The sequence below is a fragment of the Pristiophorus japonicus genome, chromosome 3 (genome assembly GCF_044704955.1).
Source record: "Pristiophorus japonicus isolate sPriJap1 chromosome 3, sPriJap1.hap1, whole genome shotgun sequence".
Classification (NCBI taxonomy): Eukaryota; Metazoa; Chordata; class Chondrichthyes; family Pristiophoridae; genus Pristiophorus; species Pristiophorus japonicus.
In genome coordinates, this window is record NC_091979.1 from 328,875,176 (window position 1) to 328,991,831 (window position 116,656).

The window sequence follows — 116,656 nt, forward strand, 5'->3', positions numbered from 1 at the left end:
GGACTCCCAGGCCGCCTGCAATTTCTGCGGTCTGGAGGAGTCCGTGTTCCATGTTTTTATCGAGTGCACGAGGTTGCAGCCCCTGTTCCATTATTTGAAGGGGCTGCTCCTGAAATTCTGGCTGCACTTCAGTCCCACTCTCCTGATCTTTGGGCACCCTGTGCGGAGGGGAGCGGGTAGGTCCGAAGGCCTCCTCGTAGGACTGCTCCTAGGCACGGCCAAGGGTGCCATCAGCCGGTCCAGGCAGCGGGCGGTCGAGGGGGTCGTTCAACCTGACTGCCTGCCTCTCTTCCGCTCTTACATCCGGTCCAGGGTGTCCTTGGAGATGGAGCACGCGGTGTCCACCGGTACGCTCGCGGCCTTCCGCGAGAGGTGCATCATCACGCCCGGCAACCAAATTTTAATTTGATTTTACGTTTTAAAGTTTAATTTGTTTTAATTGCCGGTGCTTTTAGTGTCCCCTTCCCTTTTATAGGGGGCACTGGAAAAATGTGATTTTAGCGCCCCAAAAAAAACCCCCAAAAAATGAAAAACACAAAAAAAAAGGAAAAAAGGGCCTTGTAAATGTCTGGTGTGTCACCCAGGTCGGGTGGCACGGTTTAATGTTTTATGTTTTTGCAGGTGAACTCCAAAAAGAGTTTCATGCACAAGGACCCCCAGGTCCCTCTGCACCGCAGCATGTTGCAATTTCTCCCCATTCAAATAATATTCCCTTTTACTGTTTTTTTTTCCAAGGTGGATTACCTCACACTTTCCGACATTGTATTCCATCTGCCAAACCTTAGCCCATTCGCTTAACCTATCTAAATCTCTTTGCAGCCTCTCTGTGTCCTCTGCACAACACGCTTTCCCACTAATCTTTGTGTCATCTGCAAATTTTGTTACACTACACTCTGTCCCCTCTTCCAGGTCATCTAGGTATATTGTAAACAGTTGTGATCCCAGCACCGATCCCTGTGGCACAGCACTAACCACCGATTTCCAACCCGAAAAGGACCCATTTATCCCGACTCTCTGCTTTCTGTTAGCCAGCCACTTCTCTATCCATGCTAATACATTTCCTCTGACTCCGCGTGCCTTTATCTTCTGCAGTAACCTTTTGTATGGCACCTTATCGAATGCCTTTTGGAAATCTAAATACACCACATCCATCGGTACACCTCTATCTACCATGATCGTTATATCCTCAAAGAATTCCAGTAAATTAGTTAAACATGATTTCCCCTTCATGAATCCATGTTGCGTCTGCTTGATTGCACTATTCCTATCTAGATGTCCCTCTATTTCTTCCTTAATGATAGCTTCAAGCATTTTCCCCACCACAGATGTTAAACTAACTGGCCTATAGTTACCTGTCTTTTGTCTGCCCCCTTTTTTAAACAGAGGCGTTACATTAGCTGCTTTCCAATCCGCTGGTACCTCCCCAGAGTCCAGAGAATTTTGGTAGATTATAACGAATGCATCTGCTATAACTTCCGCCATCTCTTTTAATACCCTGGGATGCATTTCATCAGGACCAGGGGACTTGTCTACCTTGAGTCCCATTAGCCTGTCCAGCACTACCCCACTAGTGATAGTGATTGTCTCAAGGTCCTCCCTTCCCACATTCCTGTGACCCAGCAATTTTTGGCATGGTTTTTGAGTCTTCCACTGTGAAGACCGAAGCAAAATAATTGTTTAAGGTCTCAGCCATTTCCACATTTCCCATTATTAAATCCCCCTTCTCATCTTCTGAGGGACCAACATTTACTTTAGTCACTCTTTTCCGTTTTATATATCTGTAAAAGCTTTTACTATCTGTTTTTAGTTTTGCGCAAGTTTACTTTCGTAATCTATCTTTCCTTTCTTTATTGCTTTCTTAGTCATTCTTTGCTGTCGTTTAAAATTTTCCCAATCTTCTAGTTTCCCACTAACCTTGGCCACCTTATACGCATTGTTTTTAATTTGATAATCTCCTTTATTTCCTTGGTTATCCACGGCTGGTTATCCCTTTTCTTACCGCCCTTCTTTTTCACTGGAATATATTTTTGTTGAGCACTATAAAAGAGCTCCTTAAAAGTCCTCCACTGTTCCTCAATTGTGCCACCATTCAGTCTGTGTTTCCAGTCTACTTTAGCCAACTCTGCCCTCATCCCACTGTAGTCCCCTTTGTTTAAGCATAGTACGCTCGTTTGAGACACTACTACCTCACCCTCAATCTGTATTACAAATTCAACCATACTGTGATCACTCATTCCAAGAGGATCTTTTACTAGGAGATCGTTTATTATTCCTGTCTCATTACACAGGACCAGATCTAAGATGGCTTGCTCCCTTGTAGGTTCTGTAACATACTGTTCTAAGAAACAATCCCGTATGCATTCTATGAATTCCTCCTCAAGGCTACCCCGTGCGATTTGATTTGACCAATCGATATGTAGGTTAAAATCCCCCATGATTACTGCCGTTCCTTTTTCACATGCCTCCATTATTCCCTTGATTATTGCCCGCTCCACCGTGAAGTTATTATTTGGGGGCCTATAAACTACGCCCACCAGTGACTTTTTCCTCTTACTATCTCTAATCTCCACCCACAATGATTCAACATTTTGTTCATTAGAGCCAATATCGTCTCTCACAACTGCCCTGATATCTTCCTTTATTAACAGAGCTACTCCACCTCCTTTCCCTTCTTGTCTATCTTTCCGAATTGTCAGATACCCCTGTATGTTTAATTCTCAGTCTTGGCCACCCTGCAACCACGTTTCTGTAATGGCCACCAAATCATACCCATTTGTAATGATTTGTGTCGTCAACTCATTTACTTTATTTCGAATGCTGCATGCGTTTAGGTAGAGTGTTTTAATACTCGTTTTTAAGCCATGATTTTTAGTTTTGACCCCTCCTGCAGCCCCTTTATATTCATACATATTGTCCCTTCCTATCACCTTGTGGTTTACACTTACCCCAGTGCTACTCTGCTCTGTTGTCTCCTGCCTTTTGCATTCTTTCTTGGGATCCTGTTCATCTGAGCTCTCACCCATTCTAACGAGCTCAGAGCCCTCTCCTATGTTCCGAATACTCCTTGCATTGAGGCACCGAGCTTTCATGCTTGCCTTTTTATTACACTTTGACCCTTTAGAATTTTGCTGTACAGTGGCCCTTTTTGTTTTTTGCCTTGGGTTTCTCTGCCCTCCACTTTTACTCATCTCCTTTCTGTCTTTTGCTTTTGTCTCCTTTTTGTTTCCCTCTGTCTCCCTGCATTGGTTCCCATCACCCTGCCATATTAGTTTAATCCTCCCCAACAGCACTAGAAAACACTCCCCCTAGGACATTGGTTCTGGTCCTGCCCAGGTGCAGACCGTCCGGTTTGTACTGGTCCCACCTCCCCCAGAACCGGTTCCAATGCCCCAGGAATTTGAATCCCTCCCTGCTGCACCACTGCTCAAGCCACGTATTCATCTGAGCTATCCTACGATTCGTACTCTGACTAGCACGTGGCACTGGTAGCAATCCCAAGATTACTACTTTTGAGGTCCTAAGTTTTAATTTAGCTCCTAGCTCTTTAAATTCGTCTCGTAGGACCTCATCCCTTTTTTTACCGATATCGTTGGTACCAATGTGCACCACGACAACTGGCTGTTCACCCTCCCTTTTTAGAATGTCCTGCACCCGCTCCGAGACATCCTTGACCCTTGCACCAGGGAGGCAACATACCATCCTGGAGTCTCGGTTGCGGCCGCAGAAACGCCTATCTATTCCCCTTACAATCGAATCCCCTATCACTATCGCTCTCCCACTCTTTTGACAAGGTCCCACATGAGATCAGTATGCAAAATTAAAGCACATGGTATTGGGGGTAATGTATTGACATGGATAGAGAACTGGTTGGCAGATAGGAAGCAAAGAGTAGGAATAAACGGGTCCTTTTCAAAATGGCAGGCAGTGACTAGTGGGGTACCGCAAGGTTCAGTGCTAGGCCCCCAGCTATTTACAATATACATTAATGATTTGAACGATGGAATTGAATGTAATATCTCCAAGTTTGCAGATGACACTAAGCTGGGTGGCAGTGTGAGCTGTGAGGAGGATGCTAAGAGGCTGCAGAGTGACTTGGACAGGTTAGGTGAGTGGGCAAATGCATGGCAGATGCAGTATAATGTGGATAAATGTGAGGTTATCCACTTTGGTGGCAAAAAGAGGGAGGCGGAATGTTATCCGAATGGTGACAGATTAAGAAAAGGGGAGGTGCAACAAGACCTGGGTGTCATGGTATAGTTATTGAAAGTTGTCATGCAGGTACAGCAGGTGGTAAGGCAGCAAATGGCATGTTGGCCTTCATAGCAAGAGGATTTGAGCGTAGGAGCAGGGAGGTCTTACTGCAGTTGTACAGGACCTTGGTGAGGCCACACCTTGAATATTGTGTTCGGTTTTGGTCTTCTAATCTGAGGAAGGACATTCTTCCTATTGAGGGAGTGCAGCGAAGGTTCACCAGACTGATTCCCGGGATGGCAGGACTGACATATGAAGAAAGACTAGGCTTATATTCACTGGAATTTAGAAGAATGAGAGGGGATCTCATAGAAACATATAAAATTCTGATGGGATTGGACAGGTTAGAAGAATGTTCCCAATGTTGGGCAAGTCCAGAACCTGGGGTCACAGTCTAGGGATAAGGGGTAAACCATTTAGGATCGAGATGAGGAGAAACCTCTTCACTCAGAGAATTGTGGGCATGTGGAATTCTCTACCACAGAAAGTTGTTGAGGCCAGTTCATTGGATATATTCAAAGGGGAGTTAGATGTGGCCCTTAAGGCTAAAGGGATCAAGGGGTATGGAGAGAAAGCAGGAATGGGGTACTGAAGTTACCTGATCAGCCATGATCATATTGAATGGTGGTGCAGGCTCGAAGGGCCGAATGGCCTATTCCTGCACCTATTTTCTATGTTTCTATGTACATTGCATACACAAGTTCTTTATGTGTTTCTTGGGTTAGATCATTTAGTCGCACACTTATCTTATTGATAGTTTGGGCATGAGGCTCTCGGATTTCCTCGATTTGCAGCATTTGTCTGGTGACCTCGTCCCCGATTTCTGACAACTGCAAAGTCCGATTGTTTCCCTTTAATAAAAGGGTTCTCAAACGTTGGGCTAAGTCTTGAACTTCATGGTCTATACTGGCTATGTGAAATGTGTTAACAGTTGCCACCCTCGTCGCATACCGATAGTGTCTGTCGGTTGTTGTTACACAATAGGTAACATAAAAACCACACACAGTCTCGTGGTTCATTGTCGGACGATCTCGATCATATGTACCGTAAGTATCACCTCAGCGTCTAGCCGTTGTGACCCTCTGTTCCCCATTTCGCTTAATGCCCATTGTACTTGGTCCTCAATTGTCCCAATTAACTATCCAAATTCATTATATCTTCCCTTTGGCAGTTACACTTTTAACTCCTTTCTCAGTGATACTTATTGCCTACACAAATAATTACTTAATGAACCCCGCGCCCCAAGTCTCACAGTTTGGGCTGGGGCAATACAAAAGGTTCCTGTCGCAATGGGACAAGTCAGGTTGGTACCGTACTGGTATTCCCAGTGTATGGTGCTGACACAATATTCACCCTTCCCTCTTTATACAGATCGTACAGGAAAATGCTGTCCCGCAATTAGCTTCATGGTGCAATTCCATGTTATCCCATCCATCCGGGTTAATTTCCCTAATATATTGTATCCTACTAAATTTTCTCCGGCATGCTTGTATAATACCCTACTATCTGTAACAGGGTGATGTCATTCTGTTCCTGTAAATTACACTCGTGCCACCGGGTACACTTGTACCAACCTTCTGACTTGGCACAGAGTCTTAGTCCGTTGATAAGTGGGTATTGCCCTAGATCTCGATCAGTTACCCAGAAAGAGAGCTTTCCCTCTGCAATATGCTGCAGGTTTCCTTGGGCTTGTTCCACTAACCAAGATCCATACATTACTTCGAGCCGTTTCATTAAAGGTGATTTGTTCCCCCTCTATAATCTGGTTTACCCACTTTTTAGCATTAAACCAGCTGCAACACATTAATCAGGCCTCACCGCCTTCTGTTATGAATCTCCCCAATAGTCTCGGCACCATTCTTATCAAGGTACGATCAAGCCCCTCACTCTCCCTGAACTCAGTGCAGGTTGTACTGGTCCTCTGCCAAACTCCCTTGCTCAGTCCCCCATGTAGCCGTGCTGTTTTAGGCTTGCAACACCCAGGTAGTCCCAGTTTGGTCAAATTCACTATTACAGGTAGCACTTTGTGATGCACATCATGGTACAATATACCCGAGTTGAGATTACCATTAGCCCATTTGTTTCCCTGGGATGTGTTTATGACAAACAATTCGCTTTTCCCACAAATCTGTTTATTCGTTGGAGAAGGAGCCTTTGGATGAGTCATTTAAAAAAAAACTACTCCTTGTACAACCGCGCTCCCGTCCTTGCACCCCTTGATATAATGGGCGGTTACAGTGGTATGATTACCATGCCACTGTAAATGTACCCCTATCCTATATCCTCGGTCGTCCCTACTTCTACCATTCACGATATGTCTCTTACTACTCTGAGATTGGCGAGGTTTGCGAGGTATGTCTGTGGACAGGAGGTAGTTCCAAATCTGGGACCTGAGGAGATTCTTCCAGCTCCAGTGTCCTGTCCACTTCCCTTTGGATCATACTGCACCTGATTAGGTGGGGTATACCATTAGGCACCCCTTCTTCCTCATTCCCCTGGAGAGGACGAATCCCACTTCTGAGATTTACTCTGGTGTGCCCTCCTGACCCCTCAGGCACAATCCACTAACCCCTTTAAACAACAATCGCTTCTTCCCAATGGTCACCTACTTAAAACAAAAGAAACAGAATCTCTGGTGATTCTCTTCAAATTAAGAAGATTTCCAATATTCTAAAGGTATAACCCGCTGAGTTAAAACAGAGTTCACAGCTGCCCGTGAAAGAGTTAACTTCCTTTGTTTCGAAAGCTGACAAACACAGACACCATCAATCCATGTCGACTTCAGCCTGCAGCCTTTTTCAGTTTAAACTCTCCAGTTAAAACTTTTACTTTTGTAAAGTGCCCGTGTTTTTATTCTCAAAATAAACATTCAGGAAAACAACTTTGCACATAATAGTATTTCATCATTTTCTCCCCAGTTACACATTGGTCAGAATTTAAAAAACTATACCAATTATTAATGTGAAATGCCTTATGTCCAGAACTAAAGACTCTCGACACAATTTACATCAGGGCCATAATAAAAGTCTGGTTTTTAATAGGTTAATTAACCTCAGTAACTCCAATATTAAACTTCCCAATGTCACTTGGAAAAGGGGGAGGAGCCACAGCCAAACAAAGGAAGAGTAGCACATGTTTTCCTAAAACTTTACTGAAACATCAAGGAAAAACACGAGAACAGTAAGAAAGAAACATGATCTTCCCTTTTCTCCTTTTGATTCAGTATAACTATTTATCCATTATTCCTTAAATCAATTTTCATTTTCTGATCCCTATCATATTTCCTCTAAACCTCCTTCAATTACTTTAAACCCATAGAAACATAGAAACATAGAAAATAGGTGCAGGAGCAGGCCATTCAGCCCTTCTAGCCTGCACCGCCATTCAATGTGTTCATGGCTGAACATGAAACTTCAGTACCCCCTTCCTGCTTTCTCGCCATACCCCTTGATCCCCCGAGTAGTAAGGACTTCATCTAACTCCCTTTTGAATATATTTAGTGAATTGGCCTCAACTACTTTCTGTGATAGAGAATTCCACAGGTTCACCACTCTCTGGGTGAAGAAGTTTCTCCTTATCTCGGTCCTAAATGGCTTACCCCTTATCCTTAGACTGTGACCCCTGGTTCTGGACTTCCCCAACATTGGGAACATTCTTCCTGCATCCAACCTGTCCAAACCCGTCAGAATTTTAAACGTTTCTATGAGGTCCCCTCTCACTCTTCTGAACTCCAGTGAATACAAGCCCAGTTGATCCAGTCTTTCTTGATAGGTCAGTTCCACCATCCCGGGAATCAGTCTGGTGAATCTTCGCTGCACTCCCTCAATAGCAAGAATGTCCTTCCTCAAGTTAGGAGACCAAAACTGTACACAATACTCCAGGTGTGGCCTCACCAAGGCCCTGTACAACTGTAGCAACACCTCCCTGCCCCTGTACTCAAATCCCCTCGCTATGAAGGCCAACATGCCATTTGCTTTCTTAACCGCCTGCTGTACCTGCATGCCAACCTTCAATGACTGATGTACCATGACACCCAGGTCTCGTTGCACCTTCCCTTTTCCTAATCTGTCACCATTCAGATAATAGTCTGTCTCTCTGTTTTTACCACCAAAGTGGATAACCTCACATTTATCCACATTATACTTCATCTGCCACGCATTTGCCCACTCACCTAACCTATCCAAGTCACTCTGCAGCCTCATAGCATCCTCCTCGCAGCTCACACTGCCACCCAACTTAGTGTCATCCGCAAATTTGGAGATACTACATTTAATCCCCTCGTCTAAATCATTAAGATACAATGTAAACAGCAGGGTCCCCAGCACAGAACCCTGCGGTACCCCACTAGTCACTGCCTGCCATTCCGAAAAGTACCCATTTACTCCTACTCTTTGCTTCCTGTCTGACAACCAGTTCTCAATCCACATCAGCACACTACCCCCAATCCCATGTGCTTTAACTTTGCACATTAATCTCCTGTGTGGGACCTTGTCGAAAGCCTTCTGAAAGTCCAAATATACCACATCAACTGGTACTCCTTTGTCCACTTTATTGGAAACATCCTCAAAAAATTCCAGAAGATTTGTCAAGCATGATCTCCCTTTCACAAATCCATGCTGACTTGGACCTATCATGTCACCATTTTCCAAATGCGCTGCTATGACATCCTTAATAATTGATTCCATCATTTTACCCACTACTGAGGTCAGGCTGACCGGTCTATAAATTCCTGCTTTCTCTCTCCCTCCTTTTTTTAAAAGTGGGGTTACATTGGCTACCCTCCACTCGATAGGAACTGATCCAGAGTCAATGGAATGTTGGAAAATGACTGTCAATGCATCTGCTATTTCCAAGGCCACCTCCTTAAGTACTCTGGGATGCAGTCCATCAGGCCCTGGGGATTTATCGGCCTTCAATCCCATCAATTTCCCCAACACAATTTCCCGACTAATAAAGATTTCCCTCAGTTCCTCCTCCTTACTAGACCCTCTGACCACTTTTATATCCGGAAGGTTGTTTGTGTCCTCCTTAGTGAATACTGAACCAAAGTACTTGTTCAATTGGTCTGCCATTTCTTTGTTCCCCGTTATGACTTCCCCTGATTCTGACTGCAGGGGACCTACATTTGTCTTTACTAACCTTTTTCTCTTTACATACCTATAGAAACTTTTGCAATCCGCCTTAATGTTCCCTGCAAGCTTCTTCTCGTACTCCATTTTCCCTGCCCTAATCAAACCCTTTGTCCTCCTCTTCTGAGTTCTAAATTTCTCCCAGTCCCCAGGTTCGCTGCTATTTCTGGCCAATTTGTATGCCATTTCCTTGGCTTTAATACTATCCCTGATTTCCCTAGATAGCCACGGTTGAGCCACCTTCCCTTTTTTATTTTTACGCCAGACAGGAATGTACAATTGTTGTAATTCATCCATGCGGTCTCTAAATGTCTGCCATTGCCCATCCACAGTCAACCCCTTAAGTATCATTAGCCAATCTATCTTAGCCAATTCATGCCTCATACCTTCAAAGTTACCCTTCTTTAAGTTCTGGACCATGGTCTCTGAATTAACTGTTTCATTCTCCATCTTAATGCAGAATTCCACCATATTATGGTCACTCTTCCCCAAGGGGCCTCGCACAATGAGATTGCTAATTAATCCTCTCTCATTACACAACACCCAGTCTCAGATGGCCTCCGCCCTAGTTGGTTCCTCGACATATTGGTCTAGAAAACCATTCCTTCTGCACTCCAGGAAATCCTCCTCCACCGTATTGCTTCCAGTTTGGCTAGCCCAATCTATGTGCATATTAAAGTCACCCATTATAACTGCTGTACCTTTATTGCATGCACTCCTAATTTCCTGTTTGATGCCCTCCCCAACATCACTACTACTGTTTGGAGGTCTGTACACAACTCCCACTAACGATTTTTGCCCTTTAGTGTTCTGCAGCTCTACCCATATAGATTCCACATCATTCAAGCTAATGTCTTTCCTAACTATTGCATTAATCTCCTCTTTAACCAGCAATGCTACACCACCTCCTTTTCCTTTTATTCTATCCTTCCTGAATGTTGAATACCCCTGGATGTTGAGTTCCCAGCCCTGATCATCCTGGAGCCACGTCTCCGTAATCCCAATCACATCATATTTGTTAACATCTATTTGCACAGTTAATTCATCCACCTTATTGCGGATACTCCTTGCATTAAGACACAAAGCCTTCAGGCTTGCTTTTTTAACACCCTTTGTCCTTCTAGAATTTTTCTGTACAGTGGCCCTTTTTGTTCTTTGCCTTGGGTTTCTCTGCCCTCCACTTTTCCTCATCTCCTTTCTGTCTTTTGCTTTTGCCTCATTTTTGTCTCCCTCTGTCTCCCTGCATAGGTTCCCATCCCCCTGCCATATTAGTTTAACTCCTCCCCAACAGCACTAGCAAACACTCCCCCTAGGACATTGGTTCCGGTCCTGCCCAGGTGCAGACCGTCCGGTTTGTACTGCTCCCACCTCCCCCAGAACCGGTTCCAATGCCCCAAGAATTTGAATCCCTCCCTGCTGCACCACTGCTCAAGCCATGTATTCATCTGCGCTATCCTGCGATTCCTACTCTGACTAGCACGTGGCACTGGTAGCAATCCCGAGATTACTACTTTTGAGGTCCTACTTTTTAATTTAGCTCCTAGCTCCTTAAATTCTTTTCGTAGGACCTCATCCCTTTTTTTTACCTATGTCGTTGGTACCAATGTGCACCACGACAACTGGCTGTTCTCCCTCCCATTTCAGAATGTCCTGCACCCGCTCCGAGACATCCTTGACTCTTGCACCAGGGAGGCAACATACCATCCTGGAGTCTCGGTTGCGTCCGCAGAAATGCCTATCTATTCCCCTCACCATCGAATCCCCTATCACTATCGCGCTCCCAATCTTTTTCCTGCCCTCCTTTGCAGCAGAGCCACCTACGGTGCCATGAACTTGGCTGCTGCTGCCCTCCCCTGATGAGTCATCCTCCCCAACAGTACTCAAGCAGTGTATCTGTTTTGCAGGGGGATGACCGCAGGGGACCCCTGCACTATCTTTCTTGCACTGCTCTTCCTGCTGGTCTTCCATTCCCTATCTGGCTGTGGACCCTTCTCCTGCGGTAAGACCAACTCACTACACGTGATACTCACGTCATTCTCAGCATCGTGGATGCTCCAGAGTGAATCCACCCTCAGCTCCAATTCCGCAACGCGGACCGTCAAGAGCTCGAGGCGGATACACTTCCCACACACGTAGCGCCCAGGGACACCGGAAGTGTCCCCGAGTTCCCACATGGTACAGGAGGAGCATATCACGTGACCGAGCTCTCCTGCCATGTCTTAACCTTAGATACCCTTAAATTGGTAATAACAATGTTACAGTTCACTTACTGATATAAAAAATAAAAGAAAAGCTACTCACCAATCACCAGCCAATCACTTACCCCATTGGCTGTGACGTCACTTTTTGATTACTTTCTACTTCTATTTTGCTTTCTCTCCCGCTGTAGCTGCACCGGTACGCTGGCTCTCGATCTCCCGCTGGGCCTTTTATAGGTCGCTCCGACACTGCTCCCACCTCTCACCGACTGCCGCTGGCTCTCGATCTCCCGCTGGGCCTTTTATAGGTCGCTCCCCTCTCACCCACTGCCGCTGGCTCTCGATCTCCCGCTGGGCTTTTGACTCGCTGGTTGTTGACCTCTCCGCCAAGGGACACAGGACCTTCCTATCGCTCTATTCAGGCCCCACCTAATTTTATACACCTCAATAAAGTCTCCCCTCAGGCCTCCTCTATTCCAAAGAAAAGAGACCCAGCATCTCTAATCTTTCCACACAGCCAAAATTCTCCAGTCCAGGCAACATTCTTGTAAATCTCCTCTGCACTCTTTCCAGTGCAATCCCATCTTTCCTGTAATGTGGTGACCCAACTCGAGTTTTCTACAGTTCAAGCATGATGTCTCTGCTCCTGTATTCCATGCTGTGACTAATAAAGGCAAGTATTCCATACACCTTCTTAACCACCTTATCTACCTAGCCTGCTAGCTTCAGGGGTCGGGGGTCTACACTCCAAGGTCCCTTTGTTCCTCTACACTTTTCAGTGTCGTACCATTTAATGTTTGTTTTATAATCTGCAACGTAATCTGTTGCCCTGTAGATTTTAGCACTTTTTGCTGCTAAATGCCTACAATTCATGGTTTGGATTCCCACTGAACATCTTTTAGAATTGCTTCCTGCTTTTTTTATTTAAAAACAGTCGCCGTAGCAACTAACTTTGACCCCTCATTTCTTGCATTACAAAGAGCCTCTCTCTCTACATTTCCACCACATTTGTCAGTCTGTTGCAGTTAGAACAGACTCCGAGTGTCCTTCCCCCGTCCCACTCTCTCTCACTGATGGGGGCTGCTGGCAGTTGTTCCTTTTTGTGTGTCCTGATGGATGCTGTGATCATCACATCTACTGTCAGTTTATTTCCTCACTTTCTCCGTCAATAGTTCAGTCCATTTACTTCATTCATAATACGGCGAGTGACTAAAACCAGGGCTTTCTCCTCCTTTTGTTTCTTTTCCGACTCCCACCATTTTCTTTGTTCAGCGGGTGGGTCGTCTGGTTTCCAATTTTGTTTAATCATTTCAATTAGTTTTCGATTTTTGTCTGCTAGGTACCGTGTCAGGGACCCCTGGTCCCCACTCGAGTTTCTCACTTCCCAAGGCTATAGGTTGTCAGTGGTACATCCCTTACTGACTCACCCTGAGTGAGACCAATACTTGCAATCTATAGGTTGTCAGTGGTACATCCCTTACTGACTCACCTTGAGTGAGACCAATACTTGCAACCTATTGGTTGTCAGCGGTATGTCCCTCAGCTTATATTCACTGGAATTTAGAAGAATGAGAGGGGATCTCATAGAAACATATAAAATTCTGAGATGATTGGACAGGTTAGATACAGTAAGAATGTTCCCGATGTTGGGGAAGTCCAGAACCAGGGATCACAGTCTAAGGATAAGGGGTAAGCCATTTAGGACTGAGATGAGGAGAAACTTCTTCACTCAGAGAATTGTGAACCTGTGGAATTCTCTACCGCAGAAAGTTGTTGAGGCTAGTTCGTTAGATATATTCAAAAGGGAGTTAGATGTGGCCCTTACGGCTAAAGGGATCAAGGGGTATGGAGAGAAAGCAGGAAAGTACTGAGGTGAATGATCAGCCATGATCATATTGAATGGTGGTGCAGGCTCGAAGGGCCGAATGGCATACTTCTGCACCTATTTTCTATGTTTCTATATTACTTACCTACTCCTCACGAGTGAGACCGTTACTTGCAACCTTATCAATTATCAATCGCAACGTTACACAGACACACTTCTGTATAACCGATCGCAATTGTTTCACCTGAGATCTTCCGCTGACTACTTGAAGTCTCGGCCAGACCTGCAGATTCAGATCTTTCAGGCAGCTGACACCAGACAGATATCTGCCCTTTTCCTAACTGTGCGTGGTAATTAAAGCATACTCACACCTTTGACATGGTTTCCATCAGCCAGTGTCCGCCGTCCATTTGAGATCCTGTTCGCAGCGCCAATTGTAGTGCAGTATTTAAAATTAACACTCAACACCAGGTCTGGAGTCTAAGATTCAAGTCGTCTTTCATTTCTTTCAAGGGAGAGTCTGCAGTCAATCTGTTGCTGAGTTGTTGTCGAGGAAATTTCTAAGTTAAATTAACTCAAGCGGAGATTTCAGAGTCTTGCTTCAAGAGATTCTTTATTTTACACGCGAGATATCTCGGAGAGCTGCTTGGTCGTTACCAAGGCAATACTCTGAATTCTACAGAAAACTCATTCTATCTTTATACAGAAACAAAGGAATTTTATCTCATACAATTGATAACCTCATTATTCATAAACATTACTAATTCTAAACAGGGCACAAAGGTCAGTTCGAAAAGCATGACTTTATCTATTCGGGGACATTAATCATTTCTTCTGAGGGTCAGCAAGCTGATCATGAAAAGCCCCTCTTATCAGTTCCTGCAGAGTTGAGAAATCTGTCTGCCTCCAGGCCATGGGGGTATCTTATCATATACAAATACCAGATGTACAGCCTTCATGTTATCTGTTCTTTTCTGTAATTTAAGGAACATTAAGTATTTTCTGGCTTTGCTGGATTCTGCTGTCTCAGCAAAGAAGCAAACTCAATTTACAGAAAGGAATTTAACCCCTTCTTATACTGTGAAAGCGGCTGGTTACTTTCTTCCACAACTCCCTCCTTGTTGATCTTTTTTAATTGATCAACATATTTTCTTTCTCAACTAAAAAGGGAGGCTCATATCCCTCGGGGTAAGGTCTCATCTCTAAGCATTCTTTTTCATTATAGTCATCTAACTGTCCTTCTATTCGGTTTAACCTTCCCTTCCCGATCATATTTTTCTGTTCCATTCTATCTACTAGGTTCATTACTTGACCTAATAGAGATTTTACTTTCAGCCCCATTCCACAAACGACTAGTAGTAGAAGTAGCATGATCACACCTAATACTACTATAGGATGTATTGCAAGCTTTAATACGGCTGTTGCCTTGGGGGACCAGCCTAGGAATATATCCCACCAGTGATGTGCTGTTATTGAGGTGACTGTGTTTGCTATTCGTACTAACTGTCCCTTTTTGAAACTCATTTCTATCTCAAACTGGTGGATGTCTCGGCCCCGTTTTGACAATGCCTCTTCAATTTGTTTGTCATTTTGTATTAAATAATGCAGTCGTGTCAAATTAATTGTAGGGGGTAATGGTTCAATTCTGTGCACGGTTAAATAATTCTCTACATTTTTCCACTGTCCAAAAGTATAAGTTCTTTTTTCTTCTGAGTCATATAGAGTGTAGACTTCTGTCACACAAGTCTTAATAGGAGGCATATATAAAATTCCGTCCAAATAGACGGGTTTATTTCCTGTAAAGCAAACTTCGTTTTGTCCTATTTCTGAGACCTCTGTGTCATTGGCTTGTTTTAGTTCCCACTTGCATATTCCTGTTGGGTGTTGTAGGGAGCATGGTTCGTGTATGGCGGTTCGGTAAGGACATACCATCCCGAATGGCCATTTAACACATCCCCTATCGTGATGTGTTCGATTCCTTTCATCGACCCAGTCCCCTTTAAATTTTGGGTACCAGAAGTTCTGTCCAAACAGTTGGGGTATTACTTGGTACTGACACCAAATTTCCTTCTTAGTCATACTTATTATTTCCATAGTAATATTACATCCTTCTACATCACATCTGGTATATTTTTCTTGAGGTTTAAGGGCGAGATCAGGAAATTTATTTCTCTGTTTGATTCCCAGTAATCTTTCCCAGGTCTCAGCGTGGAAAGATAGTATTTTCCTTTCTAACTCGGCTCTCAATAACTGTCTGATTGTCTCTTTAAACATGCAATTGGTGTACCAATTCACCCCCTTTTGTTCCTTCATTAGGTTCTCTATTTCCTTTTCTATTTCTTTACTTTGTTTCCAAGTCATTTTATCTGTTATGTAGCCGGATACCTGCTAGTTGCTGTAGTCCTTCATCCCAAACATTTCTTAATTCTATACTTTCCCCTACTAGTCCTCCGACGACCTGGATTTTATTTTGTAAGGTCTCTATATCCATTGAGTTTAACGCTCCCATCCCTGCTCCTACTCCACCCAATACAGTTCCCAACACATCCCGCTTCCTTCTCGGGGATCGGTCCAGTGTGACTCCAACACTTGTTGTGTTGCAGCCATCCTTTTCCCTTGGTGGATACATGATTTGTATTGTTAAATTTACTATACCTGGGGATCTTACTACCGAGATGCAGGTGGTCAACACCCGTTTTAAATGGCCCGGATCCCGGGGGGAATGCTTATTTTTATTGTGCGTCCACTGTTTGATATAGGTTCCTCCATTTAGTATTCGTTAAAATAATAGCTTACTAGCACAATAGTAACAGTGATCCAAAAAAAAAATAAAGGCCCAAATTGGTATACAGGCAAGTTCTGACATTTAGCTCTGTACTTCTGGGTGTCGCACTCTTAGTTCAGTCTGGTTTTATAAAAAGGGGAGATGAGTACAGTTCTTTTGCGGGGTATACTGCCGTCTCTGGCGTGGGTCACCGCTGCCCGTCCTAGCTCTGTATTTCTTCTTCTTTCTGCGTTTCATCTGGAAAGTAGTATTTACATCGGGTGGCGTGTACCCAGTTTGGATGTTTTTCCAGTTTCAGGGCGGTTCTTGTCGTGAGGATTATTTGATATGGTCCTTTCCACCTAGGAGAAAAAGATTCTTTGTTTAGAGTTTTTACTCATACTTGCTCTCCTGGCTTAAAAGGGTGCATATTTCCTTCTGACGGGGGCACTTGGGTCTGCTTTATTCGTTCATGCAGGCTTCTTGCTATTTCACACATGGCCCGAGCATATTTTAGCGACTTCTCATCATTCCAAATTAATGCTACCTTTTCCGCTCCCAGTGGTGGTTTTACACCCGTAGGCATTGGCCTTCCTAATAAGGCTTCATGGGGTGTCAAACCAGTATTTCGGTTTTTCTGGTTTCTTATAGTATATAGTACCAATGGAAGGGCATCTGGCCATTTTACTCCTGTTTCTTGACATACTTTGGTAAGGGTGGATTTTATTACTCCATTTACTCTTTCCACCATTCCTGAGGACTGAGGTTGATACGGTATGTGCAATTTCCACTGGAAACCTAACGCTTCGGCTAGATTCTGTACTATTTTCCCTGTAAAGTGTGTTCCTCTATCACTGTTAATTCCCACAGGTATCCCATATCTTGGCACTATTTCTTTAAATAGAATCTTCACTCCCGTTCGGGCGTCATCCTTCCTCGTTGCATATGCCTCTACCCATCTTGTAAACATATCTACTATGACTAATAGATACTTGAAACCTAATACTGGAGGCATGTGGACAAAATCAATTTGCAAATTTTCAAAAGGCACGTTTGGTTGGGGTAGATGGTCATATTCTGCAGGTGTTTTACCTCTATTGTTTTGTTGGCAAATTTGGCAGGTTCTAGCAATTTTTTCAATTACTACTGTTATTCCTGGTGCATACCACTGCGCATTGATAGCATGTATCATCCCTCCTTTGCCCATGTGAGCCTGACCGTGCGCTAGGCGAGACAGGGGCAAAAATAAGGATCTAGGGCATACAGTTCACCCATCAGGATGAGACCATATATCATTTTTTAAAAAACAACCTTGATTCTCCCATGTTTTTCTTTCCTGCACGGTAACTTGTTGTTGTGCTGTTTTAAGTTGTTGGGTGCTTAGTGTTTGTGGAGGGGAGACTGAAACTGCTTGAAGGCAGTATGCCTGTGCTAAAGCGGCCTGTCTGGCTGCTTCATCAGCCCTCCTATTTCCTATTGACACTTCATCCTCACCGGTTGTGTGAGCTGCACATTTAACAACAGCCACCTTGCTTGGCAACTGAATGGCATCTAACAGGTTTAGTACCAACTGTGAATGCTTGATGTGTTTTCCACCAGAGGTGATGAAGCCTCTGTTTTTCCACAGTTGTCCAAAATCATGAACCACACCGAATGCATATCTAGAATCGGTATAAATATTAGCGGTTTGATTTCTGGCCAATATACAAGCTCTAGTGAGGGCAAACAATTCAGCAGCCTGTGCCGAGGTTCCGGGAGGCAGGGCAAATGCTTCAATGGTTTCATGCTGGTTTACAATAGCATAGCCGGACAATAGCAAATTGTCTGACGGTCTATGTGATGACCCATCTGTATAGAGAATAAGATCGGGATTGTCCATTGGCTCTGTAAGCAAATCTGGTCTGGGAAAGGTGACTATTTCCACGGTTAGCAGACAGTCGTGTTGATCTGGGTCCTCTATTTCTCTGGTGAGACTGGTGGGAACAAAAACCGCAGGGTTCACTACCGGTGCACATCGAAAGGTGTAGTTAGGATGCGACAACAGCAGCACTTCATATCCTGTTCTCCGGGATGTTGTGAAGTGCTGAGTGGCTGCGGAGTTTAACAACAAAAGCACCGCGTGCGCTGTTATAACAGTGCACGGATAGTCCAAAACAATCGGTCCTGATTTTTCCACCATAACCGCAGTAGCGGCTATAGCACGCAAGCAGGCGGGCATTCCCCTTACTACTGGAGGGAGCATTACTGAGTAATAAGCAACTGGTCTATTTCCCCCACCATGTTCCTGGGTTAGTACCGCTGTTGCAAATCCTTCTTTCTCGTTTACATACATCTGAAATGGTTTCGAATAGTTCGGTAGTCCCAGTGCCGGGGCGTTAGTGATAGCTGTCTTTAACTGTTTGAACGCTTCTTCCCTTTCAGGGGTCCATTCTACTTTGGGTGGGGCCTCTTTTAGGGCAGCTGATCGTAAGACTGCATCCCATTCTCGATAGTCGGGGATCCATTGTCTACAGTACCCCACCATTCCTAGAAAGGATAAGATATCCTTCTTTGTCTTCGGTATAGGGGTGCTTTGAATAGTCTGAATTCTTTCAGGTCCCAATTGCCTCTGGCCATGGGATATGCGAAAACCTAAGTACTGCACTTGGACCTGGCAAAATTGTAGCTTTTGTAAGGATACCCGATGCCCTCTTTCACATAGGTGCTGTAATAGTTTCAGAGAGTCTTGCATGCATCCGTACCCGTGGCTGGACGCCACAAGCAGATCGTCCGCGTATTGCAATAGTACAGATTGGTCCGATAGCGAGCAGTCTTCGAGGTCTCTTTTTACGGCTGCTGCATATACTGCGGGACTTTCAGTGTACCCCTGGGGCAGCCTAGTCCATGTGTACTGTTGTTTCTTGTACGAAAATGCGAACAAATACTGACTTTCTCGTTTTAATGGAATGGAGAAAAAGGCGGAACATAGATCTACTACAGTAAAGACAGTAGCTGTGGGTGGGATAGCAGATAGTATGATGTTGGTGTCCGGTACCACAGGGGTGATAGGGACTACTATCTTATTTATAGCTCTTAGATCTTGTACAAATCTCCACTCATTTGGCCTATTAATCTTTGGTATAGGCAGTATCGGCGTGTTACACGGGCTTTGTGTCTTCTCCAGCACGCCTTGTTCTAATAGTGCTAAAATGACTGGCTCTATCCCTTCTTCCGCCTCTGGTGGCAGTCTGTACTGCCTTATGCTTGGTAGCACAGCATTTTTTAATAATTGTACCCGATGGGGTACTGCAGAATATACTTGTCCAACATGGTTTTTATGTTTTGCCCAGAGTTCAGGGGATACCTGATTCAATGCCATTGGTATGTTAGGGCTTGTTTGTCCGGGGGGTTGCTGTTTTTTAAACGTGGAGTCATGTCTTTTTATCTTCCATTGAAGAATTCCCCGGGCACGGGTGATAAATTCTACCCGAATATTCTGCAGTTCTATAATTGCCCAAGGTTGATAGCCTGGTTGCTGTTTTTTCTCTTCTATCTTTAAGATCATCTCGCCCATATCTCTGGGTTTTGCTGGTGGTTTTACAGCCAAGATCAGATGGGGTGTCGAGTTCTCTTCTTTAAACCGTTTTTGTTGTAACGGTGTTAGCTCCACGGCCACCCCCAACCCTTCAAGTCCGAAATAAATGTGGGGAGTAGCTTCTATTACTTTGTTTTTATTTAAGAACGGTTGCACAAAGCGCTGATAGTCTTCAGCCCTGTGTCGAGTATACCAGGCTGTACAGTGAAGCTGAACTGCCTCAAAGCTTGTTAAGATGATATACAATAACTCTTTAATATTAGGGTCAATTTTAATCTTTAAGTTTTCCACTGCCTCTTTTATCAGGGGGGAGTAGAAGTTGCCACTCAGTTGCCAACTATAAAGGGCAGCACTTTCTTCATTCTTTTCCTCTTTCTCTCTTTCTATCCCATTAAAGAACTGATGAATGTTATTTGGAGGGATCTCCATAAACATCCCTTCCTTTGTGCAATATATTGTGGCTCCTAGTTTGCACAAAGTCTGTCTTCCTAATAGAGGGAGAGGCGTTGTCTTAGAGACTATCAGGGTCTCGTCATTAACTTGTTGTCCTTCAATTGTCAATTTAGTAGGTTCGGATAAAAAATCTTTCAAGGGGACGCCGGCCACACCCATGCTTAAAACAGTGGTGTTGCTTACGGGTAATCCCACAGAGGGCGGTACAGAAGACATAGTAGCGCCGGTATCCACCAGAAACTTCACATAAGTGTTTCCTACTTTTAGTATTGCCAAGGGATTTTCTTCTATGTCTGTTGATAAGCGGAGAGTTGCTGCCTGTACCATTACGCCTCTGGGGCATCCCTATGCTGACTGATACGGATTGGGATTAGAAAAGGAAAATTGAGGGGCCAGTGGAGGTGGAGGTTCGGAAAAATTCCCTTGTGACCCTCCAGACTGTTTGGGCGGACATCTGCAATCTCGAGCCCAATGCCCCTTCCTTCCGCAATTTCTACACTCGTCTTGAGAGCGGTCTCGCTGGGACCACTGTCCTCTCCCTCTTCCTCTACCCCCAAACCCTCCTCGATTCTGCGTCTGTCCTCTGCCTCTCTGCTGATAGTATTGTCTTGTTACTTTGGTTTTACTTACGTAGGTGAATAATCCCTCCCTATCCATGTTAGCCAAGACAGTGACTGTCTCTTTCCAGGTTTTTCCTTGCCAATCCAAAACTTTAATCTTGTAGGTTTTGGCATGCTGTGGTAACATACAATTCAGCAGAATTTGTACTGCTAAAGGTTCATTTGTATCCAAGGGTATTCCTGCATGCTCCTCCCAGCTATTTTTCCACCTGGCTGCGAAATCTATCATTGATTCTTCCGCTTTCTGCAGACAGCGGGTGACTTCCCCAATATCCCCATGTTTTTTAGCCCCTTGCAGAATTGCGTTCCGTCCTCTATTTTGTAGCCAGTGCGTTAAAGATTCATTTCCCTCATTTAACAAGTCATTATCTGCTCTCCAATTCCCTCCCTCCCCGGGCGGGATAGAGAACATGTCTTTTACTCCCTGCCAGGAGGATCCATAGGCTGCTTGTAATAATAATTTAATATCCCCGGGTAGCGGATTGAAAATCATACATGTCTGCTCAAGCCAGTTGTGAAATGCAATCGGTTTCTTTACCGGATTAGGGGCGGCAGAGATCATATCTCTGGCCTCTCCCGGAGACCAGGGTTTTAAAACCGCTGTGGTTCCTATCATTACTCGGAGATTTTGGAGGAGGAGGGTAGAGTCGGCTTCTGCCTGAGCTGGGGTTGTTTGTGACCTTAGGACCATCCCAGATCTCTGATTGACTTCCCCTCCCTCTGCTGCTTCAGCCCCTGCTCCTAATACCTCCGGGTTTCCTCCATCAGCTCCTCCATTAGGTGGTGGGGCCGGGAGGACAGCTAGTTCTCTCCGGGCTTGATCTCTATGGGCAATAACCATTTCTATCATTTCCTGCCAGCTATTTCGCTTTGGGGGTTCTATGCGAGGATAGAGTCCCACGGTGGGTGCTGAGGGGATAGGGAGGTTTGGAGGGCTATAAGAGGGAGGTTTTTCAGTTTCCCCCTTTTCTTTCTCTCCTGATTTATTCTCTGATATTTTTACTTTCGGAGGCTGATGTCTTTTTGCAACCTCTAGCCATTTAATAAAACATTTATCCATATAATCTTTGTCCCAAGTAGGGTCTCCTCCCCCTTCCTTAGTTATTTTCCTCCATTCTTCGATTAAAGACAATTTAAAACTTCCTCCATATGGCCAGTCCCCATCAGACCAACCGTATAAATCGCTACTAAACGTTACCGCGTATCGGTCATCTCCTGTTTCTTTAATTATTGTGTCCGCCGGTGAGCCGGGCGGCACAATGGGATCTCCTACCTTCTCTCGTTGCTTGACTACCTGACGGATCCTTTTCTCAGTTTCACGCTGTATACTCATTCCTTTGTTTGGAAGGTCGTTTTTCTTTCCTTTTCTAGGAGCTGGATGCAAGCATCCTGCTCGACTAGAGCTGTTTCCCATTCTTTCCGGGTTCAGTGTCTCGCGGTGTTTTCCTGAAATTAGAATTTAAGACACACCTACAAAAATATATATACACAGTACTTTACAAAGCGCTCACCGGTGCTCTCTTTTCGGCTCGGCTCGGATCTCCTTTAGCTTTCTTGTTATTCTAGCTTCTTATGGTAGCTACCCTAATGCCTCACCCTTCAGGGATCTTGGCGGCTTGTCCCCTTTTTCTAGGACAGCCTAGGCATTTTTCCCCCTTTAGCTAGGAAAGTCCTTTTTTAAAATTCCTCTTTTTCTTTTAAGCCAATCTTACTTTTGTTCGTTTTGGATCTCGTTATCAGAGATCCTGCCGACTACGCCAGAAACTGTCGAGGAAATTTCTAAGTTAAATTAACTCAAGCGGAGATTTCAGAGTCTTGCTTCAAGAGATTCTTTATTTTACACGCGAGATATCTCGGAGAGCTGCTTGGTCGTTACCAAGGCAATACTCTGAATTCTACAGAAAACTCATTCTATCTTTATACAGAAACAAAGGAATTTTATCTCATACAATTGATAACCTCATTATTCATAAACATTACTAATTCTAAACAGGGCACAAAGGTCAGTTCGAAAAGCATGACTTTATCTATTCGGGGACATTAATCATTTCTTCTGAGGGTCAGCAAGCTGATCATGAAAAGCCCCTCTTATCAGTTCCTGCAGAGTTGAGAAATCTGTCTGCCTCCAGGCCATGGGGGTATCTTATCATATACAAATACCAGATGTACAGCCTTCATGTTATCTGTTCTTTTCTGTAATTTAAGGAACATTAAGTATTTTCTGGCTTTGCTGGATTCTGCTGTCTCAGCAAAGAAGCAAACTCAATTTACAGAAAGGAATTTAACCCCTTCTTATACTGTGAAAGCGGCTGGTTACTTTCTTCCACAGTTGTCCTCACATGCTCTCTCTGAATAAAGAAAACACGGTTTTTATACAATTCCTCAGCCTATAATGGCCGGACATTCAATACATGAGACATACATTGATTTGGTCAAAACCCTTGTCACTCAAAGTAAAGGTACAATCCTGACCACGCCTATCTCCAGTACTTTTCCATAAACCTCACTGTGTCCCAAAAGTTCATTGGTACATTGGAATGTTATCTTATCTCTCTTGCCTTGACCAGATGGAGTTTTTCCATTGTGTCACTTTTGACCCCTTGCCCTGTTTATCTGCCCCTCTGGGTTTCCTGTGGTTCAACAGTTGGGCTTCCTGTAATTGTCCTCAGGCTACACAGCTTGTAACAATTAATCATTCTGATATGTAAAGTTGACCACTACAAAAGCCTATGTCAGCTCGTTTTAATTCCGAGATCCATTCTTAACCCTTCAATTATAACAGAGCTTGATAGCCCCACTTCAGGGCAGTCTAGCAAGGCAAGGCAATACGCATCAAATGGTACGACACTGAAAAGTGTACAGGAACAAAGGGCCCTTGGAGTGCAAGTCCACAGATCCCTGAAGGTAGAAGGCCAGATGGATAAGATTGTTAAGCGACATATGGAATATTTGCCTTTATTAGTCGAGGCATGGAATACAGGAGCAAGGAGGTTATGCTTGAACTGTATAAAACACTGGCCAGGCCACAGCTGGAGTATTGTGTGCAGTTCTGGCCACCACATTACAGGAAAGATGTGATTGCACTGGAATGGGTGCAGAGAAGATTTACAAGAATGTTACCTGGACTGGAGAATTTTTGGCTATGAGGAAAGATTGGAGATGCTGGGTCTGTTTTCTTTGGAACAGAGGAGGCTGAGGGGAGACCTGATTGAGGTGTATAAAATGATGAAGGGCCTGGATAGAGTGGATAGGAAGGACCTGTTTCCCTTGGCAGAGGGGCTCAACAATCAGGGGACACAGATTTAAAGTAATTGGTAGAAGGTTTAGAGGAGTTATGAGGGCAAATTTCTTCACCCAGAGAGGTAGGGGTCTGGAACTCACTGCCTGAAAGGGTGGTAGAGGCAGAAAACATCATCACATTTAAAAAATACTTGGATGTGCACTTGAAGTGCCGTAACCTGCAGGGCTACGGACCAAGAGCTGGAAAGTGGGATTATGCTGGAGAGCTCTTGGTCAGCCAGCGCAGACACGATGGGCAGAATAAAGCTCCCTCTGCACTGTCCCATCAAACACTCCCAGGGCTGGTACAGGGGGTTAGATACAGAGTAAAGCTCCCTCTACACTGTCCCATCAAACACTCCCAGGGCAGGTACAGGGAGTTAGATACAGAGTAAAGCTCCCTCTACACTGTCCCATCAAACACTCCCAGGGCAGGTACAGGGGGTTAGATACAGAGTAAAGCTCCCTCTACACTGTCCCATCAAACACTCCCAGGGCAGGTACAGGGAGTTAGATACAGAGTAAAGCTCCCTCCACAGTGTCCCATCAAACACTCCCAGGGCAGGTACAGGGGGTTAGATACAGAGTAAAGCTCCCTCTACACTGTCCCATCAAACACTCCCAGGGCAGGTGCAGCACTGATGCTGAGTGAAGCTCCCCTGAAGCCCCGCCCCTCGGGGCCCCGGATTGGTTGGAGGACCTGCCGTGCTCTCTGTCCTCCAGGCACCGCCCACTCACTGTGGTGCTGTGCGGATCACGTGGCTGCGGTCAAACGGAATCAGCTCGCGGCCAGGATAGTCCGCCCGGGACTCTCGGGGGCCAATTTTCAGGCTCGGCCTCGATCGCATTCGGATGTTGAGCAAACGTCACTCCCCCCGCCCCCCGGAGAGCTTCCGGCCGCCCGCCACGGAGTATCGGGTAAAGGCCGCCAGCGCACAGGTGAGAGCGAGCTGGATGGATGGGGGAGTGGTCTTGCGCTGAGCATGCGCGATGTGGTCGTGTGCTGAGCATGTGCGGTGTGGTCGTGTGATGAGCATGTGCGGTGTGATCGTATGCTGAGCATGCGCGATGTGGTCGTGTGCTGAGCATGTGCGGTGTGATCGTGTGCTGAGCATGCGCGGGCTGGTCGTGTGCTGAGCATGTGCGGTGTGATCGTATGCTGAGCATGTGCGGTGTGGTCGTGTGATGAGCATGTGCGGTGTGATCGTATGCTGAGCATGCGCGATGTGGTCGTGTGCTGAGCATGTGCGGTGTGATCGTGTGCTGAGCATGCGCGGGCTGGTCGTGTGCTGAGCATGTGCGGTGTGGTCGTGTGCTGAGCATGCGCGGTGTGGTCGTGTGCTGAGCATGTGCGGTGTGGTCGTGTGATGAGCATGTGCGGTGTGGTCGTGTGCTGAGCATGTGCAGTGTGGTCGTGTGATGAGCATGTGCGGTGTGGTCGTGTGCTGACCATGTGCGGTGTGGTCGTGTGCTGACCATGTGCGGTGTGGTCGTGTGCTGAGCATGTGCGGTGTGGTCGTGCCAATGACATCTTGTCATCTTGTATTTATATAATATATTGCTTTTCTCAAAAAATGTGACACTGACCACATATGGTGAAATTAGGGCAGGTGACCAAAAGCTTGGTCAAAGTAGTAGGTTTTAAGGAGCATCTTAAAGGAGGAAAGAGAGGTAGAGAGGCACAGCGGTTTAGGTAGTGAGTTCCAGAGCTTGGGGTCTCAGCAACAGAAGACAAGGCCACCAATGGTTGCGTGATTATAATCAGGGATGCTCAAGAGGGCAGAATTAGAGGAGTGCAGACATGGTGGGGTTGGGGGGGGGGTGGTGTTGTGGGGCTGGAGGACATAAGAGATAGGGAGGGACGAGGCTATGGAGGGATTTGTAAACAGGGATGAGAATCTTGAAATTGAGGTGTTGCTTAACTGGGATCCAATGTAGGTCAGTGAGCACAGGGGTGATGGGTGAGCGGGACTTGGTGCGAGTTAGGACACGGGCTGCCGAGTTTTGAATGAGCTCAAGATTATGTCGGGTAGAATGAGGGAGGGCAGCCAGGTGTGTGTTGGAATAGTCAAGTCTAGAGGTAACAAAGTCATGGATGAGGGTTTCAGTAGAGGGTGAGCTGAGGCAGGGGCGGAGACGGCCGACGTTGGAGGTGGAAATAGTGGGGTCTTGGTTTTCTGGCTATATGTGGTCTCAGCATAGAATGAAACAGCGCAGAAAGAGGCCATTCAGCCCATCATGTCTGCGCTGGCTCTATGGTAGAGCTATCCAGTTAGTCCCACTCCCCTGCTCTTTCCCCGTAGCTCTGCAAATATTGTCCCTTTAGTATTTATCCAATTCACTTTTGAAAGTTACTACTAAATCTGCTTCCATCACCCTATCAGGCAGTGCATTCCAGATTGCAACAACTCGCTGCTTATAAAATGTCTCCTCATGTCTCCTCTGCTTCTTTTGCCAATCACCTGAACTCTGTGTCCTCTGGTTACCGACCCTTCTGCCACTGGAAAGTGTTTCTCCTTATTTAGTCTATTAAAACCATTCATGAATTTGAACACTAACAAATCTCCTCTTAACGTTTTCTGCTCCAAAGAGAATAACTGCAGCTTCTCCAGTATCCCCACATAACTGAAGTCCCTCATCCTTCGTACCATTCTAGTAAATCTCTTCTCCACCCTCTCTGAGGTGTAGACATCCTTCTGAAAGTGTGGTGCCCAGAATTGAACACAATGTGTCAGCTGAGGCCTAACCAGTGTTTTATAAAGGTTTAACATAACTAAACATCAAATGCCGATATTTGTGTGATGGGGTTTAGACGGGCGAGGTTTATCCAGTCAGTTGGATGTGAGCTGAAACATGTTCACTTGGAGCGGGGAGCCAGAGACACGCTGTGTAACCGGGCACAGACACTCTGCACAGCCCACACATCACTTGTTTCCCACTTGGCCCAAAAGGAATACATTAAATGCAACAATTCATTTGATTTGACTTTAAATAGTTTTGTTTATAAATCTAATCATCGCTTCTCTAATTTTATTTCTTAACTCAGATTCACGGCCTCATTTTATTTCTTCCTCTGAGCCCCTCAACTACATCTGGCAGCGTAATGTTGGCGAGTGGTGATTGATTGCCCTGGGAACCAACAGGAAGAGAGCTCAGAGGTCGGAGGGCCCAGGGAGCAGCGTGTTCTGCAACCAATCGCGGTGCTTGAGGGGTAGATCCTGAGTCGGCCAGTCAGGTGAGTCTGTGTGAACCCTTGTTAAACAATTCATCTTTTAAAAGTTAAATCGAGATTTCTTTTGTCAACCAAACAGTTTAATATTTGTCAGCATTTTGTTTCCCTGGAGTTGCTATTATGAGTTTCAGACACTTCAATGCCAAGTGGACCAGATGTTTAAAGGTCATTCATTTCCCTCATGTTGCTGTTAGTTAAAGGGACAGAGATTGATTTCCCCTCATTATGCATCCTTTGTAGTTAAACAAAAATCCTTCCTGTTAGCAGTGAGTCACATTCTGCACTGGGGGAGAGGGCTGGTGGCTTCAGCCTTTAAAATACTCCCCCTCTTGTTCAAATCCCTCCAAGGCCTCGCTCCTCCCTATCTCTGTAACCTCCTCCAGCCCACCAACCACCTTAATAAGGAGAAACAATTTTCAGTGTCAGAAGCTTCAGTAACCAGAGGACACCGATTTAAGGTGATTGGCAAATGAACCAGATGCTACACGAGGGGACAAATTAAGCCGCGAGATGTTATGGCCTGGAATGCACTGCCTGCAAGGATGGTGGAAGTAGATTCATTTGTAATTTTCAAAAGAGATAAATATGAGTTGAAAAAATTTGCAGCGTTATTGGCAAGTTGGACAGGAGTTCCCTGAGTGCATCTCGCTCGCTAACCGGTTTTCAGTTCTGGATACTGGTGAGGGCGATGGTTCCTCTGGGGAGTGCAGCCAGAGCCATGTCCACGGCACCATGGGTGGCTCAGCTGCACAGGGCGGGGAGGAAGCAGGCTGGAAGAGCAACAGTGGTAGTGGATTCGATAGTTAGGGGAACAGACAGGCACTTCTGCAGCCACAGACATGACCAATGACATCGAGACCAATGACATCGGTAGAAAGAGGGATGCGATCCTGCAGGCAGATTTTAGGGAGCCAGGAAAGAGATTAAAAAGCAGGACCTCAAAGGTAGTAATGTCCGGATTACTCCCGGTGCCACGTGCTGGTGAGTACAGAAATAAGAGGATAGAACAGATGAATGCGTGACTGGAGAGATGGTGCAGGAGGGTTGGCTTTAGATTCCTGAGGCATTGGGACCGTTTCTGGGGGAGGTGAGACCTGTACAAGCCGGACAGGTTGCACAGGACCGGGACCAATAACCTCATTGGGATTTTTGCTAGTGTTTGAAAGGCAGAGGAAACAAAGGCTAGAAAATAGACAACAAGGGAGTTTGGCAGTGCTAAATGCCAGTGACAGTGTGTTTCAATGCTTTCACCTCTCATTCGTTTAAACTCCAGAGAGTATAGGCCCATTCTACACAAACTGTCATCACAAGTTAGTCCTCTCATCACAGGAATCAATCTAGAAATACTTCAATGCCAGTGCAAGGAGTCTAGGGAATAAGGCAGATGAGCTGAGAGCACAGACAGACACATGGGGGTATGATATTGTAGCTATTAGTGACTCATGGATAAAAGGGCAAGAATGGCAGCTCAACATTCCTGGTTACAGGGTTTTAAGACGAGATAGAGGCGGGGATAAAATAGGAGAGGGCGTCGCAGTATTGATTAAAGTAACAATTACAGCTGTGAGGAGGGATGATATGTTCGAAGGATCATCAAATGAGGCCTTAATGGGATGAACTGAAGAACAAAAAATGAACAGTCACACTGCTGGGAGTGTACTCTAGACCCCCAAATAGTCAGAGGGAGATAGAAGAGCAAATATGTCGGCACATTTCTGATATGTGCAAAAATAATAGGGCAGTCATAGTGGGGGATTTCAACGATCCTAATATTAACTGGGATAGAATTAGTGTGAAAGGTATAGAGGGAGCAGAATTCTTAAAATGCATTCAGGCGAACTTTTTTAGCCAGTACGTAGCAAGCCCAACAAGTGAGGGGGCGGTTCTGGACTTAGTTTTACGGAATGAAGCTTGGGCAGGTGGAAGGGGTATCAGTGGGAGAGCGTTTTGGTGCTGGTGATCATAATTCAGTTAGATTTAGGGTAGTTATGGCAAAGGACAAAGATAGACCAGGAATATAAGTTCTCAACTGGGGGAAAACAAATTTTACTAAGCGGAGATGTGATTTAGCCAAAGTGGACTAGAAACAGCTACTTGAAGGTAAATCAGTGTCAGAATAGCGAGAGACATTCAAGGAGGGAGTTAGTGAGGGTACAGAGTAAGTATATTCCCTTAAGGTAAAGGGTGGGACTATTAAATCTAGAGCCCTTTGGATGTCAATATTAGAATATAAGAAATAGGAGCAGGAGTCGGTCATACGGCCCCTCGAGCCTGCTCTGCCATTCAATAAGATCATCGACCTCAACTCCATTTTCCCACCTGATTTTCATATCCCTTGATTCCCCTAGAGTCCAAAAATCTATCTCTCTGAGCCTTGAATATATTCAGAGACTCAGCATCCACAGCGCTCTGGGGCAGAGAATTCCAAAGATTCACAACCCTCTGAGTGAAGAAATTCCTCATCTCTGTCTTAAATGACCTACCCCTTATCTTGAGCCCCGGGTTCAAGACACTCCATCCAGGGGAATCAACCGCTCAGCATCTACCCTGTCAATCCCCTTCAGTACCTGGTATGTTTCAATGAGATCACCTCTCATTCTTCTAAACTCCAGAGAGTATCGGCTCATTCTACACAATCTCTCATCATAAGACAGCCCTCTCATCCCAGGAATCAATCTCGTGAACCTCCGTTGCACCGTCTCCAAGGTAAGTGTTTCCTTTCTTCGATAAGGAGACCAAAACTGTGCACAGTACTCCAGGTGTGGTCTCGCCAAGGCCCTGTACAATTGTAGCAAGACTTCCTTACTCTTATACTCCACCCCCTTATTACTTGCTGTACCTGCATGCTCGCTTTCTGTGTTTCTTGCACGAGGTCACCCAAATCTCTCTGAACACCAACATTTAAAAGTTTCTCACCATTTAAAAGATAGTCTTTTTCTATTCCTACCAAAGTGAATAACCTCACATTTCCCTGCGTTATACTCCATCTGCCACCTTACTGCCCACTCACATCGTCTATCTATATCTCTTTGCAATCTTGTGTTCTGCTCACTGTCTCACCGAGCTTTGTATCATCAGCAAATATTGCACTCGGTCCCTTCATCTAGGTCATTATTATAGATTGTAAATAGCTGAGGCCCCAGCACTAATCCTTACGGCACCCCACTGGTACAACCTGCCGGAAGCCCCGCCCCTCACACACTCCGATTGGTTGGAGGACCAACCACTCACTCAGTCCTCCAGCCCCTCCCCACTCTTCCTATTGGTTGGGAGCTGCCATCAATCACCCGGGCAGTGTGAGCTGAGCATGTGCAGGCGGCGGTGGCAGACGCTGACGCAGGAGGTGAGCGAGCTCCAGGGAGCGGGTTAAAGAAACACTGGGGACAACAACACCGAGTGCAGCCCCGGGCCCAGATATAAACCGGGGAACATTCTCCCCACACCGGGGGGGATATAAACCGGGGAACATTCTCCCCACACCGGGGGAGGGGGGGATATAAACCGGGGAACATTCTCCCCACACCGGGGGGGATATAAACCAGGGAACATTCTCCCCACACCGGGGGGGATATAAACCGGGAACATTCTCCCCACACCGGGGGGGATATAAACCGGGAACATTCTCCCCACACCGGGGGGGGATATAAACCGGGAACATTCTCCCCACACCGGGGGAGGGATATAAACCGGGAACATTCTCCCCACACCGGGGGGGATATAAACCGGGAACATTCTCCCCACACCGGGGGGGATATAAACCAGGGAACATTCTCCCCACACCGGGGGATGGGGGGGATATAAACCGGGGAACATCCTCCCCACACCGGGGGGGATATAAACCGGGGAACATTCTCCCCACACCGGGGGAGGGGGGGATATAAACCGGGGAACATTCTCCCCACACCGGGGGGGATATAAACCGGGGAACATTCTCCCCACACCGGGGGAGGGGGGGATATAAACCGGGGAACATTCTCCCCACACCGGGGGAGGGGGGGATATAAACCAGGGAACATTCTCCCCACACCGGGGGAGGGGGGGATATAAACCAGGGAACATTCTCCCCACACCAGGGGGGGGATATAAACCGGGGAACATTCTCCCCACACCGGGGGGGTATATAAACCGGGGAACATTCTCCCCACACCAGGGGGGGGATATAAACCAGGGAACATTCTCCCCACACCAGGGGGGGGATATAAACCGGGGAACATTCTCCCCACACCGGGGGAGGGGGGGATATAAACCGGGGAACATTCTCCCCACACCGGGGGAGGGGGGGATATAAACCGGGGAACATTCTCCCCACACCAGGGGGGGGATATAAACCGGGGAACATTCTCCCCACACCAGGGGGGGGATATAAACCGGGGAACATTCTCCCCACACCGGGGGAGGGGGCCGGATATGTCATAATGCAGGAAACGCAGCAGCCAATTTGCAATGTGATCATGACCAGATAATCTGTTTTACTGATGTTAAGGGAAAATATTGGCCAGGACATCGGGGATAACTCCCCTGTTCTGCTTGAAATAGTGCAATGGGATCTTTTACGAGGGAGCAGACGGTTCCTCGGTTTAACATCTCATCCAAAAGACAGCACCTCCGACAGTGCAGCAGTCCCTCAGCACTGCACTGGAGCATCAGCCGAGATTTCTGTGCTCATGTCTCTGGAGTGGGACTTCAACCCACAACCTTGTGACTCAGAGGCAAGGGTGTTAGCGACTGAGCCACGGCTGACACAAATACTAGACGTAGTTAGAGCAGGTTAGCTCAGTTGGACATATTAGATGATGTATTTATCAATGCTTAGATATTTTTTCTATTCCTCAAAATCAGTAACATTTTGGAACGTTCAGGTCAAGGTTCACAGATTAATAATAAGAAATAGGAGCAGGAGTAGGCCATTTGGCCCCTCGAACCTGCTCCACCATTCAATAAGATCCTGGCTGATCTGATCTTGATCTCAACTTCACTTTCCTGCCTGCTCCCCATAACCCTTGACTCCCCCTTAGTTCAAAAATCTGTCTATCTCCCCTTTAAATATATTCAATGACCCAGCCTCCACAGCTATCTGGGGTAGAGAATTCCAAAGATTCACGACCCTCTGAGAGAAGAAATTCCTCCGCATCTCAGTTTTAAATGGGCGAACCCTTATTCTGAAACTGTGCCCCCTAGTTCTAGATTCCTGCATGAGAGGAACCATCCTCTCTGCATCTACCCTGTCAAGCCCCCTCAGAATCTTATACGTTTCAATAAGATCACCTCTCATTCTTCTAAACTCCAATGAGTATAGGCCCAACCTGCTCAAGCTTTCTTCATAAGACAACCCCTTCATCTCAGGAATCAATCTAGTGAACCTTCTCTGAACTGCCTCCATTGCAAGTATAATAAGGAGGCCAAAACTGTACGCAGTATTCCAGGTGTGGTCTCACCAATACCCTGTGCAGTTTTAGCAAGACTTATCTACTTTTATACTCTCTCCCCCTTGCAATAAAGGCCAATATTCCATTGGCTTTCCTGATTACTTGCTGTACCTGCATACTAACTTTTTGAGTTTCATGCACAAGGACCCCCAGGTCTCTCTATACCGCAGCATTTTGTAGTTTTCATTTAAATAATAATTTGCTTTTTTATTCTTCCTACCAAAGTGGATAATCTCACATTTTCCCACATTATACTCCATCTGGAAAATTTTTGCCAACTCACTTAACCTGGGCCCAAGTTTCGACTAAAGTTGCTCCTATTTTTTTTGAGCAACTAGTCTTTTTTGGAGTATCCTAAAAATCGCAATTCTCGACATTTAGTTTGCTCCAGTTTCAGTGAGTTAGTTCCGTTTCTTTTTAGTTCAGTTTTCTTTTTCAAAAGGGGGCGTTACCAGCCACTTACGCCTGTTTTGGCCATTTATGCAAGTGTAGACTCCTAAAAGTTACTCCAAACTAACTTAGGGCAGCGTATGTGTCCACTTTTGTACGCTCAGAAAATCCTTGTGTAGACTTAAGAAATCAGTGCAGGTAGCCGGAGATAGTGGGGTGGGGGGGGGGAGGAAGGGAAGAGAGAGGATTTTGCAAAGCACTAAATACCTTCACAACAACATTAAAGAAGCATAAGTACATTTAAGCACTAAGCACTAAACAAAACAGTGCATGTAAAGCACTAAGTACCAAATAAACCACAAAAATAAGCATTCAATAACAAATAAAAAATACAAGCAAGCTGAGAGGACCTGCACCAAGACTTACAAAGCACTAAACAAAGTACAAAAAGTAATAAGCAATTAATTAACAAATAAAAGATAGAAGGAACCCTGCACCTAAAGCACCAAGACCAAAGTAATAAGCAATCAATCAATCAATCAATAACAAATAAAAAATTAGAAGTCTTACCTTTATGTGAAGGGAAGGCAGCAGGCCGCTGATCAGGGAGCCCATTCGGCCAGGGCTAGGGGCAGTAAGACACACACCGCGAGACGAGGCTCAACGCGGCATCAGTGAGGGGAGGAGGGAGGAGGGGGAGAGGAGGGAGAGGGAGGAGGGAGGAGGGGGACCTCTCAGAGGTGCGCCGTTCTAATGGTCAGTCGAAACTTGTGCCCTATATCCCTTTGCAGATTCTTTGTGTCCTCCTCACAACTTGCTTTTCCACCTATCTTTGTATCAGCAGCATATTTGGCTGCAGTGCACTCCGTCCCTTCATCCAAGTCATTAATATAGATTGTGAATAGTTGAGGCCCCAGCACTGATCCCTGTGGTAGCCCATTAGTTACAGTTTGCCAACCTGAAAATGACCCATTTATCCCGACTCTCTGTTTTCTGTTAGTTAGCCAATCCTACATCTATACTAATATATTGCCCCCAACCCTGTGAGCTCTTATATTGTGCAGTAACCTTTTATCTGGCACCTTATCGAATGTGTTCTGGAAATCCAAATACACAACATCTACTGGTTCCTCTTCATCCACCCTGCTCGTTACATCCTCAAAGAGCTCTAGCAAATTTGTCAATCGTGATTTCCCTTTCCTAAAACCATGCTGTCTCTGCTCGATTGTATTATGATTTTCTAAATGTCCTGCTACTATTTCCCTAATAATGGACTCCAGCATTTTCCCAATGATAGATGTTAGGTTAACTGGTCTATAGTTTCCTGCTTTCTGTCTCCCTCCCTTGTTGAATAGGGACGTTACATTTGAGGTTTTCCAATCCACTGGGACCTTGCCAGAATCCAGGGAATTTTGGTAGATTACAACCAATCCATCCACTTTCTCTGCAGCCACTTCTTTTAGGACCCTAGGATTCATGCCTCAGGTCCAGGGGACTTGTCCACCTTTAGTCCCAATAGTTTGTCCAGTACTTTTTCTCTAGTGATAGTGATTATTTTACATTCCTCGCTCCCTGTGACCCCTTGATTATCTATTATTATTGGGATGCTTTTAGTGTCCTCCAACATGAAGACCGATTAAAAAAATATTTGTTCAAAATCTCTGCCATTTCCCTGTTTCCTATTATTAATTCTCCCGTCTCATCCTCTAAGGGACCAACGTTTACTTTAGCTATCTCTTCCTTTTTACATACGTGTCGAAGCTCTGACTAGTTTATATCTCTTGCTAGTTTACTCTCAATCTACCTTCTCCCTCTTTATTATTTTTATTAAGTCAATACTTAAAACCACACAGCAGCAGGAAAGAATGTTCCATAGAAACTAGATGTGTCTGTTCTGAATTTCTGTCCTGTACTTAATGATGACTTTTGTAAACTCCTTTTACAGGGTGTTAGAAGGGGAGGATTTGCAGGAGGGAAACTCAAACCAAACATCACATCAAGATCTGATAGAGTCACTCGATTCATCCGGACCTGAATATCATCGGCCTTTGAATGTGGAAGAAGAAATGTTTGTCTGTTCTGTCTGTGGGAAAAGATTTCAAACATCAGTGTGACTGGAAAAGCACCGAGACACACACACACCCGAGTGAGAGTGTTCCAGTGCACTGCCTGTGGAAAGAGCTTTAACCAGTTACACAGCCTGAAAAAACATCGCACCATTCACAGTGGGGAGAAACTGTAAACGTGTTCTGTGTGTGGATCAGGCTTCAACTGATCGTCCAACCTGGAGAGAGACAAGGACACCCGCACCACGGAGAAACTGTGGGAATGTGGGGACTGTGGGAAGGGATTCAGCTACCCGTCCCAGCTGGAAGTTCATCGGCGCAACCACACTGGGGAGAGACCGTTTACCTGCTCTCAGTGTGGGAAGGGATTCACTGAGTCATCCAACCTGCTGCCACACCAGCGAGTTCACACTGGGGAGAGGCCGTTCACCTGCTCTGAGTGTGGGAAGCGATTCACTGGGTCATCCGACCTGCTGCCACACCAGCGAGTTCACACTGGGGAGAGGCCATTCACCTGCTCCGTATGTGGGAAGGGATTCACTACGTCATCCTACTTAATGACACACCAGCGAGTTCACACTGGGGAGAGGCCGTTCACCTGCTCAGAGTGTGGGAAGGGATTCACTCGGTCATCCACCCTGCTGAAACACCAGTGTGTGAGGCCGTTCAGCTGCTCTGAGTGTGGGAAGGGATTCAATCGGTCACCCCACACTGCTGAGACACCAGTGAGTTCCCAAGTGACTGCAGGGGTTGGATTCTGCTATCATTGCTGCTGTTAATCACATCCCGACTGAATCGTGTCCATTCTGACAGTTGAAGTTTGTTTCTGATGATAATAACCCCTCTAACTCGGCTGGAATATAATATTTTGATGTTTCAATAACAGTGTGTCGATATTTAATGTTCCAAGATAAGAGGAGACTAATTGATTTCCTGTTACTGACTGCACCATATTGGGGCCTTTTCTCCTTTCTAGCTCTGGATTATTTCAGTTCTTATACCTTTGATTACTGTCGTGGACAAGTGCCAGTCCTCCCTACCTTCCAGCGTGCCTCTCCTAGCCTTGATATCGAGGGAAGGTATCAGTAACACGCCCGAGATCACTGAACACAAAACCCAGTCTGTTAATCACTTTCAGATACTGGACTTAGTGTGTGCCCCACAACATCCCTCTCACATTTGATGTGTGAATGGAGCATCATGCCTGCAAACCTGGGTTTAATTTAAATTTGAACCCACTCAATAAATGTATTTAAGAAAATACAGATCACATCAAATAATTGGCAACGATTTAAGAGTCAACAAAATAAACAAGTAAACACATCCCGGCCCAATAATCCAGCTCGACATTCACAGGAGAAAGTCTGTTATCAAACTCCTCGAGTAGACAGAATAGAGAACGATGCTAACTCTAAGAATATCTAGAATCTGTTGTAAATATCTTTCAAATCCCGACCGATGCAATCTGGTGTTTTCCTTTCAATTGAAGTGAATGGAAGGTGAGAGGGGTGTTGGCATAGGGAACTCAGTTAATTCAGCTTCTGAAAGGTGTTCATGTTTAGTTCATTCCATAGCGGGAAAAATGTGGTGGGTATCATTAGAGAGAGATTTCACTGAGCAACAGCTGGTGTTTGCAACCAACTGGCCGTGGATATTTTCATCATAGAATGTTTAGATTAGAAATATTATGTTAGAATAAGGAAAGTTCAGAGACTAGTGGTTTGTGCTTGCCACAGGAAGATCAGCGTTTTATGTGCTTCTAACATTGTTGATGTATGTTGAAGAAAATACAGACTTGTGTCTCTGGACTATGCCGTAGCCAAAGACTACCATATAAGGCAATGCCAGCTCCAGTTGGATAAGAGGTTGATGGCATAGCAAGAGATCCAGCAGTTAAAACAAAATTATCTCTAGTTATCTGCAGACATCGAATGTCGCAGCATGCTGACAAAGTTGGACTTAAGACTTTAAACAATTGAGTTAAATTATTGGGATTGATTGTTATAGAATTGAATTGTTATAGAATGGAAAAGTAGTGAAGTTATGCTAAACTTGTATCGAATCTTGGTTAGACTTTGTGTGTGCAATTCTGGTCCCCATATTATAAAAAGGATATCGAGGCACTGGAGAGGGTGCAGAGAAGATTTATAAGGATGATACCAGAAATGCGAGGGTATACCTATCGGGAAAGGATGGACAGGCTGGGGCTCTTTTCCCTTGATAAAAGGCTGAGGGGTGACATAATGTCTCTAAAATGATGAAAGATTTTGATAGAGTAGATACAGTGTTTCCACTTGTGGGGACGAGCATAACTAGAGGTCATCAACATAAGATAGTCACCAAGAAATCAAATCGGGAATTCAGAAGAAACCTCTTTACCCAGAGAGTGGTGAGAATGTGGAACTCGCTGCCACAAGGAGTGGTTGAAGCGAATAGTACAGATGAATTTAAGGTGAGGCTAGACAAGCGTATGAGGGAGAAGGGAATAGAGGGTTATGCTGATATATTTCGATGAGGAAAGAAGGGAGGAGGCTCGAGTGGAGCGTAAACACCGGTATGGACTGGTTGGGCCGAATGGCCTGTTTCTGTGTCGTATATCGATGTAATCCTATTCTCCAAGACACACTGCTCGAGGGGGAAGATAAATGAAGCATCCAAACGCAATTGTCGTCTTTGTAAAATGACAAAGTCTGGGCATAATTTGTTTGTGAAATTAAAACGGATTATATAAATTGATAAAAGTTTGTGTTCAAACACATGGGAAGGGAAATTTAGCTAAAAATTAAGGAGACAATTAAGTTTTATTTTGAAAAGGTGCAGTCTCTGTGGTTCTGTCCAAACTGTGTATTCAGAAATAAGTTTTTGTGGGAGACTGTTGTGCTAAAGGTAACTAACATCCTTCCTCTTGTAGACTGAATCGCTCTCTGGCATATTTTGGGGAATAAAAGGTCCAAGAAGAGGTTCAGTTAAATAAAATTAAACAAAGAAAATGGGTCAAAACTTGGACCAAGTGGGAATGTTTGATCGATGTTTAAAGACAGTATGATAATATTGTATTCGACAGTAAAATTCCTCCTGGGTTCATGAATGAAATGGTGAACACTGTATAAAATGTAATGAGAGGAAGTGAGTGAGAATATAAGAGGAAAACAGGAAAATTACACCTCCAAATAGAAATGTTTCTTCACTCATTGTTCCTGTGTGAATTGTCATAAATCACCTGGGTACAATCTGGTGTTAATGTAAATTCTTGTTAAAGTCAGGGAAGTGTAGGAAATTGGTAAGATTTCTCTCGGAGATGTTTGTGTCATTGCCTACACTGAACAATAAGAAAACGGAATTTGATCGCCTGGCCACTACCCGAGATATCGGGACCGTGCAGAGGGAGATGAGCAAAGATCTTCAGACACCCCACGATTTATTGGTAAGATCACCTCAAATGGCTTGGATCAGATGTCACATGTGGCATGATACTGGGATGTGTGTGTGTGTGTGTGTGTGTGTGTGTGCGTGTGTGCGTGTGCGCGTGTGAACGTGTGTGTGTGTGTGCGTGTGTGTGTGTGAACGTGTGTGTGTGCGTGTGAACGCGCATGTGTGTGTGTGTGTGCGTGTGAACGCGCATGTGTGCGTGTGTGTGTGTGAACGTGTGTGTGCGCGTGTGTGTGTGAACGTGTGTGTGTGCGTGTGTGTGTGAACGTGTGTGTGTATGTGTATGTGTGTGTATGTGTGTGTGTGTGTGCGTGTGTGTGTGAACGTGTGTGCGTGTGTGTGTGTGTGTGTGAACATGTGTGTGTGTATGTGTGTGCGTGTGAACGTGTGTGTGTATGTGTGTGTGAACGTGTGTGTGTGTGTGCGTGTGTGAACGAACGAGCCTCAGGCATGCTCAGTTATCGACAACAGCACAACATGAAATGGCTAATGTGGCTCAGGAAAGTGAGAACTTTTTAAACCATCAAGGCCATGACACATTCGCCATAGAGAAACCGACTTTGAAATAATCAGGATAGAGTTAAACACACTGCTACCTGTCAGAGGCATTAGAATTAAAAGTAAAGCGAATGCTGATGAAATTCGGATTTCCTTATAGCTAGAATGGTCGTCAGTTTCAAGGCCTCCACTAAGTACTGAACAAAGAAAGCTTGTCGGGAGGCTAATAACAAAAACATAGTCAGTCTGTCTCTGCCTGGACAAGGTGGCCATGGCTGTGCACAGATCAGCTACAAGCTGAAGGTGGGAGACAAGGAGGCCAGACCTTACAGGCTCCATAACAAAACATGGATCCAAGTGAGAGGCGACCTCCAGGAGGAAGCAGAGGACCTCAAAAGGATTAGGTTTGGAATCTGTGATAAACCGAGGTATAGTCTCTCAAAAGCATAATTTTGGTGGTAATAGAGAAAGAACCCGAAAGCGGGCTCCTTGGCAAGATTGGGAGTCCCATATGTGGGAGACCAGGGAGAATCCCCTGAACCAGGTGGGCTGGGACATACCCTGACCCCAAACACTAAATTAATAGGGTTCAGTTAAAGAGTATCACACTAGTACAATCAGTAATTCAAGAACATTGTAAAATACTTCAATACAGACTTAAAAGGTAATGATAGCAGGTTATTTTAAAGTAAGAAATGTCTTGTGTTGATAAGTAATGTTAACTATTGGTTTACCAAGTACAGACGCTGATAGTGATCATCATATTTGGTGATCACCACCTCACAAAAAGAACTCTGCCTGTCCGATCCAGCAAAAGGACCCAAATGTTAATGGACTAGAAGTCATTGAATCAGGAAATGTCTAACAATGTGTGTTTTGAAATTGTAGCGGTTGCATTTAAACATGAGCTTGAATCTGTCAACTAGATTATGTGAAGAGCGTTATTCACATTTAATAGACAAAATGGGAAGAGAATTAGTAAAGGATGTGTTAGTAAAGAATAGAAAACAGGAACCAAGGGATGAGGAAGATGGCGAACATAAGGAGAAGCAGTTTAAATCAGAAAGAAAGCGAGAGCTGACAGGATAGCTTGGAATAGGAGCCACGGCAAGGTTAGCAGGAGTAAACAGAATAGATATAGAAAGTATGTGGGAACATGATGTGGCTTATGGGAGGAATCGTGTGTAGTCTCTGTGACATTTGTGATAAATGTGAAATGTGGTAATGAAGGAACTGAACAACATCATCATCATCATAGGCAGTCCCTCGGAGTTCTCAGGTGACTGAAGATGCTGGACCTGCAGTCTCTGTCACAGGTGGGACAGACGGTGGCTGAAGGGACGGGTGGGTGGATGAGGAACCTGGGTTGCCGCACACTCCTTCCGCTGTCTATGCTTGGCTTCAGCTTGCTCTTGGCGATGATACACGAAGTGTTCAGCGCCTTCCCAGATGCTTCAGTTGAGCAGTCAGTCGAGGAGGTGGGAGCTCGGAGCAGCGCGAGTCCGGGGTCAGTGAGAGGCCTATAAAGGCCAGCGGGAGTCGAGCAGTTCGAGCAGTCAGTCGAGGAGGCGGGAGCTCGGAGCAGCGCGAGTCCGGGGTCGGCGAGAGGCGTACCGGTGCAGCTACAGGGAGAAGGCAAAGATACAAAGGTGACGTCACAGCCTAGGGGGTAAGTGATTGGCTGGTGATTAGTGAGTAGTTTTTCTTTTTCTTCTTATATTGGTCAGTAACTTTTAACATTGTTATTACCAGTTTAAGTGTATCTAAGGGTTAAGACATGGCAGGAGAGCTCGGTCGGGTGTTATGCTCCTCCTGTACCATGTGGGAACTCAGGGACACTTCCGGTGTCCCTGACGACTACGTGTGCGGGAAGTGTGTCCACCTCCGGCTCCTGACGGTCCGCGTTACGGAATTGGAGCTGAGGGTGGATTTACTCTGGAGCATCCACGATGCTGAGAATGACGTGAGTAGCACGTGTAGTGAGTTGGTCTTACCGCAGGGAAAGGGTCCACAGCCAGATAGGGAATGGAAGACCAGCAGGAAGAGCAGTGCAAGGAAGGTAGTGCAGGAGTCCCCTGTGGTCATCCCCCTGCAAAACAGATACACCGCTTTGGGTACTGTTGAGGGGGATGACTCATCAGGGGAGGGCAGCAGCAGCCAAGTTCATGGCACCGTGGCTGGCTCTGCTGCACAGGAGGGCAAGAAAAAGAGTGGGAGAGCGATAGTGATAGGGGATTCAATTGTGAGGGGAATAGATAGGCATTTCTGCGGCCGCAACCGAGACTCCAGGATGGTATGTTGCCTCCCTGGTGCAAGGGTCAAGGATGTCTCGGAGCGGGTGCAGGACATTCTGAAATGGGAGGGAGAACAGCCAGTTGTCGTGGTGCACATTGGTACCAACGACATAGGTAAAAAAAAGGGATGAGGTCCTACGAAACGAATTTAAGGAGCTAGGAGCTAAATTAAAAAGTAGGACCTCAAAAGTAGTAATCTCGGGATTGCTACCAGTGCCACGTGATAGTCAGAGTAGGAATCGCAGGATTGCGCAGATGAATACGTGGCTTGAGCAGTGGTGCAGCAGGGAGGGATTCAAATTCCTGGGTCATTGGGACCGGTTCTGGGGGAGGTGGGACCAGTACAAACCGGACGGTCTGCACCTGGGCAGGACCGGAACCAATGTCCGAGGGGGAGTGTTTGCTAGTGCTGTTGAGGAGGATTTAAACTAATATGGCAGGGGGATGGGAACCAATGCAGGGAGACAGAGGGAAACAAAAAGGAGACAAAAGCAAAAGACAGAAAGGAGATGAGGAAAAGTGGAGGGCAGAGAAACCCAAGGCAAAGAACAAAAAGGGCCACTGTACAGCAAAATTCTAAAAGGACAAAGGGTGTTAATAAAACAAGCCTAAAGGCTTTGTGTCTTAATGCAAGGAGTATCCGCAATAAGGTGGATGAATTAACTGTGCAAATAGATGTTAACAAATATGATGTGATTGGGATTACGGAGACGTGGCTCCAGGATGATCAGGGCTGGGAACTCAACATTCAGGGGTATTCAACATTCAGGAAGGATAGAATAAAAGGAAAAGGAGGTGGGGGAGCATTGCTGGTTAAAGAGGAGATTAAGGCAATAGTTAGGAAAGACATAAGCTTGGATGATGTGGAATCTATATGGGTAGAGCTGCAGAACACCAAAGGGCAAAAAACGTTAGTAGGAGTTGTGTACAGACCTCCAAACAGTAATAGGGATGTTGGGGAGGGCATCAAACAGGAAATTAGGGGTGCATGCAATAAAGGTGTAGCAGTTATAATGGGTGACTTTAATATGCACATAGATTGGGCTAGCCAAACTGGAAGCAATACGGTGGAGGAGGATTTCCTGGAGTGCATAAGGGATGGTTTTCTAGACCAATATGTTGAGGAACCAACTAGGGGGGAGGCCATCTTAGACTGGGTGTTGTGTAATGAGAGAGGATTAATTAGCAATCTCATTGTGCGAGGCCCCTTGGGGAAGAGTGACCATAATATGGTGGAATTCTGCATTAGGATGGAGAATGAAACAGTAATTTCAGAGACCATGGTCCAGAACTTAAAGAAGGGTAACTTTGAAGGTATGAGGCGTGAATTGGCTAGGATAGATTGGCGAATGATACTTAGGGGGTTGACTGTGGATGGGCAATGGCAGACATTTAGAGACCGCATGGATGAATTACAACAATTGTACATTCCTGTCTGGCGTAAAAATAAAAAAGGGAAGGTGGCTCAACCGTGGCTATCTAGGGAAATCAGGGATAGTATTAAAGCCAAGGAAGTGGCATACAAATTGGCCAGAAATAGCAGCGAACCTGGGGACTGGGAGAAATTTAGAACTCAGCAGAGGAGGACAAAGGGTTTGATTAGGGCAGGGAAAATGGAGTATGAGAAGAAGCTTGCAGGGAACATTAAGGCGGATTGCAAAAGTTTCTATAGGTATGTAAAGAGAAAAAGGTTGGTGAAGACAAACGTAGGTCCCCTGCAGTCAGAATCAGGGGAAGTCATAACGGGGAACAAAGAAATGGCAGACCAATTGAACAAGTACTTTGGTTCGGTATTCACTAAGGAGGATACAAACAACCTTCCGGATATAAAAGGGGTCAGAGGGTCTAGTAAGGAGGGGGAACTGAGGGAAATCTTTATTAGTCGGGAAATTGTGTTGGGGAAATTGATGGGATTGAAGGCCGATAAATCCCCAGGGCCTGATGGACTGCATCCTAGAGTACTTAAGGAGGTGGCCTTGGAAATAGCGGATGCATTGACAGTCATTTTCCAACATTCCATTGACTCTGGATCAGTTCCTATGGAGTGGAGGGTAGCCAATGTAACCCCACTTTTTAAAAAAGGAGGGGGAGAGAAAACAGGGAATTATAGACCGGTCAGCCTGACCTCAGTAGTGGGTAAAATGATGGAATCAATTATTAAGGATGTCATAGCAGTGCATCTGGAAAATGGTGACATGATAGGTCCAAGTCAGCATGGATTTGTGAAAGGGAAATCATGCTTGACAAATCTTCTGGAATTTTTTGAGGATGTTTCCAGTAAAGTGGACAAAGAAGAACCAGTTGATGTGGTATATTTGGACTTTCAGAAGGCTTTCGACAAGGTCCCACACAAGAGATTAATGTGCAAAGTTAAAGCACATGGGATTGGGGGTAGTGTGCTGACGTGGATTGAGAACTGGTTGTCAGACAGGAAGCAAAGAGTAGGAGTAAACGGGTACTTTTCAGAATGGCAGGCAGTGACTAGTGGAGTGCCGCAAGGTTCTGTGCTGGGGCCCCAGCTGTTTACATTGTACATTAATGATTTAGACGAGGGGATTAAATGCAGTATCTCCAAATTTGCGGATGATACTAAGTTGGGTGGCAATGTGAGCTGCGAGGAGGATGCTATTAGGCTGCAGAGTGACTTGGATAGGTTAGGTGAGTGGGCAAATGCATGGCAGATGAAGTATAATGTGGATAAATGTGAGGTTATCCACTTTGGTGGTAAAAACAGAGAGACAGACTATTATCTGAATGGTGACAGATTAGGAAAAGGGAAGGTGCAACGAGACCTGGGTGTCATGGTACATCAGTCATTGAAGGTTAGCATGCAGGTACAGCAGGCGGTTAAGAAAGCAAATGGCATGTTGGCCTTCATAGCGAGGGGATTTGAATACAGGGGCAGGGAGGTGTTGCTACAGTTGTACAGGGCCTTGGTGAGGCCACACCTGGAGTATTGTGTACAGTTTTGGTCTCCTAACTTGAGGAAGGACAATCTTGCTATTGAGGGAGTGCAGCGAAGGTTCACCAGACTGATTCCCGGGATGGCGGGACTGACCTATCAAGAAAGATTGGATCAACTGGGCTTGTATTCACTGGAGTTCAGAAGAATGAGAGGGGACCTCATAGAAACGTTTAAAATTCTGACGGGTTTAGACAGGTTAGATGCAGAAAGAATGTTCCCAATGTTGGGGAAGTCCAGAACCAGGGGTCACAGTCTGAGGATAAGGGGTAAGCCATTTAGGACCGAGATGAGGAGAAACTTCTTCACCCAGAGAGTGGTGAACCTGTGGAATTCTCTACCACAGAAAGTAGTTGAGGCCAATTCACTAAATATATTCAAAAGGGAGTTAGATGAAGTCCTTACTACTCGGGGGATCAAGGGTTATGGCGAGAAAGCAGGAAGGGGGTACTGAAGTTTCATGTTCAGCCATGAACTCATTGAATGGCGGTGCAGGCTAGAAGGGCTGAATGGCCTGCTCCTGCACCTATTTTCTATGTTTCTATGTTTCTATGTTTCTCCTCCACTTTGGGCTTGCTTGGGCCAGGGATTCCCAGGTGTCAGTGGGGATGTTGCATTTTTTCAAGGAGTCTTTGAGGGTGTCCTTGAAGCATTTCCTCTGCCCACCTAGGTTTCGCTTGCCATGTCGAAGCTCCGAGTAGAGCACTTGTTTGGAAGTCTTGTGTCAGACATGCGGACGATGTGGCCCGCCCCATGGAGCTGATCGAGCGTGGCCAATGTTTCGATGCTGGGAATGTTGGCCTGAGCGACAACACTGATGTGGCTGCAACTATCCTGCCAATGGATTTGCAGGATCTTGTGAGGCAGCGCTAGTGGTACTTCTCTAGCACCTTGAGGTGCCTGCTGTATATAGTCCATGTCTCTGAGCCATATAGGAGGGTGGGTATTACTACTGCTCTTTAGACCATGAGCTTGGTGCTGGCTTTGAGGTCCTGGTCTTCAAACACTTTCTTCCTCAGGCAACCAAAGGATGCACTGGCACACTGAAGGCAGTGTTGGACCTCATCGTCGATGTCTGCTCTTGTTGACAGTAGGCTCCCGAGGTATGGAAAACGTTTCACGTTGTCCAAGGCCTCATCGTGGATTTTGATAACTGGGGGGGGGTCAGTGCTGTGTGGTGGGGGCCGGATGGTAGAAGACCTTTGCCTTACTGATGTTTAGTGCAAGGCCTATGCCCTCGTACGCCTCAGTGAAGGTGTTGACGGTGGCTTGGAGTTCGGCCTCTGAGTGAAGGCAGACGCAAGCGGTACACAATGTGGTACAGAAGGGACTGGACAACATCGAGGGGAGTCAAATCCCTTTGTTTATTTATGAAGAGCAACTGTGAGAATGGTTTAAAGGAACCAAGACATAGATTATGATGTGATGCAGCCAATGGGATTGGGGATTTTGGCCCCCAGGAAGGGGAAAGAAGTGAAGATATCAGACCAGTGGGATTGGTCTTGCCTTTGTTAAGGAAAAAAGGAAATGAGACGAAATTTTGGAAGGTGTATCGGGTAGAATCGTTTGCAAGGGTGGAACACTCTGAGCTAGGTCCGATCCATAAATAGTATGAGGAATATCCAAGATATCTGATTAAGAAGGGAGGAACTTGGAGAGCACCAGATATGCAGTGTTGTACTCTGAAAGGGACAACATGGGTTTGTAGATGTTCCAGCTTGTGGGTTCACCCTCGATAAAATCTCCAGAATGCCAGATTGGAATAAGTAAATGGGGCGAAGACCATGTATAAAGGAAAAGGTACATCACCATAACTCCACTAGTCTGCAAATGAGACTGCCTCTAGAGGATGAAGCCATTTGAGCCATTCCACATATAGGACACTATATATCTCCCCTGTCTCTAGCTTTAAAGTCCTTACTACTAGGGGGATCAAGGGGTATGGCGAGAAAGCAGGAATGGGGTACTGAAGTTGCATGTTCAGCCATGAACTCATTGAATGGCGGTGCAGGCTAGAAGGGCCGAATGGCCTACTCCTGCACCTATTTTCTATGTTTCTAATTAGTCTCTTATCTTGGAGACATCAAATATCGACTCACTCTGTTATTTGAAATATCAACATATTAAACTCCAGCCCAGTTATAGGGGTTATTAACATCAGCAGGAACAAACATGATTCAGTCAGGATGCGATTAACAGCAGCAATGATAGTAGAATACAACCCCTGCAGCCACTTGTGAACAAGTTGGTGTCTCAGCAGGTCGGATGACCGCGTGAATCCCTTCCCACATACAGAGCAGCTGAACGGCCTCTCCCTGGTATGACTGTGACGATGCATTTCCAGCTTACATGGTTTGGTTCAGTTCTGAACCCGCTGTGCGCAGAGTGCGAATAAAATCAATGAGCTGCTGCTTTTCTCTGCTCAACACTGGTTCTATTGTGCTGACCCAATAGGGTGAGCCCGTGCTGGCCCAATATGGTGAGCCCGTGCTGGCCCAATGGAGTGATGTGGTGACCAGAACTGTACAAGTATTCTCGCTGTGTCCTAACTAATGTTTTACAAAATTCTAGCAGAACCTCCAGAGGGAGGTGGGAGTCTGGAACTTACTGCCTGAAAGAGTAGTAGAGGCAGAAACTCTCATCACATTTACAAAAGTACTTGAATATGCACTTAAAGTGCCGTAACCTACAAGGCTACGGACCAAGAGCTGGAAAGTGGGATAAGGCTGGATAGCTCTTTTTCAGCTGCACAGTCATGATAGGCCACATTGCCTCCTTCTGTGTTGTAAACTGCTATGATTCCATGACACCAATCCCCTCCTGTCTGATATAAACCCACCCCACAGTCACTGACAACAATCTCCTCCTGTCCGATATAAAACAACCCCACAGTCACTGACACCAATCTCCTCCTGTCTGATATAAACCCACCTCACAGTCACTGACACCAATCCCCTCCTGTCTGATATAAACCCACCACACAGTCACTGACACCAATCTCCTCCTGTCTGATATAAACCCACCCCACAGTCACTGACAACAATCTCCTCCTGTCCGATATAAAACAACCCCACAGTCACTGACACCAATCTCCTCCTGTCTGATATAAACTAAATATTATCATCATAGGCAGTCCCTCAGAGTCCAGAATGACTTGCTTCCACATTAAAAATGAGGTCTCAGATGGCTAAGTCCAATGCGGGAGCTACAGTCTCTGTCGCAGGTTGACAGATGGTAATTGAAAGTACGTTGGTTGTAGTGCTGGCTTGTTGAAGTGCTTGGGTTGTCGTGCGCTCCACCCGCTGTATGTGCTTGGTCTCCACTTGCTCCAAGCAAGGAGATTCATAGTGTTCGACGCCCTCACGGATTATTCTCTTCCATTTTCAGCAATCTTGCGCCAGGGATTCTCAGGTGTCGGTGAGGATATTGAACTTCTTCAAGGAGGCCTTGAGGGTGTCCTTGAAGCGTTTCCTCTGCACCCAGTGTCAAAGCTCCGAGCAGAGCGCTTGCTTCGGGAGTCTCATATCGGGCATATGGACGATGTGGCCCGTCCATGGTAGCTGATCGAGCGTGGTCAGTGCTTCAATGCTGAGGATGTTGGCCTGCGTGAGAACAGATGTTGGTGCACCTATCCTACCAATGGATTTGCAGGATCGTCCAGAGGCAGCGTTGATGGAACTTCTCCAGTGCTTTGATGTGCCTGCTGTACATAGTCCATGTCTGAGAAGCATGTCTGAGGGCAGGTATCACTACTGCTCTGTAGACCATGAACTTTGTGCCGGTTTTAAGGTTCTGGTCTTCAAACACTCTATTCCTTAGGCAACCAAAGGCTGTGCTAGCATACTGAAGACGATATTGGGCCTCATCATCAATATCTGCCCTTGTTGTCATTAGGCTCCTGAGGTATGAAAAATGGTCCATGTTATCCAAGGCCTCATCATAGATTTTGATCATTGGGAGGGCAGTACTGTGTGGCGAGAGAAGGTTAATAGAGCACCTTTATTTTATGGATGTTTAGTGTAAGGCCTATGCTCTCAGATGCTACGGTGAATGTGTTGACGATGGTTTGAAGTTCGTCCTCTGAGTGAGAGCAGACGCAATACCATCTGAATATTGTAATTCGCTGACAGAGGATGGCACCACCTTGGATCTGGTCTGAAGGCAATGGAGGTTGAACAGTTTCCCGTTTGTTCTGTAGATTATCTCCACTCCAGCGGGAAGCTCACTGACGGTGAGATGTAGCATTGCAGCAAGGAAGATCGAGAAGAGCTTCGGTGTAATGACACAGCCTTGCTTCTCCCCGGTCCGTACATGAACTGGGTCTGTGGTGGATCCAGTGGTCAGGATCACAGCTTGCATGTTATCACGAAGCAAGTGGAGGATGGTGACACATTTTTGAGGACAGCCGAATTTGAAGAGTACACTCCATAATCCCTCACGGTTGACGGTGTCAAAGGCCTTGGTCAGGGCAATGATGGTTAAGCCAACCCCACAGTCACTGACACCGATCTCCTCCCATGTGATATAAACCAACCCTTGTCTCTGACTCCAAGTGAACTGGGTAAATATGTTAAAGGGTAAGACTGTAGAAACGCAGTGGCAAACATTTAAGGAGATATTTCATAACTCTCAGCAAAGATTTATTCTAGTGAAAAATAAAGCTGCTAAGAGAAGGATGAACCATTCCTGGCTCACTCAGGAAGTAAAGGATGGTATCAAATTGAAAAAAAATGCATACAATGATGCGAAGGACAGTGGAAGGCCAGAAGATTGGGAAATTTTTAGAAACCAGCAAAGGATCACTAAAAAAATGATAAAGACAGAGAAGATAGCAGATGAGAGCAACCTAGCAAGAAATATAAAAGCACAGTAAGAGCTTCTACAGGGATATAAAAAGGAAACGAGCAGCTAAAGTAAACATTGGTCCCTTAGAGGTTGAGACTGGAGAATTAATAATGGGAAACACAGAAATATGGCAGAGATTTTGAACAAATATTTTGTATCGGTTTTCACGGTGGAGCATACTAAAAACGTCCCAATAGTTGATAATCAAGGAGCTATTGCAGGGTGGGGGGACTTAAAACAGTCACTATCACAACAGATAAAGTATTAAGCAAACTAATGGGACTAAAGGTGGACAGGTCCCCTGGACCTGATGGCATCCATCTTAGGGTCTTAAAAGAAGTGGTTGCAGAGATAGGGGATGCATTGGTTGTAATCTGCCAAAATTCCCTGAATTCAGGAGAGGTCCCAGCGGACTGGAAAACCACAAATGTTACACTCGTATTTAAGAAAGAAGGGAGACAGAGAGCAGGAAACTATAGACCAGTTAGCCTACCATCTGTCATTGGGAAAATACTGGAGTCCATCATTAAGGAAGTAGGAGCAGGAAATTTAGAAAATAATGTTGCAGTCAAGCAGAATCAGCATGGTTTTATGAAAGGGAAATCACGTTTGACAAATTTGCTGGAGTTGTTTGACGATGTAACGAGCAGAGTGGATGAAGGACAACCAGTTGATGTATATTTGCATTTCCAGAAAGCATTCGATAAGGTGCCACACAAAAGGTTACTGCACAAGCTAAGAGTTCACGGGGTTGTGGATAATATATTAGCATGGATAGAGGATTGGCTCACTGACAGAAAACAGAGAGTAGGGATAAATGGGTCATTTTCAGCTTGGCAAACTGTGACTAGTGAGGTGCCGCAGGGATCAGTGCTGGGGCCTCAACTATTTATAATTTATATTAATGACTTGGATCTCGGGTAATGCAGCCAAATTTGCTGATGATGCAAAGATAGGTTGGAAAGCAAGTTGTGAGGAGGACGCAAAGAATCTACAAAGGGATATAGATAGGCTCAGTGAGTGGGCATAAATCTGGCAGATGGACTATAATGTGGTAAAATGTCAGGTTATCCCCTTTGGTAGGAAAAATAAAAAAGCAATTTATTATTTAAATGGGACAACTACAAAATGCTGTAGTACAGAGGGATCTGGGGGTTCTTGGACATGAAACTCAAAAAGTTAGCATGCGGGTACAGCAAGTAATCAGGAAGGCAAGTGGAATGCTGGCCTTTATTGCAAGGGGAATGGAGTATAAAAGTCGGGAAGTCCTGCTACAACTGTACAGGACATTATTAAGACCACACCTGGTGTACTGCGCACAGTTTTGGTCTGGACTTGTCTCCATTCCTGTTCCGAGGGGATTGCTACACCAGATGGGAGGGGCAACATTTGGGGACACTGATTCCCCCCAATTCCCATTCCCCTTCTTTCTGGTGGATAATGGAGGGGCCACTATGTGTAATGTGCAAGTCAGTAAGAATTGTCAGCAAGCTCTTTCTAATTGGAGATTTTATTTGGTGGAAATTTTGACACTAATTTAGATTTTGTACCAAAGATCATTTTAGGATTGAAGTAAAAGTTCATAATTTTATTTCAAACTGAACTTCTGTTGAGAGTTGCTGAATTAAGGGGAAAGTTAACACACAGCATTTCTTAAATGGACACTGCAACCCCGAGAACACAATCAGCAATATATCCAGAATATTAAAGTCCAGACCATTAATAGAGTTAGTAACATCAGCAGAAACAAACCCCAACTGTTAGAATGAACATGATTCAGTCAGGATGTGATGAACAGCAGCAATAACAGCCGATTCCAACCCCTGCAGTCACTTGTGAATTCGCTGGTGTGTCAGCAGGTCAGATGACTGAGTGAATCGCTTCCCACACTCAGAGCAGGTGAACGGCATCTCCCCATGTGACCTCGCTGGTGAGATACAAGGTGGGATGACTGAGTGAATCCCTTCCCACACACGGGGCAGGTGAATGGCCTCTCCCCAGTGTGACTGCGTCGATGAATTTCCAGCTCAGACGGTGATCTGAATACCTTCCCACAGTCACCACATTTCAACAGTTTCACATGATGTGAGTATCCTTGTGACTTTCCCTGGTTGGATGATCAATTGAAGCCTCGCCCACACACAACACGTTTACAGTTTCTCCCCGCTGTGAATGGTGCGATGTTTTCTCAGGCTGTGTAACTGGAACTGGCTCATTCCACAGGCAGTGCACTGGAACACTCACTCGGGTGTGTGTGTGTCTCGGTGCCTTTCCAGTCACACAGATATCTGAAAGCTTTTCCCACAGGCAGAACATTTCTCCTTCCACTTTCAAAGGCCGATGATATTCAGGTCCTGATTAATCGATTGACTCCGTCAGCGAGTTCACACTGGGTAGAGGCCGTTCACCTGCTCAGTGTGGGAAGGGATTCACTCGGTCATCCAGATCTTGACGCGACGTTAGGTTTGTGTTTCCTGTCTGAAAATCTCCTCTCTAATACGCCGTAAAAGGAGATAACAAAACTCATCACTGTAAGTACAAGACAGAAATTCAAAATAGATAAACCTAGTTTCCATGGAATATTCCTCTCTTGTTCTTCCAAAGCTGTAAATCCCTGTCCCATATATTGTCCCTCCTGCTGTGCTGAAATCCAAACCAATCTCACATTTCGGAAGAACAGACAAAGGAAAAGGAGGTGGGGTAGCACAGTTAATAAAGGATGGGATCAGTGCATTACTGAGAAACAATATTGGCTCAGAGGATCAAGATGTTGAATCAGTTTGGGTGGAGATAAGGAATAATAAAGGGAAAAAGTCACTGGTGGGCTTAGTCTATAGGCCCCCTAAGAGTAGCTACACTGTTGGAATGAGTATAAATCAAGAAATAATGGAAGCTTGTAATAAAGGAACAGCAATAATCTTGGGTGATTTTAACCTTCATATTGATTGGACAAGCAAATTGGCCAAGGTAGCCTTGAGGAAGACGTCATAGAGTGTATCCGGGATAGTTTCCTTGAACAGTATGTTGTGGAACGAACCTGGAAACAGGCTATCTTAGATCTGGTACTGTGTAATGAGGCAGGATTAATAAATGATCTCTTAGTAAAAGATCCTTCAGGAATGAGTGACCATAATATGGTTGAATTTCAAATTCAGTTGGAGGGTGAGAAAATTGGTTCTCAAACCAGGGTCCTAAGCTTAAATAAAGAAGACTTCAAAGGCATGTGGGCAGAGTTGGCTCAAGTGGACTGGCAAAATAGATTAAAGAATGGGACGGTTGATGAGCAGTGGCAGACAGTTAAGGAGATATTTCATAATGCGCAACAAAAATATATCCCAATGAGAAGGAAAGAGTAGGGATAACCATCCATGACTAGGGAAATAAGGGAGGGTATCAAATTGGCCAAGACTAATGGGAAGCCAGAGGATTGGGAAACTTTTAAAAGGGAGCAGAGAATGACTAAAAAAATGATTGAGAAGGAAGATAGATTACGAAAGTAAACTAGCATGAAATATAAAAAGAGATAGTAAGCGTTTCTGCAGGTAAAGAAAGAGTGGCTAAAGTAAATGTTGGTCCCCTGGAGGATGAGACTGGGGAATTAATAATGGAGAACAGGGAAATGGCAGAGACATTGAACAAATATTTTGTATTGGTCTTCATGGTAGAAGACACTAAAAATATCCCATTAGTGAATAATCAAGGGGCTATAGGTAGGGAGGAACTTACAATCACCATCACTAATGAAGTAATACTGGGTAAAATAATGGGACCAAAGGTGGACAAGTCCCCTGGACCTGATGCCTTATATTCTAGGGTCATAAGAGAAGTGGCTGCAGAGATAGTGGATGCGTTGGTTTTTATCTACCAAAATTCCCTGGATTCTGGGGCAGTCTCAGCAGATTGGAAACCGCAAATGTAACGCCCCCATTTTAAAAAGGAGGCAGGCAAAAAGCAGGAAATATAGACCAGTTGGCCTAACATCTGTCTGGGAAAATGCTGGAGGCCATTATTAAGGAAGCAGTAGCGGGACATTTGGAAAAGCATAATTCAATCAAGCAGAGTCAGCATGGTTTTATGAAAGGGAAATCATGTTTGACAAATTTGCTGGAGTTCTTTGAGGATGTAACAAGCAGGGTGGATAAGGGGGAAACCAGTGGATGTGGTGTATTTGGATTTCTAGAAGGCAATCGATAAGGGGCTGCATAAGAGGTTACTACACAAGATAAAAGCTCACGGGGTTGGGGCAATATATTAGCATAGATAGAGGATTGGCTAACTAAAAAAGAGTCAGGATCAATTGTTCATTTTCCGGTTGGCAAACAGTGACTAGTGGGGTGCCGCAGGGATCGGTGCTTGGTCCTCAACTATTTACAATCTATATTAATCTATAATAACATATGGATGAAGGGACCGAGTGTAATGTAGCCAAGTTTGCTGATGATACAAAAATGGGTGGGAAAGCAAATTGTGAGGAGGACACAAAAAATCTGCAAAGGAATATAGACAGGCTAAGTGAATGGGCAAAAATTTGGCAGATGGAGTATAATGTGAGAAAATGTGAGGTTATTCACTTTGGCAGAAATAATAGAAATGGAAATTATAATTTAAATGGAGAAAAATTGCAAAGTGCTGCAGTACTGAGAAACCTTGGGGTCCTTGTGCATGAAACACAGAAAGTTAGTATGCAAGTACAGCAGGAAGGCAAATGGAATGTTGGCCTTAATTGTAAGGGGGATAAAGTATAAAAGCAGAGAAGTCCTGCCACAATTGTACAGGGTATTGGTGAGGCCACACCTGGAGTACTGCGTACAGTTTTGGTCTCCGTATTTAAGGAAGGATATACTTGCATTGGAGGCTGTTCAGAGAAGGTTCACTTGGTTGATTCCGGAGATGAAGGGGTTGACTTATGAGGAAAGGTTGGGCCTATACACACTGGAGCTCAGAAGCATGAGAGATGATCTTCTTGAGACTTATAAGATAATGAGGGAGCTCAAAAAGGTGGATGCAGAGAGAATATTTCCACTCATAGGGGAAATTAAAACTAGGGGACATAGTCTCAGAATAAGGGACCACCCATTTAAAACTGAGATGATGAGAAATTTCTTCTCTCGGAGGGTTGTAAATCTGTGGAATTCTCTGTCCCAAAGAGCTGTAGAAGCTGGGTCATTGAATATATTTAAGGTGGAGATAGGCACATTTTTGAGCAATAAGGGAGTGAAGGGTTATGGGGAGCGGGCAGGGAAGTGGAGCTGAGTCCATGATCAGATCAGCCATGATCTTATTGAATGGCAGAGCAGGCTCGAGGGGCCAAATGGCCTACTCCTGCTTCTATTTCTTATGTTCTTATGTCTGGACTGTTTCTCCTCCATTTCCAGTTTTCACCATCAATTCTGGCTGCGTTCAGTTCGACACATACTGGTTCCATTCTCTCTCCTCCCCTTAAGGTGCTGACTCTGGCTGGGTTCAGTTCTACACTCACTGGTTCTCCTCCCTCTCCCTCCCCTTAAGGTGCTGCCTCTGGCTGGGTTCAGATATAGACTCTCTGGTTCTCCTCCCTCTTCCCTCCTGAAGGTGTTAACTCTGGCTGGGTTCAGTTGTACAATCACTGGTTTCCACTCCCTCCTCCCCTGATGGTGCTGACTCTGGCTGGGTCAGTTCCACGCTCACTGGTTCCCCTCCTTCTTCCCTATAGGTGCTGACTCTGACTGGGTTCAGATATAGACTCTCTGGTGCCCCTCCCTCTCCTCCCCTAAATGTGTAGACTCTGGCTGGGATCAGTTCTACACTCAGTGGTTCCCCTCACTCCCATATCTCTCCTCCCCTGAAGTTGCTGACTCTGGCTGTGTTGAATTCCACACTCACTGGTTCCCCTGCCCTGAAGGTGCTCACACTGACTGGGTTCAGTTCCACATTCACTTGTTCCCCTCCCTCTCCTTCCCCTGATGGTGTTGCCTCTGGCTGGGTTCTGATCTACACTCATTGGTTCCACTCTCCTCCCCTGAAGACACTGTCTCTGTCTGGGTTCTGTTCTACACTCACTGGTTCCCCTCCCTCTCCTCCCCTGAAGGTGATGACTCTGACTGGGTTCAGTTCTACGCTCACTGGTTCCCCTCCCTCTCCTCCCCTGAAGGTGATGACTCTGACTGGGTTCAGTTCTACACTCACTGGTTCCCCTCCCTCTCCTCCCCTAAAGGTGCTGATTCTGGCTGGGTTCAGTTCTACACTCACTGGTTCCCCTCCCTCTGCTCCCCTGATGGTGCTGATTCTGGCTGGGTTCAGTTCTACACTCACTGGTTCTCCTCCCCTGAAGGTGCTGACTTGGCTGGTTTCTCTTCTACAGAAACAGTTTCCCCTCTCCTCCCCTCGAGGTGCTGATTCTGGCTGGGTTCAGTTCTACACTCACTGCTACCCCTCCCCTCCAGGTACTGACTCTGACTGGGTTCAGTTCTATACCCACTGGTTCCCCTCCCCTGAAAGTGCTGACTCTGGCTGGCTTCTCTTCTGCACTGACATCGCTCGCTTTATTCCTGCACCAGATGGCTGTGCATGCGCTGTGCTACTCACTGAGTCAAGATGGCAGAGCGCTGAACCTGCCTCCTGTACCAAGATGGCCACCATTCGCCTGGGCTAGTGACCGGGGAAAGCCCCAAAGCTGCAACCGCCGATATTCTGGTTATTATTCCAGGCTTGCGGTGGGAATCAGTTGTTTATAAAGCCTCCGCCGCTCCACACTGGTCCATTACTCTCCTCTGTGCCACTAAAAATGACACCTCTGTGGAGCTTGTATGAACTATGTCTCCTGCACCATTACATGCATTGCGCATGCTTCAAACAGAGCCAGGACCTTCGCCTGCGCACTGAGCTCCTGTAGTCTGGGTACGGCACATTCTTCCCGCGGGGCTTGCTGAGTTCATAAGGACATAAGAAATAGGAGCAGGAGTGGGGATTCACCCCACCGAGCCTACTCCCCCATTCAATAAGATCATGGCTGGTCTGATCATGGACTCAGCTTCACTTCCCTGCCCACTTCCCATAACCCCTTAATCCCTTATCAGTTAAGAAACTGTCTATCTCTGTCTTAAATATATTCAATGTCCCAGCTTCCACAGCTCTCTGAGGCAGCGAATTCCACAAATTGACAACCCTCTGAGAGAAGAAATTCCTCCTCAACTAGCTTTAAATGAGTGAATAGAACAGGATTTACTGGGATTGCATTGGGCACTGAACCATGTTCATTCTGGCAGCTCTTGTTTGTTTCTGATGGTCTTAATAACCCCTATACCTGAGCTGGAGATCAATATTGTGTATAAATGTTGACCAAATTATATTTGTTTCAAACACAGTTTGTTGAATATTTGATCCCTCCATGATCAGAGGAGACTGATTGATGTTCTGTTACTGACTGTTCCATTTTAGGGCTTTTTCTTAATCACATCTCACCTAGTTCGCCTTCTGTCATATCAAACACCAAACTTGTTCCGTTTGAGTACATGAGTTGTGGTTGTAGTGGACTGAACTGCAGGGTCTCACTTTAAACTCAGCTGAAATCCTTTGAACCACCGCTTTATTGACCTGTCTTGCATAAGATTTGAAATCTGTTACTTTCTGTATCAGTTAGCCTGTTTTTGGAACCGATTTAATTTAAAAAATGAATCCACACATTTTGCACGTGATAACCTTTGAAATATTCTGATATTTGTAATTGTCATTGCCACAAACTCTGTTCCCTAGCCACTGACTCCATCCTTCTCCCCAACTTCTGTCTGAGGCTGAACCAGACTGTTTGCAACCTTGGCGTCATACTTGACCCTGAAATAAGTATTTGACCACATATGCACAGCATAATGAACACTGCCTATTTCCACCTCTGTAACATCGCCCATCTATGGTCTTGCCTCAGCTCATCCACTGCTGAAGCCCTCATCCATGCCTTTGTTACTTCTGAACTTGTCTATTCCAACGCACTCCTCCCACATTCTACCCTACATAAACTAGAGTTGATCCAAAACTCGGCTGCCCATGTCCTAATTCGCACCAAGTCCCGCTCATCCATCACCACTGTGCTCGCTGACCTACATTGGCTTCTGGTTAAGCAATGGCTTGATTTCAAAATTCTAATACTTATTTTCAAATCCCTACATGGCCTCGCCCCTCCCTAGCTCTGTAATCTCCTCCAGCCCCACAACACCCCCACCCCCCAACCCCCCTGCCCCACCCATGGGATGCCTGTCTTCCTGAGCTTCCCTGATTATAATTGTTCAACCATTGGTGGCTGTGCCTTCTGTTGCCCAGGCTCCAAGTTCTGGAACACCCAGCCTAAATCTTTCTATCTAACCCGTACAGTACCTGTCCTGGCAGTTTTTGATGGGATAGTGTAGTGCAAGTTTTTCTCTGTATCTAATCCATGCTGTATCTTCCCTCGGAGTGTTTGGGACAGTGTAGAGTGAGCTTGACTCCGTATCTAGCCTGTGCTGTTCCTGCCCTGGGTGTGTTGGGTGGAACAATGTAGAGGGAGATTTACTTTGCATCCAACCCGTGCTTTACCTACCCTGGGAATGGTTGATGGTAAAATGTAGAGGGATATTTAATCTGTATTTAATCAGTGCTGTACTTGCCCTGGAAATGTTTGATGGGATAGCATAGAGCAAGCTTTACTATGCATTTAACGTGTGCTGTACCTGCCCCGGGAATATTTGATTAGACAGTGTAGAGGGAGCTTTACTCTGTATGTAACCGGTGCTGTACCTGCCCTGGGAGTGTTTGATGGGCAGCATAGAGGGAGTTTAACTCTGTATCCAACCAATGCTGTCCATATCCTGTGAGTGTTTGGGACAGGCTATAGGGAGATTGAATCTTTAAATAACCCAGGCTGTACCTGCCTTGGAATGGTTTATGGGACAGTGTAGAGAGAGCTTTATTCTGTATCGAACCCATGCTGTACCTGCCCTGGGTTTATCCAGTGGAACAATATCTAACAAATGCTGTATCATCCCTGGAATGGCTGGGACAGGTTAGAGGGAGATGTACTCTGTGTCTAACCTGTGCTGTACCTGCCCTGGGAAGGTCTGGTGGAACAGTATCAAGCGAGCTTTACTCTGTATTTAATCCATGTTGTATCTGCCCTAGAAGAGTTTGATGGGACAGTGTAGAGGGAGAAATTATTCTGTATTTATCTCATGCTGTTCCTGCCCTGGAGTGCTTGGGGAAGATATACTCAATGTCTAACTTGTGCTGCACCAGCCCTGGCAGTGTTTGATGTGACAGTGCAATGCAGCGAAGGTTCACCAGACTGATTCCCAGGATGGCAGGACAATGTAGAGGAGAGACTGGATCGACTGGGCCTGTATTCACTGGAGTTTAGAAGAATGAGAAGGGATCTCATAGAAACATATAAAATTCTGACGGGAGTGGACAGGTTCGATGCAGGAAGAATGTTCCCGATGTTCGGGAAGTCCAGAACCAGGGGTCACAGTCTAAGGATAAGGGGTAAGCCATTTAGGACCGAGATGAGAGAAACTTCTTCACTCAGAGGATTGTGAACCTGTGGAATTCTCTACCACAGAAAGTTGTTGAGGCTAGTTCGTTAGATATATTCAAAAGGGAGTTAGATGTGGCCCCTACGGCTAAAGAGATCAAGGGGTATGGAGAGAAAGCAGGAATGGGGTACTGAAGTTGCATGATCAGCCATGATCATATTGAATGGTGGTGCAGGTTCGAAGGGTCGAATGGCTTACTCCTGCACATATTTTCTATGTTTCTATGTTTATCAAATGCTTTCTGGAAATCCAAATATATGACATCAACTGGTTCTCCTTTATCTACTCTGCTCGTTACATCCACAAAGAACTCCCGCAAATTTGTCAAACATGATTTCCCTTTCATAAAACTATGCTGTCTCTGGTTGACTGCAATATGATTTTCTAAATGTCCTGCTACTACTTCCTTAATGATGTACTCCAGCATTTTCCCAATGACAGATGGTAGGCTAACTGGTCTATAGTTTCCTGCTCTCTGTCTCCCTCAACCAATGCATCCACTATCTCTGCAGCCACTTCTTTTAAGACCCTAGGATGCATGTCATCAGGTCCAGGGGACTTTCCCACCTTTAGTCCCATTAGTTTTCTTATTACTTTATCTCGAGTAATAGTGACTGTTTTAAATCCCTTCCCCCTCCCCCACCCCACCAATAGCTCCTTGATAATCAACTATTGGGATGTTTTTAGTGTCCTCTGCCATGAAGACCGATACAAAATATTTGTTCAAAGTCTCTGCCATTGTTTCCGTGTTTCCCATTGTTAATTCCCCAGTCTTATCTAAGGGACTAACAATTACTTTAGCTACTCGTTTCCTTTTTATATAACTGTAGAATCTCCTACTGTCTGTTTTTATATTTCTTGCTAGTTTACTCTCATATGCGATCTTCTCTATCTTTATCATTTTTTTAGTTGTCCTTTGCTGGTTTCTAAAAAGTTCCTAATCCTCTGACCTTCCACTGTCCTTTGCAACATTGTATGCCTTTCTTTTCAATTTGATACCATCCTTTACTTCTTTAGTTAGCCAGGGATGGTTCATCCTTCTCTTAGCATCTTTATTTCTCACTTAAATAATCTTTGCTGAGGGTTATGAAATATCGCTTTAAATGTTTGTCACTGCATTTCTACAGTCTTACTGGGGGGCAGTGCTGTGCAGCAGGGACAGGTTGGTGGAGAACCTTTGTCTTACAGATGTTTAGCGTAAGGCCCATGCTTTCGTACGCCTCAGTAAATACATTGACTATGACTTGGAGTTCAGCCTCTCTGTGCGCAGACGCAGGTAGCTCAACAACAGAGGTTGGGGTGGTCGTGGACCTGGCCTGGAGACGCCAAAGGTTGAACAGGTTCCCACTGGTTCTGTAGTTTAGTTCCACTCCAGCTTGTTGACTGTGAGGTGGAGCATGGCAGCGAGGAAAATTGAGAAGAGGGTTGGGGCAATGACGGGAGCCCTGTTTGACCCAGGTCCTGACGTGGATTGGGTCTGTGATGGATCCATTGGTAAGGATCACGGCCTCCATGTCGTCATGGAGCAGGTAGATTCCAGCAAACAAGCCAAAGGTTGGCAGAGGAAACATTACAAGGACACCCTCAAAGCCTCCCTGATAAAGTGGAACATCCCCACCGACACCTGGGAGTCCCTGGCCAAAGACCGCCCTAACAGCAGGAAGTACATCCAGAAGGGCGCCAAGCACCTCAAGTCTCATCGTCGAGAGCATGCAGAAATCAATCGCAGGCAGCGGAAAGAGCGTGTGGCAAACCCGTCTCTCCCACCTCTTCCCTCAATGACTATCTGTCCCACCTGTGACAGGGACTGTCACTTAAGGACTCATTTATAGAGTGGAAGCAAGTCTTCCTCGATTCTAAGGGATTGCCTATGATGAAGACAGTCTTACCCTTTAACATATTTTCCCAGTCGACTTGGTGTCAGTGACAAGCGTTGGTTATTATCACATGGGAGGAGATTGGTGTCAGTGACTGTGGGATTGGATTATATCAGACAGGAGGAGATTGGTGTCAGTGACTGTGGGATTGGATTATATCAGACAGGAGGAGATTGGGAACATGAAATTATAGCAGTTTGCAACACAGAAGGAGGCCATTTGGCCCATCATGTCTGTGCGGCCGATAAAGAGCTATCCAGCCAAATCCCACTTTCCAGCACTTGGTCCATAGCCCTGTAGGTTATGGCACTTCAAGTGCATATCCAAGTACTTTTGTAAATGCGATGAGGGTTTCTGCCTCTACTACTTTTTCAGGCAGTAAGTTCAAGACTCTGGAGGTTATGCTAAAACACTAGTTAGGCCACAGCTGGAGTATTCACACAATGCTGGTCACCACATTATAGGAAAGATGTGATTGCACTTGAGAGGGTACAGAGCATATTCACGAGGATGTTATCTGGACTGAAGAATTTTAGCTGAGGAAAGTTTGGATGGGCTGGCATTGTTTTCTTTGGAATAGAGGAGGCTGAGGGTAGACTTAATTGAAGTGTATAAAATTATGAAGGATGCACATGGAGTGGATAAGAAGGACATAAGGACATAAGAACATAAGAAAAATAAATAGGAGCAGGAGTAGGCCATCTGGCCTCTTGAACCCGCTCTGCCATTCAATAAGATAATGGCTGATTTGATCTTGGCCTCAACTTTCTCCACCTTAAATATATTTAATGACCCAGTGTCCACAGCTCTCTGGGGTATAGAATTCCAAAGATTCACAACCCTCTGAAAGAAGAAATTCTTCCTCATTTCCATTTTAAATGGGAGACCTCTTATTCTGAAACTACACCTCCTAGTTCTAGATTCCCCCTCTCTGCATCAACTCAGAATCTTATACATTTCAATAAGATCAACTCTCAGTCTTCTAAACTCCAATGCGTATAGGCCCAACCTGTTTAACCTTTCTTCATATGACAGCGTCTTCATCTCAGGAATCAACCACATGAACCTTCTCTAAACTGTCACCAGGTGCCAGGCCCGGTCAGTGAGCACCCAGTCAGGGTGGGGGGAAGCTGGCTCAACGGCCGCCATCTTGGTCAGGGCGGGGGGGAGCGGGCTGAGCGGCCGCCATCTTGGTCAGGGCGGGTCTTGCGGTGCATGCCTGGCCCTTTGGCCAGGGACAATGGGTGGGCGGGGCTTCAGGGTGTCTGTCAATCTGATTTGACCACATGTTTCTGCCTCTGTCAGTGGCCCCTGAAAGGGAGCCTTGTTGTGCTGATTGTTGTCTGTTGACCCTGGGCCAGGCTCACCCTATTGGGCCAGCCCAGGCTCACCCTATTGGGCCAGCCCAGGCTCACCCTATTGGGCCAGCACAGGCTCACACTATTGGGCCAGCCCGGGCTCACCCTATTGGGCCAACACAGGGTTTATTCTCACTCTGCGCACAGCAGGTGCAGAACTGAACCCAACCATGTAAGCTGGAAACTGCTGCGGCCGCGTGGCTGAATGGATAAGGCGTCTGACTTCGATTGCAACCGCGATGTTATCAGAAGATTGCAGGTTCAAGTTTTCACCGGTACGCTCGCGGCCTTCCGCGAGAGGTGGGCACCGGAGGGACTGGAGTGCATCATCACCCCCGGCAACCAAATTTTAATTTGATTTTATGTTTTAAAGTTTAATTTGTTTTAATTGCCGGTGTTTTTAGTGTCCCCCTCCCCTTTTATAGGGGGCACTTGGAAAAAAAAATTGATTTTAGTGCCCAAAAAAAAAAATACAAAATAAACAAAAAAAAACACCAAAAAAAGGGCCTTGAAAATGTTTGGTGTGTCCCCCAGATCGGGGGGCACGATTTAATGTTTAGTTTTTCTCCCAAAAGAGTAGTAAGCTGGAAACTGCTCCTGGGCACGGCCAAGGGGGCCATCAGCCGGTCCAGACAGCGGGCGGTCGAGGGGGTCATTCAGCCTGACTGCCTGCCTCTCTTCCGCGCCTACATCCGGTCCAGGGTGTCCCTGGAGATGGAGCACGCGGTGTCCACCGGTCCGCTTGCGGCCTTCCGCGAGAGGTGGGCACCGGAGGGACTGGAGTGCATTATTACCCCCGGCAACCAAATTTTAATTGGATTTTATATGTTTTAAAGTTTAATTTGTTTTAAATGCCGGTTTTAGTGTCCCCCTCCCCTTTTAAAGGGGGCACTTGTAAAATATATGGTTTTAATGTCCCAAAAAAAACCCAAAAAAACTACAAAAACCCCCCCCAAAAAAAATATTTTTAAAAGGAGCAGTTAAGTGTCTGGAGTGTCCCCCAGACCGGGGGGCACTTGATCTAACGTTATTTTGTTCCCCCAAAAAGAGTTGTAAGCTGGAAATTTTTAAAAAAACATTTATTAGAAAAAGGGGCAGTTAAGTTTCTGGAGTGTCTCCCAGATCAGGGGGCACTTGATCTAATGTTTATTTTGTCCACCCCCCCCCCCAAAAGAGTGGTAAGCTGGAAATGATTTTAATGCCCAAAAAAAATCACAAAAAAAAGGCCTTGGGAAATGTTTGTAGTGTCCCCCAGATCGGGGGGCACTTGATCTAATGTTTGTTTTGTTTACTTTAAAAGAGTTGTAAGCTGGAAATGATTTTAATGCTCACAAAAAAATCACAAAAAAACCCACAAAAAAAAAGAGGGCAGTTAAAAGTGTCCCCCAGATCGGGGGGCACTCGATCTAATGTTTATTTTGTCTCCCCAAAAAGAGTTGTAAGCTGGAAATGCATCATCACAGTCACACTGGGGAGAGGCCGTTCAGTTGCTCTGAGTGTGGGAAGGGATTCACCCATTCATCCCACCTGCTGAGATATCAGCGAGTTCACAAATGACTGCAGGTTTGGATTTTACTGTTATTGCTGGTGTTAATCGCATCCTGACTGAATCATGTTTGTTCTGTCAGTTGGGGTTTGTTTCTGCTGATGTTACTAACCCCTATAACTGGGCTGGAGTTTAATATTTTGATATTTCAAATAACACTGTGTCGATAATTGATGTCTCCAAGATAAGATGAGATAAATTGATGTCCTGTTACCGACTGCATTTTGTGCATTTTCTCCTTTCCAACCCTAGATTATTTCAGTTATCATACCTTCAATTACTCTCATGGATAAGTCGCAGTTCCCTATATCTTCCAGAGTGCCTTTCCTTGCCTTGGTATTGAGCAAAGGTGTTGGTAACACGCCTAGGATCACTAAACACAAAACCCAGTCTGTTAATCACTTTCAGATACATTCTGCCTCCATCCTTACTGTCTAAAATCAACATTTTGTGATTTTTTTTATCTCCAGAAAGTGCTGAATCTGGCTGGATGCAATTCCTCAGACATTATTAACCTCTAGTGCCTCATCAGCAGTCGACTCAGTGAGTGCCAGAAGAATTTCCACTGTGATAGGCATCACAGCCTCAAATCCTGTCCTCAAATGACATCCATACACTTCCCAGTTGAGGTCACTGGATCGGTATGAAGAGCAGGGGTACTGGCTGATTTTTACTCTTATTTAGCCCAGTGGTACTGACGACAATTATAACTCCTGAACTGTTGCCTTGCCTGAGATCAGCTCACAGCCCAGATCAAGGATCGAACTTGGGACCTTCCCAGTACTGAGAGTGTTCTAAAATTTGGGGGATTGAGGGAGGGTTAGAACTGAATATTTTGAAACAAATTTGACTCCACCTTTAAATGAAACCTTTGTCACACTGCACAATTCTGAACTCCTTCCAAATTAGACAAGCAAGTTAAATGGATCATCAAAAACAGCGAGACATTTTTAGAAAGGCTCAAGTCACTGAAATCGACAAAGGGGAGTCCCTGTCCCTTTAAATATCTGCCCCATTCCCCCAGGCAGTGGGAGGAGGAACAGCGCACGGTCTCTTTATATCCAGACCCAGCAAGCACCGCCAGATGGGCTAAAGAATGTAGAATGTGGATCACATAAGGTTTAGCAGAACAACTAAAAAGAGCATACAAATATAATATGTGTGTGTGTGTGTGTAAACAAAACACATCATTCTTAATGTTTGCTAGTCAATTCCACAGAGACAAATTATTATCTTCACTAACTATTTTCCAGCATTTTATTTCCCTTTTCTTTACAATGTAATTGCAGAGTGTTTAATTCCTTTACCATTTATTGATAATCCTTTGTCTTGTGTGCTGTTGTTTAGAAAGTGATGTCACACTGACCATTCCGTTACCAAGGTGACCATGTCTGTCTGCAGTATTCAGTGGGAAAGGGGATTAAACCACACCGAGGATAATGAGCAGCCCCCCACTGGTCTCTGTGCTTTATTGTCCAGTGATCACCTCACCATCACACAGAAGCTCCTGATATTTACATCCAGTGTGGATCCACCTCCAGTGCTCCAGTGCAGCCTTCGGACACCTGATGAAAAGAGTGTTTGAAGACCAGTCCTTCAAACCTACCACCAAACTCCTGGTCTACAGGGCTGTAGTAATACCCGCCCTCCTGTATGGCTCAGAGACATGGACCATGTACAGTAGACACCTCAAGTTGCTGGAAAAATATCACCAGCGATGTCTCCGCAAGATCCTACAAATCCATTGGGAGGACAGATGCACCAACATCAGTGTTCTTATTCAGGCTAACATCCCCAGCATTGAAGTACTGACCACATTCAATCAGCTCCGCTGGGCAGCCCACATAGTTCACATGGCAGACACGAGACTCCCAAAGCAAGCGCTCTACTCTGAACTCCTTCACAGCAAATGAGCCAAAGGTGGGCAGCGGAAACATTACAAGGGCACCCTCAAAGCCTCCCTGATAAAGTGCAACAGCCCGCTGATACCTGGGAGTCCCTGGCCAAAGACCGCTCTAAGTGGAGGAAGTGCATCCGGGAGGGCGCTGAGCACCTCGAGTCTCAACATCGAGAGCATGTAGAAATCAAGTGCAGGCAGCGGAAAGAGCGTGCGGCAAACCAGTCCCACCCACCCCTTCCCTCAATGACTATCTGTCTCACCTGTTACAAAGTCTGTGGCTCTCATATTGGACTTTTCAGACGCCAAAGAACTCACTTCAGGAGTGGAAGCAAGTCTTCCTCGATTCCGAGAGACTGCCTATGATGATGATGATGATGGGATCATTGGTGTAAGTGATGGTAAAAATGAAATTGTTGGGGTGAGGAGTTGGAGGGTAGGGGTGAAGGACGTGTATATAGAGAGGGAGTTGGAGAGTAGGGGTGAAGGACGTGTTGTAGAGAGGGAGTTGGAGAATAGGAGTGAAAGAGGTGTATGTGAGGAGGATGTACTGCCCATTAATCACCTCTGTTGAGCTGTGATGGGGTTTATTTTTCCTTTAAAATGTTTTGAATTGTGTGATACACTGAAGTTAGATGCGGGGCTGCTGTTACTGGTGAATTAATGTGGACAGTGTTAATTGGGAATAGATTTGAATGGAATCATTCTGTGCTGAACGCGTTGTTGGGCTGCGGGTTTGCCCTCAGTCCCAGTGACGAGGTGCTTTTGACAACAAATCCAGGGACCACTTGCATCATGACACCAAATCCAGGGACCACTTGCACCGTGACACCAAATCCAGGGAGTACTTACACTGAGACTCCAAATCTAGGAACCACTTGAACTGAGACTACAAAATTACATAGGATATACAGCACAGAATTGGATGAACCAGTCCATGCTGGTGTTTATGCTTCACTCAGGAATTAGAGAGCCTCAGTGTGGGAAATGGTCCTACTGGTGATGATGAAAGGCGGGTAATGGATAAAGATATGATGATGGAATCACGCGATGACTGGTGGGGCCTGGTGACAGCTAATTGTTAGAAGCCCTTTTCAGACAGGCTGATAATTCGATGTAACCAGCGCAACAAATGTATCTGTCTGTTCTTGTTCCAAAATGGCCAAATAATGTCCCTAATTAAATGTTCTGTGAGAAATATCGAGATGTGAAAGAAGGTCGAAGATGTGGGTATGCTTCTTAATGAACACTTTGCATCTGTTTTCACAAACGGGAGGGGTGATGCAGGCAGTACTATCGAGGAGAAGGGTGAAATATTAGATTAAATAAACAGTGAGAGAGGAGGTATTAAGGGGTTTAGCAGCTTTGAAAGTGGATAAATGAATGAAATGTATCCCAGGCTGGTAAGCGAAGCGAAAGAGGAAAAAGCAGAGGCTTTGATGATCATTTTCCAACCCTCTCTGGCGTCTGGTGTGGTGCCAGAGTGACTGGGGGACTGTTAAAGTGGTACCTTTGTTTAAGAAGGTAGAAAGGGATAGATTGAGTAATTACCAGACAGTCAGCCTAAACTCAATGGTGGGAAAATTATTGGGAAAAATCCTGAAGGACAGGATAAATCTTCACTTAGAAAGACACGGATTAATCAAGTACAGTCAGCGCGGATTTGTTAAGGGTAGGTCATGTCTCACTAACTTGATTGAATTTTTCGAGGTAGTAACCATGAGGGTCGATGAAGGCAAAGTGTATGATATAGTGTATACCGATTTTAGCAAAGCTTAAGTTGGATCCAAAATTCGCTCAGAGGCAGGAAGCAAAGGGTAATGGTTGATGGGTGTTTTTGCGACTGGAACGATTTTTCCAGTAGGGTTCCAAAGAACTCAGTACTAGGTCCCTTTGTGATATATATCAATGATCTAGACTTGGATATAGGAGATATGATTAAGAAGTTTGCAGATGATAAAAAAAATAGGCTGTGTGGTTGATAATAAAAAAGAAAGCTGCAGACTGCAGGAATATATTAATCAACTGGTCAGGTGGGCAGAACAGTGGCAAATGGAATTTAATCCAGAGAAGTGTGAGGTAATGCATTTGGGGAGGGCTAGCAAGGAAATGGAATACACATTAAATGGTAGGACACTAAAGTGTAGAGGAACAAAGTGACCTTGGAGTGTATGTCCACAGATCCCTGAAAGTCGCAGGCCAGGTAGAGAAGATGGTTCAGAAAGCATATGGAATGCTTGCCTATATTAGCCGAGGCACAGAATACAACGGCAGGGGGGTTATACTTGAACTGTATAAATACTGGTTAGGCCACAGCTGGAGTACTGCATGCAGTTCTGGTCATCACATTACAGGAAGGACATGATTGCACAGGAGAGGGTACAGAGGAGATTGACAAGGATGTTGCCAGAAGTGCAGAATCTAAGCTATGAGGACAGATTAGATAGGCTGGATTTATTTTCATTGGAACAGAGGAAGCTGAGGGGAGACTTCATTGAGGTGTATAAAGTTATGAGGGGTCAAGCTATAGTGGATAGAAAGGGCCTATTTCCCTTAGCCTCGGGGTCAACAACCAGTGGGCATAAATATAAAGTAATTGGTCGAAGGTTTAGAGGGGATTTGAGGGGAAATTTCTCCCACTCAGAGGGTCATGGTGGTCTGGAACTCACTGCCTGAAAGGATGGTATAGGCAGAAACCCTCACCAGATTTTAAAAGTTCTTGGATGTGCACTTGAAGTGCCATAACCTGCAGGGATACAGATCTAGAGCTGGAAAGTGAGATTAGGCTGGATCACCTCTTGTTGGCTGGCATGGACACGATGGGCTGAAATGGCCTCCTTCTATGCTGTAAACTTCTATGCGGGACTTTTGACAAGGTCCCGCACAAGAGATTGACTTTTGACAAGGTCCCGCACGAGAGATTGGTGTGCAAAATCAAAGCACATGGTATTGGGGGTAATGTACTGACGTGGATAGAGAACTGGTTGGCAGACAGAAAGCAGAGAGTCGGGATAAACGGGTCCTTTTCAGAATGGCAGACAGTGACTGGTGGAGTGCCGCAGGGCTCAGTGCTGGGACCCCAGCTCTTTACAATATACATTAACAATTTAGATGAAGGAATTGAGTGTAATATCTCCAAGTTTGCAGATGACACTAAACTGGGTGGCGGTGTGAGCTGTGAGGAGGATGCTAAGAGGCTGCAGTGTGACTTGGACAGGTTAGGTGAGTGGGCAAATGCATGACAGATGCAGTATAATGTGGATAAATGCGAGGTTATCCATTTTGGAAGTAAAAACACGAAGGCAGAATATTATCTGAATGGCGGCAGATTAGGAAAAGGGAAGGTGCAATGAGACCTGGGTATCATGGTTCATCAGTTATTGAAAGTTGGCATGCAGATACAGCAGGCGGTGAAGAAGGCAAATGGTATGTTGGCCTTCATAGCTAGGGGATTTGAGTATAGAAGCAGGGAGGTTTTACTGCAGTTGTACAGGGCCTTAGTGAGGCCTCACCTGGAATATTGTGTTCAGTTTTGGTCTCCTAATCTGAGGAAGGACGTTCTTGCTATTGAGGGAGTGCAGCGAAGGTTCACCAGACTGATTTCAGGGATGGCTGGACTGTCATATAAGGAGAGACTTGATCAACTGGGCCTTTATACATTGGAATTTAGAAAGATGAGAGGGGATCTCATAGAAACGTATAAGATTCTGACAGGATTGGACAGGTTAGATGCGGGAAGAATGTTCCCAATGTTGGGGAAGTCCAGAACCAGGGGACATAGTCTTAGGATAAGGGGTAGGCCATTTAGGACTGAGATGAGGAGAAATTTCTTCACTCAGAGAGTTGTTAACCTGTGGAATTCCCTGCCACAGAGAGTTGTTGATGCCAGTTCATTGGATATATTCAAGAGGGAATTAGATGTGGCCTTTACGGCTAAGGGGATCAAGTGGTATGGAGAGAAAGCAGGAAAGGGGTACTGAGGGAATGATCAGCCATGATATTGAATGGCGGTGCAGGCCCGAAGGGCCGAATGGCCTACTCCTGCTCCTATTTTCTATGATTCTAAGGGAGGAAATGAGGCTTGCAGGAAATAAGATTCCTTGAATGAACAGTTTGTGAGGCGGTTTTGTGACTCATCTGCATGAGGTTAAAAACATGAAATGGAAAAAGGCACGTCCAGTGATACTTATATTGTCAATAGTGCTTTCTAAGCCTAATAACCCATTGACTACCTCAACCACTAATCCCTATCCTAACAAATAACAACAACCACTAACCCTTAAACCTAACCAAGGATTGTTGACAGCTATCAGTGGAGGAACTAAAGACCTGACAATGGAAGTATTTAAACAATTATCTTGATGCAAGAAATACTGCAAAGTATGTAGTAACAAGTAATTATATCAACAAAACTATCAAAAACAGCAAATTACAAAGTCAGAACATTTCGAAGGCAGAACATGCATTAACCGCATTCAAAAAGCGTTAAACAATATACAAAATAACGGATTTATAGTCTTAAGCAGATAGTTCTTTCAAGGGTTGGTTGAAAGGAACGTCAGAGGAGTGTAATGTGAGACACTCCGGTTCAGTCTATGACACCCACAAGCCGTATCCTCAAATGGAACAACCTTGGGATTTGATATCGTTAAAGATGAACTGGGTGAGAAGTGAAATAATCCAGAGTAAGAACAGTCGGTAAGGGAACACTAATTAGTGTCCTCTTATTATGGAGAAATCAAATATTCGACACACTGTTTGAAACAAGCTGATTTAGTCAATATTTATACAGGATAATAATCTCCAGCTCACGGGTTTATTAACATCAGCACAAACAAAGTCGAACTGCTAGAATGAATGTGGTTCAGTGACCAATGCAATCACAGTAAATCATGCTCTATTCACGAATGAAGCCCTTCAATGGCGTGGGACGATACCCAGCATTCGCCGCGGGAAGAATGTGCCGTACCCAAACTACAGGAGCTCAGTGCGCAGGCGCGGTGCGTGTGATGGCGGACGAAAGACGCAAAACACGTGCTGCGCGGAAGCGCTCCTTTTCAGCGGGACTGAGCGGAGCAATGGACCAGCGCGTCGCGAGGGCGGCTTCATAAACAACTGGTGCCCGCCGCAAGCCCGGAATAACAACCGGACTATCGGCGGTTGCAGCTTTGGGGCTTTCTTCCGGTCACAGACCCAGGCTAACGGCGGCCATCTTTGTGCAGGAAGGCAGGTTCAGCGCTCCGCCATCTTAATTCAGTGAGTAGCTAGGCGCATGCGCGGCCATCTTTGTGCAGGAACAAAGTGAGCGCTTTCAGTGTCTGTTTACAACCGGGTCCTAGTGGGTAAAGGAATGTCTCAGTTATTTCATTCTCACCCTCCACACCTCGGATTTCTGACCGTCCCTCCTAAAGGCGCTACTTAGTGCCGAGCTAACATAAGAAATAGGAGCAGGCCATGAGGCCTCTCCAGCCTGCTCCGCCATTGAATACATTTTTTGAGGATGTAACGAGTTAGTGGATGTGGTATTGTAGTGGGATTTTTTTGGCTATTCCTGCTATGAACCTAATATGAGGCCTGATGGGAAAATGGTCAAGCAGAATTCATTTGCCTGGCAGAGAGGAAAAAAACTACTTAGACTCCAACATCCGCTGACCCCGAGTCATGAAGATAATGGAAGCAAGATTAGAGACGGATGGAGGGGGTACACGGCTGTACATTTGTTCTTGCTGATATCTGCTTGTTTTTCTGCTGATAAAGGGGAACTGAATGTTTAAACAATGACCTCAGGGTCTCACGTACCTTGTTGCGGATTGTGTCTATTCTGCTGTAACCTTGATGATGCACACATTTGTAGTTTGCAAGCTTCAATATGGGCCAGTCGCGGAGTTTCTAGGGTTATAGGTTGCGGAACCTAAGCACAGATCTCCGACGTGGCCACGTCTACGAATACGTATATTAAACTAGTGTATTTTCCCACTTGAAGCAGACGGGTGTCTCAAGTCTTGTTCTTTGACATAGATTTGTACCCCAACAGGTGTATTTGGACTTTCAAAAGGCTTTTGACAAGGTCCCAAACAAACAATTAGTGTTCAAAATTAAAGCACATGGTATTGGGGGTAATGTATTGATGTGGATAGAGAACTGGTTGGCAGACAGGAAGCAAAGAGTGGGAATGGCAGGCACTGACTAGTGGGGTACCGCAAGGTTCAGTGCTGGGACCCCAACTATTTACAATATATATTAATGATTTAGATGAAGGAATTGAACGTAATATCTCTAAGTTTGCAGATGACACTAAGCTGGGTGGCAGCGTGAGCTGTGAGGAGGATGCTAAGAGGCTGCAGGGTGACTTGCACAGGTTAGGTGATTGGGCAAATGCATGGCAGATGCAGTATAATGTAGATAAATGTGAGGTTATCCACTTTGGTGGCAAAAACAGGAAGGCAGAATATTATCTGAATGGTGACAGATTAGGAAAAGGGGAGATGCAACGAGACCTGGGTGTCATGGTACATCAGTTATTGAAAGTTGGCATGCAGGTACAGCAGGCAGTGAAGAAGGCAAATGGCATGTTGGCCTTTATAGCGAGAGAAATTGAGTATCGGAACAGAGTGGTCTTACTGCAGTTGTACAGGGCCTTGGTGAGGCCACACCTTGAATATTGTGTACAGTTTTGGTCTCCTGATCTGAGGAAGGACATTCTTGCTCTTGAGGGAGTGCAGCAAAGATTCACCAGACTGATTCCTGGGATGGCAGGACTGACATATATGAAGAAAGACTGGATCGACTAGGCTTATATTCACTGGAATTTGGAAGAATGAGAGGGGATCTCATAGAAACATATTACATTCTGACGGGATTGGACAGGTTAGATGCAGGAAAAATTTTCCCGATGTCGGGGAAGTCCACAACCAGGAGTCACAGTCTAAGGATAAGAGGTAAGCCATTTAGGACCGAGATGAGAAGAAACTTCTTCACTGAAAGAATTGTGAACCTGTGGAATTCTCTACCGCAGAAAGTTGTTGAGGCTAGTTCGTTAGATATATTCAAAAGTGAGTTAGATGTGGCCCTTACAGCTAAAGGGATCAACGTGTATGGAGAGAAAGCAGGAATGGGGTACTGAAGTTGCATGATAGCCATGATCATATTGAATGGTGATGCAGGCTTGAAGGGCTGAATGGCCTACTCCTGCACCTATTTTCTATGTTTCTATGTTTAATACAATCATTGCTGATCTGATCATGGACTCAGGTCCACTTCCCTGCCCGCTCCCCATAACCCCTTATACCCTTATCGGTTAAGAAACTGTCTATCTCTGTCTTAAATTTATTCAATAACCCAGCTTCCACAGCTCTCTGAGGCAGCGAATTCCACAGATTTACAACCCTCTGAGAGAAGAAATTCCTCCTCATCTCAGTTTTAAATGGGCAGCCCCTTATTATGAAATTATGCCCCCTTGTACTAATATCTCCTATCAGTGGAAACATCCTCTCTGCTTCCGTCTTGTCAAGCCCCCTCATAACCTTATATGCTTCGATAAGATCGCATCTCATTCTTCTGAATTCCAATGAGTAGAGGCCCAACCTTCTCAACCTTTCTTTATAAGTCAACCACCTTATCTCCGGAATCAACCTAGTGAACCTTCTCTGAACTGCCTCCAAAGCAAGTATATCTTTTCTTAAGTATGCAAACCAAAACTGCACGCAGTATTCCAAGTGTGGCCTCACCAATACCCTGTATAACTGTAGCAAGACTTCCCTGCTTTTATATTCCATCCCGTTTGCAATAAAGGCCACGATTCCATTGGCCTTCCTGATCACTTGCTGTACCTGCTTACTAACCTTTTATGTTTCATGCACCAGGACCCCCAGGTCCCGCTGTACTGCAGCACTTTGCAATTTTTCTCCTTTTAAATAATAACTTGCTTCTTGATTTTTTTCTGCCAAAGTGCATAACCTCACACTTTCCAACATTATACTCCATCTGCCAAATTTTTGCGCACTCACTTAGCCTGTTTATGTCCTTTTGCAGGTATTTTGTGTCCTCACACATTGCTTTTCCTCCCATCCTTATATCGTCAGCAAACGTGGCTACATTACACTCGGTCCCTTCATCCAAGTTGTTAATATAGATTATAAATAGTTGGGGTCTCAGCACTGATCCCTGCGGACCCCACTAGTTACTGATTGCCAACCCAAGAATGAACCATTTATCCCAACTCTCTGTTCTCTGTTAGTTAGCCAATCCTCTATCCATGCTAATATATTACCCCAACCCTGTGAATTTTTATCTTGTGCAGTAACCTTTTCTGTGGCACCTTATCTAATGCCTTCTGGAAGTCCAAATACACTACATCCACTGCTTCCCCTTTATCCACCCTGTTCGTTACATCCTCAAAAACTTCCAGTAAATTTGTCAAACATGGCTTCCCCTTCATTTACGGTTTATGTCCCACACAAGTAACAAAAAAGCCCCAGAGCTGTTCACTCACTGGGTTATAATACCTATGTACAGTCCCAGGATTGGAATCCCCATGTACAGGCCCGGGGATCAGCGTGTTCTGCAACCAATCGCGGTGCTTGAGGAGTGGATCCTGAGTTGGCCTGTCATGTGGGTCAGTGTGAACCCGTTAAGCAATTTATCTTTTAAAAGTTAAATTGAGGTTTCTTTTGTCAACAGAACAGTTTAACATTTGTCAGTATTTTGTTTCCCTGGAGTTCCTATTATGAGTTTCAGACACTTCAGTGCCAAGTGGACTTGGTGTTTAAAGGTCAGTCAATTCCCTCTTTCCATGTCGCTATTAGTTAAAGGTACAGAGATTGATTTCCTCTCATTATGCATTTGTAGTAGTTAAAGTAACATCCTTCCTGTTGGTAGTGAGTCACATGCTGTGTTGGGCGAGATGGCTGGTAGCATCATTGTTTAAAATATTCATCCTATTGTTCAAATCTCTCCTCTCCCTTTCTCTATAACCTCCTCCGGCTCACCAACCCTCTTAATAGGCTGGGTTTGTTTTCTTTGGAACAGAGGAGTCTCAGGGGATAATTTAACATGTATAAAATTATGAGAGGCCTAGTTAGAGTGGATAGGAAGGACCTATTTCCCTTCGCAGAGGGGTCAACAATCAGGAGGCATAGATTTAAAGTAAATAATAGGAGGTTTAGATGCGATATATGAGGGGAAATTTCTGCACCCAGAGGGTGGCGGGGGTCTGAAACTCACTGCCTGAAAGGGTGGTAGAGGCAGAAACCCTCACCACATTTATAAATACTTGAATGTGCACTTAAAGTGCCATAACCTACAGGGCTACGGACCTAGAGCTGGAAAGTGGGATTAGGCTGGATAGCTCTTTGCCAACTGGTGCAGACATGATGGGCCGAAATGTTCTCCTTCCGTGCTGTAAATTTCTATGATTATATAATAGGCAGAAACAATCTTCAGTGTCAGAAAGATCGGTAACCCGAGGTCACGGATTTAAGGTGACTGGCAAATGAACCAGATGCTACACAAGGGCAAAAAATTAAGCAGCGAGATGTTATGGCCTGGAACACACTGCTTGAAAGGGTGGTGGGAGCAGATTCACATGTTACTTTCAAAAGGGATAAATATTTGAGTTGGAAAGATTTGCAGGGTTATGAGGCAAGAGCAGGGGAGTGGGTCTAATTCTACAGCTGAGGAGAGACAAGAGAGGAAAGAATGTTCCAGAGAAACTAGAACTGTCTGTTCAGAATTTCTATCCTGGGCAGGGTAGCTCAGTCCCATGGAATGTACATCCTGGGCAGGGTAGTTCAGTCCATGGAATGTACATCCTGGGCAGGGCAGGTCAGTCCATGGAATGTACACCCTGGGCAGGGTAGGTCAGTCCATGGAATGTACACCCTGGGCAGGGTAGGTCAGTCCATGGAATGTACACCCTGGGCAGGGTAGGTCAGTCCATGGAATGTACACCCTGGGCAGGGTAGGTCAGTCCATGGAATGTACACCCTGGGCAGGGTAGGTCAGTCCATGGAATGTACACCCTGGGCAGGGTAGGTCAGTCCATGGAATGTACACCCTGGGCAGGGTAGGTCAGTCCATGGAATGTACACCCTGGGCAGTGTAGGTCAGTCCCATGGAATGTACACCCTGGGCAGGGTAGGTCAGTCCATGGAATGTACACCCTGGGCAGGGTAGGTCAGTCCCATGGAATGTACATCCTGGGCAGGGTAGGTCAGTCCATGGAATGTACACCCTGGGCAGGGTAGGTCAGTCCATGGAATGTACACCCTGGGCAGGGTAGGTCAGTCCATGGAATGTACACCCTGGGCAGGGTAGGTCAGTCCCATGGAATGTACATCCTGGGCAGGGTAGGTCAGTCCATGGAATGTACACCCTGGGCAGGGTAGGTCAGTCCATGGAATGTACACCCTGTGCAGGGTAGGTCAGTCCATGGAATGTACACCCTGGGCAAGGTAGGTCAGTCCATGGAATGTACACCCTGGGCAGGGTAGGTCAGTCCATGGAATGTACACCCTGGGCAGGGTAGGTCAGTCCATGGAATGTACACCCTGGGCAGGGTAGGTCAGTCCATGGAATGTACACCCTGGGCAGGGTAGGTCAGTCCATGGAATGTACATCCTGGGCAGGGTAGGTCAGTCCATGGAATGTACACCCTGGGCAGGGTAGGTCAGTCCATGGAATGTACACCCTGGGCAGGGTAGGTCAGTCCATGGAATGTACATCCTGGGCAGGGTAGGTCAGTCCATGGAATGTACATCCTGGGCCATGTGGGAAGTCCTCGATGACCACGTTGCGGGAAGTGTCACCAGCTGGAGCAGCTCGAGTTCCGGGTTTCGGAGTTTGAGCAGCTGCTAATGTTACTGCAGTGCATCCGCGAGGCTGAGAACTTCGAGGATAGCATGTTTCAGGAGCTCTTCACCCCGCAGCTTAAGAATGTGCAGGCATAGAGGGAATGTGAGACCACCAGACAGAAAAGTAGAAACATCGAAACTTAGAAAATCGGTGCAGGAGTAGACCATTCGGCCCTTTGAGCCTGCACCGCCATTCAATAAGATCATGACTAATCCTTCACCTCAGTACCCCTTTCCTGCTTTCTCTCCATACCCTTTGATCCCTTTAGCTGTAAGAGCCATATCTAACTCCCTCTTGAATATATCCAATGAACTGGCCTCAACAACTCTCTGCAGTAGGGAATTTCACAGGTTAACAACTCTCTCAGTGAAGAAGTTTCTCCTCATCTCAGTCCTAAATGGCTTACCCCTTATCTTTAGACTATGTCCCCTGGTTCTGGACTTCCCCAACATCGGAAACATTCTTTCTGCATCTAACCTGTCCAGTCCCGTCAGAATTTTATATGTCTTTATGAGTAGGACTAGGCAGGCAGGGCAAGAGTTCACTGACTCACTAACCGGTTTTCAGTTCTGGATACTGGTGAGCGCGATGGTTGCTCTGGGGAGTACAGCCAGCGCCAAGACCACAGCACCATGGGTGGCTCAGCTGCACAGGAGGGAAGGAAGAAGAATGAAAGAGCAATAGTGGTCGGGGATTCGATAGTTAGGGGAACAGACAGGTGCTTCTGCAGCTGCAGACGTGACTCCAGGGTTAGTATGTTGCCTCCCTGGTGCAAGGGTCAAGGTTGTCACTGAACGGCTGTATCATCAGCAAACTTGGCTACATTACACTCAGTCCCTTCATCCAAATCATTAATACAGATTGTAAATAGTTGAGGCCCCAGCACCGATCCCTGTGGCACCCCACTAGTTACTGTTTGTCAACTGGAAAATGACCCATTTATCCCGACTCTCTGTTTTCAGTTAGTTAGCCAATCCGCCAGCCATGCTAATCATCATCATCATTATCCCCAACCCCGTGAACATCTGGAAATCCAAATATACCACATCCACTGCTTCCCCCTTATCCACCCTGATCGTTACATCCTCAAAGAACTCCAGCAACTTTGTCAAACATGATTTCCCTTCCATGAAACCATGCTGACTCTGCTTGACTGAATCATGCTTTTCCAAATGTCCTGCTACTGCTTCCTTAATAATGGACTCCAGCATTTTCCCAACGACAGATGTTAGTCTATAGTTTCCTGCTTTCTGTCTGCCTCCTTTTTTAAATAGGGGCATTACATTTGCGGTTTTCCAATCTGCTGGGAATCCAGGGAAACAGAAACATAGACAATAGATGCAGGAGCAGGCCATTCGGCCCTTCGAGCCTGCACCACCATTCAATATGATCATGGCTGATCATTCTCTCAGTACCCCTTTCCTGCTTTCTCTCCATACCCCTTGATCCCTTTAGCCGTAACTCCCACTTGAATATATCCAATGAACTGGCATCAACAACTCTCTGCGGCAGAGAATTCCACAGGTTAACAACTCTCTGAGTGAAGAAGTTTCTCCTCATCTCAGTCCTAAATGGCTTACCCCTTATCCTAAGTCTGTGTCCCCTGGTTCTGGACTTCCCCAACATCGGGAACAATCTACCCGCATCTAACCTGTCCAGTCCCGTCAGAATCTTGTATGTTTCTATGAGATCCCCTCTCTTCCTTCTAAACTCCAATGAATAAAGGCCCAGTTGATCCAGTCTCTCCTCATATGTCAGTGCGGCCATCCCGGGAATCAGTCTGGTGAACCTTCGCTGCACTCCCTCAATAGCAAAAACGTTCTTCCTCAGATTAGGAGGCCAAAATTGAACACAATATTCCAGGTGAGGCTTCACCAAGGCCCTGTACAACTGCAGTAAGACCTCCCTACTCCTATACTCAAATCTCCTAGCTATGAAGGCCAACATACCATTTGCCGCCTTTACCGTCTGCTGTACCTGTATGCCAACTTTCAATGACTGATGAACCATGACACCCAGGTCTCATTGCACCTCCCCTTTTCCTAATCTGCCACCATTCAGATAATATTCTGTCCTCGCGTTTTTGCCAAAATGGATAACCTCACATTTATCCACAATATACTGCATCTGCCATGCATTTGCCCACTCACCTAACCTGTCTAAGTCACCCTGCAGCCTCTTAGCATCCCCCTCATAGCTCACACCGCCACCCAGCTTAGTCTGCAAACTTGGAGATATTACACTCAATTCCTTCATCCAAATCATTAATGTATATTTTAAAGAGCTGGGGTCCCAGCACTGAGCCCTGCAGCACCCCACTAGTCACTGCCTGCCATTCTGAAAAGGACCCGTTTATCCCAACTCTCTGCTTCCTGTCTGTCAACCAGTTCTCTATCCACGTCAGTATATTACCCCCAATACCATATGCTTCGATTTTGCACACTAATCTCTTGTGTGGGATCTTGTTAAAAGCCTTTGAAAGTCCAAATACACCACATCCACTGGTCCTCCCTTGTCCACTCTACTAGTTAAATGCTCAAAAAATTCCAGAAGATTTGTCAAGCATGATTTCCCCTTCATAAATCCATGCTGACTTGGACCGATCCTGTTACTGCTTTCCAAATGCACTGCTATTTCATTCTTAATAATTGATTCCAACATTTTCTCCATTACTGATGTCAGGCAAACTGGTGTGTACTTACCCGCTTTCTCTCTCCCTCCCTTTTTAAAAAGTGGTGTTACATTAGCTATCCTTCAGTCCGTAGGAACTGATCCAGAGTCAATAGAATGTTGGAAAATGATCACCAATGCATCCACTATTTCTAAGGCCACTTCCTTAAGTATTCTGGGATGCAAATTATCAGGCCCCGGGGATTTATCGGCCTTCAATCCCATCAATTTCCCTAACACAATTTCCCGCGTAATAAGGATATCCTTTTGTTCTTCAGTTCCTCCTTCTCACTAGACCCTCGGTCCCCTTGTACTTTCAGAAGGTTATTTGTGTCTTCCTTCATGAAGACAGAACAAAAGTATTTGTTCAATTGGTCTGCCATTTCTTTGTTCCCCATTATAAATTCACCTGAATCCGACTGCAAGGGACCTACGTCTGTCTTCACTAATCTTTTTCTCTTCACATATCTATAGAAGCTTTTGCAGTCAGTTTTTATGTTCCCGGCAAGCTTCTTCTCGTACTCTATTTTCCCCCTCTTAATTAAACCCTTTTGTCTTCCTCTGCTGTTTTATAAATTTCTCCCAGTCCTCAGGTTTGCGGCTTTTTCTGGCCAATTTATATGCCTCTTCCTTGGATTTAACACTATCCTTAATTTCCCTTATAGCCACGGTTGAGCCACCTTCTCTGTTTTACTTTTACTCCAGACAGGGATATACAATTGCTGAAGTTCATCCATGTGATCTTTAAATGTTTGCCATTGCCTATCCACCGTCAACCGTTTAAGTCTCATTTGCCAGTCTATTCTAGCCAATGCACGCCTCATACCATCGAAGTTACCTTTCCTTAAGTTCAGGACCTTAGTTTCTGAATTAACTGTGTCACTCTCCATACTAATAAAGAACTCTACCATGTTATGGTCACTCTTCCCCAAGGGGCCTCACACAACAAGATTGCTAATTAGTCCTTTCTCATTACACATCACTCAGTCGAGGATGGCCAGCTCTCTGGTTGGTTCCTCGACATATTGGTCTAGAAAACCATCCCTAATACACTCCAGGAAATCCTCCTCCACCGTATTGCTACCAGTTTGGTTAGCCCAACCAATATATAGATTAAAGTCACCCATGATAACTGCTGTACCTTTATTGCACGCATCCCTTATTTCTTGTTTGATGCTGTCCCCAACCTTACTACTACTGTTTGGTGGTCTATACACAACTCCCACTAGCGTTTTCTGCCCCTTGGTATTCCACAGCTACACCCTTACCAATTCCACATCATCCAAGCTAATGTCCTTTCTTACTATTGCATTAATTTCCTCTTTAACCAGCAATGCCACCCCGCCTCCTTTTCCCTTCTGCCTATCCTTCCTAAATGTTGAATACCCCTGGATGTTGAGTTCCCAGCCTTGGTCACCCTGGAGCCATGTCTCCATGATGCCAATTACATCATACCCGTTAACTGCTATCTGTGCGGTTAATTTGTCCACCTTATTCCGAATACTCCTCGCATTGAGGCACAGAGCCTTCAGGCTTGCCTTTCTAACACACTTTGCCCCTTTAGAATTTTGCTGTAATGTGGTCCTTTTTGCTTTTTGCCTTAGGTTTCTCTGTCCTGCACTTTTACTTTTCCTCTTTCTATCTTTTGTCTCTGCTCCCATTCTACTTCCCTCTGTCTCCCTGCATAGGTTCCCATCCCCCTGCTGTATTAGTTTAACTTCTCCCCAACAGCACTAGCAAACACTCCCCCTAGGACATTAGTTCCGGTCTTGCCCAGGTGCAGACCGTCCGGTTTGTACTGGTCCCACCTCCCCCAGAACCGGTTCCAATGTCCCAGGAATTTGAATCCCTCCCTGCTGCACCACTCCTCAAGCCATGTATTCATCTGAGCTATCCTGCGATTCCTACTCTGAGCAGCACGTGGCACTAGTAGCAATCCTGAGATTACTACTTTTGAGGTCCGACTTTTTAATTTAGCTCCTAGCTCCCTAAATTCGCATTGTCGGACCTCATCCCTTTTTTTACCTATATCATTGGTACATATATGCACCACGACAACTGGCTGTTCACCCTCCCTTTTCAGAATGTCCTGACCCGCTCCGAGACATCCTTGACCGTTGCACGAGGGAGGCAACATACCATCCTGGAGTCTCGGTTGCGGCTGCAGAAACGTGTCTCTATTCCCCTTACAATTGAATCCCCTATCACTATAGCTCTCCCACTCTTTTTCCTGCCCTCCTGTGCAGCAAAGCCACCCACGGTGCTATGAACTTGGCTGCTGCTGCCCTCCCCTGGTGAGTCATCCCCCTCAACAGTACTCAAAGCGGTGTATCTGTTTTGCAGGGGGATGACCGCAGGGGACCCCTGCACTACCTTCCTTCCACTGCTCTTCCTGTTGGTCACCCATTCCCTATCTGCCTGAGTAACCTTTTCCTGCGGTAAGACCAACTCGCTAAACCTGCTATTCACATCATTCTCAGCATCGTGCATGCTCCAGAGTGAATCACCCTCAGCTCCAGTGCCGCAATGCGGTCCGTCAGGAGCTGCAGCCGGATACACTTCCCGCACACGTAGTCGTCAGGGAAGCGTTAGCGTCCCTGACTTCCTACATAGTACAAGAGGAGCATAACACGTGTCCGAGCCCTCCTGCCATGACTTATCCCCTAGATAAATTTAAATTGGCAACAACAATGCCAAAGTTTACTTACTGATGAAGAAAAAGAAAAACTACTCGCCAATCACTTACCTCCTTGGCAGTGACGTCACCTTTCGATTTCTTTCTACTTTTTTGCCTTCTCACCCTGCTGCAGCTGCACCAGCTGGCCTCTTGTAGGCCTCAGCGATCTCCCCGCTCCACCTCCCGACGATGCTCAGAATTTTGGTAGATTACAACCAATGCATCCACTCTCTGCAGCCACTACTTTTAAAACCATGGGATGCATGTCATCAGGTCCAGGGGACTTGTCCACCTTTAGTCCCATTAGTGACAGTGATTTTTTTTTAAAGTTTCTCCTTCCCTATAGCCCCTTGATTATCCATTATTGGGATGTTTTTAGTGACTTCTACCGTGAAGACTGACACAAAATATTTGTTCAAAGTCTCTGCCGTTTCCATGTTCCCCATTATTAATTCCTCGGTCTCATCCTCTAAGGGACCAACATTTACTTTAGCCACTCTCTTCCTTTTTATATACCTGTAGAAACTCTTGCTATATGTTTTTATATTTCTTGCTAGTTTACTTTCACCATCCACCTTCCCTCTTTATTTTTTTTTAGTCGTTCTTTGCTGGTTTTTAAAAGTTTCCCAATCCTCTGGCCTCCCACCAATCTTGGCCATTTTGGATGACATTGTTTTCAATTTGATACCATCCTTCATTTCCTTAGTTAGCCACGGATGGTTATCCCTTTTCTTCAAGTCTTTCCTTCTCATTGCAATATATTTGTGTTCAGAGATATGAAATATCTCCTTAAATGTCTGTCACTGCTCATCAACCGTCTTACACTTTAAATCTATTTTACCAGTCCACTTTAGCCAACTCTGCCTTCATACCTTTGTAGTCTCCTTGATTTAAGCTTATTACACTGGTTTGAGATCGAACTTTCTCACCCTCCAACTGAATTTGAAATTCAACCATGCTATGATCACTCTTTCCTAGAGGATCCTTTACTAGGAAATCATTTATTAACCCTGTAAAAATGATGAGGACAGGTTGCAGAGACTAGACTTGTATTCCCTTGAATATAGAAGATGAAGGGGTGATCTAATTGAGGTGTTTAAGATGATTAAAGGAGCTGATAGGATGGACGGAGAGAAACTATTTCCTCTGGTGAGGGAGTCCACAACAAGGGGACACAACCTTAAAATCAGAGCCAGGCCGTTCAGGGTGATGTCAGGAAGCACTTCCTCACACAAATGCTGATTGGCTGTTCTCTTTGCCCGAGAGTCTAGAACTAGGGATCAGAGTCTCAGGATAAGGGGTCGGCCATTTAGGACTGAGATGAGGAGAAATTTCTGTACTCAGAGGGTTGTGAATCTTTAGAATTCTCTACCCCAGAGGACTGTGGATGCTGAGTCGTTGAGTATATTCAGGGCTGAGATAGAACGTTGTTTGGACACTAAAGGAATCGAGGGATACGGGGAAACTGGAGCTGAAGTACAAAATCAGCCTTGATCTTATTGAATGGTGGTGCAGGCTCGAGGGGCCGTATGGCCTACTCCTGCTCCTGTTTCTTATGTTCTTAAAGGGTAGTGGAAATCCGGAATTCTGTTCAACATTAAACGGAGGCTGGGGGCCAATTGAAAATTCCAAAACTGTGATTGATAGATTTCCTTAGGCAAGGGTATTAAGGGCGATGGAACCAAGGCAGGTAGACGGAGTTAAAATACTGATCAGCTGAATGGCCTTTTCCTGTTCCTATGTTCCTACTTACAGTGATGACTTTTGTAAACTCCTTTTACAGGGGATTAGAAAGGGAGGATATGGAGATGGGATTAAAACTGGGCCCCTCCTGTTCCTATGACTCAGTCACTCTGGTCAGTGCCTGTAGCCACTGAGCCATTGGGAGGAGGGTCCAGTGACCCTGCTGGAAAATGCACGTGTGAGGCCTCAGGTGAGGATAGTGGAATAGCCTGTCGACACTCACTGTCGAGGTTCACACAGGGAGATTGGGCACATGGGTCACATATTGGAGAGAAACTGGTGACTGTCGAACTGAACCCAACCAGATTCAGCACATTCAGGGGAGGGGAACCAGTGAGTGTAGAACTGAACCCAGCCAGAGTCAGCACCTTCAGGGGAGGAGAGGAACCAGTGAGTGTAGAACTGAACCCAGCCAGAGTCAGCACCTTCAAGGGACGAGTGGGAGGGGAACCAATGAGTGTAGAACTGAACCCAGACAGAGTCAGCACTTTTAGTTGTAGAACATAACAATATAAGAACATAAGAAATAGGAGCAAGAGTAGGCCATTTGGCCCCTAGAGCCTGCTCTGCCATTCAATAAGTTCATGTCTGATCTGATCATGGACTCAGCTCCACTTCCCTGCCCACTCCCCATAACCCTTACTCCTTTATCGCTCAGAAATCTGTCCATCTCCGTCTTAAATATATTCAATGACCCAGACTCCACAGCTCTCTGGGGCAGAGAATTCCACAGATTTACAACCCTCTGAGAGAAGAAATTCCTCCTCATCTCAGCTTTAAATGGGCGGCCCCGTATTCTGAGACGATGTCCTCTAGTTTTACTTTCCCCTACGTGTGGAAATATCCTCTCTGGATCCACCTTGTTGAGCTCTCTCATTATCTTATTAGTTTCAATAAGATTACCTCTCATTCTTCTGAACTCCAATGTGTATAGGTTCAACCTATCCTCATAAGACAACCCCCTCATATCCAGAATCAACCGAGTGAACCTTCTCTGAACAGCCTCCAATGCAAGTATATCCTTCCTTAAATACGGAGACCAAAACTGTACGCAGTACTCCAGGTGTGGCCTCACCAATACCCTGTACAGATGTAGCAGGACTTCTCTGCTTTTATACTCCATCCCCCTTGCAATAAAAGCCAACATTCCATTTGCCTTCCTGATCACTTGTTGTACCGACATAGTAATGTTTTGTGTTTCATGTACCAGGCCCCCCCAGGTCTCCCTCTACTGCAGCACTTTGCAATTTTTCTCTATTTAAATTATAATTTGCTCCTCTGTTATTTCTGCCAAAGTGGATAACCTCACATTTTCCCACATTATACTCCATCTGCCAAATTTTTGCCCATTCACTTAGTCTGTCTATATTCCTTTGCAGATTTTTTTGTGTCCTCCTCACAATTTGCTTTCCCACCCATTTTTGTATCATCAGCAAACTTGACTACATTACATTCTGTCTCTTTATCCAAGTCATTAATAGAGATTATAAATAGTTGAGGACCCAGCACCGATCCCTGCGGCATCCCACTAGTCACTGTTTGCCAATCGAAAATTACCCATTTATCCCGACTTTATGTTTTCTGTAGCCAATCCTCTATCCATGCTGATATATTACCCCCAACCCTGTGAGCTTTTATCTTGTGCAGGAACCTTTTATGGGGCACCTTATCGAATGCCTTCTGGAAATCCAAATAGACCACATCCACTGGTTCCCCCTTATTCACGCTGCTTGTTACATCCTCAAAGAACACCAGCAAATTTGTCAAACATGATTTCCCTTTCATAAAACCATGCTGACTCTGCTTGATTGAATTATGCTTTTCCAAATGTCCTGCTACTGCTTCCTTAATAATGGACTCCAGCATTTTCCCAACGACAGATGTTAGGCTAACTGTCAATAGTTGCCTGCATTTTGTCTGCTTTCTTTTTTAAATAGGGATGTTACATTTGCGGTTTTCCAATCTGCTGGGACCACCCCAGAATCCAGGGAATTTTGGTAGATTACAACCAATGCATCCACTATCCCTGCAGCCACTTCTTTTAAGACGCAAGGATGGTCCAGGGGACTTGTCCGCCTTTAGTCCCATTATTTTACCGAGTACTACTTCATTCGTGATTTATTCAAAGTCTCTGCCATTTCCCTGTTCCCCCGTTATTAATTCCCCAGTCTCATCCTCCAGGGGACCAACATTTACTTTAGCCACTCTTTTCCTTTTTATGTATCTATCTATTTTTATATTTCGTGCTAATTTACTTTCATAATCTATCTTCCCTCTCTTAATCATTTTTTAGTCGTTCTCTGCTGACTTTTAAAAATTTCCTAATCCTCTGTCCTCCCACTAGTCTTGGCCACATTATATGCCTTTGTTTTCAATTTGATACCATCCTCTTTTCCTTAGTTAGCCACAGATGGTTATCCCTTCTCTTACAGTCTTTCCTTCTCATTGGGAGATATTTTTGTGCGAGTTATGAAATATCTCCTTCAATGTCTGTCACTGCTCATCAACCGTCCCACACTTCAATCTATTTTCCCAGTCTACTCCAGCCAACTCTACCCTCATACCTTTGTCCACTGGACCAAGACCTCGCTCTGTCAAACCCGTGTGGGGGCTGGTATGCAACGGCCACCACACGTTAAAAAAATCCACGCACAGGCATCTTCCACCCTTCAAGATTTTGTTTGGAACCTGGAATATTAGGTTCTTCATTGAAACACCTGTGAACTTCTTGAGGTGGAAGCAAGTCATCCTCGATTCGAGGGGCTGCCGATGAATGATGCATAGCTTTGTAATCCACTTTATTTAAGCTTAGGACACTGGTTTGAGAACCAACTTTCTTACCCTCCATCTGAATTTGAAATTCAACCATATTATGATCACTCATTCCTAGAGGGTCTTTTACTGCGAGATCATTTATTAATCCTGCCTCATTACACAGTACTCGATCTAAGATAGCCTGCTTCCTCATTGGTTCTGCAACGTACTGTTCAAGGAAACTATCCCGGATACACTCTATAAACTCTTCCTCTAGGCTACCCTGGCCAATTTGCTTTGTCCAATCAATATGAAGGTTAAAATCATCCATGATTATTGCCATTCCTTTTCACAAGCCTCCATAATTTCTTGATTTATACTCCGTCCAGCCATGTAGCTACTATTAGGGGGGCCTATAGACTACGCCAACCAGCAACTTTTTCCCTTTATTATTCCTTATCTCCACCCAAACTGATCTCTTGATCCTCTGAGCCAATATCGTTTCCCACTAACACACTGATCCCATCCTTTATTAACAGAGCTACCCCACCTCCTTTTTCTTTCTATTTGTCCTTCTGAATTGTCAAATACCCCTCAATATTTAGTTCCCAGTCCTGGTCACCTTGCAACTACATCTTTGTAATGGCTATCAGATCATACCTAGTTGTATTTATTTATGCTGTCAACTCATCTATTTTGTTATGACTGCTACGTGCATTTAGACAAGGAGCTTTTAAATTTGTTTTTTTACCCTTTTTTCCTGCTTGTTTTCTCTGACCTTCAAACTCACTTTCTTCATTTTTGCTTTTTAATTCCAGCTTTACTCCCCTCTCCACTGAATCTATTCTCAGGTTCCAATCCCCCCCTACCAAGCTAGTTTAAACCCTCCCCAACAGCACTAACAGACACCCCTCTGGTGAGGAGAGGGAGAGAAAACAGTGAGTGCAGAACTGAAAATTCTGAAAATATCAGCGGGTCAGACAGCATCTGTGGAGAGAAAACCAGAGTTAACTGCATCAGAACTGCCGAATGTTCGAAAAGAGCACATTGTTAAGCACTGGAAGGGGGAGGGGAAGAACAAAAGGGAAGGTTTGTGATAGGGTGGAAGGCAGGAGAGATTAGAGAGACAAAAGGGATGATGGGCCGAAATGAAATTTCCTCAGTAACTGTCTCCGCCTCAGACTTAATCCACGTGGATCCCAACTGAAATTCCACCCTTTATGTTTTGAATCCACCCAGGAATACAGATATCTCCCAGATATTCAGTGTTCCTCCAACCACTGGTCTCGTCACATCCTGGGATCCACACTCAATGCCATGCACCGCCATGCGCACACTCTCGCCCTTTCTGTTCAGCAGCACTGACTCCCTCTGTCTCGAAGCTGTCCTGGTCCGCAGTTCCATTTCATCCTTCGCCTCATCCGGCGCTTTAACCAAAAACTCTTCCCCTTCCTTTCAGGTGTCAAGGATCGTAAACTTCAACAACCCTTGGATACAACGCCTCTCTGGAACCTTCTTCCCCCACACTTCCCTCTGATCCCATCCCTTCTTCCAGTCTCACCCCCTGCTGTGTTTTCACTATCCCCTCTGATCCCCAACGATCAGCCCTCAGCAAAGGCCTGAGTTCATCCCCACCTCAATGAATTTTGAGCTCGACACGATGCTGAGCTCTTTTTCTGCCGTCTTCGCCTCCGTGCCCACTTCTTTGGCCAGGATTCTTCCCCCCGCACAGCTAACCCTTTCTCTCATTTTCAGAATTCTCGCTCGACCTGGACCCTCCCTCTGGCCTCTTGCCCTCTCTCTAGACCTTTTCATTGCAAACTGCCGATGGGACATCGGCCATCTCACTGCTCCCCTCACTCACTCCAACCTCCCTCCCTCTGAACTTGCAGCACTCCGCTCACACAGATCCAACCCCTACGTTGTCATTAAACCTGCTGACAAAGATGGCGCTGTCATTGTTTGGCGAACCGACCTCTACCTTGCAGAGGCTGATCACCAACTCTCTGACACTTCCTCCTACTCCCCCCACCTCCCACCGGACCACGACTCCACCAATGAACATCAAGCTATCATTTGGATAATCTGATATAGCAGTGCATTCGGAAAGCAGTGACAGGATCGGTCCAAGTCAGCATGGATTTATGAAGGGGAAATCATGCTTGACAAATCTTCTGGAATTTTTTGAGGATGTAATTAGCAGAGTGGTCAAGGGAGAACCAGTGGATGTGATGTATTTGGACTTTCAAAAGGCTTTTGACAAGGTCCCACACAAGAGATTGGTGTGCAAAATTAAAGCACATGGTATTGAGGGTAATGTACTGACGTGGATAGAGAACTGGTTGACAGACAGGAAGCAGAGAGTCGGGATAAACGGGTCCATTTCAGAATGGCAGGCAGTGACTAGTGGTGTGCCGCAGGGCTCAGTGCTGGGACCCCAGCTATTTACAATATACATTAATGATTTGGATGAAGGAATTGAGTGTAATATCTCCAAGTTTGCAGATGACACTAAACTGGGTGGCGGTGTGAGCTGTGAGGTGGATGCTAAGAGGCTGCAGAGTGACCTTAGACAGGTTAGGTGAGTGGGCAAATGCATGGCAGATGCAGTATAATGTGGATAAATGTGAGGTTATCCACTTTGGGGGCAAAAACACGAAGGCAGAATATTATCTGAATGGTGGCAGATTAGGAAAAGGGGAGGTGCAATGAGACCTGGGTGTCACTGAAAGTTGGCATGCAGGTACAGCAGGCGGTGTAGAAGGTAAATGGTATGTTGGCCTTCATAGCTAGGGGATTTGAGTATAGGAGCAGGGAGGTCTTACTGCAGTTGTACAAGGCCTTGGTGAGGCCTCACCTGGAATATTGTGATCAGTTTTGGTCTCCTAATCTGAGGAAGGACGTTCTTGCTATTGAGGGAGTGCAGCGAAGGTTCACCAGACTGATTCCCGGGATGGCCGGACTGATATATGAGGAGAGACTGGATCAACTAGGTCTTTATACATTGGAGTTTAGAAGGATGAGAGGGGATCTCACAGAAACATACAAGATTCTGACGGGACTGGACAGGTTAGATGCAGGTAGATTGTTCCCGATGTTGGGGAAGTCCAGAACCAGGGGACACAGTCTTGGGATAAGGGGTAGGCCATTTAGGACTGAGATGAGGAGAAACTTCTTCACTCAGAGAGTTGTTAACCTGTGGAATTCCCTGCAGCAGAGAGTTGTTGATGCCAGTTCATTGGATATATTCAAGAGGGAGTTAGATATGGCCCTTAGGGCTAAAGAGATCAAGGGGTATGGAGAGAAAGCAGGAAAGGGGTACTGAGGTGAATGATCAGCCATGAACTCATTGAATGGTGGTGCAGGCTCGAAGGGCCGAATGGCCTACTCCTGCACCTATTTTCTATGTTTCTGTTTCCCAGACCGTTACTGACCTCATCTCCTCTGGAGATCTTCCCTCCACAGCCACCAACCTCATAGTTCCCCAACCCCGCACAGCCCGCTTCTACATCCTTCCCAAGTTTCACAAACAGGACTGCCTCAGTAGACCCATCGTTTCAGCCTGTTCTTGCCCCACAGAACTTATTTCTTCCTATCGCAACTATTTTTTCCTCCCCTTCTCCACTCTCTTCCCACCTACATCCGCGACTCCTCCGACACCCTCCGGCACTTTAACAGTTTTCAGTTTCCCGGCCCCAACTGTCCCCTTTTCACTATGGACGTCCAATCCCTCTACACTTCCATCCCCCACCAGGATGGCCTGAGGGCGCTCCGCTTCTTCCTCGAGCAGAGACCCAACCAGTCTCCATCCACCACTCTCCTCCGCCTGGCCGAACTTGTTCTCACATTGAACAACTTCTCCTTTATCTCCACTCACTTCCTCCTAATTAAAGGTGTTGTTATGAGAACCCACATGGGTCCTAGCTATGCCTGCCTTTTCATGGGATATGTGGAACATTTTTTGGTCCAGTCCTACTCGGGTCCCCTCCCTCACCTCTTTTCCCAGTACATTGATGACTGTATCGGTGCCGTTTCCTGCTCTCGCCCTGAACTAGAAAATATCATTCACTTTACATCCAATTTCCACCCTTCCCTCAGCTTCACATGGTCCATCTCCGACTCTTCCCTTCCCTTCCTCGACTTCTCCGCTCCATCTCTGGGGATAGGCTTTCGACCAGTATCCACTATAAGCCCACTGACTCCCACAGCTACCTGGACTACACTTCCTCCACCCGCATCCTGTAAGGACTCCATTCCATTCTCCCAGTTTCTCCGTCTCTCTCGCATCTGCTCTGATGTCACCTTCCACACTAGTGCCTCTGACATGTCTTCCTTTTCCCTCATCCGAGGATTCCCCTCCACCGCGGTTAGTATGGCCCTCGACCGTGTCCATTCTATTTCCCGCACCTCTGCTCTCACCCCTCCCCCTCCCTCGCAGAACCACGACAGGATTCCCCTTGCCCTCGCCTTTCACCCCACCAGCCTCCATGTTCAACGGATCATCCTCCGCCATTTCCGCCACCTCCAGCGTGATCCCACCACCAATCACATCTTCCCCCTCCCAGCATTCCGAAGGGACCGCTCCCTCCGTGACACCCTGGTCCATGCTGCAGTCAACCCCAGCACTCCCTCCCCTTCCCAGGGCACCTTCCCGTGCAGGCGCAGGAGATGCAACACCTGCCCTTTTACCTCCTCCCTTCCCACTGTCCAGGGCCCCAAACACTCCTTCCAGGTGAAACAGCGATTTACTTGTACTTCTTTCAACCTAGTATACTGTATTCGCTGCTCACAATGTGGTCTCCTCTACATTGGGGAGACCAAATGCAGATCGGAAACTGCTTTGCTGAACACCTCTGTTCAGTCCGTAAGTGTGACCCTGAGCATCCGGTCGCCTGTCACTTTAATTCTCCACTCCCACTCTGACCTCTCCGTCCTCGGTCTCCTGCACTGTTCCAACGAAGCTCAACGCAAGCTCGAGGAACAGCACCTCATCTTTCGTTTAGGCACTTTACAGCCTCCTGGACTCAAGATCGAGTTCAACAATTTCAGAGCGTAACCTCTGCCCATCTATTGCTCCCTTTCCCTCCCCACCATCTTATGTTTTTTTTCTTCTTTTTTTTTCTCTTTGTCTATAATGGCAGCTGGTCATTACCACGCCATTCACATAATATCCAGATTAACATTTTTCTAACCTCTAACATTACCATTTCATTTCGGCCCATCATCCCTTTTGTCTCTCTAATCTCTCCTGTCTCCATGTCACAGACCATCCCTTTTGATCTTCCCCTCCCCCTTTCAGTGCTTAAGAATGTGCTCTTTTCGAACATTCGTCAGGTGTGACAAAGGGTCGTCAACCCAAAACTTAAACTCTGGGTTTTGTTTCTCCACAGATGCTGTCTGACCGGCTGAGATTTCCAGCATTCTTTGTTTTTATTTCAGATTCCAGCATTCGCAATATTTTGCTTTAGTATAGAATTGAACCCAGCCAGAGTCAGCACCTTCAGGGGAGGGGAGGGGAACCAGTGAGTGTAGAACTGAACCCAGCCAGAGTCAGCACCTTCAGGGGAGGGGAGGGGAACCAGTGAGTGTAGAACTGAACCCAGCCAGAGTCAGTACCTTCAGGGGAGGGGAGGGAGGGGAACCAGTGAGTGTAGAACTGAACCCAGCCAGAGTCAGCACATTCAGGGGAGGGGAGGGAGGGGAACCAGTGAGTGTAGAACTGAACCCAGCCAGAATTGGTGGTGAAAACTGGGAATGAAGGAGAAACAGTCTAGAAATGTGTGTTGATTTGGATTTCAGCCCAGTAGGAGGGACAGTGTGTGGGACAGGGATTTACAGCTTTGGAAGAACAAGAGAGGAAAGAATGTTCCATGGAAACTAGATGTGTCTATCCTGAATTTTTGTCTTGTACTGACAGTGATGAGTTTTGTTGTCTCCTTTTACAGCGTATGAGAAGGGGAGATTTTCAGACAGGAAACACAAACCAAACATCATGTCAAGATCTGACGGAGTCAATCGATTCATCAGGACCTGAATATCATCGGCCTTTGAAAGTGGAAGGAGAAATGTTTTTCTGTTCTGTCTGTGGGAAAAGATTTCAAATATCAGTGTGACTGGAAAAGCACCGAGACACACACACACCCGAGTGAGTGTTCCAGTGCACTGCCTGTGGAAAGAGCTTTAACCAGTTACACAGCCTGAAAAACATCGCACCATTCACAGCGGGGAGAAACTGTAAACGTGTTGTGTGTGGGCGAGGCTTCAACTGATCATCCAACCTGGAGAGTCACAAGGATATCCATACCATGGAGAAACTGTGGAAATGTGGTGACTGTGGGAAGGTATTCAGATCACCGTCTGAGCTGGAAATTCATCGGCGCAGTCATACCGGGGACAGGCCGTTCACCTGCTCAGATTGCAGGAAGGGATTTACTCAGTCATCCACCTTGCTGAAACACCAGCGAGTTCACACTGGGGAGAGACCATTCACCTGCTCTGAGTGTGGGAAGCAATTCACTCAATCATCTGACTTGGTGGTACACCAGCGAGCTCACACTGGGGAGAGACCATTCACCTGCTCTGAGTGTGGGAAGGGATTCACTCAGTCATCCGACCTGGTGGTACACCAGCGAGTTCACACAAGGGAGAGGCCATTCACCTGCTCAGAGTGTGCGAAGGGATTCACTCAGTCATCCGACCTGCTGAGACACCAGCGAGTTCACACTGGGGAGAGGCCATTCACCTGCTCTGAGTGTGCGAAGGGATTCACTCAGTCATCCGACCTGTTGAGACACCAGCGAGTTCACAAGTGACTGCAGGGGTTGGAATCTGCTGTTATTGCTGCTGTTAATCACATCCCGACTGAACCATGTTCATTCTGACAGTTGGGGTTTGTTTCTGCTGATGTTAATAACCCTATAACTGGGCTGGTCTTTAATATTCTGAATATATTGCTGATTGTGTTCTCGGGGCTGCAGTGTCCATTTAAGAAATGCTGTGTGTTATCTTTCCCCTTAATTCAGCAACTCTCAACAGAAATTCAATTTGCAATAAAATTATGAACTTTTACTTTAATTCTAAATTGATCTTTGGTACAAAATCTACAATAGTGTCAAAGTTTCCACTGAATAAAATCTCCAATTAGAAAGAGCCTGCTGACAATTCTTACTGACTTGCACATTACACACAGTGGCCCCTCCATTATCCACCAGAAAGAAGGAGAATGGAAATTGGTGAGGAATCAGTTTCCCCAAATGTTGCCCCTCCGTCTGGTGTAGCAATCCCCTCGGCACGGGAATGGAGACAATTCCAAACCACAACTGCACGCAGTACTCCAGGTGTGGTCTTACCAACGCCCTGCACAGTTGTAGCAGGAGACTTCTCTGCTTTTATACTCCATCCCCCTTGCAATAAAGGCCAGCATTCCATTTGCCTTCCTGATTACTTGCTGTACCTCCATGCTAACTTTGAGTTTCATGTACAAGAACCCCCAGATTCCTCATACTACAGCATTTTGTAATTGTCCCCATTTAAATAATTTGCTTTTTTTTCCTACCAAAGGATATAACTTATTTTACCACATTATAGTCCATCTACCAGATTTGTGTCCACTCATTGAACCTATCTATATTCCTTTGTAGATTCTTTGCTTCCTCCTCACAACTTGCTTTCCCACCTATCTTTGTATCATCAACTTCATTACACACATCCAAGTTATTAATATAAATTGTAAATAGTTGAGGCCCCAGCACTCATTCTCCAGTCTCATCCTCCAAGGGACCAATGTTCACTTTAGCTACTCGTTTCCTTTTTATATCCCTGTAAAAATACAGGGATATAAATATTTCTTGCTAGCTTGCTCTCATATGCTACATTCTCTGTCTTTATCATTTTTTTAGTCGTCTTTTGCTGGTTTCTAAAAGTTTCTCAATCCTCTGGCCTTCCACTGTCCCTCGCGACATTGTATGCCTCTTTTTCAATTTGATACCATCCTTTACTTCCTTAGTTAGCCAGGGATGGTTCATCCTTCTCTTAGCATCTTTATTTCTCACTTGAATACTTTGCTGAGAGTTATGAAATATCTCCTTAAATGTTTTCCACTGCATTTTTACAGTCTTACCCTTTAACATATTTTCCAGCCCACTTGGTGTCAGTGACAAGGATTGGTTTATATCACATGGGAGGAGATTGGTGTCAGTGACTGTGGGGTTGGTCCAGAACCAGGAGACACAGTCTAAGGATAAGGGGTAGGCCATTTAAGACTGAGATGAGGAGAAACTTCTTCACTCAGAGTTGTTAACCTGTGGAATTCCCTGCCGCAGAGAGTTGTTGATGCCAGTTCATTGGATATATTCAAGAGGGAGTTAGATATGGCCCTTACGGCTAAGGGGATCAAGGGGTATGGAGAGAAAGCAGGAAAGGGGTACTGAGGGAATGATCAGCCATGATCTTATTGAATGGTGGTGCAGGCTCGAAGGGCTGAATGGCCTAATCCTGCACCTATTTTCTATGTTTCTATGTTGACTCATTGGAGTTCAGAAGAATGAGAGGTAATCTTATTGAAACATATAAGATACTGAGGGGGCTAGACAAGGTAGATACAGAGAGGATGTTTCTACTCATGGGGGAGTCTAGAACTAGGGGGCACAGTTTCAGAATAAGGGGTCACCCATTCAAAACTGAGATGAGGGGCAATTTCTTTTTAGGGTTGTAAATCTTAGAATTCTCTGCCCCAGAGAGCTATGGAGGCTGGGTCATTGACTATATTTACGGCGGAGATAGACATATTTTTGAGCGATAAGGGAGTAAATGGTTATGGGGTGCGGGCAGGGAAGTGGAGCTGAGTCCATGATCAGATCAGCCATGATCATATTAAATGACGGCGCAAGCTCGAGGGGCCGAATGGCCTACTTCTGCTCTTATTTCTTATGTTCTCCTTAGAGCAGGAAATTTGATAAGAGGTGTTCAAAATCATGAGGGGTCTTGCCAGAGTAGATAGAGTGAAACTGTTCCCATTGGCAGAAGGGTCGAGAACCAGAGGACACAGATTTAAGGTGATTGGCAAAAGAACCAAAGGCGACACAAGAAAAACCCTTTTTGCGCAGCAAGTGTTTAATATCCAGAATGCACGGCCTGAGAGGGTGGTGGAGGCAGACTCAATCACAGCTTTCAAAAGGGAATTGGATAAATACCTGAGAGAAAACATGAGCAGGGCTGTGGGGTAAGGGCGGGGGAGTGGGACTAGCTGAGGTGCTCTTGCAGAGAGCTGACACGTGCTCGACGGGCCGAATGGTCATGTTCCGTGCTGTAACCATTCTCTGATTCTATGGTTCTAACTCTCTCAGCACAAGCCTCTATTCCCTTCTCCCTCATATACTGAACCTAAGTGCATCGATACTGGAAACACAGAGAGACCAATCCAGAGCCGCTCTGTATCAGGGTGGGCACTGGATACGGAAGTCGCTCCCTGGCCTCCTGTGTGGGTCTGTTTGTTGCATCAGTTTGAGCTGGAGTGGAGGGGGGGGAGAAGCTGCTGGGTTTCACCCCCAGTACCTCTGAGCCCAGTCGGGCCCAACAATTTCCAATGAGAGACTGTCAACGGCGGTGGATTCTAGGGGAGATTACTGTCCTCACAATGTAGAAGAGTATTGTTTTAGGAACAAGTATTTCTGTCGAGGCTTTCAATGTACAGATTTGTTTTAATCCATTCTTGTGATGTGGGAGTCGCTAGTAAGGCCAGAATATATTTCCAATTTCCATTTGCCCCTTGACAAGGTGATGGTGGGGCTTCTCGAACCGCTGCAGTCCGTGTGGTGAAGGTCCTCCCACAATGCTGTTAGGTGAGGAGTTCCAGGATTTTCACCCAGTGATTATGTAGGAATGGTGATATATGCCCAAGTCAGGATGTGAGACTTGGAGGGGAACTTGGAGGTGATGGATTTCCCATGTACCTGCTGCCCCGGTCCATCTAGGTGGTAGAGGTTGTGGGTTTGGGAGGTTCTGTCAAAGTTCTGGTCGAGTTGCAGATATTTAAATTCCCTCCCCTTTGCCCCGCCCACCTCTCCCTCCTCCCATAGAGGCCAGAGTCTTGTGTAGGCCCAGACCGGGTGGTGGGTTCCCGTCCCTGAAGGACATTAGTGACCAGTTGGGTTATTACAACAATCCGACAGCTTTCATGGTCACTTTTTTTCTGCAGACGGCCGCACAAATAACCAGGTTCATTCAGCTCAATTTCACAACCTGCCTTTGTGTTTTTGTGGGTTCTCCCTCACCCACCCTTTTACCCATTTGAAATTCACTTTACAGGGTATTAAAAGCAGAGGATTTGTTGATCGGAAGCTCAAACCAAACATCACATTAAGATCTGACGGAGCCACTCGATTCATCGGGAACGGAGTATCATCGCCCTTTGACCATGGAAGCAAAAAGCACCGTTCACAGCGGGGAGAAACAGTACACGTGCTCTGTGTGTGGACAAGGCTTCAGCCGATATTCTAACCTGGAGAGACACAAGTGCAGTGACACTGGGGAGAAACCGTGTAAATGTGGGGACTGTGGGAAAGGTTTCAACTCCCCATCCCAGCTGGAAACACATCGGCGAGTTCACACTGGGGAGAGGCCGTTCACCTGCCCTGAGTGTGGGAAGGGATTCACTCAGTTATTCAGTCTGCTGATACACCAGCGAGTTCACACTGGGGAGAGGCCATTCACCTGCTCTGAGTGCGGGAAGGGATTCACTCAGTCATCCAGCCTGCTGGCACACCAGCGAGTTCACACTGGGGAGAGGCCATTCACCTGCCCTGAGTGTGGGAAGGGATTCACTCAGTCATCCAGCCTGCTGGCACACCAGCGAGTTCACACTGGGGAGAGGCCATTCACCTGCCCTGAGTGTGGGAAGGGATTCACTCAGTCATCCAGCCTGCTGGCACACCAGCGAGTTCACAAGTAACTGCAGGGGTTGGAATCTGCTGTTATTGCTGCTGTTAATCACATCCCGACTGAATCTTGTTCGTTCTGACAATTGGGGTTTGTTTCCGCTGATGCTAATAACTCCTGTAACTGGACTGGAGTTTAATATTTGGGATATATACAAATAAATTAGTGTTGCTTTCAACACATTACTGTAGATTTTTGTCTTTCCCACCCGAGTGTTTAGCATCACCTGTCTGGAGCTCAGAGAGGACAATCTGGGGGGAGGATCGTATGGGGGGAGAACTTCAGTCTGGACACAGTCCTTCAGGGTCACACAGAGAGGGCCAAACGGGACTTTGGTCTTTCTCATCTCTCTTCACTGACAGCAAAGTCACTGTGCGGGTTAATCTTGACGCGTGTAAGGTGTGGATGATATCCACCCAAGGGTGTTTAAAGAGATGGGACGGGTGCTCTGTCAGCCCCTTGCCCATATCTCCAACAGCTCAGTAGAGTCATGGGTTGTTCCCTGAGATTGGAAGCACATGTAGTTCCCATTTTCCAAATTGGGCACAAGTCTGAGCTCGGGAACTGAAGGCCCATCAACGTGACCTCGATCACCGGGAAGGTGCTCGAAGGGATCCTGAGAGATGCTGTTTTCCATCATGGGGAAAGGGAAGGGGCCATTAGAGATACTGAACACGGATTCTGGTAAACATAGTCACATCTTACAAACTAGCTTGAGTTTGTAAAGAAGTTGTTAGGTTGGTGGATGGGGGAATCCGGTTAACATTGTCTACCTCAGGGTGTCAAACTCATTTTCTACGGTGGGCCTGATCCAATATCCTGGCACTTGGCCATGGGCCACATTCAGCAAAAGCTATTAAAATAGGAATAAATGAAGATAAACTACATCGGAATTTACATTTAGATTGTATTTACTGCCGCTGCTCCCGATCCCTGGCACCTCTTAGCTTGAGCATTCATGAACTGACCCTGCTCAAACTATAACCACAAGGATATCGGGACATTGTTCTGCCTGTGACCACAAGGCTATGTCACTGCCACACACAGATAGCGTTTCCTTGTTTCACATCTCCATACAAACACCATCACTTCACACATCCCCTTTCTACACAATGGCAGCAGACATGAGCAAGGACATGAGGCTTATTAAAAGACACATTTCATTACAGCAAAGGTTACACTGGGAGAAATGTTCAGTTATTTTCCATTACAGGCAAAATGCCGGACAAACCAGCAGCACACTGGCACCTGAACAGTGTCTCATCGGCCTACAGGCTTTTCTTAAATAGATTTGCTGCCTGGATATAAACTTAAACCAGCTTTGCAGGCGTGATGCTCTATTCACACATTGAAGGTGGAAGAGATGCTGTGGGGCACACGCTAAGTCCAGTAGCTGGAAGTGATTAACAGACTGGGTTTTGTGTTTAGTGATCCCGGGCATGTTACCAATACCAGCAAAGATGAAGATCATGGAATAAAAGGGACAGTGGCAGCATGGATACGCAGTTGGTTAATGAGAGGAAACAGAGAGTTGTGGGGAAGGGTTGTTTTTTGGACTGTAGAAAGGTACACAGTGGTGTTCCCCAGGGCTCAGTACTCGGGCCACTGCTTTTCTTGATCAATATTCATGACACAGACTTGGGTGTACAGGGCACAATTTCCATATCTGTAGATGGATCAAAACTTGGAAGTATAGTGAATGTTGAGGAGGATGGTGATAGACTTCAGGAGGACAGACAGGCTGGTGAACTGGGCGGACACGTGGCAGATGAAACTTCACACAGAAAAGTTTGAAGCGATACATTTTGGGAGGAAGAACAAGGAGAGGCAATATAAACTAAAGGGTACAATTTTAAAGGGGGTGCATGAACAGAGAGACCAAGGGGTCTATGCGCACAAATCATTGAAGGGGGCAGGGCAGGTCGAGAGAGCAGTTTAAAAATGCTTACAGGATCCTGGGCATCACAGAGGCAGAGATTACAAAAGCACGGATATTATGGTGAACCTCTATAAAATACAGGTTCGGCCTCAACTGGAGTATTGTGTCCAATTCTGGGCACCGCATTTTAGAAAATATGTGGAGGCCTTAGAGAGGGTGCAGAAAAGATTTGATTGATTCCAGGGATGAGGGACTTTAGTTACTTGGATAGACTGGAGAAGCTGGGATTGTTCTCCTGGGAGCAGAGAAGATTGAGAGGAGATTTGATCGAGATGGTCAAAATCATGAGTGGTCTGGCCAGAGGAGATAGAACCTGTTCCCACTGGCGGAAGGGTCGCGAACCAGAGGACACAGATTGAAGGTGATGGGCAGAAGAACCAAGGGCGACGTCAGAAAAACCCTTTTTACGCAGCGAGTGGTCAGTATCTGGAATGCAGCCGGAAAGGGAGGTGGAGGCCGATCCAGTCACAGCTTCCACAAGGGAGCAGGATAAGTCCGAGAAGGAGAGAGGTTTGTGGGGATCCGGGGAAAGAGCGGGGGAGTGGGACCAGCTAAACGTTCTTGCAGAGAGCCGGCACGGGCTCGATGGGCCAAATGGCTGTAACCACTCTCTGATTGGAAAGGTTTATGAAAAAGCTGTTGCCCATGATGCTCCATGTTCTGGGCACCTGGACCCAGTGAGGAACAGAGACCCTGAAGCCCCGCCCACTGTGGCCCGCAAGCCCCGCCCACTGTGGCCTGCAAGCCCCGCCCACTGTGGCCTGCAAGCCCCGCCCACTGGGGGGGAGGGGGTCTACAAGCTGACGGTTTCGACAGTTCTGCAGCTCATTTCTCACTGTGAGCGAGTCAGAATGAGAAGCTTTAACAACAGTCGATGTTTCACAAAGGAAGACCTCACCAGACCAAAGGACATTGGTGGCGTTTAACGGGCTGTTTGTGTCACTGGGCTACAGAAGGTTATTTGTGACAGAGAGAAAGCTGGTCACAGCAAACAAACAGTTCACCGGCCTGTCCAGGGCCCACTCTGAGCCCACCTTCTCTCTCTCACTATTGATGGACACTGCTGCAGTAATTGCTCCTCTGACCTTTCCTCTCTTGTCCCTCCTACATCCCTAATACACGGCCCGACACAATCTCCCTCCCCCTACATCCTCACTGTGCTGGAATCCACACCACTCTCCCCATCTGCTCCTTGTTCTCTCCCTGGATCCTGAAACTACCGAACTCGCTGATCCCTCCTGAAGTTTACAGGCTCTAAAACTGAAGCTTGGTGGCCCTCAGTCCCCACTCCTTCATTTACCTCCCCTTCTCTCTCCTCTTTCCCCCTGGGTTGTGTTCCACACTCTGGGCCTTGGGCCTTCCCAGGGATTCTCAGTATGAACAGGGGGATGTGTGTTGAGACAGGATGTCCCAGCTCTCCTCCCCCTGGGTTGTGTTCCATACTCTGGGCCTTGGGTCTTCCCCGGGGACTCTCAGTATGAACAGGGGGATGTGTGTTGAGACAGGATGTCCCAGCTCTCCTCCCCCTGGGTTTGTGTTCCACACTCTGGGCCTTGGGTCTTCCCCGGGGATTCTCAGTATGAACAGGGGGATGTGTGTTGAGACAGGATGTCCCAGCTCTCCTCCCCCTGGGTTGTGTTCCATACTCTGGGCCTTGGGTCTTCCCCGGGGACTCTCAGTATGAACAGGGGGATGTGTGTTGAGACAGGATGTCCCAGCTCTCCTCCCCCTGGGTTGTGTTCCACACTCTGGGCCTTGGGTCTTCCCCGGGGATTCTCAGTATGAACAGGGGATGTGTGTTGAGACAGGATGTCCCAGCTCTCCTCCCCCTGGGTTGTGTTCCACACTCTGGGCCTTGGGCCTTCCCCGGGGATTCTCAGTATGAACAGGGGGATGTGTGTTGAGACAGGATGTCCCAGCTCTCCTCCCCCTGGGTTGTGTTCCATACTCTGGGCCTTGGGCCTTCCCCGGGGATTCTCAGTATGAACAGGGAGATGTGTATTGAGACAGGATGTCCCAGCTCTCCTCCCCCTGGGTTGTGTTCCATACTCTGGGCCTTGGGCCTTCCCCGGGGATTCTCAGTATGAACAGGGGATGTGTATTGAGACAGGATGTCCCAGCTCTCCTCCCCCTGGGTTGTGTTCCATACTCTGGACCTTGGTTCTTCCCCGGGGATTCTCAGTATGAACAGGGGGATGTGTGTTGAGAAATGATGTCCCAGCTCTCCTCCCCCTGGGTTGTGTTCCACACTCTGGGCCTTGGGCCTTCCCCGGGGACTCTCAGTATGAACAGGGGATGTGTGTTGAGACAGGATGTCCCAGCTCTCCACCTTTAAAGGGACAAGGAGAGGACCAGCTGGGCTGAATGGCCCTGCTTTATGACATCACTGCAGTGCTGAGCAACCACCCTCCCTGAGCCCTGATCATTATGGGCTGGGTTGAGCTCAGTGATGTTACAGGAAGGGAAACAGGAGCAGGATTCGACCTGTGTGGAGCTCAGGATTAATGGGGAGAGGTACAGGATCAATTTATACCTTATTGAGTGAGAAATGTCAGTGTCCCGGACACTCCCTGTCCCTCAGTATCTGTGTTGGGGAGTGACCGATGAGTTCACTCTGTATCTAACCCGTGCTGTGCCCGACTGGAGAGTGTTTGATGCTGGCACGAGGTGCTCAGCTCGATGAGCACAACATTTAACCCAAAGATGATCAGATAAACCCATCAGCTTCTCCCCTGGACACAGGTCCTGAAGGGCAGGGAGTGTCTCTAATAATTTGTCTGGTGTCCTTGATCAAATTTAAACACCTCACTCATCTGTTTTTAAAAATTCATTCATGGGATGTGGGCATCGCCTCTCACCTCTCATTCTTCTAAATGCTGGAGAATATCGACCTAGTCTACTCAATCTCTCATAGAACAATCCCCTCCATCCCAGGAATCCGTCTGGTGAACCTTTGTTACACTCCCTCTATAGCAAGTTTATCTTTCCTTAGGTAAGGAGACCAAAACTGTGCACAATACTCCAGGTGTGGTCTCACCAGGGCCCTGTATAATTGCAGTAAGACATCTTTACTCTTATACTCAAATCCTCTTGTAATAAAGGCCAATATATCATATGCTTTCTTAATTGCTTGCTGCACCTGCATATTAACTTTTAGCGATTTGTGTGCAAGATCACCCGGGTCCCTCTGAACACCAACATTTCCCAATCTCTCCTCATTTAAAAAAATACTCTGCCTTTCTATTTTTACGATTACTGTATAAGGTAACGTTTCTTCACATTATATTCCATTTACCATGTTCTTGCCCACTCACTGAGCCTAAATATATCCCCTTGGAAACCTCTTTTCATCCTCCTCACAACTTACATTCCCAACTAGTTTTGTACCTTCAGCAAACTTCGCCGCGCGGCGCAGGGAGCGACAGGGGCGGGGCTTCCTCGATGTCACATGATTTCCATTGTCCCGTTACAGAGCAGGGAGCATGTGCGGCGGCCATCTTGCTGCAGGGAGGCCATCAGGTGCAGGATGGGGACCAGTGACATGAATACATGAGAACATCAGAAACAGGAGATGAGTCGGCCATTTGGCCCCTCGGGCCTGCCACCATTCAATAAGATGATGGCTGCAGCATCTGGGGTGGTTCTCCTTGGAGCAGTGAAGGTGCAGGGCAGGTTTAACAGGTGCTCACAGTCAGGAAGGCTTTAGATTGAGTCAGGGAACAGAGTGGTTCTGCGCACACAATCAGAGAATGGTTACAGCACGGAAGGCCATTCGGCCCGTCGAGCCCTTACCAGCTCCCAGCGAGTCCCACTGCCCCGCCCTTTCCTCCAGCCCTGCAAATGTTTTCCTCCAGATATTTTTCCAATTCCCTTTTGAAAGCTGTGATTGAGTCTGCCTCCACCTCCCTTTCAGGCCGTGTATTCCAGATCCTAACCACTCGCTGCGTAAAAGGAGAACAACCCCAGCTTCTCCAGTCTGTCCACGTAACTGAAGTCCCTCATCTCGTGAATCATTCTTGTCAATCTTTTCTGCACCCTCTCTAAGGCATCACATCCTAATGTGCTGTGCCCAGAATTGGACACAATACTCCAGTTGAGGTTGAACCAGTGTTTTACAAAGGTTCATCATAACCTCCTTGCCTTTTGTACTCTGTGATGCCCAGGATCCTGTAAGTTTTTTAACTGCTTTCCCAACCTGTCCTGCCACCTTCAGTGATTTGTGTACATATACCCGCAGGTCTCACTGTTCATGCACCCCCTTTAGGATTGTACCCTTTAGTTTATTTTGCCTCTCCTTGTTCATTTAATCATCGCTTCTCTCATTTTAATTCTTAACTCAGATTCACGGCCTCATTTTATTTCTTCCTCTGAGCCCCTCAACTACATCTGGCAGCGTAATGTTGGCGAGTGGTGATTGATTGCCCTGGGAACCAACAGGAAGAGAGCTCAGAGGCCGGAGGGCCCCGGGAGCAGCGTGTTCTGCAACCAATCATGGTGTTTGAGGGGTGGATCCTGAGTCGGCCTGTCAGGTGAGTCTGTGTGAACCCGTTAAACTATTTCTTTTTTTAAAGTTGAATGAAGATTTCTTTTGTCAACAAAACAGGTTAATATCTGTCACTATTTTATTTCCCTGGAGTTCCTATTATGAGTTTCAGACACTTCAGTGCCAAGTGGTCCAGGTGTTTAAAGGTCATTCATTTCCCTCTTTTCATGTCGCTGTTAGTTAAAGGGACAGAGATTGATTTTCCCGCATTATGCATTTGTAGTCGTTAAAGTAACGTCCTTCCCGTTGGTAGTGAGTCACATTCTGTGCTGGGCGAGATGGCTGGTGGCTTCAGCCTTTAAAATACTCAATCCTCTTGTTCAAATCCCTCCAGGGCCTCATCCCTCCCTATCTCTGTAACTTCCTCCAGCCCACCACTCCTCTTAATAGTTTGTTTTCTTTGGAACAGAGGAGGCTGAGGTGTTTAAAATTATGAGCGGCCGAGATAGAGTGGATAGGAAGGACCCATTTCCCTTCGCAGAGGGGTCAGTAACCAGGAGAACGTAGCAAGCCCAACAAGAGAGGGGGAAGTTTTGGATTTGTATTCGGGACTGGGCAGGTGGCAGGGCTATCAGTAGGAGCATGTTGGTGCTAGTGATCATAATTCAGTTGGATTTAGGGTAGTTATTGAAAAGGACAAAGATAGATCAGGAATAAAAGTTCTCAATTGGGGGAAAGCCAATTTTACGAAGCTGAGATGTGATTTAGCCAAAGTGGACTGGAAACAGCTACTTGAAATGGTGAGAGATTGTAAAATGTTGGTGTTCAGAGGGACCTTGGTGTCCTTGTACACATCATTGAAAGTTAATATGCAGGTACAGCAAGCAATTAAGAAAGCAAATAGTATGTTGGCCTTTATTACAAGAGGATTTGAGTACAAGAGTAAAGAGGTCTTACTGCAATTATATAGGGCTCTGGTGAGACTGCAGCTGAGTATTGTGTACAGTTTTTGCTACTTATCTAAGGAAGGATATACTTGCCATTGAGGATGGCAGCGAAGGTTCACCAGACTGAATTCCTGGGATGGGGGGATTGTCCTATGAGGAGAGATTGAGTAGACTAGGCCTATATTCTCTAGAGTTTAGTAGAATGAGAGGTGATCTCATTGAAACATACAAAATTCTTACAGGGCTTGACAGGATAGATGCAGGGAGGATGTTTCCTCTGGCTGAGGAGTCTAGAACCAGGGGTCACAGTCTCAGAATAAGGGGTTGGCCATTGAGGACTGAGATAAGGAGAAACCTCTTCACTCATTAATCTTTGGAATTCTCTACCCCAGAGGGCTTTGGAGGCTCTGTCTTTGAGTATATTCAAGACAAAGGTCGATAGATTTTTGGATATTAAGGAAATAAAGGGATATGGGAATAGTGCAGGAAAGTGGAGTTGAGGTAGAAGATCAGCCATGATCTCATTGAATGGCAGAGCAGGCTCGAGGGGCCGAATGGCATACTCCTGCTCCTAATTCTTATGTTCTTATGTTGAAGGTAAATCAGTCTCAGAGCAGTGGGAGGCATTCAAGGAGGAGATAATGAGGTTGAGAGGAAGTATGTTATCTTAAAGAAAAAGGGTGGGACTAATAAATCTAGAGCCCCCTGGATGTCAACATAAGAACATAGAAAATAGGAGCAGGAGTAGGCCATAAGGTCCCTCGAGCCTGCTCCACCATTCAGTAAGATCATGGCTGATCATCGATCTCAACTCCACTTTCCCTCTGATCTCCATATCCCTTGATTCACCGAGAGTCCAACAATCTACCTGTCTCAGCCTTGAATAGACTGAGCATCCACAGCCCTCTGGGGCAGAGAATTCCAAAGATTCACAACCCTCTGAGTGAAGAAATTCCTCCTCATCTCTGTCTTAATTGGCCGACCCCTTATCCTGAGCCTGGGCCCCCTAGTTCTCGACATTCTAGCCAGGGTCATCAACCTCTCAGCATCTAACCTGTCAGTCCCCTTCAGAACCTGGTATGTTTCAATGAGATCACCTCTCATTATTCTAAACTCAAGAGAGTACAGGCCCATTCTACACACTCTCTCATCGTAAGACAGCTCACTCATCCCAGGAATCAATCTAGTGAACCTTTGTTCACCGTCTCCAAGCCAAGTGTTTCCTTCCTTAGATAAGGAGACCAAAACTGTGCCCAGTACTCCAGGTGTGGTCTCACCTGTACAATTGTAGAAAGACTTCCTCACTCTTATACTCCAACCCCCTTGCAATAAAGGACAACATACCATTTGCCTTCCTTATTGCTTGCTGTACCTGCTCACTCACTTTCTGTGTTTCTTGCACGAGGACAGCCAAATCTCTCTCAACACCAACATTTAAAAGTTTCTCATCATTTAAAAGATATTCTGTTTTTCTATTGTTCCTACCAAAGTGAATAACCTCACATTTCCCTACATTATACTCCATCTGCCACCTTACTGCCCACTCACATTGTTTATCTATATAACTTGCAGACTCTTGTGTTCTCACAACTTATTGTTCCACCTAGTTTTGTATCATCAGCAAATTTGGATACATTACACTCGGTCCCTTCATCTAGGTCATTAATCATAAAATCATCAAAATTTACAGCCTGGAAGGAGGCCATTTCAGCCCACCATGTCCATGCTGGTCGACAAAGAGCTATCCAGCCTATTCCCACTCTCCAGCTCTTGATCCGTAGCCCTGTAGGTGACGGCACTTTAAGTGCACATCCAAGTATTTTTAACATGTGGTGAGGGTTTCTGCCTCTACCACCCTTCAGGCAGTGAGTTCCAGACCCCCGCCACCCTCTGGGTGAAGAAATTTCCCTTTGTATCTCCTCTAAACCACTTACTTTAAATCTATGCCCCCTGATTGTTGACCCCTCTGCCCAGGGAAACGGGTCCTTCCTATCCACTCTATCCAGGCCCCTCATCATTTTATACACTTCAATCAGGTCTCCCCTCAGCCTTCTCTGTTCTAAAGAAAACAGACCCAGCATCTCCAATCTTTCCTCGTAGCCAAAATTCTCCAGTCCAGATAACATTCTTGTAAATCTCCTCTGTACCCTTTCCAGTACAATCACATCTTTCCTGTAATGTGGTGACCAGAACTGCACACAGTATTCCAGCTGTGGCCTAACCAGTTCAAGCATAACCTCCCAGCTCTTGTATTCCATGCCTCGACTAATAAAGGCAAGTATTCCATATGCCTTCTTAACCACCTGATCTACCTGGCCTGCCACCTTCAGGGATCTGTGGACCTGCACTCCAAGGTCCCTCTGTTCATCTACAATTCTCAGTGTCGTACCACTTAATGTGTATCCCTTGCCTTGTTAGACCTCCCCAAATGCATTACCTCACACTTATCCAGATTGAATTCCATTTGCCACTGTTCTGCCCCCCTGACCAGTACATTGATATCTTCCTACAATCTGCAGCTTTCTTCTTAATTCTCAACCACATGGCCTATTTTAGTGTCACCTGGAAACTTCTTAATCATACCCCCAACATTCAAGTCCAAATCATTGATATATACCACAAAAAACAAGGGACCCAGCACTGAGCCCTGTGGAACCCCACTGGATACAGCCTTCCAGTCACAAAAACACCATCAACCATTACCCTTTGCTTCCAGCCTGAGCCAATTTGGATCCAACTTGCCACTTTGCCCTGGATCCCATGGACTTTTAATTTTGTGACCTGTCTGCCATGTGGGACCTTATTGCAAGGGAGATAGAGTATAAAAGCAGAGAAGTCCTGCTACAATTGTACAGGGTATTGGTGAGGCCACAACTGGAGTACTGCATACAGTTTTGGTCTCCGTATTTAAGGAAGGATATACTTGCATTGGACACTGGCTGTTCAGAGAAGGTTCACTCGGTTGATTCCGGAGATGAGGGGTTTGACTTATGAAGATTGGTTGGACCTATACCCATTGGAGTTCAGAAGAATGAGAGGTGATCTCATCGAAATAGATAAGATAATGAGGGGGCTCGACAAGGTGAATACAGAGAGGATATTTCCACTCATAGGGGAAACTAAAACTAGGGGACATAGTCTCAGAATAAGAGGCCACCCATTTAAAATTGAGATGAGGAGGAATTTCTTCTCTGAGGATTGTAAATCTATGGAATTATCTGCCCCAGAGAACTGTGGAGGCTGGGTCATTGAATATATTAAAGGCAGAGATAGACAGATCTTTGAGCGATAAGGGAATAAAGTGTTATGGGGAGTGGGCAGGGAAGTGGAGCTGAGCCCAAGATCAATCAGCCATGATCTTATTATATGGCGGAGCAGTTTCAAGGGGCCAAGTTACCCAGTCCTGCTCCTATTTCTTATATTATAATCGACCCTGTGCTGTACCTGCCCTTAGAGTATTTGATAGGGCAGTTTAGAGGGAGCTTTACTCTGTATTTAACCCGTGCTGTACCTGCTCTGGGATTGTTTGTTGGAACAGTGTAGAGGGAGCTTTATTCTGTATTTAACCCGTGCTGTACCTGCCTTGCGAATGTCCGGTGGAACAGTGTAGAGGGAGCTTTATTCTGTATCTAACTAATGCTGTACCTGCCCTGGAATAGTTGGGTCAGGTTAGAGGAAGATGTACTCCATGTCTAACCTGTGCTGTACCTGCCCTGGGAACATCTAATGGAACAGTATAGCGTGAGCTTCACTCTGTATTTAAACCATGTTGCACCTGCCCTGGGAGAGTTTGATGGGACAGAGTAGAGAGACCTTTATTCTGTATCTAACCCGTGCTGTAGCTGCCCTGGGAGTGCTTGATGGGACAGTGTAGAGGGAGCTTTATTATGTGTCTAACCAATGCAGTGTCTACTCTGGAATATTTGGAACAGTGCAGAGGGAGATATATGCGTATCTAACCTGTGTTGTACCTGCCCTTGGAATGTCTTGTGGGATGGTGTTTGAGGAAGCTTTACTCTGTATCAAAGCAACTCAAGTATATCCTTCCTTAGATAAGGAGACCAAAACTGTGCACAGTACTCCAGGTGTGGTCTCACCAAGGCCCTGTACAATTGTAGAGCGAAGTTAGAGAGAGGATTACTCTGTATCTAAATTATGCTGTACCTGCTGTAGGAGTGTTTATTTGGACAGTATAGGGGGAGCTTTACTTAGTATCTAACCAATGCAATACCTGCACTGGGAGTGGTTGATGGGATAATGTAGAGGGAGAATTACTCTGTATCTAAGCTGTGCTGTCCCTGCCCTGGGAATTCCGGTGGAATAGTGTAGAGGGAGATTTAGTCTATATCTAACAAATGCTGTATTTGCTCTGGAATGGCTGGATCAGGGTAGAGGGAGCTTTACTCTGTATCTAACCCATGCTGTACCTGACTTGGAAGTGTCTGGTGTGAAAGTGTATAGGGATCCTTACTGTGTATCTAACCTGCGTTGTACCTCTCCTGAGCATTTTTGAATTGGCTATTTAGAGAGAGATTTACCCTGCATCTAAATTATGCTGTACCTGCCCTGGGAGTGTTCAGACATTGTAGAAGAAGCTTTGCTCTGTATCTAACCAGTGATGTAACTGCTCCGGGAGTGTTTGATGGGACAGTGTAGAGAGAGCTTTATTCTGTATCTAACCAATGCGGTATCTACCCTGGAATATTGGGACAGGGTAGAGGGAGATATGTTCCGTATCTAACCTGTGTTCTTCCTGCCCTTGGAATGTCTGGTGGGATAAAGTTGATGGAGCTTTACTCTGTATCTTAACAAGGTAAGTATATCCTTCCTTAGATAAGGGGACCAAAACTGTGCACAGTACTCAGGGTGTGGTCTTACCAAGGCCCTGTACAATTGTAGAGAGAGATTAGAGTGAGAATTACACTGTATCTAAATTATGCTGTACCTGCCCTAGGAGTGTTTATTTGGACAGTGAAGAGGGAGCTTTCCTCTGTATCTAACCCATGCTGTACCTGCCCTGGAAATGTTTGATGGAACAGTGTAGAAGGAGATTTACTTTATATCTATCAAATGTTGTATCTGCAATGAAATGGCTGGGTCAGGGTGGAAGGAGATGTACTCTGCGTCTAATCTGTGCTATACCTACCCTGGGAGTGTTTGACTGCACAACATAGAGGGAGCTTTACTCTGTATCTAATCCGTGCTGTACCTGCCCTGGGAGTGTTTGATGGGACAGTGCAGAGGGAGCTTTACTCTGTATCTAATCCGTGCTGTACCTACCCTGGGAGTGTTTGATGGGACAGTGTAGAGGGAGCTTTACTCTGTATCTGACCCCTTGCTGTACCTGCCCTGGGAGTGTTTGATGGGATAGTGCAGAGGGAGCTTTACTCTATATCTGACCCATGCTGTACCTGCACATGGATTGTTTGTTGGGACAGTGTAGTGGGAGCTTTACTCTCTATCTGACCCGTGCTGTACCTGCCCTGGGATTGCTTGTTGGGACAGTGTAGAGGGAGCTTTACTCTGTGTCTAACCCCGTGCTGTACCTGCCCTGGGAGTGTCTGATGGGACAGTGTAGTGGGAGCTTTACTCTCTATCTGACCTGTGCTGTATCTGCCCTGGGATTGTTTGTTGGGACAGTGTAGTGGGAGCTTTACTCTATATCTAACCCATGTTGTACCTGCCCTGGGAGTGTATGGGCTATTGTAGACTGAGATTTCCTCTGCATCAACCCTGGTAGTGTTTGGGACAGGATGGAGTGAGATTTACTCTGTATCTAACCTGTGCATTACCGGTAGTCCTGACATCAGTAGAAGGGGAAATGCTAGAATCTATTATTAAGCACGTGGTAACAGGGCACTTCGGAAGTAATAACAGGATTGGGCAGAATCAATACGGATTTATGAAAGGGAAATTTTAGTTGACACATCTGTTAGTGTTTTTTGAGGCTGTAACTAGCAGGATAGATAAGGGGGAACCACTAGATGTGGTGTATTTAGATTTACAGAAGGCATTCGATGAGGTGCCACAAAAGAGGTTATTAAACAAAATTAGGGCTCATGGGATTGGGGTAATATACCAGCATGGATTGAGGATTGGTTAACGGACAGAAAACAGAGAGTAGGAATAAACGGGTCATTTCGGGTTGGCAGGCTGTAACTGGTGGGGTGTTACAAGGATCGGTGCTTGGGCCCCAGATATTCACAATCTATATCAATGATTTGTATCAGGGGACCAAATGTAATATATCCAAGTTTGCTAAGGATACAAAGTTAGTTGGGAATGTAATTTGTGAGGAGGATGAAAAGAGGTTTCCAAGGGGATATATTCAGGCTCAGTGAGTGGGCAGCAACATGGCAAATGGAATATAATGTGAAGAAACGTTGCGTTATACAGTAATCGTATAAATAGAACGGCAGAGTATTTTTTTAAATGATGAGAGATTGGGAAATGTTGGTGCTCAGAGGGACCTGGGTGTCCTTGTACATAAATCACTAAAAGTTAATATGCAGGTACAGTAAGCAATTAAGAAAGCAAAAGATTTGAGTATAAGAGTAAAGACGTCTTACTGCAATTATACAGGGCCCTGGTGAGACCACACCTGGAGTATTGTGCATAGCTTGGGTCTCCTTATCTAAGGAAAGATAAACTTGCCATAGAGGGCGTGTAACGAAGGTTCACCAGACGGATTCCTGGGATGGAGGGATTGTCCTATGAGAGATTGAGTAGACCAGGCCTATATTCTCTTGCGTTTAGAAGAATGAGAGGTGAGAGGCGATGCCCAAATCCCATGAATACATTTTTAAAAAGAGATGAGTGAGGTGTTTAAATTTGATCAAGGACACCAGACAAATTATTAGAGACACTCCCTGCCCTTCAGGACCTGTGTCCAGGGGAGAAGCTGATGGGTTTCTCTGATCATCTTTGGGTTAAATGTTGTGCTCATCGAGCTGAGCATCTCGTGCCAGCATCAAACACTCTCCAGTCGGGCACAGCACGGGTTAGATACAGAGTGAACCCATCGGTCACTCCCCAACACAGATACTGAGGGACAGGGAGTGTCCGGGACACTGACATTTCTCAATCAATAAGGTATAAATTGATCCTGTACCTCTCCCCATTAATCCTGGGCTCCACACAGGTCGAATCCTGCTCCTGTTTCCCTTCCTGTAACAGCACTGAGCTCAACCCAGCCCATAATGATCAGGGCTCAGGGAGGGTGGTTGCTCAGCACTGCAGTGATGTCATAAAGCAGGGCCATTCAGCCCAGCTGGTCCTCTCCTTGTCCCTTTAAAGGTGGAGAGCTGGGACATCCTGTCTCAACACACATCTCCCTGTTCATACTGAGAATCCCCAGGGAAGGCCCAAGGCCCAGAGTATGGAACACAACCCAGGGGGAGGAGAGCTGGGACATCCTGTCTCAACACACTTCCCCTGTTCATACTGAGAATCCCCAGGGAAGGTCCAAGGCCCAGAGTGTGGAACACAACCCAGGGGGAGGAGAGCTGGGACATCCTGTCTCAACACACATCTCCCTGTTCATACTGAGAATCCCCGGGGAAGACCCAAGGCCCAGAGTGTGGAACACAACCCAGGGGGAGGAGAGCTGGGACATCCTGTCTCAACACACATCCCCCTGTTCATACTGAGAATCCCCAGGGAAGGCCCAAGGCCCAGAGTGTGGAACACAACCCAGGGGGAGGAGAGCTGGGACATCCTGTCTCAATACACATCCCCCTGTTCATACTGAGAGTCCCCAGGGAAGACCCAAGGCCCAGAGTATGGAACACAACCCAGGGGGAGGAGAGCTGGGACATCCTGTCTCAATACACATCCCCTGTTCATACTGAGAATCCCCGGGGAAGGCCCAAGGCCCAGAGTATGGAACACAACCCAGGGGGAGGAGATCTGGGACATCCTGTCTCAATACACATCTCCCTGTTCATACTGAGAGTCCCCGGGGAAGGCCCAAGGCCCAGAGTGTGGAACACAACCCAGGGGGAGGAGAGCTGGGACATCCTGTCTCAACACACATCCCCCTGTTCATACTGAGAGTCCCCAGGGAAGACCCAAGGCCCAGAGTATGGAACACAACCCAGGGGGAGGAGAGCTGGGACATCCTGTCTCAATACACATCCCCCTGTTCATACTGAGAGTCCCCGGGGAAGACCCAAGGCCCAGAGTGTGGAACACAACCCAGGGGGAGGAGAGCTGGGACATCCTGTCTCAACACACATCCCCTGTTCATACTGAGAATCCCCAGGGAAGGCCCAAGGCCCAGAGTGCGGAACACAACCCAGGGGGAGGAGAGCTGGGACATCCTGTCTCAACACACATCTCCCTGTTCATACTGAGAGTCCCCAGGGAAGGCCCAAGGCCCAGAGTGTGGAACACAACCCAGGGGGAGGAGAGCTGGGACATCCTGTCTCAACACACATCCCCCTGTTCATAGTGAGAGTCCCCGGGGAAGTCCCAAGGCCCAGAGTGTGGAACACAACCCAGGGGGAGGAGAGCTGGGACATCCTGTCTCAACACACATCCCCTGTTCATACTGAGAATCCCTGGGAAGGCCCAAGGCCCAGAGTGTGGAACACAACCCAGGGGGAGGAGAGCTGGGACATCCTGTCTCAACACACATCCCCTGTTCATACTGAGAATCCCCGGGAAGGCCCAAGGCCCAGAGTGTGGAACACAACCCAGGGGGAGGAGAGCTGGGACATCCTGTCTCAACACACATCCCCCTGTTCATACTGAGAGTCCCCGGGGAAGACCCAAGGCCCAGAGTATGGAACACAACCCAGGGGGAGGAGAGCTGGGACATCCTGTCTCAATACACATCCCCTGTTCATACTGAGAATCCCCGGGGAAGGCCCAAGGCCCAGAGTATGGAACACAACCCAGGGGGAGGAGATCTGGGACATCCTGTCTCAATACACATCTCCCTGTTCATACTGAGAGTCCCCGGGGAAGACCCAAGGCCCAGAGTATGGAACACAACCCAGGGGGAGGAGAGCTGGGACATCCTGTCTCAATACACATCTCCCTGTTCATACTGAGAATCCCCGGGGAAGACCCAAGGCCCAGAGTATGGAACACAACCCAGGGGGAGGAGAGCTGGGACATCCTGTCTCAACACACATCCCCTGTTCATACTGAGAATCCCTGGGAATGCCCAAGGCCCAGAGTGTGGAACACAACCCAGGGGGAGGAGAGCTGGGACATCCTGTCTCAATACACATCCCCCTGTTCATACTGAGAGTCGCCGGGGAAGACCCAAGGCCCAGAGTATGGAACACAACCCAGGGGGAGGAGAGCTGGGACATCCTGTCTCAACACACATCTCCCTGTTCATACTGAGAGTCCCCGGGGAATGCCCAAGGCCCAGAGTGTGGAACACAACCCAGGGGGAGGAGAGCTGGGACATCCTGTCTCAACACACATCCCCTGTTCATACTGAGAATCCCTGGGAAGGCCCAAGGCCCAGAGTGTGGAACACAACCCAGGGGGAGGAGAGCTGGGACATCCTGTCTCAACACACATCCCCTGTTCATAGTGAGAATCCCCGGGAAGGCCCAAGGCCCAGAGTGTGGAACACAACCCAGGGGGAGGAGAGCTGGGACATCCTGTCTCAACACACATCCCCTGTTCATACTGAGAATCCCCGGGAAGGCCCAAGGCCCAGAGTGTGGAACACAACCCAGGGGGAGGAGTGCTGGGACATCCTGTCTCAACACACATCCCCCTGATCATACTGAGAAGGCCGGTAAACTGTTTGTTTGCTGTGACCAGCTTTCTCTTTGTCACAAATAACCTCCTGTAGACCAGTGACACAAACAGCCCGTTAAACGCCACCAATGTCCTTTGGTCTGGTGAGGTCTCCCTTTGTGAAACATCGGCTGTTGTTAAAGCTTCTCATTCTGACTCGTTCACAGTGAGAAATGAGCTGCAGAACTGTCGAAACCATCAGCTTTAAGGAGACATTTCCCTTTGATGATCAATTTCCCAATGAGTGTGACAAAATTGATAAACTAAAAATCCTGCTTTGCCCTGTGACAATAACAGATTATCAGAATATTTCCCATGGGTTAAAAAACAATATTTTCGGGACTCACCGCCCGGGATGCTTGAAGTGGACCCTGTGATATAATAGAATTTTCTGTCCTGTCAGACTTAGACATCTTGTGGATAGATCTTTAAAATTTGTGGGAACTCAGTTCTCAGATGATTCCACACAATTTGTAAAAAGTTCTCAATCAGCTCGGCTTATTGTCGAGACATCAAGGACTCAGCACACTGCGTGTGTGGGACACAAACCTGATTTATTGGACATTGATACAGAATAAACTCCGTCCCAGTTATAGGGGTTACTAACATCAGCTTTACCTAACACCTTACTGCCCGAATGAACATGGTTGAGTCGTGGATATGATTAGCAGCAACAATAACAGCAGAATCCAACCCCTGTACTCACTTGTGAACTCGGTGGTTGGTGCCTCAGCAGGTTGGATAAATTAGTGAATCCCTTCCCACACTCGGGGCAGGTCAACGGCATCTCCCCAGTGTGAATTCGCTGGTGTGTCAACAGTTCCTTTGTGCTTTTAAAGCTCTTCTCACAGTCAGAACGTTTAAAAGATCTATTATCAGTGTGAACGAGCTGGTGTGTCCGGAGGTTGGATGACGGAGTGAATCTCATCCCACACACGCAGCAGGAGAATGGCCTCCTCCCAGTGTGAACTCACTTGAGGGCCAGCAGGTTAGATGAACGAGTGACTCCCCTCCCACATATGGAGCAGGTGAACCATCTTTACCTGGTGTGAACTCACTGGTGTTTCAGTGGGGTGGATGAGTCAGCAAATATCTTTGCACAGTGACAGCACCTAAATGATCTCTTGTCAGTGTACATTTGCTGGTGTTTCAACAGGTTCGATGATTCTTTGAAAGTCTTCAGACAGCGAGAGCAACTGAATGGCCTCCCTGGTGTGACTGCGTCGATGAGTTTCCAGCTGCGATGGGGAATGGAATCCCTTCCCACAGTCCCCACATTTCCACGGTTTCTCCGTGGTGCCGGTGTCCTTGTGTCTCTCCAGGTTGGATGATCAGTTGAAGCCTGGTCCACACACAACACGTGTACGGTTTCTCCCCGCTGTGAATGGTGCAATGTTTTTTCAGGCTGGGTAACTGGTTAAAGCCCTTTCCACAGTCGCTGCACTGGAACACTCTCACTCGGGGGTGTGTGTTTGTCGGGGCTTTTGCAGTCACACTGATGTTTGAAATCTTTGCCCACACACAGAACAGACACACATTTGCCCTTCCACACTCGGAGCCCGATGATATTGGGGCCCTGGTGAATGCAGTGACTGTGTGAGACCTGGGTGTGATGTGGGCTGGGACTTTGTTCTGTAAATGCTGCCCCTCTTCTCTCACAGCCTGGAACACCAGTTGACAAAAGCCTTCAGTGTGAGTCCTGGACAGAAACTCACGACAATCCAAGTATGTGAGGGACAGGGGCTTGTGGCTCCCAGTGGGCGGGGCTGAGCCCGGGTGGGCAGGGCTCCCCCAGTGGGCGGGGCTGAGCAAAGGTGGGCAGGGCTCCCCCCAGTGGGCGGGGCTGAGCCCAGGTGGGCAGGGCTCCCCCCAGTGGGCGGGGCTGAGCCCGGGTGGGTGGGGCTTGAGGGCCCCCCCAGTGGGCGGGGCTGAGCCTGGGTGGGTGGAGCTTGCAGGCCACAGTGGGCGGGGCTTGCGGGCCACAGTGGGCGGGGCTTCAGGGTCTCTGTTCCTCACTGGGTCCAAGTGCCCAGAACATGGAGCATCATGGGCAACAGCTTTTTCATAAACCTTTACAATCAGAGAGTGGTTACAGCCATTTGGCCCATCGAGCCCGTGCCGGCTCTCTGCAAGAACGTTTAGCTGGTCCCACTCCCCCGCTCTTTCCCCGGATCCCCACAAACCTCTCTCCTTCTCGGACGTATCCTGCTCCCTTGTGGAAGCTGTGACTGGATCGGCCTCCACCTCCCTTTCCGGCTGCATTCCAGATACTGACCACTCGCTGCGCAAAAAGGGTTTTTCTGACGTCGCCCTTGGTTCTTCTGCCCATCACCTTCAATCTGTGTCCTCTGGTTCGCGACCCTTCCGCCAGTGGGAACAGGTTCTATCTCCTCTGGCCAGACCACTCATGATTTTGACCATCTCGATCAAATCTCCTCTCAAT

At 46.2% G+C, this 116,656-nt stretch overlaps 1 long non-coding RNA gene and 1 pseudogene across 1 annotated transcript; both read left to right on the forward strand.

The window, feature by feature from the left end:
• Nucleotides 1-24,896: 24,896 nt before the first annotated feature.
• On the forward strand, nt 24,897-35,196 carry LOC139260405 (uncharacterized). Its single transcript, XR_011592801.1, has 3 exons — nt 24,897-25,032; nt 27,140-27,328; nt 35,087-35,196. It is a non-coding gene; the product is annotated as an uncharacterized lncRNA (long non-coding RNA).
• A 172-nt stretch (nt 35,197-35,368) lies between these two features.
• On the forward strand, nt 35,369-97,092 carry LOC139256435 (zinc finger protein 271-like; annotated as a pseudogene).
• The last annotated feature ends 19,564 nt before the right edge of the window (nt 97,093-116,656 follow it).